General features: G+C 40.4%; 6 protein-coding genes across 7 annotated transcripts; 2 read left to right on the top strand and 4 right to left on the bottom strand.

Annotated features, from left to right (window-relative positions):
• Positions 1–14,297: 14,297 nt before the first annotated feature.
• LOC137273827 (actin, adductor muscle) lies at positions 14,298–18,733 on the bottom strand. The gene is made up of 2 exons (XM_067806700.1): positions 18,427–18,733; positions 14,298–15,811 (listed from the first exon to the last, which is right to left on the bottom strand). Exons 1-2 carry the CDS (start codon positions 18,550–18,552, stop codon positions 14,807–14,809), a joined length of 1,131 nt encoding a protein of 376 aa, XP_067662801.1. The 5' UTR covers positions 18,553–18,733; the 3' UTR covers positions 14,298–14,806.
• Positions 18,734–55,114: 36,381 nt separating this feature from the next.
• On the bottom strand, positions 55,115–75,498 carry LOC137273823 (monocarboxylate transporter 12-like). 2 transcript variants are annotated; one of them, XM_067806690.1, is made up of 7 exons: positions 75,259–75,498; positions 66,250–66,632; positions 65,594–65,710; positions 64,360–64,503; positions 62,762–63,026; positions 61,796–62,610; positions 55,115–59,038 (listed from the first exon to the last, which is right to left on the bottom strand). In XM_067806690.1, the coding sequence occupies exons 2-7, from the start codon at positions 66,611–66,613 to the stop codon at positions 58,887–58,889; spliced, it is 1,857 nt and encodes a 618-aa protein (XP_067662791.1). In that variant the 5' UTR covers positions 66,614–66,632; positions 75,259–75,498; the 3' UTR covers positions 55,115–58,886. The 2 variants fall into 2 exon arrangements, with proteins under 2 accessions (XP_067662791.1, XP_067662792.1); XM_067806691.1 differs by having other exon boundaries at positions 61,796–62,607.
• A 4,949-nt stretch (positions 75,499–80,447) lies between these two features.
• Positions 80,448–97,743, bottom strand: LOC137273822 (monocarboxylate transporter 12-like). Its single transcript, XM_067806689.1, has 8 exons — positions 97,685–97,743; positions 90,306–90,704; positions 89,087–89,203; positions 86,547–86,690; positions 85,603–85,867; positions 83,758–84,551; positions 82,066–82,408; positions 80,448–82,031 (listed from the first exon to the last, which is right to left on the bottom strand). The coding sequence occupies exons 2-7, from the start codon at positions 90,691–90,693 to the stop codon at positions 82,251–82,253; spliced, it is 1,866 nt and encodes a 621-aa protein (XP_067662790.1). The 5' UTR covers positions 90,694–90,704; positions 97,685–97,743; the 3' UTR covers positions 80,448–82,031; positions 82,066–82,250.
• A 2,397-nt stretch (positions 97,744–100,140) lies between these two features.
• On the top strand, positions 100,141–107,535 carry LOC137271848 (probable methyltransferase-like protein 24). The gene is made up of 6 exons (XM_067804241.1): positions 100,141–100,269; positions 102,831–102,895; positions 104,321–104,449; positions 105,583–105,663; positions 106,110–106,239; positions 107,049–107,535. Exons 1-6 carry the CDS (start codon positions 100,141–100,143, stop codon positions 107,364–107,366), a joined length of 852 nt encoding a protein of 283 aa, XP_067660342.1. The 3' UTR covers positions 107,367–107,535.
• A 526-nt stretch (positions 107,536–108,061) lies between these two features.
• LOC137273825 (NADPH-dependent diflavin oxidoreductase 1-like) lies at positions 108,062–124,859 on the bottom strand. Its single transcript, XM_067806692.1, has 15 exons — positions 124,756–124,859; positions 124,510–124,648; positions 121,701–121,778; positions 119,876–119,973; positions 118,866–118,964; positions 118,579–118,680; positions 117,072–117,269; positions 115,612–115,733; positions 114,769–114,941; positions 113,619–113,666; positions 112,811–112,918; positions 110,433–110,631; positions 110,264–110,323; positions 109,495–109,708; positions 108,062–109,255 (listed from the first exon to the last, which is right to left on the bottom strand). The coding sequence occupies exons 2-15, from the start codon at positions 124,645–124,647 to the stop codon at positions 109,111–109,113; spliced, it is 1,782 nt and encodes a 593-aa protein (XP_067662793.1). The 5' UTR covers position 124,648; positions 124,756–124,859; the 3' UTR covers positions 108,062–109,110.
• Positions 124,860–125,028: 169 nt separating this feature from the next.
• Positions 125,029–128,281, top strand: LOC137273828 (multifunctional methyltransferase subunit TRM112-like protein). The gene is made up of 4 exons (XM_067806701.1): positions 125,029–125,201; positions 125,833–125,934; positions 126,591–126,683; positions 127,271–128,281. Exons 1-4 carry the CDS (start codon positions 125,124–125,126, stop codon positions 127,370–127,372), a joined length of 375 nt encoding a protein of 124 aa, XP_067662802.1. The 5' UTR covers positions 125,029–125,123; the 3' UTR covers positions 127,373–128,281.
• Positions 128,282–138,887: the final 10,606 nt, after the last annotated feature.

The raw sequence follows: 138,887 nt of genomic DNA, 5'->3' as shown, positions 1-138,887 counted from the left end.
AAAACATTCGGACCTAGAGAATACATTCGTGAGTACGATTCCAGTTTGCCCCAAATAATGTATTCTGTCGTACAGACCCTGAAGTATATATATCCAAGAAAGCCCACGCAGTTCTAGAAAATGTGGCAAGTCTAGATTTCTGAAAATGAAGAAAGTCTCGGGCCTCCATTTCGTTATATTATTTTTTTTCACTATGAACGTTTTTTCAGTAAAATATGTTCATTTCAGAGACTACTGTTAGTCTACAAATAATGATTCAAGATTCTTCAGCTATATATTGATGCTCGCGAGTTTGACCAAATGAAAAAACACAGTAAGTACCTCCCAAACCCGTGAAGATGCGGGTTAGAACTGGCCTTCCGCCTCCCAAGCTTGTCGTAGGATGCTTCTAATGGGATCAAGTGGTCAAACTCGCTGACTTGGTTGACACGCCATGGTATCATCTATGGGCTCAGCATTCACCCATTGATGCTCATACTGTTGACGACTAGATTGCCAGTTTCAGACTCGATTATTTACAGACCGCCGCCACACAGCTGGAATATTGCTGAGTGCGGCGTAAAACAACAAACCAAGCACTTCCTTTACATCAGGTCCACATGCTGTGGTGTAGATGATATACTGCGTGAAGTACTCAAGCCCAACTCTCGCATTTACACGCGAGTAACGTCTCGCTCTGTCATACCCAAGCACCCCTTGGGGTAGTTATCAGTTAAATGGAAGCATTATCTGCCTAACTCATTTTACAAATATTCCTAAATTTCCCCCGGGTTTCGTCTCACATAGACTTGCACAAATCTCTGAGGTAAACAAACATAAATTGTTTAAATGATGATTTCTCAAAAAATAACGAAGACGAGTCTAGACCTGCCTCTTCGAAGGATAGAATTACTAGATATCTATGGGCTCAGCATTCAGTAAAGCTTTGGAGCAAGGCTAGCGGCGTCGTGACTCATGTGCTGGGGATCTGCCTTTAATAATGTTTACGAGCTCAATAATCTTCTCCAAAATAGACAGGGGTTTGATATTATGACAAATTGATAGAAATAAGAAACTGATTTTACGTACTTGCTACCAAGAAAATGGCATATTTTTCCTCCAATGATGATTTGTCAGTAAGGTGAGCTTGTGTCTCATTTCTGAGCAACATTCCGTCTCCATCCCACGGTTTCTCCTAGATGCAGTCCAGTGCTCTCAGCAGTTAATTCTACTCCTCAGAACCTACATATACACCTTGGAACAAACTGAGAAGTGAGTGAGTATGGTTTTACGCCGCCTCTATTCCAGTAATATCACGACGGGGGACACCAGACGTGGGCCTTACACACTGTATGTATGTGGGAAATCGAACCCGGGTCTTCGACTTGACGAGCGGACGCTTTAACCACTAGGCTGTCGCACCTCCCCAACAACCCGGGAAACAGAAATGTCCGTAATATATGTCTGTATATTATATAAGTGAAAACACACATATACTTCCATCACTCTCTTCACACGCCCAACACCTAGTCTGTCATACCCTGAAGTATAAAATCCAAGAAAGCCCACTCAAGTCTAGAAAATGTGGCAAATCTAGATTTCCATAGCTTCAGAAAATGAAGGAAGTGTCAGGGCTCCATTTCATGATATTATTTTTTTTCACTATGAACGTTTTTTCAGTAAAATATGTTCATTTTAGAGACTAGCTGTAAGTCTAGCCCAACACCATGTGGTGGCTGTCTATACAGCATCTTTGAGTGTTGTCCGCGAATACTTTTGTGGAGGACGTAGAAGTTTTGGGGACTGAACCATCAACAGTATGCGAAACAGTTTCCAAATTTTGCTAGCCTGTCGGACTAGCTATGCATGAAAGTGTCTAGCCCACAAAATACTTCACAAGTGCGAAATTTGAATGTAGACACTCACCATTAAGCTGCTAATATCATGAACACCTTTATCAGGCCATAATCTTGGGTGGTTTAAAGGTATGTTATAACTTAAGAAGTTGAAGAGATTGATATATTTATTTACAGAATTACTCCATGACTGTGTGGAATTAGTGGCCCGAATGGAATTTTACTAGGCATGGGCTAGCGGGCAACAGTGGCTATCAACATCATTAATGTATTCTTACTCTCCGACGGCCAGCCAATTCGCATTTCGTTAGCTGTCTGAGTGAGTGAGTGAGTTTAGTTTTACTCCGCACTCAGCAATATTCCAGCTATATGGCGGCGGTCTGTAAATAATCGAGTCTGGATCAGAAAATCCAGTTATCAACAGCATGAGCATCGATTTGCGCAATTGGGAACCGATGACATGTGTCGACCACGTCACCGAGCCCACAGGGGCTTGTGTTGCGGAAAATAACACGTCCTGGGTCCAACAAGCGCACACTGGTATCTATATACATATAAAGAAGGAAAGGGATGTAACGCGCACAAAGTTGTCAAACACCCCACTCTCGATTATGGGCGAATTCTGTGGGGGAAATTGTGGAACATACAGCCTCGATTCTTACCGAACGAAAACCTGATACATTCCCTCTCGCATAAATCCAAAATTGTCAAAATCGGTGCACTATGTACCGAGAAATGCTGCACAGAAGTCGGGAAAAGACAACTTTTTCATTTCTACGTTTAAAACCTGCCTACGAAAATCATCGCCTCTCGGAGAAGAAATACAATATATTTCACTTAAAACACACAAGATTTACTTTATGGCAAGGATGGGTTGCTGAAGGCCTATTCTACCCCGGGACCTTCACGGTCTAGCTGTTTGAGGGATGTGTTTTGGATAAACCGCCCTTCTCGTGAGGAATACAAAGTTCAGGTGAACCATAAGACTAGACTGGATAAAACGTGTTTGAGGAAATACCCAAATACTTTAAGAGTTGGTACTTGTTTTTTCCCTGCCTGGTGGAAGGACCGGTCTGGTGGGGGGGGGGGTGTATTGTGCGAGGGATGGATATACAGGTTTAAGTGCTGCTAGGTAACCAGTGTGCGAAAGGACCACTTGTCCGCTAGCCCGTGGCTAGTACAAATCCAGACAGGACAGTAAATATCCATAGTCACTGGCCCTACTGGCGAGTGAATTTACATGGGGTCATTTGTTTTTATGGTGTTTCACCTTTTTTGTAACGGTTTTGCTTTTAGTTTCTACATTCAAATTTCGGGATAAGGAATTATTTTGTTGACCAGTAACTTCCAGGCAGAATGGCTGGCAAAATTTAGAAAACATTTCGCACACAGTCGGTACCTTAGTGGCTCAGTAATTAAAAACCGGTATGCTGGTTCTTATGTAAACTGTATAGAGGCGTTTTCTGGAGATGGGGGTGAAGTGGTCGCTCTTTACGTGATATGAACGGGTTCAAACCATCTTACAGATGCAACTAGCATCATAATATTATTTAGTTTAGTTTTATTGTTCTCATTATCCTTTACCTGAATGTATTTTCTACTGGCAAAGCTAAACAATCTCCCAGCATGTGAAGGTGTATTTAAAAAAGGAGTCCAACTTGAGCCTAAAATCATCTAAATTGACACAGTTTGTCTGAAATATTGACATGCTCATGGGATTCATACTAAATTTCCTTTCCTTCTGTGGATATATATTTAAAATATCTGTATTTCTGGCACGAAATGTTATTTTGTTAAGAGCTGAAACACCCTTCCACATCAGAGTGTTGGAATGTGAAACAGACATTACCGACCTAATTCTCGCCGCTGGCAAACGACAGAGTGAGCTTCTGAAACGGAAGTGGTGGCTGTGTTTGTCAACCAGTGCTATGTGTGTCCCACCCCCACCCCCACGCTTGGCAACGTGATAACAATCTCCAGTCTGTTGATCATTTGAATTTGAACAATTTCGCGGCATTTTGCCAAGTTTAAATGACTTCTCGTGCCGTTATCAAACAGAGAAACCACGATAACATTCATTAAATAGCTGATATTAGGAAGTGTGTTGATGAAGTTTGTTGCTGTAGATGACTCCAAATACGACAGTTATTCAAATATTATATCATTATGTGTATTTGTTTCCGATCATGACTAATTCCCTAAACTAAATTGGTTTCTTTTTAATTTTTTGTAGCTGTTTTTTTTTTGTTTGTTTGGGGTTTTTTTTTTTGTTTGTTTGTGTTTGTTTTTTGTTTGTTTTTTATTTTCATATCGGTTTACAGAACTGTACATGTGTATGTTTATGTTAATCCTACACGGCATAAGATATTCCTTTCTTTAGTGTACAAAACTATGCTGTTAAAATAGGCATAACGGACTTAGCATCTACAACGAAATCGCACCCATTGCAATAAATCTGTCGATTTGTTCCTGTTCATCATTTTAGCTTCATAATGCCATTTAAAGAAGTCAGAGAGAAGATGTTGGTTTGTTTCGTGATGATAAGCTTATTTTCTGACAATACAGCCGTTGTACACTAACCCATCCTCGTGTGTGTAATTTCCCTTGTTCGCGTTTCAACTTTCAAGGCGACCCGTGATGGTCCGGGTTAGAATATCGATCTTCAGCAGCCCATGCTTGTCGCTAGGGGCCACTAACGGGATCGGGTGGTTAGGCTTGCTGACTTGGTTGACACATGTCATCGGCTCCCACTTGCGTAGATCGATGCTCATGTTGTTGGTCACTGGATTGTCTGGTCCAGACTCGATTATTCACATACTGCCGCCATGTAGCTTGAATATTTCTGAATGCAGCTTAAACAACTCACTGAACTTTCAAGGCAGAAATGGACTCTTTGCCGGATAACCGTGACTAGCTATAACAAGGGAGTAGCAAGCCAAAATGGTTTTGTGTGAGCCCGATAGTTTGCAAAGCAACTCGGTCTTACCAAACCGTTTTGGCAACAATTGTGTGAGAGCCCGGGCTAATTTAATAATGGTAGCTATGCCCCTGGTTAACATTAGGATAACACAAGACTAACGCTTAATCTCTGAATAAACAAGTACATGTATATAACCTTATTAGTAACAAACAAACCCATTTTAAACTCAAAACGAACCCCAGGAAGACCTGAGATACAGAACCTGAGGAATTTAGACTTGTATCGTTTAGAGTTTTAGTACTGCAGGGAAGGCAAGCCAGTAGTATAAATAATGTGGTTCGGGGACTGTAAGACAGTCTAGGACGACACTAATCCAAGACTTTACTAAATGGTGATGTAAAGTACTTCTACTTTAAACGAGCAAGTCTAGATAAGCGTACCACAGTCTGTTATCGTTACTTTTTAAAGAAAAGGATCAATCAAGCTATTAATTATTACCTTAGAGATTTGTGCAAGTCTAACAGCGCCAGAACCACATAATTAATACAGCAAGTCTAGATTCCACGAGGTCCTGAATCTCCTAATTCACTGTACTCATTCTCAATTTAAGTAAGTTTATATGTTAATATCAGAATTATAATATTTAGATACTAAGTGTTAATCTACAGGAAGATCTAGAGAAGATATGTGATATCTGCTACATCGAACTGAGATGTTTGAAATATTTCTACATATCATGGCGTTAAATAGTTTTATATTTACGTCTACCTGATCAACGACTGATTAAATTCCTCTCCGTACAACCATGGGAACATGACGCCAAAGCCATCTCCAAGGGTGAGATTCTTTAGTTGGGCTAGGATTTTTAACATGTAGATGTATGAATACATGACACATTTTTTATCGATAGCAACTTTTTTCATTCTTTTATACCACGTTTTAGGGCAAAGTCCTGCTGTTTTATCATGAGAATGTTGTACACAAAACGTGAAATTTTCACGTTCGTCCAGGCATTTCAAGAGTTTCTGGTAGAAATAGACGATCTTAATGTGTTGAGTAAGCTTCCTTTGGTATAGGAGCTATACGACCACAAGCTGCAGCCCCAGTAGATGGCATCGTATCTTGCATATCACTTATAGCTAGCAAAATAGACATATTATATCAATAACATATATACAACGATGATGAAATACGCCAAGACATAGAAACATTGCTTAGAATGCTGATCAAGGAAATGTCTGGACCGCCGTCGAATGCTACGATATTGCCGAGTGTCGTTTGAAAGTAATAACATCAATCTCCAGACGTGTGTGTGTGTGTGTGGCGGGGGAAGGGGTGGGGGGAGAGAGAGAGGGTGTGTGTGTCTCTACAGCTAATCTCGTCGTGTGTACTACACTTCCAAACATGGCAGCCTCCACAGACTTGTCCGAGGTGTGGGCGAGTAATGGCGTCGAGTCAAATATTTCCAGTTATCTCACAGATTCGAGTCGGTTTGATAAGAATGCAGGAAGGATGGTCTTTATACACTGTACAGATGCAGGAGAGGTAGTTATCCAACGGCAACGACATACATCTGCCAATTAACGTGATCACACCTCAATTCTCTGTATGTGCCGCGTGAGATTTGAATTGGTTGGGACAGTGAGCTACCAAACCTGTTCTCTTGTCGGTCGCACATCAATGGCCACTCTGAAGTGTGCCAATGAATAGTTTTGTAATTCGTTGTAAGTTTTGTTCGTTAGGCTTGTCGGGTAGTCTTTTATACAAACCCTGAAACAAATATATCCGTTTTTAGTACAGTTGGGTTTTGTTTCATTATGAACTGATTTTTTTTTCTGTTAATGTGTTCATTTCAGAGACTAGTTGTTAATCTTGCATTCGCGTCTCTGCGGAGAGGAAAATTCTTGAACACGATCATAAACTAACACTTGATCTTACTCTTCTGTCTTGTTACAGACAAGAGGAGTTTGTTTTAGTATCTACAGTACGATAATTTAAAACGTTTTTTTACGTTGTTTGTCACATTTGCATCACTTCGTATTAAAACTGCGTACTAGCGCTATAAACGTTTACCTAGTAAATTGAGCGCATCACTGATCATTATTATTACTATCAACAATGACTAGATCAAGGCACCTTCTTGACTGGCTCACCATAAGTGGCAAATCATTAATTCCCGAACAACTGAATTATTGCAGTTATTGAACATTTTCTTGTTGTCGACTGGCTCGCGTGACTGAAATGAGTGAACGAGGACGAATTTCGCGCTGTAAACCATTTCACTGAATCAACTCTTGATTCAAAGATTGAAAAAGACAGGCATTAAAAACCTTTCGACACAATTCAATAATACATATACGTGCAAACTTTTAAAGTGTCGACTAGAACCAAGACTCCATATCATAACGTCAACACATTCCACGTTAATCCGTTTTCTGAGGGATACTGTAAAACATGGAGCGGAGTCTTGGAGCGGGGTCTTGGAGTGGAGTCTTGGAGTGGAGTCTTAATGTAAATATATAGGTGACCGTGTTACACTACTGTGTTTCGATCATAAAGGACACTAAACCACCACACTCTGTCTCTTCAACATCTGTACCTAGTTCGTGTTATCAGTTTTATCAGAAACCAAGAGGCATTTTGTATACGCGTGTCAAGTCCAGAATAGCCATTCTGTAACAGTATTAATTGCCGGTCCTGTTCTGGGGCGTTACCATCAAGAAAAAAGTGTATATGAATAGATGGAAAGATAGATGAATGGATGGATAGATGGAGATGCACGTGGATAAATAATAATCTATAAACTAAATGTGAATAATGGTATTATGTGTTGTCCAAAAGGAGACATATATTACTTTGTCACATGTAAATACATAGTGTGAAGCTGTAGTGGTTACAAAGGGATATAAATTCGGTCTGTGTTATGATATAATAAGGAGATATTAAGGCAATATTACATTGAATGTAAGTAAGATACACAGTACTACATTATTCATGCACGGGATCAGTGATAATAGACGTAACTGCTGACATGTCACAACTGGATTTTTTAAAAACAAAATAGCATCTACATCCTTGAACTTACAAAAAGAAAACATTTTTAAAAATGCAGCAAAATATTCCACAAGCTGATAGTGAGTTTCATTAGCTCACTGTGCCTTCGAAAATCCCTCTGTCGGTACGTATGAGCAGTCCATTTGAATATGACAGACTCACCATAAGTGGCAAATCATTAATTCCCGAACAACTGAATTATTGCAGTTATTGAACATTTTCTTGTTGTCGACTGGCTCGCGTGACTGAAATGAGTGAACGAGGACGAATTTCGCGCTGTAAACCATTTCACTGAATCAACTCTTGATTCAAAGATTGAAAAAGACAGGCATTAAAAACCTTTCGACACAATTCAATAATACATATACGTGCAAACTTTTAAAGTGTCGACTAGAACCAAGACTCCATATCATAACGTCAACACATTCCACGTTAATCCGTTTTCTGAGGGATACTGTAAAACATGGAGCGGAGTCTTGGAGCGGGGTCTTGGAGTGGAGTCTTGGAGTGGAGTCTTAATGTAAATATATAGGTGACCGTGTTACACTACTGTGTTTCGATCATAAAGGACACTAAACCACCACACTCTGTCTCTTCAACATCTGTACCTAGTTCGTGTTATCAGTTTTATCAGAAACCAAGAGGCATTTTGTATACGCGTGTCAAGTCCAGAATAGCCATTCTGTAACAGTATTAATTGCCGGTCCTGTTCTGGGGCGTTACCATCAAGAAAAAAGTGTATATGAATAGATGGAAAGATAGATGAATGGATGGATAGATGGAGATGCACGTGGATAAATAATAATCTATAAACTAAATGTGAATAATGGTATTATGTGTTGTCCAAAAGGAGACATATATTACTTTGTCACATGTAAATACATAGTGTGAAGCTGTAGTGGTTACAAAGGGATATAAATTCGGTCTGTGTTATGATATAATAAGGAGATATTAAGGCAATATTACATTGAATGTAAGTAAGATACACAGTACTACATTATTCATGCACGGGATCAGTGATAATAGACGTAACTGCTGACATGTCACAACTGGATTTTTTAAAAACAAAATAGCATCTACATCCTTGAACTTACAAAAAGAAAACATTTTTAAAAATGCAGCAAAATATTCCACAAGCTGATAGTGAGTTTCATTAGCTCACTGTGCCTTCGAAAATCCCTCTGTCGGTACGTATGAGCAGTCCATTTGAATATGACAGACTCACCATAAGTGGCAAATCATTAATTCCCGAACAACTGAATTATTGCAGTTATTGAACATTTTCTTGTTGTCGACTGGCTCGCGTGACTGAAATGAGTGAACGAGGACGAATTTCGCGCTGTAAACCATTTCACTGAATCAACTCTTGATTCAAAGATTGAAAAAGACAGGCATTAAAAACCTTTCGACACAATTCAATAATACATATACGTGCAAACTTTTAAAGTGTCGACTAGAACCAAGACTCCATATCATAACGTCAACACATTCCACGTTAATCCGTTTTCTGAGGGATACTGTAAAACATGGAGCGGAGTCTTGGAGCGGGGTCTTGGAGTGGAGTCTTGGAGTGGAGTCTTAATGTAAATATATAGGTGACCGTGTTACACTACTGTGTTTCGATCATAAAGGACACTAAACCACCACACTCTGTCTCTTCAACATCTGTACCTAGTTCGTGTTATCAGTTTTATCAGAAACCAAGAGGCATTTTGTATACGCGTGTCAAGTCCAGAATAGCCATTCTGTAACAGTATTAATTGCCGGTCCTGTTCTGGGGCGTTACCATCAAGAAAAAAGTGTATATGAATAGATGGAAAGATAGATGAATGGATGGATAGATGGAGATGCACGTGGATAAATAATAATCTATAAACTAAATGTGAATAATGGTATTATGTGTTGTCCAAAAGGAGACATATATTACTTTGTCACATGTAAATACATAGTGTGAAGCTGTAGTGGTTACAAAGGGATATAAATTCGGTCTGTGTTATGATATAATAAGGAGATATTAAGGCAATATTACATTGAATGTAAGTAAGATACACAGTACTACATTATTCATGCACGGGATCAGTGATAATAGACGTAACTGCTGACATGTCACAACTGGATTTTTTAAAAACAAAATAGCATCTACATCCTTGAACTTACAAAAAGAAAACATTTTTAAAAATGCAGCAAAATATTCCACAAGCTGATAGTGAGTTTCATTAGCTCACTGTGCCTTCGAAAATCCCTCTGTCGGTACGTATGAGCAGTCCATTTGAATATGACAGATTAGAGGAAATACATCACTGCATCTGCCCACAGAAGACCCACAGTCAACCAAAATCAGTTGTACTGAGCCAATGATAGTTTCACACTTTGATTATATTGATGTCTACAACTGAGAGTATAAATGCACTGAACACGCGACCATTTAGTAACAAGTTTTAAGAAAACTGACACGCATTAACAAACACTGACAATTTCCCAAACCTGTAACGATCAAAGTCAAGACAGATTATTGCAATCTCAAAGATACGTTAGATAATGTAAGAGCAAGATATTTTTTGCATTCATGAAAGAACAATGGCAACATTCTATAAACTACAAATATAATATATAGTTAAAATCGATTTGTAGAACTTTTAGGTATTCTGGCAGACATACAACTACACTGTTGAAACCGGTGATTCTAGAGATATAAATCACAAATGGGAAGAGCCATTATTACGGCATATTACAAACAGTCATGAGTATTTACTGAAGTGGCAAGGGCACATATACTTGCACTCCAGATCCCACTCCAAGTCTCAACTCCATGACTCCACTCCATATTTTACATTATGACGTTTTCTCCAACTAAACACGGAATATCAAGTAAGAAATCTGGGCTCGACAAGCCAGTTCGGGGTCAAAGGTCACATTACAATCGCTAACTTTTCAAATCGTCGAGGAATCAAGTTTTCTTGAGCCGAATCCAACAGGTGGTTGCTGTAAACGGTAAACTAGAGTGCCTACTGAGGAGAAGTATGCGTCTCTTGAGAGTCCGCTCATTGGAATGTTCACGATTTGCTTTCAATCTAATCTGTGACTATAAATAGCATTGCTACAGCGAAGTGCAGTGCCCTTTATCTTGGACATATTCGGATCATGGCCACCGGTCTTGTACGAGACGATCCGAATGACTGTTCGGTTCCGCGATTGTATTATCGTAAAGAGCCATGGCAAGTTGAACAGGATTGGCGAAAGGGAATCGCGGGTTTGATGTCGTAAATCACGGTTATAAATATTCCTGGCGGGTTATCTGATGGGGTCGTTGAGATCAGGCCATATTTCAGAGGATGGTGTGATGTTTGAGGGAACACGGAATCGGTGAAGTTCACAGATAGACGAATTGTAAAACACGGGATTAAACAATCCTCTTATTGTAAAACATGTGTTTCCCGCTATGATATTGGTGTAATATTGTTAAAGCCGGTGTAAAATCTTTCAGTCTGTTACTTCTGTAACCGGACGGTCTTTGTTGTCGAGCGGTATGAGCGGGCGGTTTGTGTTCGATCCATGACCAACACCACAGTGCCTTAGAAAGATGGCACTTTTTGTTACTCTGGCTGGCGTTGGGAGTGGCGGGAATGACAAGCCCAGCTGTCACAGGTTTGGCAGAGAGTACCGTCCGCGTTCGATCCATGACCAACACCACAGTGCCTTAGAAAGATGGTACTTTTTGTTACTCTGGCTGGCGTTGGGAGTGACGGGAATGACAAGCCCAGTTGTCACGAGTTTGGCAGAGAGGCCATTCGAGTGAGTGAGGCTTTTAGTAATGTTCCGTCAACAACACGACGATGAACACCAAAAGTGGGCTTCACGCATTACATCCATGTGGGGAATTCAAGGAGCGTCTTCGAGGATCGGACAGTTAACAACTAGGCTATCACACCACCCTAGGTTATCACACGCACACACATACTGACACATCCTTAGACAGTACTTCTATGGTTGGTTTTATTGGGCAACTCCAGCCTACATCCAATTCCGGCAGATCAAATTATATTACGATAATATGCTGGAAAATATAAACTAAATTTAAGTGAACACTACATAAAAGTGAAACATTCCCCTGGTCGGGGAAGACGCTGCCATGGACTGAGCAAGTGCCCTGTGCAAAACACCGACGTCGTCAGCAGTTCGCACGCCGTCGGGAAGCCTGCCAACACCGTGGCGTACCTGGGCATAACATAGTAGATTACTGCACGGAGATTATACGGAGGCTGTTGCAATCCCAAATATACTATTCTGCAAAAGAAAGTATACCCCTGTTTGATCTAGACCAAACTGAAGCAATAGATAGGTGATGTATTTCAAACTGACTATAGACCTGGGGATCCTTTCACGAAGCGACTTTTACTAAGGTTAACTTTAACTTCCATTTTTTAACATTGCACTAAGCTTACGGTTACCTTCGTGACTTACAATCACTACCTTAGTGCTTTCAGAAAAGAGGCCCCGAAGGTTCTCTGCGTCTGCTTTCATCCGAGTAGAGTTTAGATAAGGTTTATATTTTTCCACAGGTTAAACCCGTTTATTAAGTACTAGTATATCTCTTATTTTGCCCGGTAGTGTAGATGTTGAGAGAGGTGTACGCCCGCCGGTGGTATTCACTTCAGGTAAAGTAATAAAACTGAAGGAGCCTGGTGCCAAATGGAATTCTGGAAAGTGTGAAATTAATTCTTCATCAATTAAGAGGTTATATGGTGGAGATTGCGAATACCGTTATTCTGGCTTAGCATAAGTGAACACAGATACCTGTAATCACCAGTGTTGGCACAAGCAAATTCCAAACCAACATCATTACCATATGGTAATATCTTTCGGATTGCGGAGTTTCTCAGTGCTTCGGGATCCTGATGTGAGCACTGAGTGGGGGTAGTGAAACTAGCCGTATCCTACTGAAGTTAACTTGAGGCTAGTCATGCCCTACTGAAGTGGGCTTTGAGTGGTCCTGTTGAGACTAGTCGTACCTTAATGAAGTGAACACTGACTATTCATACCTTATTAAAGTGGGCACGTATTGGTCGCGTTGAGACTAGCCAAAGCCAAAGCGGACATTCAATGGCCGTGTAGAGACTAGTCGTACCCTACATTAGTGAGCATAGAGTCGTGGTGTTGAGACTAGTCGTACCTTACCGAAGCGGACACTGAGTGGTGGTGTTGAGACTAGTCGTACCCTACTGAAGTGGACATTGCGTGGCAGTGTTGAGGCTAGTCGTACCCTACTGAAGTGGACATTGCGTGGTAGTGTTGAGACTAGTCGTACCCTACTGAAGTGGACATTGCGTGGTAGTGTCGAGGGAAGTCGTACCCTACTGAAGTGGACATTGCGTGGTAGTGTCGAGGGTAGTCGTACCCTACTGAAGTGGACATTGTGTCATAGTGATGGGCCTTGCTGTATCTTACGGAGGTGGACATTGCATGGTAGTCTTGAGACTGGTCGTACCTTACTGAAGTGGACATTGCATGGTGGTGCTAAGACTAGTCGTACTCTACTTAAGTGGGCATTGTGTGGTAGTGATGGGACTAGCCGTATCCTACTGAAGTGGACATTGCGTGGTAGTGTTGATGGTAGTCGTACCCTACTGAAGTGGACACTGAGTGGTTCTGTTGACACTAGTACCCTAGTGAAATGGGTACTGAGTGGTGGTGGTGATGAGACTAGTCGTACTCTACTGACGTGATATTATCCTGATGGTATGAACCGCCGTGCTCCTGGACTAGGATATCCTTGGCGGAGAGATATACTATGGCAGCTGCAGTGGTAGCAGTAATACAAGAAGATGAAATGGAAGATGCAACAGCAGGTTCCGCAGTAGTAGCAGCGGCAGTAGTAGTAGTAGTAGAGGTGGCGGTAGTGGTAGAAGTAGTAGTAGTAGTGATAGTAGTAGTAGCAGCAGCAACAGTAGTAGTAGAACTAGTAGTGGTAGAAGTGATTGTAATAATGGTAAAAGTGGTAGTAATAGTTGCAGCAAAAATAGTACCCGCATTACAAGACGTCGTAGTAATAATAGTAACGGCAGCAGCAGCAGTAGTCGTAGTGGGGCGTTACACGAAAACTGGTAATGTCGCAATGGAATGTTGATGATTCTCGGCCAGAGTGAGTCAGTGAGTGTGTTCTACGCCACACACAGCAATATTTCATCTGCATGGCGGCGGTTTGTACACAATCGAGCCAGGACCAGACAATCCAGTGATCAACAGCATGAACATCAATCGGCTAGAACTGTAACTGCTTCAAGGCAAGAATCCAAACAAACTGATGATTTTGAGATATCAGGCAAAATGTAGAGATTCATTTTGGTGAAACTTAAAAGTAATCATTAATATCTAAAACGTATACACGGCATACAAGAATGTTAACAGTTAGACATATCAGTCCTAGGGGTAACACTTTGAAGCAGCTCATTGACGCTATTACTGAACACAAGCAAAAGAAACACAATATAAATAGTTCAACGTATTTTATTCGCGCCGGATGAAGGTCCTACATATTGTACAACCGTGAAGTGCTCAAGGACAGAATTACATGATTTGTTTACAAACCACATAGTGACATCATATACACCATTTTGTCGTAAGCGATATACTCTATGACCAGCTGACCAGACATCCGGCTGGTAACATTTAAAGTTAACGTTGTATTTGGCAGCCAGTTCTTCGTCAACCTGAGTTGCAAAATAAAACCTCTTACGTCAGTTTCCTGTGGAAGACAGCGTAAAAGGACCTCCCCTCAAGATAACAAATGTTTTCATTTTGGTTTAAAAATATTGTCATGAAATTTTAACATTTTAACCGGTTCGTGCCCGGTTCATGCTGTCGTAACCAGCTTTAGTTCCGGATTGAACCGGTAATTGGTGTGACGTACGTTGCCAAGGCAGCCAAGCACGTGCAGACAGACAACCGTGTCCATGACATTGTTATTTTCAAAATAAGTCCCAGGAATATTGTTGATAGTTTAGAAGCATTTGCGGTGCACAATGGAAGGTCCAGATTCATCATACTCTTGCTTGCTGATCCACATCTGTTGGAAGGTGGACAGAGAGGCAAGGATGGAGCCACCGATCCAGACGGAGTATTTCCTCTCTGGGGGAGCGATGATCTTGATCTTCATTGTGCTGGGAGCAAGGGCAGTGATCTCCTTCTGCATTCTGTCGGCGATACCAGGGAACATGGTGGTACCTCCTGAGAGAACAGTGTTAGCGTATAAGTCTTTACGGATATCAACATCACATTTCATGATGGAGTTGTATGTGGTCTCGTGGATACCAGCAGATTCCATACCCAAGAAGGATGGCTGGAAGAGGGATTCTGGACAACGGAACCTCTCGTTGCCAATGGTGATGACCTGACCGTCGGGCAACTCGTAGCTCTTCTCCAGGGAGGAAGAAGACGCCGCTGTGGACATCTCCTGCTCGAAGTCGAGGGCGACGTAGCAGAGTTTCTCCTTGATGTCTCTGACGATTTCTCTCTCGGCAGTGGTGGTGAAGGAGTAACCACGCTCAGTGAGGATCTTCATGAGGTAATCAGTGAGGTCACGACCGGCCAGATCCAAACGAAGGATAGCGTGGGGGAGGGCGTAACCTTCGTAGATGGGGACGGTGTGGGTGACACCGTCACCAGAGTCGAGCACAATACCGGTGGTACGACCAGATGCGTACAGGGACAGAACAGCCTGGATGGCTACATACATTGCGGGGGCGTTGAAGGTCTCGAACATGATCTGCGTCATCTTTTCACGGTTGGCCTTGGGATTAAGGGGAGCCTCTGTTAGGAGGACGGGATGCTCCTCGGGTGCAACACGGAGCTCGTTGTAGAAGGTGTGATGCCAGATCTTCTCCATGTCGTCCCAGTTGGTGACGATACCATGCTCGATGGGGTACTTGAGTGTGAGGATACCTCTCTTGGACTGAGCCTCATCTCCGACGTAGCTGTCCTTCTGGCCCATACCGACCATCACGCCCTGTAATGACAATTGTCCGCAGTCAGAAATGGGTCGGATCGACAAAATACTGTCTCAAAAATACCTCTGCTACATATCATCCTATACAACAGGTTATCGTACTGACAACATCTGACAATTCGGTGGTTTTGTCTATTGGTTCACGTGGGATTTTACACCGCTTCTCTCAATATTCAGCGTATTTTTATAGAAGGTTTAATATTTCATATACAACAACACAACTGGGGTTGACTCCGATCTTTCACCTTAACTAGCTACCTCCCCCACCACTGGCCTAATCAAAGTCTGTTTAAAAGTGTAATGGCAGTATGGCGTCAACATTTACGTTGTGTCATGGTGTTATCAGATCTGTTCATATATTCTCGTAGGGAGATGTGGTTGCCTTGTGGTTAAAGCGTTCTCTCGTCTTGCTGAAAATCCGAGTTCGTTTCCCTACATGGTTACAAAATGTGAACCCATTTCTGGTGTCCACCACCGGGATATTGCTGGAATATTGCTAAGGGCGGCGTAAAACTACACTCACTCATACACTTTCGTGAATCGCGTCAACATTGCAACGTCACCTCAGGCTCTCAGTGAAGTATCTGCGGTATGCTGATGTAGACATATTTACATAATGCTGTCTCTGTGCCGCGTCATTGTTACCACTGCTCATGACATTTGTTTTAAACATGTATAAATACATAATATATCTTTATCAACATGTCCCAGCCATCCCTGGGGAATGTCAATCACGAAATTAACAATGGACGTAACATAGAACCGCGGAGCTATCGCTAAGTTCAGACTATCCCAAATGTCAAAGGACATATTTGCATAAATTACACTGCCATTTAGACCAGTTAAAGGATTCTGATAATTGCCACTGCATTACAGATACATTGACCCGTGAAGGTCCCGGGGTAGAATAGGCCTTCAGCAACCCATGCTTGCCATAAAATGCGACTATGCTTGTCGCGAGAAGCGACTAGCGGGATCGGGTGGTCATGCTCGCTGACTTGGTTGACACATGTCATCGGTTCCTAATTGCGCAGATCGATGCTCATGTTGTTGATCACTGGATTTTCTGTTCCAGACTCTATTAATTACAGACAGCCGTCATATAGCTGGAACATTGCTGGGTGCGGTGTAAAACTCACTCACTCACAGATACATAATTAAAAACGAATCAAATGCATTGATAATTAAGTGACCATCCCATGCACTTAAGATAGAAAACGCAACTTTAAATAGGCTTTTATAACAAAGGTTAGCGCTTCATAGATAACAGGTAACTGTGTATTGCAAAGAGCAATATTTCGTTGTAGATTCTTAACGAAGCTCTATTCGCAGAAAGATGTTATCCATTTAGTTTGAGCACACTTAGGCGCAATACAAATATAAAGTTTATTCTTACAACCTGTTAGTAACACATCAACATCTAGAATGCCGATCAACCAATAGTTTCATCATATTGTAGATGTTTAAATTTAAAGATGAAATAACTAAAATTGATAAAGATCATAAAATTAACTAAATTAGTTCCGGTCCAATCACCTGAGCTTGTATTAGTTCAACATCCTGCGTAAATCGCTCATGACGAGTGATGTGCCGAAAATTTCAAGTGCCCCTACCGAAGGGGAATTCCTATAGATTGAATTTCACAATCTCTTTTTCCCGCTCTTAAATACAGTCTGACCTCCGGGGGAATCACATGTGGAAGGCGTGAGGTCATTCTTTAATGGATGGGAAGAACGCTTCCATATTTGTCGAAGATGGCGGACACCGGCATTGGTGGAACACCCCACTGGTCCACAGCCCCTCCTTCGTGTTGGGTCAAGGGTTAAATTTTTCACAAAAACCTTAATCGTTCTATATTAATTGCATCTGTCATACTTTGTTAAAATGATTCTGGTTTCTGGATTACATACCCGTGCAAAGAATATGCTGATTTTGAATTTTCAATTCTAGGTCAATATTTTTAAATACCCATTTGGGAAAAGGAAACAGAGAGTGGGGTTTTGGGATGATTTAAAAACTTTCATAAAGTTGGCAATACACTTTGCAGTTGGTATTTTTCAAAATATAATTTAGTTAGCACACATCATACGAGTTTAGCGCGATAGTGGTGCTCAGTCCGTTGAATTTTACCGTTTGTGATTTGACGTTAAGGTTCCATGTCCGTTTTGTGCAACATGTTTTGTAGAATACATTATCGAAATGTCACATTTTCTAAATGAGATTACATGTAATCAGACAAACACATGATACAGATGGCAAAAGACTAATTTAATTATATGTTACGTATTAAACTTACAATGATATATCATTTAAACATCGATTAATAACAGAAGGTTTGATATATATGATACAGATTTAAAAATATGCAGAATATTCTGTAGAATCAGAGTTGCACCAACTAGTGAACGCCTATTTCGCAAATCGCATAATCTAATAGCGAAATTTATTACTTTAATGATTTAAACAAATTGAAAATTAAACCATTAAAATTCATTTAAATTCAGGTTAAATATGCATCGATATCAAGTGTTACAATAAACTGCATTGAAATCAAAATTTATTTATCAAATTTAATTTCAATTGATAAAATTTTAATTCAAGTTTGCAGTTCTTACCTGATGCCTGGGTCTGCCAACGATGGAGGGGAAAACGGCACGTGGGGCGTCGTCGCCGGCGAAGCCAGCCTTGCACATGCCGGAGCCGTTGTCAACGACCAAAGCTGCAACTTCATCGTCACACATTTTGAATTAAGTATATGTATGGAATCCGACTGGGAATAGATTGATACGGGTTTACAACCTCTTTGCTCCGTGCTGCCTCGAGCGAGTGGTAGATTTAGCTGTGACCCCAACTTATATCGCTCAGTGCGCTTGCTTTCCTAGAAATCGGGCCGCCATTGACGAAGCATATCCTTATATGGATAGAGCCGACCTGCATATATGGGCACGCCAATCCGGAGTCAGGCAGGCCAAGCAGAGCCGGCCGTGCACCCATCCCAATATCAACTTTGGAACGTATGGTACCACTAAAATAATGCCATCGGCCCCATGTGTGCTTAGAACGCTCCAAAAGTGGGACTTTAAAGTTTTTAAGAAATATATCACCTTGTGTAAAGGGACGATTTTTCAAAACGGCACCCCCCGACCACGCCTCGCGGGTTAGCTTCATTGAGCGTTACATAATTTAATTCTCGCCCAGACTGAACCCTAGACAGAGTACTCCCTGTGATATATTCTTGTCTACTTTTGGAGCATAGATTCTACAACGATAGTCTCAGTGCAGTATTTGTCTCATTAACACACGTGTCTCTAAAACGTTTTACCAGTTTCTATGACACTTCCGCGCTCCATTGAGAAACACCAGGTATTTCAATCCCTAAGCAGATGTTATTTGAAACAGAAACACACTGACATGTACTGTCAATGAAATACATACATGTACATCACACACTCACAACACGCTGCCATCAACAGCCGAGTGTTTGAATGGAGATTGATGTAAGCATCTTTCTTTTAAACGTGTAAATTTTTAAGTCACCATTGTAAGGTTTCAACCATACCCTAGTTGAGCTTTTTAGTTTTATTTTTTGCTTCCTATCCTGATAGATCTGATTGCCCGTCTTGACTATTTAAGTATTACAGTATTTTTAACGTAAACTATTTTCGTACTTTCTATGCCGTTCCTGAAACAACTCCGATGCAAAAATGAATTTAAATAAACGACGGAAGCCGTTTCGTTGCGAGAGTTAACAGACTTGACCTGGAGGCTTTCAGCGTGAGGTCATAAAACTGTTGTACATTGCTAGCCTTGCTCCAAGGCTGTGTTTAAACCTGGACCATGGATGTGGAGTAATTCTATCCTTCGATAAGGCAAGTCCAGATAAGCGGACCGGGCCCAGTTTCTTCTTCTTATTTTTTAGAGATTATCATTTAAACTAGCAATATTTACCTTAGAGGCTTACGCAAGTCCAGTACGTTGCCTACTCTGCTTGTTGAGCGGGAGGCGGTTTAAAGAGAAGGAAGTGTGTTGATGCTATCTAACAAACATATAGTACTGTCAGTGTAAACAGCTCGGTTGGTAACGGATGGTGTCTGATGGTTGTTTTTGGTTTGCTGGTATTCCATTCATACATCGGAACACGTGGATCACGAACGTGAAAGTAAGCGTACTCTAGTTGAAGGCCGAGCCAGCAACTTCCGCACTGTCACAATGCTCACAATAGAATCTGTGCCAGGTGGACTAGTGGTTGATGTCATGAAGACTCAGCAGGCTATGGGGTTTGGTGACATGGTCAGATAGGTCCCACACTGGGTCATTCGATCCTGTGTCGACGCTGATCAAGCTGTACAGTGGCCCGTAGTCTAACGCTTAGTCTCGACCTGTATTTATATGTAATATTGATTGTAACCAAAAAACCCCATTTAAATTGAAAAGGAGCCCTAAAGAGACCAGATATCCTGGGGAAATCTAGACTTGTTTCATTTAGTTCTTTTTCATTGCAGTGAGGGCTAGGCTGTAGGTAGAATAATTTGGTTCAGGGACTGTGAGTCAGAGATAGATATATAGATAAAGCAGTGTAAAGCGTTCGCTCGCCACGCCGAAGACCCGGGTTCGACTCCCCACGTGGGTAAAGAGTCCGAACTCCATCTCTGGTGTCCCTCACCGTAATGTGGCTGGAACATTGCTAAAAGTGGCATAAAACCCCACTTAGTCAATCACTCTACGTCTTATCGCAAACACCGAGTATATTAAGTGTTGTGGTTAGGTGACTACTAGTCATCCGATGAGACGGTGCTAACCATGTCAGCCTCTGGTTTTTCCAGAATGCTTTGTTGGCAGCCAGTCCCAAAAGTACATCTCTCATATCGACCGTATATTATCTGCATATATATCAGATTCGCCACGGTTCACGGTTTTTCTTGAGCCACGTGGACAAGTGTAGGTTAAATTTACACATTACACATCTGAGGGGATATTCTTTATATGTTGTCCCATGATGAGTTCACGCGACTTAATAAACTGCAGTTCTGTTCAAAGACCACCTCACTCACTCACTCACTCACGCACCTAACGTAACGTGTCGAGTGACCAAGCCATACAACACGCTGTAAACGTCGTTGAGGTATGTAATGTTTGTTTATTCCGTAACTGTTTTATGACCTAATTACCAGGTACTATTTTTGCCCACCCTCGTTTGAGTGACAGCTTGATTGTCCATTACAAGCGATATATGACTTGACTGAGCATTTAGGTAGCATAGGTCTGCCGACATGCCAACCGGCGAAGGCGACCTCAAAAGCACCAAACTAACGAACGAATAGGTAGCCGCATGCATGAATGCCTGCATGCATGTGTTTATGAGGCGAGTAATTATAACAGAGCTGACCGTAAAGACACTTCGCCAATGTTTCAGTCTGGTCATGTCTACGTGTGTGTTGTGTTTCTCATAACAGCTGTGGTTTGTCCCAAGATATCATGTTTCAAAATACTTAGTAGCAGCAGCAGCAGTAGTAGTAGTAGTAGTACTTTTGGTAGTGGTAGTGGTAGTAGGAGCAGCAGCAGTAGTAGTAGTAGTAGGAACAGTAGCAGCAGCAGAAGTAGTAGTAGTAGTAGTACTAGTAGTTGTAGCAGTAGTAGCAGCAGCAATAGTAGCACTTGTGGTAGTGGTAGCAGTAGTAGCAGTATAGCAGTAGTAGTCGTGGTAGTAGTAGTAGTAGTAGCAGCAGCATCAGTAGTGGTAGTAGGAGCAGCAGGAGTAGTACTTGTGGTAGTGGTGGTGGTAGTAGTAGTGGTAGTAGGAGCAGCAGCAGCAGTAGTAGGAGGAGGAGGAGGAGCAGTAGCAGCAGCAGAAGTAGTAGTGGTACTAGTAGTGGTAGCAGTAGTAGCAGCAGCAGCAGTAGTAGCACTTGTGGTAGCACACACACCACATACACACACACCACCACCTCCCCAGTAGTAGTAGTAGTAGTAGTAATAGTAGCTGTAGTAGTAGTACATAGTACTAGTAGTGGTAGCAGTAGTAGCAGCAGCAGAAGTAGCACTTGCGGTAGTAGTAGTAGTAGTAGTAGTAGTAGTAGTAGTAGTAGTAGTAGTAGTAGTAGTAGTAGTAGTAGTAGTAGTAGTAGTAGTAGTAGTAGTAGTATGCTATACAATACTACACAATGCTATACAATACTGTATTCGGGATTACACTTTCTCAGTACACAACTGATTCTATGTACTTTGTTGGATAGAGTACCTTCCGGGATTCGAACCCACACCCTCGAGTGGGGCACCTGATCACCCACCAGTACACACCGGGTGCAGTGTGTTTGGAGGTCTGGTCTCATCTATACACCATTCGTAACTACTCTTTCCGTGGCCTACATGAAGACTCGTACCCCTATCGTACGCCATTATTGCCAAGAATCATGGCAAACCAATCAAATCGCGCGTAGTAAAACACATTTCAAAACATGAAATTGGCGGAACCGTTGACCTTTGAAACTTCGCTACACTATACAAAGCACAATTTAAACGTAAACTTTGATTCTACAAGATGAAGAACTTTCAACACTGAAACATATTTGCAAAGGGAATAACCGTATTGCTATTTTGCACACGGGATGTAGACATTCTAAGAGCCATGTTTGGAAATTCAAACTTAGCTTTCGTTGATAATAGTACTAGACTATTTTCATGGTCATGCCCGTTTGCGCTTAGACAGGACCCAGTCGTAAACTTGGCCACGAGAGGGGTACGAGACGCCATCCGGCTTGGCGGAATGACACGAGTAGTTACGAATGATCCATACACATGTGTGACGGCGGGAGCAAGAGTAGAGTATCGTGTGCGACATGGGAGGCCGACCGATGGTCAAGAGGGCAGCAGAGGGGGGTGAGGACTGTTAATCTTGACAGATTGTAGGGATCATATTACTGAACTAAACTACTGACTATTCTTAGACCCACAATGCCTTTCAACTGTTTCGGACGACATGTATGTTTCAATCAGTACATGGTTTATTTCAACCATGAAGTTTCCAAATTCAAAGTTGAATGGAAGGTCGCGAACGTAATAGCATTTACCCTCCACAGGGCACAGAGATGCCCTACGCCCTAGCACGCACGCGCGCACACACACACACACACACACACACACACACCACATACACACACCACCACCTCCCCACAAACACTCCCCCCGTCACCCACACTCACACACACTGCGCTGCCCCAGTGCGTGACCCCCATGTCCCGCTTCGCATTGTTACGCCGTGCGTCATTATATTCCCATATTACCCACGACACGCCCTGCAGTGACCCACTTACATCCGACCCCACATGTCCATTCCCGACCCCCTACTGTAAACAAACCATCATTGTAACGTTACGCCACCCACGACACGACGGTGCAGCTAATTAATCAGCGGGGTTTCTTCAAGCGGACGTGCATTAAGGACTGAATTACATCGTCTTTGGAAGCTTTATTACAAAATATCTCTTTCTCAAACAAAAATGCGATATTTTCGAATGCCAATTTCATACTCAGCTATACAGCCTTTCTCTTAGGCTGTACGGAATGCTGAGCCCATGGATGTATAGATATGAATCCTCGAGAGAACCAATTCCACACTAGCAGATAGTAGGGAGTATTTCTGTTTGTCAGAAATTGTCATTTAAACTGATAATTAATACCTTAGAGAATTATGCAAGTCTATGTTAGCTAGACTTAACTGTCTACTTGAATTGTGTATACCAATATTGACCAGCAAGGAAATAAAATTTTATTAATGTATTCCTCGATCATGGTGTATAAATAGTACACATACGACGGCAAGCCCCAAACTGCTGAAGCTGAAATGTTCCTATGTAAGGCCGGGTCCTTTTTAATTGTTTACCGATTTCTTTAATCTGAAAATGTGATACCCTTTTCTGTCATTCTATTTAATTCATTTTCAGTTGTGAGCATCGATGTATTTTACAACTCATTTTGAGTTACTTGAAATAAGCTGCCTATGTTAAGTTAGGGGTTTGTATTTATTTATTCAATAGATAATTGCCTAATACCATCACTGTATGATGCTAAACAAATGATAATGTATGGGTAATTAAAATTATCCGTTCCAGATCGAACCAGTTCTAATACGGACATAGTGGAACTGAGATCAAAGCGAACAGTTATCGTACAAATAATTTGATCATGTCGGAACGCTGCCTTAACTCTTACCAAATAGATTTTTTAAATATATATAAATATACATTACGTCTGAACAAATAAGCGCCATGCTGTTTATTCAAAGGCTGTGATAACATTTCTTTCCCTCCAAAATTCAACGTCAACAAAATAGTCTTCTCTTGTTTCACTGCCGTCGACTTAAAATGTCCGACCTCGCTATAACGCTGTGACGTTTCGTAACACTGGCATGTCGTGGCCAAATATAGCTGCGTCTTATTGGGAGGACGTTGGGGTAAATACGTGGACGATTGCGAACATCTGGCAGCCGTTGGTAATTCTCATTATTTCAGATGTAATCATAATATTATTATTCACACATTATGTGAATGCATGATCAGATTACATTCTTTCACTATCTGAGGTAGTACAGTATGTAATCACGTTTTTGTTAGATGAAACATTAAATGGAATACTGCCTGAGTATGTTTTTGCGCCGGATGGGACTCAAGCAATATCACGGGGGACACCAGAAATGGGGTTCACACATTGTAAGTATGTCGGAAATCGAACCTGGGTCTTGGGGTGGCGATCGAACGCTTTGACCACTAGGCTATCCACCGCCAGTAAAAATGGAAGACACGTTTTAACGATATATGTCAGCTATATCTGCGTCATTTACACACACGCCCACGCACACACACACACACGCACACACACATATATATACACACATACATACATACATACATACATACATACATACATACACATACACACACACACGCACGCACACACACGCACGCACACACACATATATATATACACATACATACATACATACATACATACATACATACATACATACATACATACATACATACATACATACATACATGAGTGTTAGTTTTAATGTTACAATTATTGCAGATATAACCATCATTTTATCATGGAGAATCATTATAAAACTATATTTGATATATCCACATGACAACAATAACATATATACGACAACAACGTTATCGACTGCTCACTAATTCAATGAGAGACTCCACACGACATAATATCACCATGACTTGCATAAGCCATACCGATCAAGGCCAGTCAGCTGCGTCGGACCTAAATATGGAACTGATGTGTTCAGATTATTACAAACGGCCTTGAACTTCGGTAAGTAAACATAGTCACCGAGCGGCCTTGACAATACACCTCTCGCGGCGCTGACATATAAGGACATTACAAGAGATGTGACTAAATATGGTTATAATATGGTAAACACGAAGATTGTATTATGTTGACCATACATAGGTATAACCGTGTTTCCCGATGGATGCGCGTCATGTGCCTTCGTGGGAAAGGGCTTGTGATCAATAAGCTCCAAACTGGCACTTTGACAAAACGTACACGTGCTGATCATTGCCCTCTTCATATAAGAGTTTTCAGTTCACAAACAAAATCAAAATTGGTATATATCGAGAAGTATTCTTCAAAAGCGGCTTCTGCATTTGAAATATAGTTTGCACAGTTTGGGAATTAGGTAATGTTACTTCAAGAGCGGATACAGCTTATGAGAAAGCGAGGTGCACACTTTTGATAATATGGGGGTACACATTTCATGTAAACGCCTTTTTACGAGAGTGTCAATGAATTAATAGGAGAATGGTGGGGTGTTGATAACAGCTGTGTTGAAACAAGGTAGTGGAACAAGCAGAGTATTCAGGACTTATACAGTGGAAGCTGTCAAAACCGGCATTTGTCCAATCCTGCAAGTTGCGAACACAAGCATAAAATCCCAGTCCCATCCGTGGATTGTACATTTATCATCAGCTCTATAATCCGGCACATTGTCTAAGCCAGATTATCTATCAAGTCCCAGTGAGTGTCGGTTTAGACAGATTCCACTGTAGTTAGTTAATAGTCTTACTGTCAGTAAACCACATTATTTTACCTAATGCCTACCCCTCCCTGCAATGGTGAAGACTTAAATGTAGCAAGTCTAGATTACCCCATGTTCTCCTAGCTTATTGGAGCCAAAGAAAAGCAAGTTTCAAAAAACTGAATTCTCAAAAAAGTAAGCGTTCATGTTTCTGGCTTCTGTTTACTAAACGTGACAAAAAGCCAAGGTTGCCTTTCTTTTGCTGTTCAGTATATATTCGGGGACTAAGCGATAGTCTGTTATTTTAACGATGTTTCAAGTTAGTCACTATCTATCGACATTTTCACTACAAGCCAAGAGGAACCCATACTCGGCATGTCCACGTTACATGGCCACTGAACCCAAAACAACCCCTAGATTACATCACACCCACGACGGTGTGGGATGTTGATCATTCTACCAACCACTAGTTCGTCTGGAAACTAAATGACGGACCGTAAATGTAGGTGTTCAAGGTTGGCGTATAACGGCTTTGTAATACGGTCATACGTTATTGTCTCACACAGACACCTCGCATTGATTGTCATAATGAAATAGTATGTCCCCAAATGGCGTCCTTTGTTCGTCAAACCTTTCAAGTTTGTATCAGTATTAGTGTATTAACTGACAGAAACCAAACACAACAACTTACTAAGATGTTAAAATAGCATACAGCATGAAATATCCTATTCTGAAAATAGGGGATTCCATTTTGGGGTAATATTGTTTAGGCTATTATGGATTTGGATTTATGTTATATGATTGTGTATTGATTTAGAAAAAGATTATGCTATTCATCACGTATTTTAACTTTCATGTAAACTCCCTAATTTTGAGCAAACCTATTTCATGGTGTGCACGTAAATGCATATGTAAAGTTCGAAAAGCGCAACAACATTACAATGAAAATTCAGTTTTAATGTGTTTCCGTACATTTCGGTGATAAAAGCCAGCCTAAACTTGCTCTGATATCTTATAAACTGATGTATTTGTTTATGTGTGGCGTCTGTCACCAAAGAAATAATTACGTGCAGTTGGCATGATTGAACAAGAGTAAGCGTTGTGACACGTTTTACTGTCATCAATTAGCTGATTACAGTCACGCCACTGAGCAATAACTGACGTTGATGACAGACGTCTATCTGGTCGACCACGATCACGTGTTATCCAACAATTGACGGCCCGTCATACTACGTAATGACGTTGTAGCCAGACCGGCAGCGCTGGGTCAATCGGCGTCGGGGAAACGTGATGCTTTGGAATGAAAACGTTTACTGCAGGAGGCTCATGACAGACAAAAGGAGTGTTGTGGATATGAAATGGGCCTTTTCATAACGTTATCGTAAGACAGAAAATTTTTGGAACCAAAGTGGACCAACGCCTGGAGTTTGTGGAGCATACAGTAACAATAAGCACGGGTGGTCGGATGATCAGGCTCGCTGACACGGTTGACATGTGTCATCGTATGCCATTTGCGTAGATGGATGCTCATGCTGTTGGTCACTCGATTGTCTTGTCCAGACTCGATTATTTACAGACCGACGCTATATGGCTTGAATATTGCTGAGTGCAACGTTAAATAACCAACCTACCAACCAACACCATTACAGAAAATAGCTGTGACAGTTTATTACACCTTTTGACTGAATATATACATGTAGTTTGTCATACAGATCCTGAAACAAACAAAGAAAGCCCATGCAAGTCTAGATATCCACAGTTTCATCCTGAAAATGAAGAAAACCCCAGAGTCGTTTTCACTATATTTTATGTTGTCTTGTGGTTTTTTCTGAAAAATATGTTCATTTGACAGACTGTAGTTGTTGGTCGACTATATGCTACGTATTCATAGTACACGTATATAAGCTATTTGGCATTCCCATATAATACCAAGAAAGAACAGGTGCCCGGTTCTATCCTAGCTATTCTCGTTGTTCTCGGTATCCCAATGTTATGACAGATGTTGCAATTAGTAGTACAGATGGAATGTTCTGTCGACCCACTATACTCATACCAAACACTGTCGTATATCTTCCTCCGCTGCTCCTAACACGTGATTTGTACATGTTCTAAACAAAGACAATGAGACGATGACACTAAAATAAGATGATTCAATATTAGTCTTAAAAATAATTGCAGGAGAGACAAAGAGACGGCTAATTCGTGGCACAGCTTTCTTAGCCACACTTCTGTAGCGCGCTTTGGAAACAGACGCCGTCTCTCAACAACGGCTGCGAAACGTGGACTTCTTCATCAACGTGCACGTACACCACAACGGCCTGAACTGGGGGCGTTCTTCATGTACACATTCTAAACCGTCGGTATGTGTGATCGCTGTTGGCCAAGATTACCACTTTTCACCGAGTGGCTTAAATTAACAACAGTTTCCATCAAAAACTTGCGTGGCCGAGAATAGACGAGGGTAATTACAGTGTAAAGGCGTTGGTGTCGGATCGAACGTCCTGTTTCTGAAGCCGCGAAATTGTTCCCAAAGACGAGATCGAGTGAGTGAGTGAGTTTGACTCATTTTGAATGACTCGCATATTGCGGTTATGTACGCGTGCAGTTAGATTTTGCAAGTAATCAGGAAGTTTTACTCCACGTTGGTAAAACCCGCCGGTGAAACACTGTAAGACTTGAATTCGAAGTGTTGTTACTGAAGCAGATGTGGCGGAGTTGCCCTGTGGTTAAAGCATTCGTTCGTCAAGCCAAACACTCGGGCTCGATTTCCCACATGGGTACAAGGTGTGAAGCCCATTTCTGGACTCTCCTGCCGTGATGTTGCTTGAGCGTTGCTAAAAGCGGCGTAAAACTAAACTCACACACTACTGCAGAAGTGTGAACAAGGATCGCCAGAATTAACTGATACTCGAATACATTGTAAATGAGTGAGTGAGTGAGTTTAGTTTTACGCCGCACTCAGCAATATTCGAGCTATATGGCGGCGGTCTGCTGTAAATAATCGAGTCTGGACCAGACAATCCAGTGATCAGCAACATGAGCATCGATCTGCGCAATTGGGAACCGATGACATATGGCAACCAAGTCAGCGAGTCTGACCACCCGATCCCGTTAGTCGCCTCTTACGACAGGCACAGTCACCTTTTATGGCAAGCATGGGTTGCTGAAGGCCTATTCTACCCCGGGTCCTTCACGGGTCACACTGTAAATTGTGGACATAACAGTGGAGCAGGAATGAACGCAATTCGAAGCACATTAAGGGCGCAAGGATCACTAATTGTTGTTTCGAACCAAAGTCAGTCCCTGAACCACATTATTGTCCCGGACGCCTAACCCTCCATTTAGTCTAGAGTCTAGATTTCCCCAGGTTCAGACTGACTCTCGTCGGGGCTCCACAAACGTGCTGACGTCGTGAAACGTAGCACAAACGCGATGTGTTCAGTTCAGTTCACTAATCACTGTTTACACCCGTATTCGTGTCCACATGTACTGGCAATATTTTCTATATACAGTTTCTTTTGGGGGCGCGTATATTGAACTCAGCTTTAACTGACATGATGAGATCTGACCTAACAAATCTCACAGCCAATGGTTCATCGAATATGCACCAAAGCTAACACGAAGTTGAGAAGACGGTACTGAGGAGAAGATTCTACTGATGAGGAGGATAAGTGTCTGGGAAACGCGTTAGTGGGTATCTGTTTCACCTGGGATCAAGGAAGAAGCAGTACATCAGCCTCCACTTATCTTGTCGTTTGACGCCTCACTGCGTCTAGCTGGCAGAACTGTGTGTTACACTTGTTGTGATCCACAAGACAGATAGGAGTGACTACAGTGGAAGTGACGCCAGTCTATGTAAGCATGGTGTTAAAAGCAACTATAATGAACAGCAAAAGAAACGCAAATTTTTAAGGAAAATTAAATCTCATAAAAGTAAGCGTTCATGTGTATGCTTTCAGTATAAAATTTTGACAAGAAAATAAAACAGAGTAGTGTTTCTCTTGCTGTTTGGTAAGTTACACTTCGAATATATATTCAAGGTATTCATCAGCGGGATTGGTATTTTCTGATATCGAATCTCGGTCGTCGTTCCACCTTGCAGATGTTGGTGGAACGGCGACCGAGATGAAGGATAACCCAGTGTTTGCTGATCACACTGAAATATGTCTCCTGGATTGTTTCTTTTTGTATTCAGCTTAACTCCAGCTGACAGTCAGCGCAGCATTACGCTCCCCCAACCCAAATATTCTCTGTGGCTATATACTACAGCTAGTATCAGACACGGGTACGAGGTGGTGCTCGAAGGGCACTGAAATGATTCAGTCTCTTTGGAGTTTTGTTCTTTAACAGTAATGCTGAAAAGGACGTTGTCACATTATCGCAAATTCGACGCTGGTTATTTGAAGACACTGGTAGCTTTTTCGTTAGGGCAACAATGCTCCTCAGATCCTCATAAGTTACTAAATAGGTAATTCTGTTCATTCAACAGCTGGACGATTGAATCAGTGGGTATTTGGTATATGTGTCAAGAACCTTTCATAAACTGTTGCATACATAGCTGAAAAGTTTAAATACGAATCACTGTTGAATCACTGTTGAAATTCCAAGACTGTCTTTGTGAGCGGTGTTGTTTTTTGCCCCAGCAGTCGGTATTTATGTAATCTGCGTCATGAAGCCAAGTAGCTGATAGTATGAGCACAGATTTACGCTCTTGGATCATGGTGACACACAGACAACTGTTTTTTGCAAGATCGATCTTTCCAATCAAGTCTTTACGAGGAACTCAGGCTCATAGGATTCACCCACTGCGTATCAGACCAAATGATGACATTGAGTAATGTGTAAAGACACGTCAATAAGTTTTAACTATAAGTGTTGATTGCTGTTAGGAATCGCTGACTACAGTTTTAAGCCGCTTTTAGCAATATTCCAGCAATGACGGGGCAAGGGAACTCAAAACTAGGCTTAACACTTTGTTTCACACGTGAGAAATCAAACCTGTATCTTCAGTGTGACGAACGAACGCTTTTATTACGGGGCCACCCCATCGCCCCTTTGGCAGGCAGCACTACCAGACCAAGAACAGTGTTCATTTCAACAAGTATTTTGTACATTTCACCCAACCTACTAGAAATTGCCGACCAGTGCTTTGAAGTTTAGGTGTAGATTTCAAGACGGAACTTGGCAGTTATTCCTGCAATCTCTTTAACCCACGCAGCCGACTGGTGATAGTGGAACAAATACCCTTGAGTCTCAATCAAACACCCGCATGTTCTAAGGTCTTACCTCGACCAACTACACGATGAAGTGTGTGTTCTTTGAGAATAAATCTCAGCAATTTTTGTGTTTCTGTCACAATGAACTACGTTCCCTAGATCGCTAAATGGACTCGTCTGTCTTGTCAGAAAGTCGAGTCCAGTATCGAAATTTAAGGGGTGTTGTAAAGATGCTGACATAACATAGACCGAAATAGATCACTCATATCCTTTTCATGGCTGCCAGCATTCACTCTGCCGTTTGTTGCACAAACAGCAAAATCTCCCGGTACATCTGATACCTGTTTAGATCATAACAGAAAAACGTCTAGTCATCAAAAACAACCGAGTCTGCAGGTGCATAATGTACCTTGCCCTGGTGTGTTATTGTGTTTTTACAAGAAACAGATTACGTCAATCACGGGGTGAAATGTACATGTATTTCGGTTACTCTTAATAAACAAGGCGCGCTTCTTCATTCAAGCTTCTCACAGCCCCCATATGTAAATAGTTTGTTTATGTTATTACGTGATCCATGTCTTTTACTTATTTGTTCAACACAGGAAGTGTCTGGTGTGGAACTTTGTCCACAGCATTTGGTTTTGGTTGGATAATTGCCCATATAATTGCATCATCATTACGTTCGCCACATTGCGATTCCCTCACCCATGCTCAATGAGTCGAAAGGTCTCGAGTTCTTCTATTTATTACTCCTTGACATATTAACAAACGCTTTTGAAATATCAACCGATAAGAAGGAAAGTTAGATAAGTATTGTTCACATGACGCAATACCCCTGACGTCATGAAACTGATGATGTCCCATTGTTTGTTGTTTACAGCCAACAATTTGGCAGCGGTCCAATCGAACCAACTCAGTGATCAACAGCATGAACATCGATCTACGATAATATGCGTGAATCACTTCTAGCAACCTGTCCACTCGATCACGTAAGTCGCCTCTTACGACATGACATTACGTGTTGGAAACAGGATGAATTATCAAATTGAAATAGTTTTGTCACTTTTTATGGTATATATTCAGTGAAACCTATTTTCATGACAAATGCTTCTCTTGACGTTCAGCCAATTCAAAAAAGATCATTGTTGTGCAACAAATCTAATTTGCTGAATGGGCTGTTTGGGCGCGGATAATCTTGGCATTTTATGTTATACCTTGCGTGCGTACTTACTGACATTTATGCAGTTATCACGATTCTGTTATATCGCTCAGGGAGAAGGCACAGTTAGCATATAGACAGATTAAACACAGTCTGAAGGGAAGCAGCAAATATGCGAATACGAATATGCAGAGGTTGCATTTATGGGGGCTTGATGATTCAAAAGACATTCATGGAAACAAGGGTTATTAGACAGTAACGCTTTTTGTTGGGCGTGTTTGTTTCATCCATCTCACTGGACGAACAGGTCGTGACGTAATTTTATCAACCTAAATGGTTTTCTTCTTTTTTACATACTGCTGACAATGACGAAGGTGACGACAGATAATGATAACAAGAAGGAGGATTAATTAGATTAGATGTCGAAGAAACAAAAAAAGTATTCCTTGTAATGTGCTATGGTTCATCGTGTTCAAAGCGACTCGTGAAGATCAGGGTTAGAATTGATCTTCAGCAACACATACTTTCCTGGAGGCGACTAACGGGATCGGGTGGTATCATCTTATCCCTATTGCGTTGATCTATATTCATGATGTTGATCAGTGGATTGTCTGGCCCGGCCTTGATTATTTACAAACCGCCATCATAGCTGGAATATTGTTGAAGGTGTCGTAAAACAAAACTCACTCACTCACTTAACTCCGGCAGTGTGGACCATTGCAAAGCAAAAAAACTGCATTATTATTGCCACGTTTGTCTGTATGATAAATGTTTACACCACAGGTATCAATATTCCAAATATACGTCTTCGACTATAAATATCACTGAATCCGCGCATCGAAACCGATGAGTGAAGGAATGAGCACCACCCAACGACGTCGGGGTTGACAGGTCACTGAAACTGGCCAGCCGACCTAATCTCGTCTCATGTCCACTATAGTTGTATAATCTATTCTGTTCTGCAGGTGTCACTCTCATTCCAATGCTTCTCGAGACCAAATTTTCAGTGCTTTATTAACTGGTGTGATGCAAAGATATTCAAGAACGTATATATGCAGACTGTATGTTTTGATATTTGAAGTCATAATGTGCAAAACACGTCACAATTTAATTCTGGACTCACAATAGTCCAGAAACTCTCAGCACTGTGGCCACTCTCGCACAAGGGATTTCGCAAAATTAAACAGGCAGCTGTTATGTATGTGTGCTAAGGATGAAAAAATGAAAAAATTTTTTTTCGAAAACTCAAAATTTAAACTCGGTCGCCCATGGGCACGCCCATGGGCGAACAGTGGCCAATGGGTAGGCCCATGGGCAGGCCCATGGGCGAAAGTGTTTCATTTCATCTAGAATGAATGTTTTGGAGGTTGTAAATGAATGAAAAAATGTTAATAAGTATCATGACACAAATTTCAGCTTGTTGTGACTTGACTCTGCTAACTGACAACTGACTAACTGCTAACTGATTTTGAAAAATCTCGCCCATGGGTGAAAAACATATTAGCCCATGGACGAGAATAATTAATTTCATTGAAACTACATGGTTTTTTTCCAGGCTGTGCAGTCTTTCAATAAATGAACGTGTATTTATTATTGTCTTGACACGAAATTAAGCTTATTTTGACTTAATTCGGCTAATTAAGAGTGATTTTTCAAAAAGACTCGCCCATGGGCGAAAACCATTTGGCCCATGGGTGAGAATATTTACTTTTACTCAAAATACACCTTTTCCCATGTTTTGGAGGTTGTGAATGGATGAAAGTATGTTCATAAGTATCATGTCACAAAATTCAACTAATTTTGAATTAATTCCGTTAATTTAGAGCTATTTAAGAAAATCTCAACCATGGGCGAAAAACATTTTAGCCCATGGGCGAGAATATTTCCTTTTACCCCAAACACATCTTTTCCAGTATTTGGAGGATGTAAATGAATGAAAGTACATTTATGAGCATCATGACAGAAATTTCAACTCATTTTGACTTAATTCCTCTAAATGAGAGCAATTTTGAAAACTCTCGCCCATGGGAGAAAGACATTTTGGCCCATGAGCGAGAATATTTGCCTTCACTCAAAATACATCTTTTCCTGTGGTTTGGAGGTGTAAATGAATGATGATATATATATGAGTATCATGGCACAAAATCCAACTCATTATGACTTAATTCTGCTAATTGAGACCGATTTTCAAAAACATCTCGCCCATGGGCGAAAAACATTGGGCCCATGAGCGAGAATATCTTTTCCTGTGTTTTGGATTTTGTAAATGAATGAGGATATATTTGTAAGTATCATGACACAAAATTCAACTCATTTTGACTTAATTCTGTTAATTTGTAACAAGTATGGGATCTGGATTTCCACTTAAATTTGTTTATAAGTATCACGACCAAAAAAAATGAAATCATTCCGGTCTTAATTCGACTAATCTCTCTCGTGGACGAAAATATTTTCGTTTGCTCGTTTTCTTTATTTTGCAAACATATGGTTTAAAAATAGATGAAATTCTAATGAAAATTCAGTTTAATTTCGTGAGTGTAGTTTTATGTCGCACTCAGCAATATCCGAGAAATATGGCGACGGCAATCCAGTGATCAACAGTATGAGCATCTACCTGCACAACTGGGAACTGATGACATGTGCCAGCAAAAGTCATCGAGCCTGACCACCCGATCCCGTTAGTCACCTCTTACGACAAGCATAGTCGCCTTTTATGGCAAGCATGGGTTGTTGAGGCCCTCTTCTACTCCAGATCTTCACGGGTCCCGAACACAGAGCTTTACTTCCAGCAACATATACAATGCACTTAGAATACTAAGCCTTGAGATTCTTTTGAATTTAGGTATTCTATAAATATACCAAAATTCAACCTATATCCATGAAGTTGAAGTTGTTTGTGAAAGCCCTAATCAAGAGTGACCAAACTCCAGTGACTATACTGGGACACATTAATAAACGGTGTTGTGAGATCTTTAAAGTGTATTGAAATATGTCTTGTCAATTCCACTGACATTCGCCAAATGTATCTACCTAGTAGTTTTAAGTGTACCTACCCAGTTTAGCATGTTTCGTTTGAATAGTGTGGTCTCCATTTTTAGTAATTCCCGTTTGCCCGTCCCGGCTTTTCCTCGTCCGAGGTTTTATGGGGTATCTCCTATTTGTCAGACCAGAAACTATCTACAACAGGGGTAGGTCACTCGCTTGTTTTCTTTACCATTTGTACTAATTAGTATGCGGTTTGTAGATAATCGAGTTTGGATCAGACAATCCAGTGATCAACAGTATGAGCATCGACCTGCACAATTGGGAACTGATGACATGTGTCAACCAAGTCAGCGAGCCTGACCACCCGATCCCGTTAGTCGCCTCTTACGACAAGCATAGTCGCCTTTTATGGCAAGCATGGGTTGTTTAAGCCCTTTACTTCCAGCAACATATACAATACACTTAGAATACTAAGCCTTGAGATTCTTTTGAATTTAGGTATTCTATAAATATACCAAAATTCAACCTATATCTATGAAGTTGAAGTTATTTGTGAAAGCCCTAATCAAGAGTGACCAAACTCCAGTGACTATACTGGGACACAATAGTAAACGGTGTTGTGAGATCTTTAAAGTGTATTGAAATATGTCTTGCCAATTCCGCTGACATTCACCAAATGTACCTACCTAGTAGTTTTAAGTGTACCTACCCAGTTTAGCATGTTTCGTTTGAATATTGTGGTCTCCATTTTTAGTAATTCCCGTTTGCCCGTCCCGGCTTTTCCTCGTCCGAGGTTTTATGGGGTATTCTCCTATTTGTCAGACCAGAAATTGTCTACAACAGGGGTAGGTCACTCGCTTGTTTTCTTTACCATTTGTACTAATTAGTATGCGCCTCCTCCTGCTCCAATGCACACAGTGACCTGATTCGTCTCCATCGCAACTTAGGCTGCGTTTAACAGTACTTCAGCCAGTTTACTGTATCAGTCGAAATCTTACAATGAATGAATGAATGAATGAATGAAGAGCAAGAAGTATATGTGAATGAATGAAAGAAATAATCAAAGAAAGAAGTACATATGTGAATGAATGAAAGAATAAATGATACATCACGGCCATCCCTTCCAAAACATGCTAAAGGACGCAAAACTATCGTTAGATCACATGTGTTAACATCAGCTTGTTATTGTCTCCCTGGTCAGGCGTAACAATTGTCAGACAGGTTAAAACAACAAACTATCTGGTTGACTGCACAGCTACCTGTTGACGTAGTATACCCACATCACCTACTTTTCCTGCGTAACCTTAATCACCACCCTTAATATATTGAGCAGAGAGCACAGAAGGCCCTATAGCTGTAACCACTGAACCGTGGCGTCTCTCTGCTCCCAAGTTCCCAAGTGGGGGTGTCCTTCTCTACCTATTCCATTGATCTTCAAAACATCTAACAAGCTCAACGCATGCATTTCTTTACTCAAATGTGATGTTATACATATCATAAGAGTATTTTTATGTGTTATTCAGTTGATAAATTATTATTTCATGATACATATATGTACAATATTTTGCTTCGATTCTGTAACTACCCACATTATGACATTGAGACCATTCTGATTTATCGAGTAAAATACGATTGTATAGTTTTGAGTTTGAATCTTGGCATATTTTACTGGTTTGCCACTTTTGCACTCTACCTTTTTAAAGGGGGTGTGCATATTTTGGTGGTGTTTAGTATTCCATCTATTCATTTGGATATATTAATTTATTTGGTTTTGTTTTGTTTTTTACTGCTAGTGGGCCTGTTAGTCTGCTTTGATAACTGTAAATTTATTCTGACGTTTGACGAGCGGAACATGAAGTGGTGTTATCATGTATGTTATGTAATTATATTATTGGTATGGAGCGGCATTGATATGTATGTTTATGCTTGACAATCCAGTCCCGATTACTTGAGGAGATTAGTTTAAACTATACATTAACGTATCCATACTATTAATGTATAATCATTATATCGGGCTATGAGGAATACGTAATGTAATCAAGATTGACTTTGCGTTTACTTTTCTATTTTTGAAATAAATTTTCCCTATCTTTGCTACACTCGAACAGATTTACTTTGGCTTCCGTGATTGTGGTCTCTAAGTATTTTAGAAATTATGTTGTTGAGACATCTGGAACTGTTGATCTGCAGTCTTCCAAAATTCATTTTCACGAGATATATTCTCCCTTTTTACCAGTTCTCAGAATGAACATATAGCTGTTTACACAAAGGTATCTTCCCGTAAAATAAGTAGGACGAAACGTGAAGCATAGCAGCTTTACTGAAGCCATAACTGAAGTTGTTAAAATGATCCTGAAAACTGTCATTTTCAACATTCACCTTGCAAGCAATTCTACCAAGAAACTAAATAACTCATTACTACTGGAAGGAGTGAACTGAAAGCCCATTTTATTAACTGAAATCAGTGACTGAACTCGCTAACATCGATTCACTTACATTCTGGTACACGTGTCTTATTTCGTTTCCTGAGGACACACATTTTACTTTTTTTATAGAAAAGCCGTGTCTAATCCCGTAAAACAACACCGTTGTCACTACATCAAACGATTTTGACCTCGACCCAAAACAAAGGTTTAACTTACAGGACTACCTGTAAGATATTCCTTTCTTGAACGAGTTTAACAGCTACGCCGAAATGCTGCTTACCTTATAAGAAGTTGTATATCCATAGAACTTTCGTATTTTTTTCCAAATGATCATGACCTGAACAGATATTACTTTGTCAGAGACTTCATGAGTGATTTTCAAGTTCTAATCCACATACTGATTTCCACTTTTTCATCATTTTGACTTTTATCTCAGTTTGTTGAGTATCTCAGCATAACTCGCAAAGACAATGGAAACTGAGCGGAACGATGACACTTTCTGTTTCTTCCGCGTTCACTTACGTAATTTCCGCAAAGCGCCTACGACAATTTGCACAGAAAAAGTCATGTCTCGTCCGCTGGTCTTGTTTATTGGAGTATAACAGCTGCCGCTTTCATGTGTATTTTACTTGTCATATACAAAATTCATCCATGGATCACATTAGGTCATTAGGAGACACCAACTTTGAAATGAACAGGTGTTCGTAAGTGTATATGGATGAAAAAGACTGATTGCGCAAGACGCGCAGCCAAATATCTCACATTCAAAGGACATCTCGAATTGATTATTCTATAAGGCGTCGAGCTGACCGGTTGGTTTTGGTGTTGTGTATAAACCTCCTTTGCAAGAACTTTGTCAAGCATACCTGCTTTGTCCTTTTGCAAGACCTGCACATATTAGTCTTTGAAAGACATTGACATTTATGTTCAGGTGCTCTGGAAAACCTTGTCCGGCACGATATTCCTTCCAATTTAGTTATTGTGTGCATGCTGCATTTCAATTTTGGAAATGTGCTTAAAACATATTTTGATTCTCAAAAAAATGTGGTTCGTTTAGCAAACAAAATATTGCTTTGATTAACGCTTCACCAGTACTATACAATATTACAGAATACACAAAACCGGATACACAAAAACGACAAATTATAGCATTGTGATTAGGGGTATATGGGGTTTTAGGAGTCCCTTTTCATTCACCGAAACAAGTCCTACACGCCCTGGTGGGGTGTGGATTCGGGGAGGGGATAACGGAGGAGATGACCAAGACACACGTACTCCATACGCTATCATGGTCTTCCTTACTGCTTGAAGATCGACCTTTTCTCACTGTGGTCTATGATGACTTCGGTGAACGGAAAAGAACTTATTCACTGTGAAAACCAGTTGATCCGTCCACGATTTTATCATAAAACACAAAGCTTGATTTTTTAATTTTTAAGAGGAAACTAATTAACTTGTCAAAAGCCTTCTCACAAATGTTCAGTGTTTCTACAAAGAGCTAGTCAGACACAACAAACCATAATTCTATTTTTCATGTTTACTTATATGATAGATGTATTTGATGTAATGATATGTATGCATATGTTATTATATGATAGTTCATATGGATGACGACACATGCTTCATTTATATTTTGTATTATATGCTGTATGGGTGAGGTACTGTAAAGCTTGTTCACCAGTCCCTATCAGAGTTACAAAACACACAAAAATACAACAACATGGAGATGTGTGGAGAAAATAGAGACCTATGGAGAACAGCAATGTCATAACTGAACAGAAATCATTCCCTCTATTGGTGAAGGCCGTGTGGGATTAGTTAAACAAAGAAATCTAGTCGACCATGCCTCCTAATCCTCTTACTCCTTAAACAAACGACTTGCCTGGGCTGTCTAAAATTGAATTGAAATGTTTGTAAATTCGATGTTTCGGGTATTACGTAAGGAGGTAATCAGGTGTCAACACTATGGCGTTCGACGCTCCGAACATGAAGGAAAACCAAATACGTTATAAAGTACAGTAATGTGGTCACTATGAGCGAGGCAGACAGTCTGATGAGCACAGCTCATTACGGAAATCTCTTGTCTTTGGAGCTGCTCGTTGAGACGCTGAAGCCTTCTGTCAAGTTCTTCTATATTCTTTATTGTGGCCACTGTCTCACAATATGCAGTTTACATTGCTCACAGACCCTCGATTCCCGATGACGCCAACTTTCTCGACTACTGTTCGTGCGACGACTATCATTCAGGAATTGGTTCCGCAGCTCATTCTTTCACCGAAGTCTTTGTGTATGTGTTTTAGCTCGTTAATTAGCGTAGAGACGAGTCTTCTGCTATTCTCGGGCACAAGTTCTCCAAGGTAGTCGACGCTCCGGGTGTCATTAGAACAGTGTTGACCACTGTCACACTCCACTGCTTTTCGACAGTCCTGTTGTGTATTTGATAAAACAATCGACAATCCGGGTGTGAACCAAAAGAGGATACCACCATTCTCATCGGTGGATGAAGAAAACCCGCATACTCTTCATCACATTGCTACACCGTATTTACCATAACGAATGTTTAAATATCACTTTATGTAAAAAGAGCATCAAAACAAGCTGAAACCATGTATTATATTAACATGGTACTAACTATAGTCGATTCGAACCACTGCTTTACAGTTCACTGACTGGATGCAGGCTTTTCCCACGTGGCGGGGTAAAACTTAATGATCTATTCTTCCTCGCAAGGCCACGTGAACCAATCAGAAATGAACATTCTTAAATGGGGTAGGAGAAATGTGCCCTGTACGTTCTTATGAATCTTGATCTTTCAGGTACATTTCATCAGTTGTGTACAAATAATGGTCTCGAATAATGTTTCAAACACTTTAATACGTATTGATGCAGGGGCTCCATATATGTTCTTGTTTACGTCCCGCTCGTCAAACGTCAGAATAAATTTACAGGTATCAAAGCAGACTCACTCGCTGGGCCACTTGCAATAAAAAACCCAAACAAAGCAAAAACAGGTAAATCAGTTAATTTAAACAAATAGACGGAATACTAAAAAACACCTAAATATTAGTATGCACGCCCCATTTAAAAAGATAGAGCGCTAAAGTGGCAAGATTCAAACTCAAAACTATTCAATCGTATTTTACTCGATAAACCAAAATGGTCTCAATGTCATAATGTGGGTAGTTACAGAATCAAAGCAAAATATTTTACATGTTTATGTACGATTTATTTAGCAAAGCCAGAAAAATCCCCGACAAACACGGCCGCGTCTCCTCAATACGTGGGTTTGTGAGAGTGAGGGTACTCCCTGCAAGGCTCACTCCCATTAGTTAACAAGGCGTCCTCCCATTTTATGTATTTTTTACTCGATAGGTACGGAAAATTAATTAGGCGGTGTGGGTATGTCATGACTGGTTGATATCTCAGGATTACGTGAATTGGGTATGGCAGAGTCGATATACTATGATCATAGGGGATTTAGCAACCATGTTGGAGTGAAGGAATGACAAAACTCTGCGATAGATTAATGAGTGTCTTTTTCAAGCATTATGAAAATGGGAATGGTAAATTAACACAAAATGCCCTAGACCTGTCCAGCGTGTCATACATTCTAGAATAATAATCAACTGAATAATACATAAAAATACTTTTATGATTATGTATAACATCACATTTTAATAAAAAGATGCATGCGTTGAGCTTGTTAGATGTTTTAAGATTAATGGAAGAGGTAGAGAAGGACACCCCCACTTGGGAACTTGGGAGCAGAGAGACGCCACGGTTCAGTGGTTACAGCTATAGGGCCTTCTGTGCTCTCTGCTCAATATATACATATGGAAATTAATTAAGCAACACCAAATTCAAAGACACATAAAAACTGAACAAAGTTTAACGAAGTAATTTTGATGATTGATTATTCAATTTTGATGTATTGACATACAGCATGAGCTTTTCATGGGTTGATATGACGCGCGTGAAGCTTGCACAGCGCACGTGCATTGCTTTAACCTCAACTTTCGAAAAATGCACTTTTTCCCTGGGGTGTTTACAAGCGCAGGTTGTCGATTGCATTCGGTTTTTCATTCATTTCAATGTCATGGCACGTAGGAAATTATCAGAGGCCACTCGTTGGCAAATAATCGGCATGAGGAATGCTGGTATGTCTCTAAGACAAATCGGGACTCAAATCGGACGACATCATTCCATAATTTCAAAACTTTTGAAAAAATACCGGGCCACTAATGAAGTTAAAGACCTGCCTAGACCAGGAAGACCCAGGAAGACCACAGTCCGGGAGGACAGAGCTTTACTGAGACTTGTACGGCGCAGGTCCTTCGACTCGAGCTCTCGGTTGAGACAGGAGTGGCTTCCAGGGAGACCCATCTCGAACAGGACTGTTCGGAATCGTCTGAAAGCTGCAGGATACCGGGCAAGGAGGCCAATCAAGCGACCCAGACTGTCTCCAGCCCATAAGGCAGCCCGACTGGCCTGGTGTAATGACCGTTTGCACTGGAACATTGCCTCTTGGAGGAAGGTCCATTTCTCAGATGAGAGCCGGTTCTTGCTGCACATGGTGGACGGTCGTACTCGGGTCTGGAGGCAGAGGAACACAGCAATGGCTCCACGGAACATCCAGGAGACTGTGGCCTTTGGGGGAGGTTCCGTTATGGTATGGGGGTGCATTTCCATGAACTGCAAGTTGGATATCATTACCATCCGTGGCAACCTTAACGGTGTTCGTTACCAACAGGAGGTTCTTGACAGGGCTGTGGTACCTCATTTTGAGAACCATCCTCTGGCAACGAGACCCATATTTATGGACGACAATGCTAGACCTCACAGGGCGCATGCTGTAAATGATTTTTTGCGGCAAAATGCAATTGACAGAATTCCATGGCCTGCCATGAGCCCTGACCTCAACCCCATTGAACATTTGTGGGACTTTATTGGCCGTCGTGTGAGGCAGAGAGACCCACCAGTCCATAATCTCAACGAATTGACGGCTGCCCTGCATGAGGAGTGGAACAGGATCCCCCAGAATCAGATCCGGAGACTCATCCAAGGAATGAGGAGGCGTCTGGAATCGGTGGTGCGTGCGCAGGGAGGACACACTAGATATTGATGAAAGTCGGTGTGCAGACTCTCAGATGACTGTTCTTTCTTTCCATGTGACATTTGTGTTAATACACCTGACAACAACGTCTGTGGATGAATAGTAAATTGTGTCCATTTTTTCATGAATTTAAGACAGTTTTAAGAATTTGGATTTCGTTGCAATAAAGCAAAGTCTTGATACTTTTTCCCTTTAAGTTGTTTGTCAGAGATCGTCTGTTGAATAAAAAAGTGTCAAACTATATCAACCCGGCATATTTTGATTGTCAGAACACTTCAAAGTTGCTCCAATAGAAAAAATTGGGGTGTTGCTTGATTAATTTCCAGGTGTATATTAAGGGTGGTGATGTAGATGAAGGTTACGCAGGAAAAGTAGGTGATGTGGGTATACTACGTCAACAGGTAGCTGTGCAGTCAATCAGATAGTTTGTTGTTTTAACCTGTCTGACAATTGTTACGCCTGACCAGGGAGACAATAACAAGCTGACGTTAACACATGTGATCTAACGATAGTTTTGCGTTCTTTAGCATGTTTTGGAAGGGATGGCCGTGATGTATCATTTATTCTTTCATTCATTCACACATGTACTTCTTTCTTTGATTATATCTTTCTCATTCATTCACATATGCACTTCTTTCTTTTATCATTTCTTTCATTCATTCACATATACTTCTTGCTCTTCATTCATTCATTCATTGTAAGATTTCGACTGATACAGTAAACTGGCTAAAGTACTGTTAAACGCAGCCTAAGTTGCGATGGAGACGAATCAGGTCACTGTGTGCATTGGAGCAGGAGGAGGCGCATACTAATTAGTACAAATGGTAAAGAAAACAAGCGAGTGACCTACCCCTGTTGTAGACAATTTCTGGTCTGACAAATAGGAGAATACCCCATAAAACCTCGGACGAGGAAAAGCCGGGACGGGCAAACGGGAATTACTAAAAATGGAGACCACACTATTCAAACGAAACATGCTAAACTGGGTAGGTACACTTAAAACTACTAGGTAGGTACATTTGGTGAATGTCAGCGGAATTGGCAAGACGTATTTCAATACACTTTAAAGATCTCACAACACCGTTTACTATTGTGTCCCAGTATAGTCACTGGAGTTTGGTCACTCTTGATTAGGGCTTTCACAAATAACTTCAACTTCATAGATATAGGTTGAATTTTGGTATATTTATAGAATACCTAAATTCAAAAGAATCTCAAGGCTTAGTATTCTAAGTGTATTGTATATGTTGCTGGAAGTAAAGGGTTTAAACAACCCATGCTTGCCATAAAAGGCGACTATGCTTGTCGTAAGAGGCGACTAACGGGATCGGGTGGTCAGGCTCGCTGACTTGGTTGACACATGTCATCAGTTCCCAGTTGTGCAGGTCGATGCTCATACTGTTAATCACTGGATTGTCTGATCCAAACTCGATTATCTACAAACCGCCGCCATATTGCTGGGATATTACTGAGTGCAACATAAAACTAAACTCACGAAATTAAACTGAATTGTCATTAGAATTTCAGCTATTTTTAATCTATATGTTTGCAAAATAAAGAAAACGAGCAAACGAATATATTTTCGTCCACGAGAGAGATTAGTCGAATTAAGACCGGAATGATTTCATTTTTTTTGGTCGTGATAATTATAAACACACTTTCATTCATATATTTACAACCTCCAAGACAATAAGAAAAGCTATGAAAATTTAAGTGGAAGTCCAGATTCTTGTACTTGTTACAAATTAGCAGAATTAAGTTAAAATGAGTTGGATTTTGTGCCATGATACATATAAATATATCCTCATTCATTTACAAAATCCAAAACACAGGAAAAGATGTATTTTGAGTAAAAGTGATTATTCTGGCATATTTTAAAAAATCTTCCTGAATTCGCAAAATTAAGTCAAAATCAGTTGAAGTTTGTGTCGTGATACTCATAATGGCACTTTCATTCATTTACATCCTCCAAAACATTAGAAAAGATGTATTTGGAGTGAAAAGGAAATATTCTCGCTCATGGGCCCAGTGTTTTTCGCCCATGGGCGAGATGTTTTTGAAAATCGGTCTCAATTAGCAGAATTAAGTCATAATGAGTTGGAATTTGTGCCATGATACTCATATATATATCCTCATTCATTTACAACCTCCAAACCACAGGAAAAGATGTATTTTGAGTGAAGGCAAATATTCTCGCCCATAGCCTAAAATGTCTTTCTCCCATGGGCGAGAGTTTTCAAAATTGCTCTCATTTAGAGGAATTAAGTCAAAATGAGTTGAAATTTCTGTCATGATGCTCATAAATGTACTTTCATTCATTTACAACCTCCAAATACTGGAAAAGATGTGTTTGGGGTAAAAGGAAATATTCTCGCCCATGGGCTAAAATGTTTTTCGCCCATGGTTGAGATTTTCTTAAATAGCTCTAAATTAACGGAATTAATTCAAAATTAGTTGAATTTTGTGACATGATACTTATGAACATACTTTCATCCATTCACAACCTCCAAAACATGGGAAAAGGTGTATTTTGAGTAAAAGTAAATATTCTCACCCATGGGCCAAATGGTTTTCGCCCATGGGCGAGTCTTTTTGAAAAATCACTCTTAATTAGCCGAATTAAGTCAAAATAAGCTTAATTTCGTGTCAAGACAATAATAAATACACGTTCATTTATTGAAAGACTGCACAGCCTGGAAAAAAACCATGTAGTTTCAATGAAATTAATTATTCTCGTCCATGGGCTAATATGTTTTTCACCCATGGGCGAGATTTTTCAAAATCGCTGTCAGTTAGCAGAGTCAAGTCACAACAAGCTGAAATTTGTGTCATGATACTTATTAACATTTTTTCATTCATTTACAACCTCCAAAACATTCATTCTAGATGAAATGAAACACTTTCGCCCATGGGCCTGCCCATGGGCCTACCCATTGGCCACTGTTCGCCCATGGGCGTGCCCATGGGCGACCGAGTTTAAATTTTGAGTTTTCGAAAAAATTTTTTTTCATTTTTTCATCCTTTGCACACATACATAACAGCTGCCTGTTTAATTTTGCGAAATCCCTTGTGCGAGAGTGGCCACAGTGCTGAGAGTTTCTGGACTATTGTGAGTCCAGAATTAAATTGTGACGTGTTGCAACAATTTCCTTGTACAGGGAAGGCACCTTTGCAGCTATAATTTAGCAAATTATTCATCATCATCACCATCATCATCATCATCGTCGTCGTCATTATCATCATCATCATCATCATACGGCACCAAGTCAACATAATAACTGCAACGTTGCAACAAATGTTTAACGACTTTGTCACTGACATCAAACTTTAGATGCCCAACAAACAGCTATACCTGAGAAGTATTGCCTATAAAATCTAATGCTGAAGTAAGTAAACACCATCGTTTTTACAGAAACGTTTCCGACGTGCATGCCCACGAAAGCTAAGATGTCACAGCGTAAGCTTGGTCATTGCAGCGTCAGTTCCAACCTTCATTCAGTGGTACCGTCACACAAGGTTCATTGATATCCTACCTCGGTGGATTGGGTACAGAGCGCTGTAATATAAAATACCCATCAAATGTTTAGACTCACAGCACACAGTCTCTCGTGCCGTTGCGAGGATTTAAGATTTTTTTAGATTATATACAAATTTTGAGATGACCCCCCCGACTTGAAACGTTTCACAATACAGTATGTCACAATATATTGTACTGTATAGCGTTTCAAGTCAGGGATCATCTCAAATTATTATATTGTTTAGAAAAAAAAATATTTAATCCTCGCAATGACACGAGAGCCTGTGTTACAGCACTCACTATATGTTAGGTATGAATGGTTACATCGAAGATGTATTTGTCCACTAACCCTGGGGGAACTAACAGTAAACCTTATGCAGATCAGAAGATCATGCATCAAATTCCTGAAAAGCATGTGCAAATATCGTACATGTGAACAGGTGCGTTTTGTTGTAAAGTTTTGTTAAGAATTCGTCAATGTTCACCTAGTTTTATCATTTACTGAACTTATGAAAATAACATTTTTAACGTTAAGAATTTGTTTAACAATATAATAGTGTACTTTTAAGCAGTACTTTTAAACAATATGGAATACTTTGCAAATTCTAAACATTTAACCGAAGTAAGTAGCTACATTTACACTAGTGAGCCTTAACTTTAGATAGGTAGTATGGCTGTGTCGTGTCTTTGGTCTTAAACAACTGTCTGTCTTTCTAAGGTTTAAAAACCATACATTATAATGATCCCAATTTTTGGTAAAATTATTGACATAATGTGCCTTTACGACCATAGGGTATGACAAGAACTCGGTATTACAAGAACCCGTGATCCTTCACATATTCACCTGAAGCTTAATGTAACGATGTCAAGAGTTAATTACTCGTTAAGTGATGTTTAATCACCGTAGGTTGCCATGCGTGAGTATAAATCATACCCAGTAAGAAAAAGTTTTGTTTAGACTGGAAACATACTTCTGTTACGTGCTCAATTTAACATCCCAAACATCCACAAATAACCCCACAGCAGTTTCTATTACTGCTGCATGCACGCAAGTTCACACGCACGCACGCAAGCGCGCACACACATACAAGCACACATGGCATATAAGAATGAACTTACACACACACACGTGCAGGTACGCACGCGCCCAAACAGCTACGCACTCGCGGAAGAGCACGCACACACGCAGTCACAGAGCTGTAGTATCACTGAGTGGTGGGATAACCCACATACAAGCAGAAAACACGCACAAGCAAGCACGCACGCACACACAGACAGACACCGGTCAGAGCTCAATCAAGAACGCAGCAGCCAACATACTATTCGGAGTCACAACCAAAACTAGGATTGATCACACAAACATATGTTAGCGTGGGAATCTTTGATGAATGAGCTTACGGTTTACAAACATTTACAAACATCACGACTCAAATTAAGCGTGTCGATTGCGACTCATGTCAGTCACGATGGCAGAAAGTAGTTTACAAATCCCCGTGTAAAACACTTACAGGTGAGGATGAAAACATACGCTAGAGACGTATGCTTGAGTAGGCATATCGTTATACGTTGAAGGGCAAGTGATGAATACCCCTCACCTGCGGCTATATATATCGTGTAATGTTAGCGAGAAGATAGTGTACCAGTTGGAATCGAGGGATGGGCCGTTCTGAATAGCTGCAGCACTCGTCTTCTAATGCCGGCACTGGAAACATCACACTTGGGAGGGTTGATAAATCAAATGGGTAAACTATCTAATTTTTAAGCCAAAAAGTGTGAATTTTAACGATTATCAAACAATCCTCACCTGAAGATGAATTTCGTAAAATTATGTGCGTATACATACTTCCAATCTGTTGAAAGCATATTGGACACGAAATTCTGTGCATTTGTTGAGAGGAAAGTCAAATAACAACTTAAACAAACTGTCTTTAAAGAACATACTGAATTTAATAAAAAAAATATTAAGAGCTGTTTTGCACTTATGAACGACATTTGACACAGTCACGGCCAAGTCTAGCCCCTAGACTAACGCTTAATTGGTCACTGAATTGGTTAGCAATAAATTGACCCACTTAAAATGAAAAGGAGCCCCAATGAGCTGTCAGAACCTGGGGAATTCTAGACTTGCTTCACTTAGGGTTTTATCATTGCAGGAAGGGCTAAGCTGTCGGGAAAATAATATGGTTCAGGAACTGTGAGACAGACTATTTAGTCCCCTGTGTCTGTTCCCGCGCCTCTCGTCTGAGTAGCGAACGGCTTCACCTACCGCTTACATTCCACACGCACCGTTTCACAGTCATTCATGGAAGATTATTATCATAGCACACCTGTTTTCTCCGGGGTAATAAAAGGCCACAAAAACATACTTAAGGGTACCACATCTGGTAAGTCGGTATTTGATCACGTGACGTAGTCATGTGACTGTATAGCGACGGGCTTAGTGCGTGGCATCGCGAGATATGTATTGTGTTGTGACTGCGGGCATGTTGTGCACGTGCAATACGTGCAGTAGAACAGGTGAGAAACAGCATGAAATCATGTTGTTGGGAAGGCCTCAGAGGCATGTTTCGTTCGTGTCTCGCGATGGAATACAGGCTATTCACGTTTCACCCATTGTATCTTAAATTGGAGCCCCTGGTTTACTGCAAAAACTCTTACATATATTGCTCACAGTGACCCTTAGGAATATGTTTTGTGAATTGTAAGCGGGGTACATTGAATATAACAGAAGAGCGCTAAGCCAATCAGAAAACGACATTTATGTGTGAGGTAAGATAACAAGTTTTGGACAGACAAACAGGAATGTGATGCGCCTCCATTCATCGCTGTACTCGCATGCCATTTCGGACTGGATGTAATTATATTGAGTGATTATACACATTTTAGTGTTGCGCTGTTTAGTAATACCCCAGTCGTTTTACAGCATCGTATACCAAGCACATTTAAAGACGTGTTGGGATTTTGCTTTCTTTGTTGTTTCACGCATCATGTGACAAATTTCTGCTACACCAGGACGTGGAGTGTTTAATCCAGTATGGACCAGACATTTGGTTACTTCTCACCCTGTCTGAGGATGATTCAGATCTGAGAAATCCTCTCTCTCTCTCCATCCATCCATCCATCCATCCATGACAGACCCTCTCAGCCCGACTTTGTCAATGACAGACGCTCTCTTAGACTGACTCTCATACACAATCTCTCGCAGAGACTCTTTCACTTTCATGCAGAACCTTTTCCACACAGACGCTGTCCCATCCAGAACCCCTCTCTCCGACAGACTCCCTCTCAGACTGCTTGACTGACCGTGAAGATCCGGATTAGAACTGATATTCAGTAACCCATGCTTTCCGTATGAGGCAGATGGCCAGGCTCGCAGACTTGTTTGACACATGTCATCGTATCCCAATCTCGTGCATCTGTGTTGATGCTGTTGATCACTGGATTGACTGGGCGAGACTCGATTATTAACAGACCGCGGTCTCATAACTGGACTATTGCCGAGTGCGTCGTAAAAGTATACTCACTCACTTCTCCCTGTACATCTTTAGACTAACAGCTAGTCTCTGAAATGAACATATTTTCCTGAAATAACGTTCATAGTGAAAGAAAATGATATAATGAAATGGAACCCTGAGACTTCCTTCGTTTTCAAAAGCTATGAAAATCTAGACTTGCCACATTTTCTAGACTTGCTTGGGCTCTCTTGGATAAATATACTTCAGAGTCTGTGCGACAGACTATGTACATCTTGTTTGTCCCGATAATTACAGCGAAAACAGAAAACCAACGCATGGTCTCTCAAGTTGAATGCCCATGACGCAAGTTATATTTTACGGCGCTTCTGGGCAAAGACCAGTGTATCGATTTTTCGAAGCTCTCTTAGCGCTGAGATAGTCTTAAGTGCCATACATGAACTTACGACTATCTTAGCGTTAAAAGAGCTTCAGAAATCTAGGCCGAGAAATGTTGCAGAAACATAACGTTTACAACTGACAAGAGTGAGTTGGTAAAGTCAGACTTCACTACCGTACGTAAGGGATTCTCATGCACCCATTACTCAAAACTAGTATCACTTACAGGGGCGGTGGATTAGCCTAGTAGTTCAAGCGTTTCATGTCACGCTAAAGACCTGGGTTCGATTCTTTCCATATGGACAATATGTGAAAACCATGATATTGCTGGAATACTGTTAAAAGCATCGTAAAACTACCTTCACTCGCTAGTTTCTCTCACAATCTGAGAAATGGTCATTTACTCTTGAGCATTCTTGATAAACATTATCCATGACAACTTTTCGAAGAGTTCATTTGCTGGGCTGTCATGAAAGGCGGTGTAAACTACTGCTTGACAAGTATTGGATGAGCCAGCGCAGTGACAAGCAGGCGGGGAAAGTAATCTGGACGAATACACTTGGTTGCTACAGGTAGATTGGCAATACATACTGACCGTCGCGTGAAATCAATTTATCAACCTATGAGCTCATGACCCTTTCAACGGGTTTTTATAATTATCAAATAAAAACTAAATAAATATAAAAAAACCCAACAAAACTAGCGCTCATAATTTTATTGCCATAGTTTCAATTAAAATTGAAGGTAAGAGTGACACAGCGGCCTTCAGTTTCACAATCCGTTCGAGCTGAGTGCTTTACTTGTTGGCCGTCTCAATTCTTTTCAGGTGTTTCATTTTGACATTTCTCCTCCACCCTCCGGGATTTAGCATAGAGAAGACCGCTCACAGCCGCTCTCTGGTCGTCATGTGTCCGTTTGTATAGATGAACAGCGTGAAAAAAGATTTGATGAAACACTTCAAATATGAACAGTTTTTTTTCTTTTTGCCTGTTCATACTAGCATGCAAACTGGCCTACATATTATTACCTTGAAATGAAACTGCAAATATCAACATCTGAAAAATGTAGTTTTAAATGTACACTGATTCTTCATACAAAAACATCAAATTACCTACCTGTCTGTTCGCATATGGTCTGCTCATCAACGTTGCTTTGGTACAATCGTGTGGCGGCAGTTACCCTCAGAGAGTGGTTGCTTTTCTTCCCACCGATACTGGTTGCTCTACAGATGCGCTAGACAGTATGTTGGAGCGTGTTATGACCAACCGGAATCCCGTGAAACCATGCCCTTTCTGGGTTTTTTTTCAGTGGAGTGAGATAGAACGCATCCTTCCCAGGCTTTTTGGGCTGAAAACGCGTGGAAAATAAATAGCATACTTGCTCAATAAAATTTAATGGCAAAATCGACTTTCGTCAAAACGTTACATGACGAAACGCTATTGAAACCACCAAGATTTGTACATAGCATCTAGCTGGTTCGTCAGTATTCTCATAGACCCGTACTTCTTTCCCCTTTAATTTCCTCTTCTTCAGTCCACCGGAGTTGGTCTTCGACACGTCTTCAACACAGAGCAGAAATCGTCAGTATGGGGGCCTGTAATCTCAGGGTTGCTAACCATTCGCAGACTTCGATGTTCTTTTCCACACCTCAGCGCAAAGTATAGCCCTGTAAAATTTAAAATTGTAGCCGTCAAGTTCAACACAACATTCCATAAAAACCGATATAAAATATTTTATGCGATGTATTGATGAATTAAACTAGCAAACTATGGGCATGTCGTGAACTAATTACTTAAAACTGACAAAATAAATACAAAATAAATGCGGGTATACTGCGACTGATATATTATTTGGTGTTTGAGAACTGTGTATAAATTGTCAAATCAGTACCAGTAAACATGTACTCACATGTAAGGTATATTATCGTATCGAGAAGCTTCTGGGGAGTATCGTCACCGAGAATATTTACGTTGGGTAGATGTTTTCCACTTTGAATGAGATAACTTCTGTTGATTTCCGAGTATTTGACCCCAGTCCCACAGCAGATCTAGACCTCTCTTTCACTGTGCACAGCGTCAAGAGCATTACGGGCGTCCGTATAGTCGTCGTCTTCAAATAGTTTGAAGGATGAGCCATTCGTTTTCAGAACAGATGCAAACGCAGCGAACAATCCATACAGTATAGTTGATGAATAATAACCACCATCTTGTTTTCGTGCTTCGAAAACAAAGTGCCCAAGAACAGTGTTAATATCGCTGGAAGGCATTTCCAGTAAATTCCCTTTCAAACAACTCTGGTTTCGTCCATGCATCTATGTCGTCATTCCTCCTGCCGTCTTTTAAGAATACCCAGTGCCAAGTTGTTTTTCATGTTCGTTCGTTTTGACACAGAACTTTGTATCTTAGCTGCTAGTTCTTGTTCTCTTAAAGGTTCTCCAAACCGAAAGTTGAAATCGTCGTTGTCGTTAGTCTCACCAATATCTTCGGAATACGTTTTAAAAGAGAAATAGCTCTCTTTCGCTGTCTGACTTGCCTGTCATCTTGCATCCTTCACGACCGTAAGGCAAATGAAATTCTGTGCATGTAGCGTGCACGTGATTGAGGTTAGCACGTGCATTCCATGCGAATCAGCACCTTCCCGCGACCGGTTTGCCGGAATAACACGAGTTGTTACGAATCAAATGACATGCATTACTTATTTATTATAAAGTATCATATGTCACGTGACGGTTGATAAGTTGGAGAAACCACTCGTCCTAGGATTGTCACGTCTGATCAGGGTTCACAATCCCTACCACACCCGAGGATGAGTGGTTTCTCCTATACACCGCTACTGTTTAACAAGTGTCGCGTAGAGCGATTCAGTTCAGCAAAACACCATCACGACGATATTCGCACGAGGAAATTGAACTTTTCAATATCTTGACGACAACCCGTTCCTGGAGGGCGGTCCCATACATACAATCTGGGGTCCTTTGTCAGGTCGTGCCTCATCGAATACTTGTCAAGCAGTAGCACATTATCTCGGAAAGCGCACTTAAAATCTCCAAATCATCCTCTTTGGCAATAGATATAGAAGGTCAACCAAGTACGGAATTAACATTGTTTCGTTCAGGACACGAGGCACAGCTGGTACGGTGCCACGGTGCCACGGTATTGACCACACTGACATGCCTGCACGCCACGACACTGTAGAAGGACAGCATAAGAAGCCACAGCTGATGGGAGAGTGATGGTGATTTCAATGGAGCAGCATGTACAATCAGAGACCATATAATAGATTATATGGTCTCTGGTACAATCAATGTGAATGACCACTCCCTAAAATTAATGTACAAGGTAAATGACGCTACCTCCCCAGAACATAATGGGTGATACCATTAAATGAATAAATATATATCTTTGCGAGTCATTTATTAATCTCTATGTCTTTATGTCCTTGCTGAAAACTCTCCTAACACACGAAAATACAGTTAGATACCCTCCCACAATTAAACATGGACGTTCCATTCAGACACACTAAACTGACTCTCACTTGACCTGTTATTGTGTTGTCCCTTAATTACTGAGTGCCAGCCACGGTAACAACAAGTAACATTTTAGACATCTTTAAGTAGGATTCAAACCACCAACCGGTCATTAGCAGAGCAGATACTCTCGCCACTAAACCACAGGAGTTCGACCTGAACTACATGAGAAATCCGCACAGCTGTTGCAAGGTCGTCTGTCTCATCTGCTGCAGTTCTATCTACCACGACGAGTCGTGTGATGGTGTCCTTAAATACATGTATTTTATGTAGTTTCACGTTTTTCAATGACCCAGGGTATTCCAGATACTGTGTATCATTTCAGGGGGAACGACCAAAATCCCTACAGGACAAAAGCCCCTCGTTAATTTGAGCACCCCTGTTAAAAGCTGTTCGATCCTCCCACGTATTTCAGTTGTTTGAAAAGATTTCATAATATTAATTGCCAAACAAACATTTCTCAAGCCAAACTCACTCAGCCTTTCCCAAGGAGGAAATGGGTAAAACACAAAACAAATTAAAACTCATCATACCCAATTACACTAGGATCAATGTATTTTGCAAACGCACACTTCTCACAGCCAAACTCAGGCTTTGAAAAACAGAATGCTGTTCCTTTTACTCAGGACCTGGTTTCTGCCATAGGCCAAGCATTAGGTTGTGTTCATTTGTTTACTTACATGTCAAGTTTAGCTCCAGAATTGTTATGTCACGTCATTCACAATTTCTTGTTGATCTGTTTTCATCTGAGGAGGGGCTTTTGGTCAAAGGGCTTTTGTACCATGGGGGTAGTCACTTAGATTCCATTTAAAGTACCCTTGAAATAGAAACATGAGTCCACCTTGCTGGTCAGGATAATCCTTCCTTCTGTGGTTTTTGTAAATGTAGGTTCCACAAAGTAGGGTTGTTGGTCCACTTCTTCATTCAGGACCCTTGCAGTTACAACTCATATTCATGTTTCATAAAATATCACAATGTATCAGCTCCATTTTGACAAGAGGAGCAAGTTCCCATTTCCTTGACATCAACCATGGCTTACGAGTGAGTGAGAGAGGTTTAGTTTCACACCACACTCAGCAATATTCTAACTATATGGCAGCGGTAAATAATCTGTAAATGTCTGTAAATAATCGAGTCTGGACCAGACAATCCAGTGATCAACAGCATGAACTTCGATCTGCACAATTAGGAATTATGACATGTGTCAACCAAGTCAGCAAGCCTAACCATCCATTAGTCGCCTCTTATGACAAGATTGGGTTACTGAAGGCCAATATTCAAACCTGGACCTTCATGGTAGGACCAACAACAAACGACCCTTGAAGTCAGAATCACAGCCAGACCTTTTCAATACCCAGCATGTCGTACCCAGCATGTGCAGGTTCATTTGTAGATGATGAACATCCTATTTCAGTGATATGAGAATGTTTGAGAACTAGCATAAACTTGGTCACATTTGACTGTACAAAAAACGACAATATTAAGGTACTTTCAATTTTATTTCTATAATTTTTCTCAATATATTCACACTATATCTCAAACTAACAAAACCTGAATAAAATGTAACAAAAATCAGAAACAACATTAAAAACAAACTGGTCATTTTAATGAGACTGTGTGATAACATCTTGATAACATCTTGATAACAACTTCTGGTTTAACACATATTCAATGTAGATACCTATAGTTATCAAGCAAAGTTAAAAATGGTGAGAAGAAGATACACCTGAATGACATTTAAAACAGGTAAAATGTAATTACATTAAGTAGAGCATAGATAACAGGATGGAGACAGGCATAGAGTTGACAAAGGACACTAGACATACAGGAAACTCTAGCTTGATCAGTACTAAGAATCTTCAGAGAAAAGTCACTTATGAAAAAAACATAATAACAATACATGAATTTGTATATACATTATTTTCTACCAGTCTGTGTAAAACCATAATGTAATACACAAAGCACCATTGATCCTAGGACAGCACTTTACACATACATATCTTCAATTATATAATAATCATTTTGGCTTAAGCAGTGTATGAAATAAGCCAAAAATCCTGCCACACATCACACATCAAAACCAGATTTAACCAGACCAGACACTCCAAAGAATATCACTGGAACATTTTCCTAGAATTTTCGCAAGACCATTGAGCTGGCTTGCAGTGAATTTAGGCCTCGGACAGAAATCTAGCATGTCTCGGTAGGACGGACAGGCCTTATTTCATACACAGGCTTATGTGGCAGTGTGCCCAACAGTTTCTATGAGCCATACAGCGCTATAATTGCCTCATACAATGCAGACAGAAACTCATCATTCAACACCATGTAAATTTCATTCTTTTAATGAAGTAACATCAGTATGACAACAATATTTTATATTTATTAGAAAAATACTGATTGTATTTTAAATCTAATAATATAGCAGTAGAGTTGGTTCAGCAGTGTGGGATTTCAAACGCATATACATATATACACGGAATGCCTCCACGAAAAGTTTCGACCCATGACCAAAGACATGGACATAACCTGTCAAGCTTCCAAAGCAGTAAGAAAGATGTCCAAGATTTTGCTGCCCGATCCCCAACTCCAATTGAGAGCAATACAGCAATACATATTTTATCTGTCCTGCCATTAGATATTTGGTCTTAGGACTTACGTTCTACTGTGTGACCAACTATCTCCATAAATGATCAAGATATTTTGTGGATTAAGCTTCTTTCTTTCTTTCTTTCTTATGTGCAGGAAAGAATGAGGAATCTGGAATCCATAAAATATATATTGATCATCTGTAATAACTTCTAAATGCCAGTAAATGAAAACATATCTATTTAAACAATAAACAGGAACGTGCCACCATATAATTTGGTGCCACTGGTACAAAAATATGATGGAATAATAATAAACAAAACAGCTATTAAAGACTAAAATTCAATAATAACATAAATAAATAAAACAGGAACATGCCACTATATAATCTGGTGCCACTGGTACAAAAATATGATGGAATAATAACAAACAAAACAGCTCTTAAGTACTAAAATTCGATAATAGCCATTTATTGTCACGTCTTCCCAAGCATCAAAAATCGACTTATGATAATGGAGTTTCCAAAAGGAGGAAAAAACTATGGTTATTATACTGTTTTCAAGCAACATAAGGATCCGTGTGTACAAAATGTCTCTATTGTACAATAAAGAAGCTGATCATCAAACAGTTCAGTAGGAAGCAGTTCCATTTCTTTCCTTTCACATTATCTTTGAAAAGATATCTTTTTAGTATTTCTTTTTAAACAATATTTGGGTTACAAAACTGAATATGATGTCTTTTTGTATTTTGACTATGGTCAAAACCAAAGAATAAGTAAGTACAGAGGGAAAAATCTCATCAGTCGTTGACATGTGGATCATGAGAAATATCAGATATGCTTCTTGGTTAAATGCATCAGCATGAATGCCGTCAAAAAACAATTCTTGGAACACAAAAATGAAAGAACATGAGGACACTAACCAATCTTTATTGAACACAAAAATAACAGTTTCACTCGTGATTGATTCCACAACCATTTCCTTAATCCATTGTATGAAATAAGGCCCAATGGACAGACGGCATTGATTTACAGCTATCCAGCCTGGTGGTCTGTTAAAAAAATTTGACAAACTGTTCCAAAAGTCTGAGTAAATTCTCCATATTTTAGAATATTTTTCAAATTGAATGTTACATTTAGACTTAGACTAACAGCCAGTCTCTGAAATGAACATATTTTACTGAAAAAACGTTCATAGTGAAAAAAATTAATATAATGAATTGGAGCCCTGAGACTTTCTTCATTTTCAGAAGCTATGGAAATCTAGACTTGCCACATTTTCTAGACTTGTGTGGGCTTTCTTGGATATTTATACTTCAGGGTCTGTATGACAGTCTAATTGCAAGCTCTTAGCACTGCATTGATATTAAATCGTTTATTGTAACTAAACATGCAGGATTGTCCGTTATGGGGCTGGTTACATTTTGAAGTCACCAGCCCTGATGTCTGACTGGCTTGACGGTTTATTTCAGACGCTGCTGTAGTTCAGCATGTCTTCATGACAAATGTGGTGTAGGGAAAGTAAGAGTTCCAACCTTTCAGAAGTCATATTTCTGTGAACATCCTGTATGGCAGTATTGTGAGAGGGGTTGATGTAAACTTGGAATGATGTCAGCCAAATGAAGACAGTAGTCAGCTAAATTTAGCTTCTGTACACTGCCCCTCACAGTCTGTAATCTTTACAGCAAACTCCTACACATAGTGAAATCCATCAAGACAGTGCTAAACACTTTAAGACTAAGTGTTTACATATTCAAGACAAGTGCTTACATATTCAAGACTAAGTGTTTACATATTCAAAACTAAGTGTTTACGTATTCAAGACAGTGTTTATGTCTTCACAACAGTGTTCACCTCTCCAAGACTAAGTGTTTAAGTCTTCAAGATTCTGGATAGCTCTGACACAACTACACGTGATACACTTCACAACATCTGGAAACTTGGAAACACTAAACAAATGCTTAGTTTCAGAAAGTATGCAGCTTTCACTTTTGACATTCAACCTACACCTCATCCTTGGACATTCAGACTCTCCACCTGCAACACATCCTCTGACACACCACCAACATCACATCCTTCGACTCCACTTACACCACATCCATCAACTCTCCACCGACAACACATCCTCATCCTTTAACTCTCCACCTACACCCCATTCTCAGACTCTCCACCTACGCCACATCCTCAGACACTCCACTAATGCCCCATTCTCAGATTCTCCAACCACACAACATTCTCGGGCACTCCAGCTGCACCACAGCCTTCGACACTGAACCTACATCCCACTCTCAGACTCTCCACTTACCACACATCCTTGGACGCTCAATCTAGACCACATCTTTCATCACTCCACCTACCACACATCCTTGGACACTCCACCTACCATACATCCTTGGACACTCCATCTACACCACATCCTTGGACACCTCATCTACCACACATCCTTGGACACTCCATCTACACCACATCCTTGGACACCTCATCTACCACACATCCTTGGACACTCCATCTACACCACATCCTTGGACGCTCCACCTACACCACATCCTTGGACACTCCACCTACCAAACATCCTTGAACACTCCACCTACCAAACATCCTTGAACACTCCATCTACACCACATCCTTGGACACCTCATCTACCACACATCATTGGACACTCCACCTACACCACCTTCCCCTCCTTGTTGGCCTGCTTCCTTCTCTGTATCGCCAGCAGGACATTGGAGAAGATCATGATGATAGCTGCCAGGATGATCATGGCTCCACCGAAGTAGAATGCCATGGTGTAGTTGCCAAACACATCCTTGAACACACCTGAAACAGTCCGGTACAAATCCACTTCATGTTTCAGTTTCTGATTTTGGAAATAACCAAAGAAGAAGAGGAGGAGATCCTACAGCTTCTTCTGATGACAATATTATATCATGTTTGATTTCCACTGATCTGAGTGAGTTAAAGGTCACATGCAACCAAAAAATCAAGCATAATTAAAACACATTTTTCACTTATTCATGACATATAATATACATTGCTGCTTTTAAAAAAACAAATAAACAAAATTATAAGCGTACAATCGCGATTCAAAAGTACAATATTTTGTACTTGGGCTTACTTCCCCCGAAACGAAGCCCTCGGGAGACCGAACCCAGTCATAGCGGGTGGATATGCACTCAAGTGTAACGACGGCTTCCGATTGGCTGTTTCATTTGCTGATCTGCTGAGGGTTCGTTGTGTGTACAGAAAGATGATCTGTTTGATGGGCATGTTAGAAGTATAGCCAGTCACCAGAAAGTAAGATTCTTTATGGATAACAACTTCTTTTTGTGTACTTGATGCGTCGTTTCAGTATGGATTCATACACTGTTGTCAAACAAAATCATATACACTGAAAGAAGTCGTTATCCATGAAGAATGAAAATAGAGATGTTGGGTTTGGAAAATACATGTTCTCTGAATTTTCGTTCGATCCAATCAAAAATTATCTCAGCAGAGATGGTGAACTGGAAACTGTCGTTCGTCCAAGTACAAAGCAGGACTTGAAGCTGATAAGAGTTTGCACCAGTTTCCGTCAGATCCAGTCATCCGAATAAAATGAATGTAGTTTCTTTGCAACCCACAGACATAAAAACATGTCATGTGTATCACACGTGCTTAGTTACATAATGTGGCTGACACGGGACTCGGGTGCACGAGTCATAAATCATCTTATTTTCTTTATGTCGTATAGTCTGATAGGTGTTAAGTTCAAATTGCACGTGGTCAATGACTGAAGCTGTGTATTGCATGTTGTCTTTAGCAGACGGGCAGGCAGACACATTGGCGTGAATAATCCAGACACTGAGCTTTCTCTGTGACAAAGACTGCTTACCACAATCAACAAGTTTTTTTTTACGTAACGAGTACATTATTTACTTGTTTGTGTACACAACCAACATTAGACTACTGCTCACAACCTCAGACGCTGGGCATGCATACTGTTTCAAGCTCCGCGAACCTATTCACTGCGCATGCGTTATGGACGCAGCGCAGCGCAGCACAGCTATTGAAACCAGTTTTCCCCCCAGCGCTGGGGGCAATTTAGTGAAACGTTTGAACTCCGATTTCGCGGGCTTTTTTTTCATCGCGATTTTTTCAACTTTATAGGTTGAATTGGCATTTTTTATGATTTGTTTCGGTAAGTGCATACCGATAGGTACCAGAATCTGCAAAGTTGTGTTTTACGTTGCATGTGACCTTTAAGTTTTAAGTCACTTTTAGTAACATTCCAGCAATATCATAGGGAATACAATAGACTTCATGGGGAATAAAATGGGGGTTTTTGACATGAAGTATGAACACTTTAACCACTAGGAAACCCATCTTCCCTTATTAGTTTAGATACAAAGGAGCATGTTTGATAGGACATGAGTGAGTGACATCAGAATTCTAACTTCTTGTGAGATCATCCCGATGGAGGAAAGTAATCATTTAGATATTTTTCAACCTGGGCAGTTATTATGAGGATGAATGGATAAACTATGCCTACGGACTCCAGCATTTTATTCTTGACATAACATGTCCAGACATTATGTCAGAGCCAGTGTACAAAATAGCCACCAGCCTGCTAGCCCGTGTCTAGTAAAAATCCAGACAGGCCAGTAAATCTCCACAGTCATAGGCCAGAATGGCTTGTGAATTTTCATGGGGTCATTTTGCAAATATATCACCCTCTGCGACTTGTTAAGTTATTACCCTTTTTTAAAACAAGCAAGACTATGGACTGATTGATGTTCATCAAAGTAGCAGCTTATTATGAAACCTGTGTCTACATTCAAATTTCAGGCTTGTGAATTATTTTGTGGGATAGAAACTTTCAGGCATAGGCATTGACGAACGACTAAACTTTACTTCAAACAAACCTTCATAAAATTATGTACCTTGGAGCGCTACGAAAATCCTAAATCTCAACTTGTGACTGAGCCCAGTTGCTCCAACACTGACAACACTGTGCAATGGTTTTCCTGGTACGGAGCAATTATTTACATTCCATATGTGGCAAGTCTAGTCTGGTTGGAAGCTGTTTGCCTCGAAGTTTCAATTGGCGATTTCAGGCAAGTTGCAAGAGATAGGTCTTTTATTGTGTCAATAGGAAGCTAAAATGAGGGCATATGCTCCAATATATATACATTATAGACCAAAATATTGTCGAAAAAGTGGGACATTGTGCCTTAGAGTAAGATAGCATTATCTCAAATGTATCAAACCCTTAGCCCTGTGGTTAATTATCTACATCTGGCTCTGATTTCTTGAAACAAACATAACTTTTCATTCAAAGTTCAAACTGAGTTTGTCAGTTGAACCAGCTGAATTTCTAACTTAACTGCATTTCTAAATTCCAAAAGCCAAAACAATTTAAGTAACCAATCTACTAAACATCAACTTATATACTATGTTTGAGCTAACGATGGAATTCAGTATATTCTGGGAAATGTATTTTCCTATGTTTTCTCAAATTTAAAACTGAGACTTTGCCTCAAGAAATCAGGGGCTGATCAGTAACAGCCTGATGTTGATACTACTTGTAATTCTTACCTGAGACAGGCGGGCCAATCAAAGTTCCAAGTCCCTGGAAAGAAATCAACAGTCCAAAGGAACTTGAGAGTTTTTCCACTCCAAGAATGTCCACAATGATGACTGACTTCTGAGACACATAGGCACCAGTCAAGGCGCCATATAATCCACATAGAATACAGAACTGCCAAAAAGATTGCAATGATGGACACACAAAAGATAACATTGCAATCACAAACATCACTCCATTATACACATATGGTCGAAATTTTCTAATTTTTTTAAAATCTAAGACAAATCCTGCTAAAATCCGCCCAAGAGTGTCAAGGACACCAGCTACTGACATGAGCAATGCAGCTTCTCTCTCGGTGCAGCCGCGAGACTTTGCCAACGCAGGTAAAAAGGTAAATGCAGATTTAAAGGATAAAGTAAACAGCGCTATACTTATACAAAACAATAAAAAAGGAGGGTTTTTCAAAAGTGACAATTCCAACAGCTTTGGTTTTTTCTCCTTCTGAAGTTTTTCGCTTTTTTCAGGAACACATTTTGTGAATATAGCATGCCGACAAGACCTTTTGTTGTTGTTTACACTACTTGTGTTGTCAATGGACACAGCTTTCTGGGGAGTAACATGGTCTGTTGCCATAGCAACCTGGTCTGCTGCTGTAGCAGTGGAGAACTTGTGCCCATCAGAGTTTCTGGAATTTGGAATTGGTTCTTTGTAGGTGTCTTTGACAGACCCAGGCTTCTTGACAAGAAGCTCTACATCCTCCCCCGCATGTGTTCCAGACTGGACTTCATGGATGGACTTCGTTTTGGTTCTTTCCTTCTTTCTTCTCAAATGGAAACACAAAAGTGCCCTCAATAAAACATATAATGTATATATATACACACATACGCATGTATACTACAGAAAAGTGGTTGGGGCAAATATTTTTTAGGGAAAAGGGGGATGTAGTCTGTAACGCAAGATGTCAAATCACCTACCTTTGTATTGCCAGGATTTTCTTATGCAGATCAAGGGGGCGATACAAAGCTCCACTGACAACTAAGTTTAGAGACAGCCCACTCAAGATGAGGAAAGCGCCCACGAAGTTGAACTCGTCAAACAAGAAGTCAGCTAACGGTGGTATGACAAATGTTCCTGCACCAACACCTGATGTAGCCAATCCCACTGCCAACCCAGGTTTGTTGGCAAAGTATTGTCCGACAGTGACAAGGCCAGGGGTATACGACAAGCTCCGGCCAATACCTGAATTGAAATACTGCATCTGGTGAGTGGAGTGGAGTGCAGAGGATAAGAGTCAGGTGGAGTTAAGCTGAAGTTAAGCTGAGTGAAGTGGAGTAAAAGGAGCTGAGCAGAACAGAGCGGAACAGGAGCAGTGTGGCTTGGAAGAGAGTGCAACAAGAGGAGCACACAGTAGAGGAGTGGAGCAGAACAGGAGTGGAGGGGAGAGGAGGGAGCAGAGAGAGAGGAGCAGAGCTGAACAGGAGCAGAGCAGAGCAGAGAGGAGGGGAGCAGAGTGAGAGGAGCAGAGCGGAACAAGAGCAGAGTGAAGTGGAGGGGAGTGAAGGGAAGTGGAGCGAGAGCAGAACAGGACCAGAGTCAAATGGAGTGAAGCAGAGCAAGAGCAGCAGAGCAGAGACGAGGAGAGTCAAGTGAACAGAGCAGAGCGAAGAGGAGTGGAACAGGAGGGGAGCGGAGCGATAGGAGCAGAGCTGAGAGGAGCAGAGCAGAGAGGGGCGGAACAGGAGCAGACTAGAGCGGAAGGGAGCGGAGCCAGAGTGTAGTGGAGGAGAGCATGGTGAGATGAGCAGAGTGGAGAAGAGCGGAACAGGAGCAGAGTGGAGTGGAGGGAGAGGAGCAGAGTGGAAAGGGCCGGAAAAAATAATCAAGTCTGGACCATACAATCCAGTGATCAACAGCATAGGTATCGATCTGCATAATTGGGAACCGATCAGATGCGTCAATCAAGTCAGTAAGCCAGACCACCCAATCCCGTTAGTTGTCTCTTACGACAAGCATAGTCGTCTTTTATGGCAAGCATGGGTTGCTGAAAGCCTATTCTACTCGTACTTTTACAGGTCCAGAGTGAGAGAAGCAGGTTGGAGAGGAGTGGAACAGGGGCAGAGTGAAGTTGAGGTGAGCGAAGAAAGTGGAGCAGAGTGGAGAAGAGTGGAGTGGAAAGAACGTAAACATTACAGGATGAAGAGTAGTGAAGGTTGGAGTGAGTGAGTGAGTGAAGGGGTGAAGGTGGGAGAAAGGGAAGAAGTCAGCAATATTATGTCTATTTCAGCTGTCTGATTTTGAAAAAAGCACCAAAAAGTAGCGGTTTGTTGATAATGACAATGATAAGGTCAGATGTAAATGACAAGCTGTGGCCAATAAATTGAATACAAATACAGCATCTGGAGTGGAAGTGAAGTGGAGAGGAGTCGGATGGTGAGAAGTGGAAGTGGATGACTGTGTGAGTTAGTGAAACAGTGCAGGTGGTGACAGGGAAGGAGATGGTTACAGCATGTGCATTTCACTTATTACAAGTGGAAGAGTCTGAAAAAAATTTCTGTAAAAATATCCCACTCACCTCCAATTACACCATAGCTGAAGTAGAGGAAGATGAGGTTTGGAGCGAAGCCACTGATGAGGACACCAACAGTCATGATGAGGCCGCCCGCTATGGTGGCCACTCGACTTGAAAAACGGTTACTGAAGGCACTGGACACAGGACCTGGAAAAGTGGATATGTTACTGAAGGCATTGGACACAAGGGCCTGGAAAAGTGGATATGTTACTGAAAGTACAGGGCCTGGAAAAGTGGATACGTTACTGAAGGCACTGTACACAGGGCCTGGAAAATGGACAAAACAATACTGTGAACCTAGTTTTCATTCCCAGCACAAAACTATGCAGTATAATGCAGCTTTCACGGAGGCAATTGACATTTTGATTCCAATGACTGGAACTAGTTCAGGATCTGTTTTAGACAGAAACAAGCACCGATAAAGAGGATTATGTGTTACCACATCTGAGGACTCATGCAAGACGAATAAAAGATAAAGCTAAAAAGTCAAATTAAGGTGAAAATTTGATATAGCGTAAAACTGCAACACCTATGCTGGACCCCATCATACAAAACACTTTAATTTAGAACTAAGATGGCTGAATAATACCAAAAACTGTACATCATTAGGGTGGGTTGTGGGTGAGGGGTCAGATCAGTGGGGTAAGATAAGCAGGGGACGGATCAGCTGGGGTCATATCAGCGGAATCAGATCAGCTGGGGTCAGTACAGTGGGGTTATATCAGCTGAGGTCAGATTAGTGGGGTCAGATCAGCTGAGATCAGGTTATCAGGATCAGATTAGTGGGGCAAATCAGTGGGGTCAGGTCAGTTGGGGTCAGATTAGTGGGGCCAGATCAGCTGGGATCAGATCAGTGGGGTCAGATTAGTGGGGCAAATCAGTGGGGTCAGATCAGCTGGGGTAAGATTAGTGGGGCCAGATCAGCTGGGATCAGGTCAGTGGGGTCAGGTTAGAGGGATCAGATTAGCTGGGGTAAGATTAGTGGGGCCAGATCAGCTGGGATCAGATCAGTGGGGTCAGGTTAGCGAGATCAGATTAGTGGGGCAAATCAGTGGGGTCAGATTATTGGGTAACATTAGTTGGGGTCAGATCAGCTGGGGTCAGATGAGTGGGGTCAGATCAGATCATGTTATATCAGTGGGGTTAGATCAGCTGGGGTCCTGGAGATATTTGTTCAAACAGTAAACAGAGAGGCAATGGACACCTGCTCATCAACACCTGTTCACTTCATACATACCCAGAATGAGACGGACAGTCGATGACAGTGACCCTACCCAGGCTGTAGCTTGGGCACTCTCATTGAATCTGTTGATCAGCTTTAGATACAGCACTCCATCTGATCGCTCAAAACCCCCTGTGGAAAACAATTATTCTTAGAGTGAGTGCATATGGTTTTTTGCCGTTTTTAGCAATATCACAGCACTGGACTCAAGAAATGGGCTTCACACATTGTACCCATGTTGGTAGCGTGACAAGCGAACACTTTAATCACTAGGCTACCCCACTGCCCTAGACTATCAGAGCAAACAGCAAATATGCATACACTTTGTAAAACATAAGGCATAAAGAAATTAAAACCAACCTAACTGTTACATTTCATTAGGGTCACTTTTCAGTTCACGTTTCGTCATTTGTTGTGTTTTGACATCAGTTTGGCATGAAAAGGCATTTAAGCTTCATGTGTGATAATGTCTGTCAAATATGTATACCACTCAAGGAAGTTGAGCAGCACCTTGTACTTCCATTGAGTCTCTAGATGTAATGTCACCATTAACTAAACTCAACTGAAATATAACAGTGTTGTTTAATACCTTGTAAGAGGTATATATCAAAAGCACAAATTCATCTAGTCTTTTTAGTGTTTATAGGTATTAAATGCTGAACTTGACATACCTGTTAAAAAATGTTGAAAAAAACATCCCAAGACAACAATCCACTTGTAAAATCCATAATCAACACTCTGGTTAGGTTTGTCTTCCACATCAACCTGAACCTCACACTCATCACCCTCCGCATCCCCGTGTTCACTCTCATCTAGAACAAGTCGGGTCCCTTCATTATTATCTCTTTCCACATCTTTTCCATCTTCTTTGCCAGTTAAGTGTAATTCTTCATTATCCATGGGTTGTCTCCCTTCATAACTCCCTGCTAAGAGTTGTTTCCCCTTGGAGTCGTCACCCATTTCACCATTTCTGGTTGTGTCAGGTGAAAACTGACCGTTGGTTGTGTCTGCGGTGGTGCTGATGCTTCCAACCATTTTGATCTGTCAACATTGCCTGAAAACACAGTGATATAAACTTTCGTTCACAGAGCAGCAGCTGCAAACCAGTCTGTCACAAATTGATTAATGGCTCTATTTACATATATTCTCACTTTACTGTTCACAAATTACAGTCAACATGAAAAGCAAAGCAAAGGTTTGACATTCACAGGTATACCAGGGTATAAAACTCCCCATATTTCAGCCAGAGCAAAAGGTGGTTAGATGCAAAACTTGCCAGCCCTGATCAAAATTTACCAGACCACAAAAACCAAAAGTGCCAACGCACTAAAAAAATTATTTGTTCAATTCTGATTTGTGTGTGAATTAATAATGAATTATTATCCTAAACTTAAACTCAACCATCAGGCAGGAGAATTTGACAATCTGGCAGTCTGTGTTGAAAATACCCCATCGTGAGCGATCAAGCAGGTTGTTATTTCAAATGCTGCATATACAATGCATACTTGCATTTTTAAACACAATCACAGGCCATATGAACACATATTATATATAATGAAGTAATAATTTATACCCAAAAAAATCCTTATTAATTCTAACCACAACAAGCAATACCGAATTCAGATATTAGGAAAATTTAAAAATATAATGTATTCGTTTCATCATAATCAATAAATTAAAAAAAGATACCACTCTAAGGTGAAAAAAAGCTCCTCTCACACAGTTTACAAAAATCCCATCTACATACTGCTTGACAAGTATAAGATGAGCCAGCGCAGTGAATGTGTTTGTGACAAGCAGGCAGGGCAAGTTATCTACACTTGGTTGCTACAGGTAGATTGGCGATTAAGCATGAGCAATACATGCTGACCGTAGCGTGAAATCAATACCGCCATATGTCTCATATAGTGATTTAGTTCAGCAAAAAACCGACCCGATTTGCACAAGGAAATTGAACTTTTCAATATTTAGACGAGAACCTGTTTCCCTCTTGTTTCAAATGGAATGTTCTGGAGGCCGTTTCCATATATGCAAATTGGAGTCATTTGTCAGGTTGTGGCTCATCTAATGCTTGTCAAGCAGCAGTTTTAATATGCTTCTACATAAATCTCCAGAATATACAGGTCAGGATTGATCTTCAGCAAACCATGCTTGTCATAAGAAGCGACAAATGGGATCAGGTTGTAGGACCTCATAGAAGTTAAAAACTATTTCTTGCATTTGGGGGAAAAAATGTAAAAAACTCTGACTTTTCTTCTTTGAAACATGTCACTATGGTCTTGGTATTGCAATATCGGGTTATGACAGTGTTCACTGTAGACCTGCTTTTATGTTTGTGATTCAGTGTTGATCTGAGTGAGTGAGTGAGTGAGTGAGTGAGTGAGTGAGTGAGTGAGTGAGTGAGTGAGTGAGTGAGTGAGTTAGTTTAGTTTTTCGCTGGACTCAGCAAAATTTCAACTATATCTGTAAATACTCGAATCTGGACCAGACAATTCAGTGATCAACAACATATCTACGCAATTGGGAACCAATGACATATGTCAACCATGTCAGCAAGTCTGCTCACTCGACCCATTTGTAGCCCCTTACGACAAACATTACTAAAATTACTGAAAATCACTGTTAAATATAACCCAGATAATTACAGGTAGTGTTGATCTAAACATATCATACTGAATCAGATGTGATTACCACTACCAGCAACCTAAACAAACCTTAGAGGTCAGGGAATGGATGCATTTATAATAGATGACTCTCACTCTCACTCTGGGACAGTCGATTTTTCTTACTGTGTGATTATCAGAGCTGTGAAAATATATCGTAGTATCGATAATTGTGATAATTTATCTGACGATAAATATATTGATACTTTTTTTGTATCGTGATACATATCATTGACCTTAAAATTGTTAATTTTTAATAGTAATTGACAGTTATATAAAAGATTTGCACTGTTACTTGATATCAAAATATACATTTTTAAAGAAAATAACTATAGATAGCATATTGTGATGTGAATCTAATCATATCGTATCATTCCAGGATATCGTGATACGTATCGTATCCATATCAAACTAACAAACAGATGGTAATGAATTTATCTCAACAAGCATCTCACTAAATGCTTTAAATCTGGACTGAAAGAATGAGAGAACCAAAATGGCAGACAGCTGTCTCTGTATAACTTTTTTATTTGAGAACATACAATGTTTTGGGTTCATACGATTGCATTCAGCACAAATATTTTGGTCTAATACCATGGGACGGTCAGCATGACCTGTATTAGAATGTACTAACCTCATACAAGACACTTGCATTAGACTAAACAAGATGTTACTGTTGACGTATCGATGTTCCACAACAGGTCAACCCATGGACACTTGTTGCAGTGAACATGGAAACTGTTTATGATACATTGGTACAGAAATGGCATTTGTTGTCTAGATGTGACAGCATATCTGTCGCTGACCTCACTCAGATGGAAGTCAACAGATCGGTCATAATTGCTACTAGGAAGTGTCATGGCTGACTGCGGGACCTGGTGAGAAAGCGAGATGTTTTTGGACCCCGCCATCAACGCAGGGGGGTAGAAGATGCGGAGTTGGGAGAAGAGGTGAATTTGTGCTAGTTTATTCTGGATGGCTTGACTCCTGAGAGTTTCTAGGAATTCAGTCCTACCCCAGAGTGAAGCACCTGTGATACATGTGATCCCAGCTTAGGCAAGTGGGTTTGCTCAAAAGTGTTCATCCAGCAAAAGAAGGATACCTGGCAGGATGTGTGACTATAAGCTTCAAGCACTTAACAGGCAGCTCTGATTATCTGGAGTAATAATGTGCTGTGCTTTGATTGTTAGCACTTTGAGCATGCCTGGTGCACTCTATAAATGGTCACTTAATGTTTCATTATTAAATCCACCTAACCAGCTTTGGTTAATCTATTCAGATTATCTATACATTTAAAAGAAAACGTCATATATGCTGTATTTTCACATCACTGACTTGAGGCCTACCCATCTTGTCATTTAAAAGTAAAATATGAGTAGTTATAACATATATTCACTGACACTCTACCAACTGGAAATTGAACAAACACTCCACTGACACATTTACTCTGTTGACTCTGATAGAAACAAACAGGACTATGTCTAATGTACCATAACTAATGTCCCATGGCTAACATACCATGACAAAATGCAGTCAGTCTCCCAGCTGTCACATACGACAAACTCAGCATGACAATAACCCTGTTTTCCTGTGACATGTTCGTGCGTTGACATATCTTACATGGTTGTAACACTCTTCAACACATGACCTATGTGACCCAGTCCAGTCCAGTGACACGTCAAACTAGCAGTTAGTGTTCCAAAAGGGGCGTATCAGCATATGAATGGCTATACATAATGCAGATAGATTAAATTTGATTTTAACATTATGTTCGGAAGCTTAAAGGCCTGAACATCATTATTTCTGAATTTCAGCAATTTCCCTCGGGCTTCAAAGTCAGCCTTTCTGTAAACATCTGGAACATGGCTTGCAATGCATTATGGGTGTGCTATTTAAACAGTAAATAAAGACACAAACATACAATTGAGGGTAAATGTGATGTGTAGCACTTTGATGTCGTTAGTGATTCTGAGAACCGGTCATGCCACCTTGGTTACAATGGCTTGGTCATTAATGCTGTTTTAACCTTACCATACAATGGATTCCTGGTAGAAGAGTTCAAAGAAACTCATGCTTTAAAGACACAACACATACAGTAAATAGACTACAAGTACGCTGCTGACATATGCAGTCAACGGATGACAAGTACAGTGGACTCAATACTCTATCAATACTGGCACCACACGGGACCAAATAAAAATGCTGGTTTTACAAAGTGCCGGTATAGGCAGTTTGCCTCATGACGCTGACGCACAACGGAAGTCGTACGTTAGCATTAATAACAAGGTTGTTCACACAGTAAAACAGTCACTGATCTTGCTTTGTATTTTCTGTGCTGATGCCTTCCACTGTCTTCCACTGCACTTTCTAAGTTCTGCACATGATGTAGAAGTTGTACTTCCTGGCTAGATGCGAAGTGTTTAATCTGAGTGCACATGCTTTCTGTGTGGGTCAAGGCATTTTATCAAAATCTTCTATCAACTGCACTTTTTGTTGAAGTGTCAACTCACACCTTGCATGTTTCGCGGGCCAAGACATTTTGGCAATACTGAATGTTACACTACTGACATTATACGATTTTACCTTAAGTACCCTCTAATTACTCTATTTATGTGACACGTACCACTTACTAGTTAACAAGATACTGATTGACATTTCCCGTTTCTGAATAATATCGGGAAATGTGTTGTTACAGTGCCCACTATTCAACACTCTATGTAAGGGACAAGTATCATTCACTAATTAACAAGACACTCATTGACATTTCCAATTTCTGAATAATCTCGGGTAGTAACCGTGAATTGTGTTGTTACATCATTTGGACCTAACCACATCAAAGGGTTGCGCCGTCTTTCTTGTGCCATTTATCCGGAGTAGACAGAAGCCGATGTTTACAGATGTTTCTATATGATAATTAAGTGCATTTCTGCCGGGACTGAAACTTTGTGCCGTTGTAGACTGAATGCCAATGTTTACAGAGGCCGATGTTGCCAGAGTCCACTGTACTCTGTTGAAATATACAGTCCAAGGATGACAAGTACTCATTTGTCATATACAGTCCACAAATGACAAGTACTCTGTTGACACACATACAGTCAATGAATGACGAATACTCTAGATCTGTTTACATATACAGTCCACAAATGACAAGTACTCTGTTGACACACATACAGTCAATGAATGACGAATACTCTAGATCTGTTTACATATACAGTTCACGGATGACAAGTACTCTGTTGACACACATACAGTCAATGAATGACAGCGGATGACAAGTACTCTGACTGTCAGCAAGTATAGTGAACTTCCAACAAGAAATCACACTATACACACAGACAGGCAATAGATACAGTTTGTTTGCTGATGTTAAATGAGTAACTAACACTCCATATCTACAACCGGCATATAAAAGCATATCTGACAATGCAACAAACAGCACATGTATTGAGAGATGCTTGTCAACCTACCTGTCCTTCAAAGTAAAGTGCACTTTTACAAGGCCAAAACCTGGATCAAATTTGCCAGCGCATAGATAACTCAGCTATAAGGAGAAAGAAAAGTGGGTTTGTAGGTTGAGATTGTTTGGGGGCCTGTTGACACACCAGTGTAATATGACAATGTAAACTTGCCATGAACAGGGCTCGTGAACATGCTGCAAAATGAACTCATGATAATCGGAATTTGAGACAATGACATTTCACATTATTCTGATTCCAGTTCACATGGATGAATCCCATTCTGTTTGTAACACAAAACTAGGCTCATAGGGAGCTGTACATCACACAGAAATATGTAGGACACTGTGATCCAGCTGACTTCATGGTCAGGACAAGGAGGCCCAGAGAACTGAAGTACCGGTATACATCATCACCTGTCCACATGTCTGCTTAGTCACCTCTATATGGAGAATACACCCTTGCATAGAATAATGCTTAGTCCTCGAATATATATAATTTTGACAGTAACAAATAAACCCATCTAAACTGAAAAGGAGCTCCAGGGAGATTGAAATTTGGGACATGGAGAAATCTACACTTGCTTCATTTAGAGCTTCAGCACTGCAGAGAAGGCTAGGCAGTAGGGAAATAATGTGGTTCAGGGACTGTGAGGCAGATTAACCCTTACATAGCAAAGTCGTATCTTGTGTGTCAAAGTCCTAAGAATATCCCCTCTGAGGCATGTGTCACTGTTCATTGTGACTAGTAAACTATACAAGTACATTATACAAGTTTAGAAATGCCCATTCATTCTTATGAATAACATCACTGATGCAGAAAGCTGTGCAGCCAACCCCATATTCTGCATCTTATCTGCATTCCACAGGACCCGAAAATATAAATATTCTCACGTCATAATGCTCGTCAACTAGAGGCACAAATTTCTCTCAAAACAGGAAGATTGTCAGAATGATACGCAATGATAACTATTGCTTGATAATCACAATATACACCCAAACACTATTCCATCACTTCCATAAAACGCAAGGGATCTCTAGTATCACCAGACAGTGGGTGTTTTATAAACAGGAACCCGTACTGGGGTGTTTTGCCTGATGTTAAGTTGTGGGCCCTCAAGACTTCACACCACAGTTATTGCAGTATTTATATGATGTCAGTTCTATCCCATTGCTAGCTGACAGTAGAGGGTTTCAGGAAACATGTCAGATTTCGTCATTAGTGATGGTGGAAGGTTTCAACACACAAGTCAGATTTAAGTATTAGTGATGGTGGAAGGTTTCAAAAACATGTCAGATTTCATCTTTAGTGACAGTGGAAGGTTTAAAAAACATGTAAGATTTCACCATTAGTGATGGTAGAGGTTTCAATAAACATGTCAGATTTCACCATTGGTGACAGCAGACGGTTTCAACAAATACATCAGATTTCACTAAAAGTAATGATAGAAGATTTCAACAAACATGTCACATTTCACCACCAGTGATGGTAGAGGGTTTCAAAGAACATGTCAGATTTCACTAGATCTGTAGTGTTTTAACAAATACATGATTTCACCATACAACATCAAGGCATTTGATGATAGGTGGAGAGCTCCTTTCATTGAAAAAAGCAATAATCCCACAAACACTGTCCTGTTCGGTCAGGCCTTGGGCATGAGTACATATCAAGCAATCTGTGTCCTATGTTTCTCAGTGCTCAGTCTATGAAAGAGCATGGTCGTAATATGAAAACAACCTTTTAGAACCTAATGGTGACCAGATCATTTCTAAAAAAAACTGCAAGAAAGTTTTGATTAATCAAGTAGCAGTCAGCAGCTTTATAGCTTTATGTGTTAGCATTCTCTCTCTCTCTCTCTCTCTCTCTCTCTCTCTCTCTCTCTCTCTCTCTCTCTCTCTCTCTCTCTCTCTCTCTCTTCTCTCTCTCTCTCTCTCTCTCTCTCTCTCTCAAATTCCTACTTACTGCAGTGTTAAAGGTCACATGCAACGTAAAACACAACTTTGCAGATTCTGGTACCTTTTGGTATGCAATTACCGAAACGAATTATAAATGCCAATTCAATCTATAAAGTTGAAAAAAACGCGATGAAAAAAAAGCCCGCGAAATCGGAGTTCAAACGTTTCACTAAATTCCCCCCAGCGCTGGGGGGAAAACTGGTTTCAACAGCTGTGCTGCGCTGCGTCCATAACGCATGCGCAGTGAATAGATTCGCGGAGCTTGAAACAGTATGCATACTGAGGTCGTGAGCAGTAGTCTAATCTTGGTTGTGTAAATAATCTGCTCGTTACGTAAAAAAAACATGTTGATTGTGGTGAGCAGTATCTGTCACAGAGAAAGCTCAGTGTCTGGTTTATTCACACCTATATGTCTGCCTGCCTGTCTGCTAAAGACAACATGCAATACACAGCTTCAGTCATTGACCACGTGCGATTTGAACTTAACACCTATCAGACTATACGACATAAAGAAAACAAGCTGATTTATGACTCGTGCACCCGAGTCCCGTGTCTGCCACATTATGTAATTAGGCACGTGTGATACACATGACATGTTTTCATGTCTGTGGGTTGCAAACAAACTACATCCATTTTTTTTGGATGACTGGATCTGACGCAAACTGGTGCAAACTCTTGTCAGTTTCAAGTCCTGCCTTGTACTTGGACGAATGACAGATTCCAGCCGCGCAGTAGTTTACTATCTCTACTGACATGATTTTTTTATTGGATGGAGCGCAAATTCAGAGAATATGTATTTTCCAAACCCAACATCTCTATATACATTCTTCATGGATAACAACTTCTTTTAGTGTATATGATTTTGTTTGACAATTGTATATGAATCCATACTGAAACGACGGATCAAATACACTAAAAGAAGTTGTTATCCATAAAGAATTTTACTTTCTGGTGACTGGCTATACTTCTAAAATGCCCATCAAACAGATCATCTTTCTGTACACACAATGAAACCTAGCATATCAGCAAATGAAACAGCCAATCGGAAGCCGTCGTTTCACTTGAAAGCATATCCACCCGCTATGGCTGGGTTCGGTCTCCCGAGGGCTTCGTTTCGGGGGAAGTAAGCCCAAGTACAAAATATTGCACTTTTGACTCGCGATTGTACGCTTATAATTGTGTTTATCTGTTTTTTTTAAAAGGAGCAGTGTATATTATATGTCATGAATAAGTGATATATGTGTTTTAATTATGTTTGATTTTTTGGTTGCATGTGACCTTTAAGCATGCTATTTTAGTTTAAACCCCACAACACAATTTCTATTAACAATATACATTTCTAGTATTCTATCTATGACGCCAGCTCCTTAAAAACATCATGCAAGCAGGAGGTTCAAGATATTTGGCAGAGTCATTCGTTTAAACAGAAACCATATAGATCTAATTGATATAATCTGTTTCTGGTTTAAAGAGCATGTCAAAAGCACTATATTAAATTTGACTATGTACAGCCAACTAACTGAATATATAACAATGAAATAAATCAAACTAAGAAATGAAAGGTAAACGCAATTAAGATATTGATTACTACCATCAAATTATCCTACCTGTCAGTGCCACTGTCACTTCAGTCTATCTATGTTCTTCAACAACTTTCTTGATCACCGACGACAAAGTCAACTTCACATTGAAAATGTATCTCCCGGTGTCAATCTGCTTTTCCACGACATGATGAGTTTTTACGTCCCATTGCATCACCTCGCACGGTGCTGCATGTAAGGACAAGCTAATAATCGGACATGTGTATTTTTCCATCGGAGTGGAGTGTCATAGATTTCGTGTAAGGTGACCTGTCAAACAGGGGAGATAATTCTCCATGCGCGTGCATATTGAGTACCATGAGTAAATATGTTTGCAAACGGATGAGATTTGTTCGCATAGCAAAGAATTACATGATACATTTTGATAACGAGAACTACTTAAAAAAAGAATTCTAATAACATTTGTATGTTGTATTTAAAAGTTGGTGCCAGAGAAAAGGGATATATGTTACAGCCAATCTCACTGAAATTTTCAGTCTTTGGTCAAATCATATATATCGGTATATGGTCTCTGGTCAAATGGCTGAAACGATCAGCTAGTTAAAACGATTATTTTGGTTGGTCAAGAGACTAAATTCTCAGTCATCAGGCAAAAGAAAGTGAACACTTTTTATTCTGAAATTTAGGCAGAGTTGTTCAAACTAGTAAGATCCTTTTGGATATAAACGGTTCACTGACTAATCATGCGCTCTTGAAAACGCAGCATGTTGGCTGTGTACAAACACGTGAATTTGCAAAAAATGGCAAACCGTGCATCTCGTAGATTTTGCAAAATGCTTGTCGAGAAGTGGTACGACAAGGCAACGAACCGGTGGCCATATATCTCAGCTGACAGGAAACCACCGAAATTATGGCACAGAAACCAGTCAAGAGAGAGAGATCTCGAGGTATGAGGCAGATGGGCGCCAACAACGGCCATGTTGCGTCGCTGGCTGGTACGATATAGGCAGCGATCGAGTGGTCTTTACAGGCAAAAGTATATTCACCGCCTTCCATAATGATGGCCGGGTGCGAGTATACCGTCGCAGGGGAGAAAGACTAGAGCCGAACTCCGTCCAAAAAGTGCATCCTTTTGGAGGAGACGGTGTGATGGCATGGGGAGGAATTTGTGGGAATCAAGGCAGACGATTAGTCGTAATACATAGAAACATGAACGCTCACAGATACAGAGATGACTTTTTTTCAACAAGCAATACCACAGGGAACACGTCTGCAGCACGACGGGCTCCACACAGCGCGAGATGTCCAGAACTTCGCCCAGAATATCCAAGTTCTTCCATGGGCAGCGTGCTCACTTAAACCCCATAGGGCACTTGTGGAATCACCTCAATCGTTATGTGAGAAAACGACCACGACCCCTAGTGAATCGACACGAACCTGCAGACGCTCTCAGGGGCGAGTGAAATAGGATTCCGAATGATATCATTCGTCGGCATCGATGAGAAGGCGAATCTTTGAAAATACTGCTGCTAGAGGTGGTAACATTATTCCTAAGAATGTGTATGCCTGACCAGAGACTTGAAATGACTGGGACATTCCTGATTGACTCTTGTTTCTGGGTGTTATTCCTACCCCTCTGTCAAGTACACGACAAGTGCTCTTCCTGTGTGATGAGTTTCTCATAGACAGTTTTGGCGCATTGCCCCATATGCTGGCTTCGTGAAATGTACTTTATTGAGTACCCATTGAAAATATCACTGTTTAATAATTTTGTAAAGTTATTACACATTGTGTAATAATATATCGTGTGATGCCGTATGACATCAAAGTGATTTACAGTTGTGACGTCATAATACTAATACCTCTGTCAGAATAGTTTTAGACCCGAGGGAGGCTAAGAGTCGTCACACCCCTTGAATTCTTAGGAAAGAATTACTTTGATTGATATTATTTTTCTAATGTTGGGTGAGTAATAAATAAAATACTAAACTATGTCCCCTGTAATACCATATTTATGAAATTCATAAATGGTATCGGTATGTAACTAGCTTTTGCTCGTTAAATAACATACCATTCACTCGTTTCATAGATATGGTATTACCGGGAACATAGTTTAGTGTTCTCTGTATAACTTAGCAAACATTTTTGGTTTCTCTTTTATCGATCATTAATAGGTATGTTCACTTTCTTTTGCCCACTGGTATATATCGTTCATTTTTGTCATTAGTACATGAATGCCTTTGCCTTGAGTAATTCATGGTGTGTTTTTTTTAATATTTTTGCCTAAATATCTTCTTTACATATATTTATTATTATTATTTACAATCTGCTTGTGCTGTTGTAAACTATAACTAGGGACGGGCTTGCTAACAGAAAGTCAAAGATGCAAGTACACTGGTCGTGCTTTAGATTGATGGCTTACAAATTAAGTCTCTATGTCGCTTAATTGGCTTATTATTATCTTGATAACACATACGGACTGGTTAAAATTACTTCATCATGAACTGACACGGTTCGTCATGCAGTTACTTGTTTTTTCTTGTTTGTTTGTTTGTGTGTTTTTTGTTTGTTTTGTTTTGGTTTGTTTTTGGTTTTTTTTGTTGTTTTAGATTTTTAATTTTTAATATATTCATTTTTGGGTGCCTTTGTCTGTGTAACCCAGGGTCTTTACTAAGAAACGAAAAAATCATCACTCGAACAATTTCATGATATCAGACAATGTGCAACAACATACATGTGACAATTTTCAATTTCTTCTTTATATTTCTATTTGTCTTTTGGAAATTATTCTCATAGCACGTGCTGATCTAACAGTACACACTTATTTACCCATGATTTACCCATAATGTTATATGCAGTTAAACCGTCAATATACCTTTTCAGATAACTGGACCATCACGGAACATTTTTTAAAGTTTTAAGACATAAGACGCGCTATCAGTTCACATCGCAACGCTCGTGTGACGACGATCCTTGCAAATTCCTTGGATTCCGCGTAAACCTATGAAAGAAGCCTATTGTTGCCATGTGAATATACATGTAATTATCACTGACTTTATTGTAATCATCACTCTATTTCTGTTTTCACCTCCACTGCATTTATACTCACTTGTCACGCTTGTGTATTTCCATAGTAATTACGTGCAGTGAGTTATAATGAATTATGGGCCTAGTCAGTTTGATAATATTTGTTCACTCTACTGCATTTCTTGATTGTTAGTTGCGCGTTGAATACCGACGGGTGTCTGCGTCAAATTATTGTTTAGGTTTGAAAAACTGGCATTAGATGATGTTCGTGGCTCGTCCATGATCAGTCTAACACAACATTACTTGTGAGACGTTTTGGGTTAACATTCTAATATCAGTCATTGTGGGAATGCATCAATCACTATGTTGTTTGATGTAGCGGAGTCGTTGGCCATCGGAAGCAGTCACTTACTCAGTAAAACTTACCGGGGTATTGGCCAAAAATCATAATCATTTGGCATCAAGTCAGGCATGCTTAATATGTCAAAATCGTCGGGCGGAAGACCTTGGTTCGGGTCTCCACATAGACACAATGTGTGAAGTCCATCTCGGGTGTTTCCTGTTGTGATATTGCAGGTATACAGCTAAATGTGGCGTAATCAGAATCACTCACTAAAATGAGAAAATTACGTATCTGGTTCAGGAATAAGTTTTGCATGTTGATGCTATGGATTTGACTGAAGAATGAATTTACGTGTGGACTTTAAAAAAGGCAGATTTTACTAGAAAACTTCAGATTGGGCAATATTGAAAATCCAGTGAAATAAAGAGATTCACAGAATGAACTCTGTCAAGATCAAAATAAGTCATTAATAGTTTGATCTTTCCGAACAGTCTTGTCCCTTCTTCCTTCATATGTCATACTGCAAAGTTAATCTAGCAATTGGTGGCCAACAATTTGGAGAAGCCAGATAAGCATTGGGCAGTGTTCTTGCAAGGGGTATAAAGGTTTAGAGCTCCTTTTTCTTTAACTTAATAGTTCATCTAATTACCAGGTTGTCAAAGCAGCATTTTGAAGGCCTTTAAACTGGTAACTGAAACTTAGGCAATTGGTCAAGGTAATTTCGTCAGCAAGTATGACGCTATGAAGAGGTTTTTGCAGATTCGGATGATATAGCTTGTAAAGTTGGTCTCTCGGGGGTGCTCAGTGGTAAAAGCTTTGTCGTCACACCGAAGACCCGATTCCCCAAATGGACATAACGTATGAAACTTATATCTGGTGTCCACCATTATATTGCTGAAAGCTGTGTAAAGTTAAACCCCTTCACTATAAATTCAATGTGGTGTCGTTATTTCACAAGAATAGCCCTGTTTCTGTCCAGGTTGTCATCAGTTAACATTACAGCCAATCTCCTCATAGCCTAAGTGGAACATGAAGAACATTGGATTTCACGACTTTCTCGACAGACTTTGTAAATTATGTGAAATGTACAATTTGCACATGAATGTAATTTCCAGAGCTATTTCAAAACGTCTGATGCCTTCTGTCATTGGCGTTTGGAAGTCAGTGTGGTGAACGAGGGTGATAGGTCTATTGATATACAACTTCTTCATAACAATATAATATATGTGACGTAAATGACAATCAAAGCTGGCTTGACGACGGTGTTAGCACAACTGATAGATTCGGTTCCGAGGGATGCCATGGGCAGGCTGCCAATTTCAGGCCAAAACCCGAAATGAACACGGGCCTGTTTCGTCACCAACGACTGAATTGTCACCGCATCTAAGAAATCTAACTGTGACCGACTGTACGAGGTGACGGACAATCAAACCTCCCGTAGTTTCCAGTTGAACAGACATCAGACCAGTGATGAACAGATTTAGATGTATAATTACTGTTTTTTTCACCTTATTTACTCCTTTGTCTTCGTCCATGTACTGTTGAATATTAAAAATGAAAGTAAACGTATTCGATATTTAGCATGGCCTCAATTTTCAAAGTTCTCTTAGTTCTATGATAGTTGTAAAAGCATTAGCAACACTGAAAGTCGATCTTAGCGCTATCACAACTTCGAAAATCTTGCCGCACTCAGCAATATTCCAGCTATATGGCGGCGTGAATTCAGCAGAGTGGCCATGCGACAGTTAACAAAGACGTCATTTACCACATGGCTTTAGAGTGATCTTTGTCCCTTTCACTGGTAGTTTTATCAATGTTCACTTCACTGCCAATGCCTTAAAGATGACGCAAGGAATGCCTACGATAAAACCAACAGCACACAATGTCTAAGGCATCACTTTTATTATGTCTTTACAAACAGCAATGCCTGGGGTTTTTCATATAGACACAGATCTTTTCACACGATATCTGATTACACATATATCTGTAACCATGGTAACTAATTACAATCTTGGAGGTGGGTTTGCACCTTGCCTCTATGTCTGTGTTATCCACAACCATGTGGAATGCATATAAGTATCTTCCTAATTCACTGGTTTTATTTCATTCTGAAATACATAATCAACGTATATACATATACCTGCTTAAGAAAATGGATTACATTTCAATATGGAATAATAGAAGAGGGTGGAAATAATTGGTTAAAATAAGGTAAATGATCAGAAATGTAAAAATTGAACAAAATAATAAATGTAATATAATCAACCCAACATTTCAACATCTCGGGTACTTATACACACTGTCTAACGGATGTAAACATAAAATGAGGGTCTGTGTATTCATGATAGCCAGGGAAGGGGACTGGCAGCCATTATCTGCCTATAATAAAAATCCCCAGCCATGTAAATCCATGAACGCAAAGTTATGATACAGTGAACAGATATGGCATCATATCATTGTTACTATCTGATTAATGGAGGTTATCATTAACGACTGTAATGGGCAGTGAGCAGTCAAGTTACAGTTCCAGCAGGAACAAAAAGTTCTGTGATTTAATTAGGAATGTAAGTAATGATGTTAAACCTTATATTGGCTGGTTAAAAAGTCTGAGATCAGTTTCAATGCCTTATTGCCACCCTTTCAAGTTTTCAATAATAATCTCACTGAAATTTTACTTGCATATTCAGAAAGTTGACAGCAGTGCTGTATTCTGTACATTTCCAGTACTTGATACCACTTTGGGTAAGTACATGAGGGTATGTGATTCCTTTTTTTTCTTACCCATACAAGCCCAAATCTTGACAGGAAACATTGTATTATTGTACAACTACAGTACCTGTGATAGAAACTTGATAAGTTACCGTTTCCACCATGCCTTGTATAATATAAGGAAGTAGGTGTGATAACTGGACCACTAAACACTGATATATAAAAATGAAAAACACCATCATTTATACAGGCCGGAGTCAGCCATGAGAGGTTGTTTAAGTATTAAGAATGGAGATCACGAAATAGTAAAAACCAACATGACTTGTCCACTCCATCAGGCAAATCTGATGCCTAATTACCAGGAATCTGAAATAGATTGATAACAACAAGCCCCGAGTCAGTATAATGAAGGACTATAATGAGTATTTGTTTCTGTGGGTTTGGGCAACATGTGAACATTTCATGTTGTTCAGATGTTGTTTGGAAGTGAAACATCAAACCTTGAAACAACTTCGACACATATGACACCTCCACCCTTATCCCTCTTCCATCCAAGTGCAGCATCCATAGTGCAGCATGTCATGTGAGTTGTAATCTCTATGAAGTTTTTACAGTTAACCGTCTTAGTACCATTGAGTTGTGAATCTATAAAATAAATGCACTCTATAAGTTGTAAAAAACGAGCAATATCTCCCGAAAATAACAGACAATAACATGTGAAGATACCTGACATATGAAGATACCTGATATGTGAAGACACCTGACATGTGAAAATACTTGACATGTGAAGACACTTGACATGGGAAGCTACTTGACATGTGAAGACACCTGACGTAAAGATACTTGACTTGTGAAGACCCCTGACATGTGAAGATACTTGACATGTGAAGACAACTGACATGTGAAGATACTTCACATGAACTGACGGCTTCAAGATTCCATCACAAACAGCAAGAGCTGATAACCTGATCTCACGTTGTCAGTGTGACTTGCATGCATCCAGCGATGACGAATGTTTCCGTCTCTGGACGACGAGCAGGATGTTGGAGATAACCATGACGATGCCTGCCAACACAGTCATCCCTCCGCCGAAGTAGAACGCTTCAGAGTAGTCACCAAACACGTCCTTCATCATGCCTGCAGCAACAGCAATAGTATGGGTATAAATCACCTTATCTTACCTCACACATGAATGTCGCTTTCTGATTGGCTAAGCCCTATTCTATTATTTTCAATGTACCCCGCTTACAGGCGATGTATCATTTTCAATGTACACCGCTGGGAATACAGAACTCTTCTTGTGCTTCATGGGAGTACTTCTTTGCCTTGAATACCATTGAATCACGCATAAAGCACAGAAATTACCGATGTTTTGCAATTGAAAATTGATGGAAGGGAGATAACTCTAAATCTGTTTACATTGTGTCGTTTGCAAAATGGCGATTCGCCTCGCATTCAACAGAAGTGCTTCAAACAGCTCAAAATTAAAATTCAAGTGTTTGGTAAGATAAATACGTTATTCACTGGTCCCTTGGAGTCCATGGGCTCATGCACCCGCGAGGTTTGTTTATGTTCCCTGAGCCCGCAGGGCCCCCATGACCAGTGAACAACCTACATTGTACACATCCAGTTTTACATCCATGACATATACAGAGTTATGTGCGTAGGGCAGTGCTGTATACCAAAACATGCAAATATACACCTGACTGATGGGGATATTGAGCAGTTATATACAGTGGAAGCTGTCAAAACCGGCATCTGCCCAATCCAGGAAGTTGTCAACGCCGACATAAAATCTCAGTCCCATCTGTGGCTTGTACATTTATCTTCAGCTCTACAATTGGGCACATTGTCTAAACTGGATTATTTCTTTAGTCCTGAAAAATGCCGGTTTAGACAGCCTCCACTGTGTGAATCACTAATACGAACAAGATACATTCACAATTCATACATGATATGCACACTATACAAATATGATACACACACAATACATACGTGATACATATATGATACATATATGATCAATACACAATACATACATGATACATACACCATACATACAAGATATGTACACTATACATGCAATATACATAAGAGATACATACAAAAAAAACACATACAAACAAATACATACAAGAATGGCGGTAGGATATTGACAATTTTTCAAGGATTTATCAAAATCTGCTCTAACATCTGGAGTCATGCTATGCTGAGGTGACTCACAAGATGGGACCAACAGGCATGATGAGTATCCGTAAAAAGACTTTAATGCTTAGTTTTACATCATTATATTGGAGGAAATATTTAGAGATCAGTACCTGTAAATTTAACAAGAAAACATTATCACTGTACTGACACCACTGGGGCATGTTAGAATTATTTTTGTCTGTGGGCAGACAAGTATGGGGTACTGGGAACCTATTCTGTCCTAGAACTAGCACAAAATCTAACACCTAGATTGTGTTGACACAAAATGTGTTACTTACCTGATAAAGGAGGACCAATAAGTGCTCCGATTCCCTGAAACCCCAGCAATATCCCAAAGGAACTGGACAGTTTATCAATGCCAAGAATGTCCACAATCACCACACCTTTCTGCGACACATAGGCACCGGTCATAGCACCATAGACTCCACTTATTACACAAAACTGCCAGAATGTGTAAAGGGCTGGACACACAAATGATGCAACAGCTATCACAAACAACACCCCACTGTATGCATATGGCCGGATTCGTCTCACTCGCTTCAACTCCAGGAAAACACCACCTAATATTCGTCCAGTGGTGTCGAGAACCCCAGCAACGGACATCAAAAGAGCAGCTTGTGCATCAGTACAACCTCTCGACTTAGCCAGGGCAGGTAAAAATGTAAATATTGACTTAAAAGACATTGTAAATAAAACTATACTGAGACAGAAAAATAGAAACGGGAGATTTTTTAGAAGAGACAGATCAAGCACATTAGACTTTTGAGGTTCTTGAACTTTCTTTGGAAAACATTTTTGTACTCTGTGCCAGAAAGTTGTAATGTCATTTTTTCCAATAGTTTTCAACCTGCTTTTATCAATAGTTAATATCTTGTCATAATTTTTTTCACATTCAGGGATTTGTGATTTATCTTGTGTTGCCATGGTAACATATCTACATTCAGGAGGAAGGACTACAGCTTCATCTTTCTTATCTTCATCACATCCTGTTTCTTCTTCATCACAACCTCGTCCTTCTTCATCACATCCTTTGTGATCTGTAGCATCTCCTCCTGACATCAGCCTAGTGTTCCTGAAACCAAGGCAACTGTTAGTCCTGTCAGACTTCCTCATCCTAGGGAAGATGGACAGGGGCGTGCCAGACATGTGCCTGAAACTCCATGTTGTACCTTGAAGGATTTAAACCTTTTCATCACTGAAATGTCATAAACTAGGGTAGTCAGTCAGTAAGTGAGTACAGCAGACAGTCACTAGTTCTCTTGACATGTACTGTCACCATCAACAGCCTCCATGGAGTAGTGCTTAGAGTTTCCACTAGAAGGTCGCTGATTCAGTCCCCTGCCGTGTCATACCAAAAGACATTAAAATATGGTTCTTTTTGGTCCCAGCCTGGCCCTGGTATGAATGGGTACAACAAGGACTGGTCAGCTTAGAGTCAGTATAATGTGTCTGGGTAGGGTGTTCATGCTGAACTGCGGCATGGTATCTCAGTGAGCTAGCACTGTAAACCAGCTATGTCTGGGCTAGTACAAGGAGCCACACATACACATGCATGAACTTAGTCACATGAGTTAAACATTCTGAAGTGTGATGTTAACCTTACATCACCTCACACGTTGTCATGATCAATATTTTATTAAACACTAGATGGTACTAGTTCAGGACACAGCTGACAAACATATGACGGGAGGCTGACAACAGCCACACAACCACCTGGCCCTAAGGGTGTAGGCTCTCAGTGGATACGCCCTAGATATGTCTTCTACATATTGCTCCTCTTTCAGAAGCTAACTTCTAGCACCAAATCGTGGCTAGTCTGTCATAGTCTAGTGAGAACTTATGTATAATATGCAGCCCTATCTCGGTGGGTGAGTGAGTTAAGGTTTATATTCCAGCAATATTCCAGCAATATTCAGAAGGGGACAGCAGAAATGGGATTCTAATGTTGAACCCCCATGGGAAATTGAACCCGGGTCTTTGGTGTGACGAGTGAAAGCTTTCACCAGTGGGCTACAAAACTGCACAGATAATCACTTAACACTTTCGAAAAACAAAGGGTGAAAGTAACTGATTAAAGAGATCAATTTACTTTAGAAATCATATGAATCAAATACTACACGAACCTTTCCAATCCTAGTATTTTCTTATGCAGTGCCAGTGGACGATAAAGTGCCCCACAAATGCAGAAGTTGAATGCTATTCCACTGAGGATGAGAAAAGCGCCAAAGAAGTGGAACTGTTCAAAAAGAAAGTCTGTCAATGGTGGAAGGAAGAAGGTTCCAATTCCTGACCCTGATGTTGCTATTCCGATGGGCACTCCTGGTTTCCTGGGAAAATACTCACCAACAGTCACAATGCCAGGACCATAGGTGAGACTTCTTCCAATTCCTGGCAGGAGAGTCAGAAGAGTATTGGCAAACATCCTGCATTTTCAGTCTTCAAAGCATATAAAATATGCTTGAAATATTTCATCTAATATATTTTTTAATAAATACTAAATACTAAAAAGCTTTACCCAAAACCTCTATAGCTGTCCTGTACATATCCTGACTGTTCCTGTTGCTTTTAATGGATGGCTAACCAGAATTTGAACCATAAATAAGCAATACATTACAGATACTTAGCATACAACAAAAAGGCATTACATATCCATTGAGGTAGGCAATAGTTAGGTCAGGAATCAAACTATGCCAGTATCATTACATGTTGCACATCAGTTTTTGTGAAACAAACTAGGCAAAATGATTCTCAATATGGATGGGATGGTGGCTACACAAAGCACTGGCACAAGCCCAGATACAGTGTCTGAAATAACCGCTGGCCTGGTAGCCTGTGGCTAGTAAAAATCCTGTAAATCTCCACAGTCACTGGTCTGACTGGATAGTGAAGTTTCATAGGATCAGGTTATAAATATATCACTCTAATGGACTTATTAAGTTTTAATACACTTATAAATCAGGCGAGATCATGGCCTGATAAATGATGGTATACATTCATCGTCATTCTTTGGTTTGAGGTGTGCTAAATATCTCACTGTCAACCGAAAGAACTTTTCACCTTTACACACCTCCAATAACACCATAGCTGAAGTAGAGGAAGATGAGGTTTGGAGCGAAGCCACTGATGAGGACACCAACAGTCATGATGAGGCCGCCCGTTATGGTGGCCACTCGACTTGAAAAACGGTTACTGAAGGCACTGGACACAGGACCTGGAAAAGTGGATATGTTACTGAAGGCACTGGACACAGGACCTGGAAAAGTGGATATGTTACTGAAGGCACTGGACAAAGGGCCTGGAAAAGTGGATATGTTACTGAAGGCACTGGACACAGGGCCTGGAAAAGAGGATATGTTACTGAAGGCACTGGACAAAGGACCTGGAAAAGTGGATATGTTACTGAAGGCACTGAACACAGGGCCTGGAAAAGAGGATATGTTACTGAAGGCACTGGACAAAGGACCTGGAAAAGCGGATATGTTACTGAAGGCACTGGACACAGGGCCTGGAAAAGAGGATATGTTACTGAAGGCACTGGACACAGGACCTGGAAAAGTGGATATGTTATTGAAGGCACTGAACACAGGGCCTGGAAAAGAGGATATGTTACTGAAGGCACTGGACAAAGGACCTGGAAAAGTGGATATGTTACTGAAGGCACTGGACACAGGACCTGGAAAAGTGGATATGTTACTGAAGGCACTGGACACAGGACCTGGAAAAGTGGATATGTTACTGAAGAAATTGGACACAGGGCTTGGCAAAGGTGAAAAGGAGAAAAAGGCTTAAAGGAGAATGCTAAACAATTGCAATAATTTGCTGGGTGGAAGATGTATACGTAACATGTACCCAAATTCTTATCTTAAAAAATATGGATATTTATGTTTTAATCACAATAACATTTTCTGTTATCTGAGCTTCAGACATTATGTACATTCTGCTGAAACTTACGTGACCTCACCTCTTGTGACGTCAAATGTGACTAGAGTCTGCCATGTTGCCAAAGAACAAGCGTTCATTTTGTTTCTGTCCTTCATGCAAATGCTATGATGGTGTATTCCTTTGCATGGGGAATCCCAGATGCACACAATCATCAAACAATGGAAAGAGCCACCACTTTTTATATGTTTTCCCAGTAGAGTCCCACATTTAGGCAGGAGAAATGTTCCGATCATTTTGGACAAATTACCCCATGGGATAGACAAAGTGCCCAAATTTATTCAAAATGATTAAATATGGGCCATTAATGCACTGTTTTTGTCATCTTTGATTCATGTTCTTCATAAAAAAGTAGATGCAAAATAAAAAAGAATTATGAGTTTACTAATGGAACATTTATCAGAAATATTACTTTGCAATAACTTCATACAAAGAACATAATATCAAAGTTGACAAAAACTATGTATTTCCAGCATATATGTAACTAATTTAAACAAATATGACCAAGTTAGAATCAATGACCAAATTTGTTGGGGCATTTTGTATCAGGGGTAGTTTCGACTGGTACCCATGAGATATATATTATCAGTATCAGAAAGAGATTTCACAGGAGCATGAAAATGTTTTGCTATAAAGTTCTTTTCGGTTTGGGGCCCTAAATGCTGTTTTCTCGCTGAAACATTGCTAAATACAACAGCAAAATCTTGAAGTGCTTATTGCTTTCACTGTTTTCTATTTTGTTCAATTACGCACACTAACATCAGACTTGCTAACTGTTGATAGTGTGTGAGATGAAATTTGTACTGTATTCTCATTAGCTGACAAGATGTCATTCTTAGGCTATGTCTGAGTACCATAACTATTTACATGACCCCAAACTAAGGAAATATACATTGTCCTGACTATATTTTGAAATTCACCGATCTTCGGGGAATAACACACCTGCGCTGCATATATTATCTCTCCTTGACCAGGCTGGAATCGTGTATGGAGACTACATACATTATTAATGAGAACTGGGCTTCCAATGTAAATTTTGATTGCAGTTAATTTCTATTTTTTTTCCCCCACATGAAGCGTACTTATATTTGTTTTTTTCTTAAATCCAATGCATCCTACAGTCACTCATTTGGCACAAAAGGATCTGCAATCACATTTCAAAAAAATATTTTCTTAGGGACTAGTCATTTATTTATAGTGGTGGGTTTGCCAGTTTGAACTATTTGGCTGGCAAACAGTAAAATTCTACAGTCTGTTTTAAAACTATTTTGACACTAAGCTGTGTCTGTTTCGCTTGATTTTTCTTCATCTTCACTGAAAGACTGACTGGCAAGATGGAAAATCAGATTGTCTAACATCCACTTAAAAAATGACATCAGGAGCATCTTTTACTGTTTCAGAATCCATCAGCAACAAGCACATATGATATCATGTCACATGATACACCATATGCTCATGTCAAGTGTTTCTGTGATAGGCAGAAATATGAGTATGTGGTGTTTCATTGCAGTTTTACAAACATTTTGTTCATTTTCAATCATGGAAGGTGACCTTTAAAATGACTTTACCCCTGTTAAAAATTTTTGTTTTTGTTTGCATTCTCCTTCAAGATAATTATGTTGTTGTAGTTGCAGACAGTAAGTTCTATGCTTGATGTTCACAACTTACCAAGCACAAGCCTTAGGGTGGTAGCCAAGGACCCAACCCAGGCTGTGGCTTGGGCACTCTGGTTGAATCTGTCGATCAGCTTTAGGTACAAGACACCATCAGTCCTCTCAAATCCCCCTGTGAAACATGTAACAACACCACATTGTGACTCTTTAAAGCTGATCATCAAGATACCATATTGTGAAAGACAAACCTCATAAACTCATAACCTAATAAACTGGTACCTAATAAACTGGAACCTGACAAACTGGAACCTGACAAACAGGAACCTGACTAGGACCTCTTAAACTGGTACCCTACTGGTTTACCCAGACTCATCCAAACCAGAGTCTCACAAAAAACCCGAAACCAGAGCCTCACACACGCCCCCAAAACCTGAGCCTCACAAAAGCAACCGAAACCAGAGCCTCACAAAAATCTCCAAAACCAGAGCCTCGCACACGCCCCGAAACCAGAGCCTCACACACGCCCCCAAAACCTGAGCCTCACAAAAGCAACCAAAACCAGAGCCTCACAAAAATCTCCAAAACCAGAGCCTCGCACACGCCCCGAAACCAGAGCCTCATACACGCCCCCAAAACCAGAGCCTCACACACTTCCCCCAAACCAGAGTCTCACAAAAGCCCCAGAGACTAGGGCTTTAAGCGCCAAGGAAGTTAAAAAAGTGTGATTGGATGTGGATAGTCACGTTAACATCAGTTGGGTCCCTACAATGAGCAGTGTCGTCATCTGGTACAGTTTATACTTTTAAATGTAATGTGAATACTTGTAAGTAACCTGAATGATAAGGTTGGATAAATCACTGTCAACAGGCTGTTTCCATTCACTGAATAGTGTCAAAGACTGAATAGTTTCAATGACTGAATAGTTTCAATGACTGAATCGTTTCAATGCTTGTTGATGTTATCAACATGTTTTCAGTTTTCCTTGCATGAAGTGCTGACACAACTGACATAAACATTTTCAATATACTAGTTATGATTTATTTTAGTCAATTTTTTGTGATAATTCTGTGAAATTCACACATGCTTACATCTAAGTGAGTGAGTGAGTTTTATGCTGCTTTTAGCAATCCAGCAACATCACAGTAGGGGGAAACCAGAAATGGTCTTCTCACTGTGGGGAATCAAACCCTATGAGGGAACACTTTAACCACTAAGCTACTCCACAGTCCTGCTGCCATCTGACATTTTATGAGCAAATCTCTGTCTAACCATACCTGTTATGACATGCTGAAGGAAACAGGAAAATACAACGACCCATCTGTAGCAGCCATAATCTGTAGTCTTAGCTCTCTGGACTTCTTCTGAATCCAACTGAATCTGTTTCCTCTCAGCCACATAGTTGCTAGTTTCAACTTCACAGCTCTTCTGGTGACCGAGTTGTCTCCCTTCATCACCATCTTCAGCCATTTGTGTCACATGACATCCTGCATTATAGAGTTGTCTCCCTTTCTGATCATCTTGTTGCTGAGTCTTGTCTCCATCATCACCTGACAGCCGTGCCCTTTGGCTACTGTCAGCATTTACAGACCCCACTCTGTCTCTCTTGTTCCCAGCAGACTCTGTATCCTGCCACTCTCCATCTGATATAGACCCTCTTTGCATTGTCAAATGACCTGCAGGAAGAATACAGATGATTTAACCAGTTTTTAAAATATAGTCGGTCACCACACCTACCCCCAACTCCAACCTCATCTGTTTTAGCGTCAGTTAATAAGTATGGCCATCCTTTGATTGGGACCCATGAAGGTCCCGGAGTAGAATAGGCCTTCAGCGACCCATGCTTGCCATAAAGGGCGACTATGCTTGTCATAAGAGGCGACTAACAGGATCAGGCAGTCAGGCTCACTGACTTGGTTGACACATGTCATTGGTTCCCATTTGCGCAGATCGATGCTCATGTTGATAATCACTGGATTGTCTGGTCCAGACTATTATTATTTACAGAATGTCGCCATATAGCTGGAAAATTGCTGAGTGTGGCGTTAAACTAAACTCACTCACTCACTCCTTTCACTGGGGGAAATACCTGAATAAAACAAACTTAACTTGTTGATATTTTATTGCTTTAGTTTTTGGGACTGGCTGTGTTTGTTTAAGACAGGTCACTTTTTTGGATGACCAGTCATTATACAGGCCACATTTCAATACTATTTTATACACTGGATTTATCAAATGTGTGTCTGGAGAAAATCCCAGCAGTTAGACAGAACAGAGTTGTCTTTTCAGGTTGACCAATATAATCTTGATATTTTTTTTTTTCATATGATAAGCATCAGTGTCATATATTCATGAGATTCAGACATGCGATTCTATCTGTAATAGCTAATGCATATTTGAAACCAAAAGTTCAACATAGTGCAACATCTGTTTATATGAAGAACACAATATTGATATATCTTATACATGGTGTTGGTACAATTATTCAGATCTGTCATTATTTTCATTTTCTATCCATCACATGTGATATTGCAAACCATACTATTCAGCTTTTCTTAGAGCATGAACAAAATATTAGACTATTTTTTCATTATGTTCAGGGTTTTAAATGCCCATATATTATCATGGCCATGGGATGGTAAATATTTACATGCCCCAAATAAAAGTGTTCTTAGTGCTCTTAGTATCTAATTTTTTAAGAGACACAGCTCACCTTTACTCATATAATCCCTAAAACACTTATGTAAATGACAAACGAGCAAAAAAAAAATATTGACTTATCACCCAGGAAATCACTGGAATTATGATAAATGATGTAAAGAAATCTGGTTGTTTTTTCATGTTGAGTACTGATAAGTTGGTTATTGAAGAGGAAATTGTGTGTGTTAGATATATTTGTTTAGTTACCTGTTGAGTCCCAGATAATCAAGAAGGACAAAGATGCTGTTGACCTTCAACCGCGTGTATTGTGGTAGCCGCCATATATAGGAATGGGAGAGCACTCTCAATGCTGTTATAGTTACCGTAGTACTCTCGATAAACAACTATCGTAACATCTTCCCTTTTTCAAAGAAAAAGAGAAGATGCAATATACCTATAGGCATGCATTAAAGCTAGTCACCACTTCAAGAGTCTTTGAGTTTCACTGGCTGCACTGGAAAAGTCTGTTGAAAATATACTTCAGAATAATAACATCAATAAACCTTTTCTTGTAGAAAATGAACTGATCAGTTTAGAGTCATTTGATAGCACGAACCACTGAAGGAACACATTTACATTACACCGGCTGAGAGTTCAGTCATTTCAGTCCAGGTATGCTGGAGGTTTGGAGATTCTTCCACTTCTGGTTGACACAGGAGAAGGCACTGTTTGTTGCGAGACTGGCTTGACTGGTTTCTGGACTGGAGAGTAAGTTGATTTGGCTAGAGACATGGGTGACGGCATGGGTGTGTGTCTCTCTAGAAACAGCTTTCTGGAGATCTGACCATTTCAGTTGGTACTGACCGATGTGAGTCTGCGCTGTCTGTGCTGACAATCTTCTGTCTAGGAGAGCTGACTGGAGGTTCAGAAGTAACTTTCAGATGTCTGATTACGTCTGAAGATTTGGCCTTGATCAGTTTCTACTTCATAACATCGAATGCTGAGCTGTTTCTGTGCAGAGGCTTTCTGCCACTCCTCCTCTCGGTGATTAAGGGGCTGCATGCGAACTTGAGTACCTTCTTGTAGGGGTGGTAACTCATGTGCTGCTTTGTTGTAATACTGGGCCTGTTTAGAAAACTTTTCCTTTTTCTTGTCCAGACTGTTTGTAGGAGTGTTCGGTTTCAGGAGATTGTTCTTCATTGGAAGAAGAGTCTTTGTCTATCTGTTGAAGAGGCGCTGAGCAGGTGATGAATTGGTTGATTCTGTCAGAGTATTCCGATAATCCAGTAGGGCTAGATATGGGTCAGACTTAGCCATGCAGGACTTCTTGATAAGATGCTCCACTATCTTTACTGCTTTCCCTTAAAACTGGGGATAACCTAGGGAGCTAGTCTTGTGCTCAAATTCATATTTATCAGCAAAATGTTGATAATTTCTTTTCCAGTTTTGTCTGTGATCTGGTCAATTTCAAAGAAGTCACTGAAATAGTCAACTGTGACTAAATAGTCCTTCTGGTTATGTGTGAAAATGTCTGTCCCAAGCTTTGACCATGGTCGATCTGGTACCTCATGGGGTACAAGTTGTTCCTTTGCCTGTTTTCTCTCAAATGTTTTGCAGATATCACACTTGGTAATGTAGTCAATAATTTCTGAATTCATGTTTGGTCAATAGATGCACTCCCTTGCTCGGTGTCAGCAAGATTCCATTCCAACATGAGAGCTATGCAGACGCTTGAGAATTTCAGGTCGATGACTTTACAGAATCACACACATTGATCCACAGAATATGATTACATCCTGGATAGAGAGTTCATCCCAGAAATGAACGTATGGAGGTGCCAGATTTGAAACGTCTTTTCGTTTGTTTGGCCATCCTGACTGAATCATGGTTTTGACAGCTTGTAATTCATCCACTTCAGTTTCAACCTGAATAGTTTGAAGTCTCTCATCCTTGATTGGTAAGTATTCAACCATTCTAATTGATTGCACTTCCCTTTCAGCTTGTGAAAGTTCGTCTTGTAGAACTTCCATATTGTGTTCATCTGGATGTTCAATTTGAGGTAAGTATGCGCGTGACAGCGTGTCAGTGAGATGCATGTCCTTGCCTCATTTGTAAACAATTTTGTAGTTGTAGTTTTGAAGAGAAGCATCCTCTGGAGTCTCTTGGGTGCTGCAAGGAGAGGCTTGTGCTGAATGTTCACAAGGGGTTTGTGATCACTTTCAACAGTAACCTTGCGCCCATATACATACTGGTGGAATTTGGAGAAGCAATAAACTACGCTGAGCAGTCAGTTTGGGCATAGTTTTTCTCTGTCTGAGTAAAAGCTCGGCTTCCAAACGTGTTTGAAACATAGTCTCATATCATTGTAGTCTGCTACAACCACAAACTTTACTTGGTAAGATCTAGAGTTTTGGGGGTTTGTGAGTTTCAAAGTAGTCACACCTTCCACAGGAATGATAATCTTGTTGTACATGCGTAACGTGATATTGGAGTCTTCAAGCTTGGTATTCACAGGTAAGTCGGACTTTGATATAACGTTGCAAGTTGCCCTACAGTGAATCTTAAACTTTTTGAGAGAGCCATCTATGCCAAGATGAGTGAAGATCTTGTCTTTGTTTTCCTCTACACTGTTAACAGATTCTACTAGATCCAACACCATTACTTCTTCATCTGAAGAGTCACTGCGCTGTCTAACATTTAGACGTAGCTTTGACTTTGCACTGTTTAGAGAAGTGAGACATCTTACCACAGTTGTGACATTTCTTGCCAAAAGCTGGACAAGAATCCCTGTCACACCCATGCTTAGTACCACACTACTTGCAAAAATGTTACGTTTTGATTCAGCATCTGGAAATGGTACACCATTGTAGATCTCAAGTGCATCAGGGGCCACACATGTAATAAAAGTTGCTACTCTATACTTGTGGTCCTGTTCTTGTGTTCTCGCTACAATTTCAAATGAGTCCCATAATTGTCTCCATTTTTTCCAGTTACTTCTGAGATTTCCTCGAATTTCTAAGTTGTGGGGTAATAATGGCACATTACAGAGGAAGACTTGCAAGCTTTGTGCATTTTAAGAGTCAGTTGGAGTAGAAGCAAGTTCTTCAGTTTCTGACATATTGGAGAATTTACGGCCTGTGTCAATCAGTAAAGATGTTGAAAAACACTACCTTTTCTAACTTTGAGTTTTGTGTAGTCTTTTGGAAGTTTTACGGTATTCCTGTAGATTGAGTGTTTGCAGATGATACATGTGTCAGACAATCAAGTTTTTGTGTACACAAAGAATCTTCATAGAATATCAAGCCCAAACGTTTAGAAAGTTAAAGCAAATCATATATCTGTTACAGAGTTCAAGAATATCTGTTTGTGATCATTCACATTGAGAAGTGTTTTTGAGACAAAATGGCGGTTTTCATTTTTCTCATGAAAACCACAAGAGTGTCACTTTGAGATGTTGAGCGACTATTCTTTAGTATTTACTGTTCAAAATTTACGTTTAGGGATACCTCCACGTTCTAGGACATGAGTTGAGACTTCTGACACTATGTTTAGTTAACTGTTAAGTCCCAGATAATCAAGAAGGACTACAATGCTGTTGACCTTCAACCGCGTGTATTGCGGTACCTGCCATATATAGGAAGGGGAGAGCACTCTCAATGCTGTTATAGTTACCGTAGTACTCTCGATAAACAAATATCGTAACAATATTGAACAAATGAACCTGTACAAAATTCTTAGCTAGTAAAGGTGTTGGGAAAGCAGAACAGATGAAGCTTAAGAAAGCCATCTTAAAAAAACAGACATATCAGTGATAGAGAAGAAAGGTTACTTTTGTTGTTTACTGACAAAAAAATTCAAATGATCAATGTCATGATTACAGTTATTAATTCTAAAAACATACGGGCACACTTGATTTCTGAAAGGCACATCTAAAACACTTGCCCGGTGCCCTAAAGTACACTTGCTAAAAAAAAAATGTTTCATTCCTGGACTGTCCATACAAGCTAATAGTTCATGCACAGACATTTACTCATAGAATTTGATTATATATTTATTAAATAAATCAAAGCAAACAACAAAAGTCTTCAAAAGGTTCTTTGTTCTGGCACCGGAGCTCACCTAAACATGTTTCCAATTGAAATTACCTTCCCCTGGGACCTCTGTATGCTCAGCAACTTCAGAGGAAAATGTACTTACAAAGCAAATAAGTCAACTATGGTAGAACTAAAGAGAATTACAGTAAATGTTGAGCTGTTTTGAGTGACAGTTCAAATGCACCATGGTTCACCCAGCAGGAAATGAATGCCAGATATGTGAGATGGACAAAGAAAACTCTAGTACACTTCCAGGGAAGTTGAGAATGATTAGTGGAAAGTATGTGGAACCAGTGGATGAAGAAGATATCTTGTTTGCTTGTTTAACACCACACTCAGTAATATTCCATCTATATGGTGGCTGTTTGTAAATTATAAAATCTGGACCAAGCAATCCAGTGATCACATCATCAGCACTGATCTGTGCAACTGGGAGATGATGACATGTGTCAACCAATACAGCAAGCATGACCACCCGATCTTGTTAGCTGCCTCTTACGATAAGCATGGGTTACTGCAGATCAATTCTAACCCGGATTTCTATTGATGGGAGAAGATGTAAACTGAATTTGAGCAGAAATTTGCACCTGGATAAGTGTGGCAAACAACAATATACACAACAATGGCTGCCTAGTGTCCAGAGAGGATTCTCTATTTACTGATTGCTTCTTGATGCTGGACTTTCAGTAAGAGAAGGTAAGAAAATAATTGATTGTGCCAGCAGCTACATACACATGGGTGGCTAACAGGCTAGCTTACACAGTTTCGGTCAAACAGGAATTTAAGAAAGTTGGACAATTTCTATATTACATTTTGATGCAATGTTTCGGCATAGATTCTTACACCATAGTCAAAGAGAGACTTTTACTAGACAATAGCATAAGAATCAATACCAAAATGTCACACCAAGTACAATAAAGAAGCTGTTATCTACAAAGTGTCTTACTTCCTTTTTTCTCACCAACTTCTGAAATGCAAATCAAACAGATCAAACAGGATATTTAGTCTAATAAGCATCTGTTCATTTGCTTCTCCAAGTCAAAAACTGCATCTGCTCCCAACATGTTAAAACTCAGTAACAGGGTTGAAGCATGTTTGTACACTGAGTAAGCAACATATAGATACTTTACAACAGCACATAATATTTTCAATCTCAACTCCCTGGGGATCATACAACTCTAGGTGCCTTTCCCATGGCTTTCCCATAAGGTACGCATTCACAGTTGCATGGACTGGGACACCTAGTCACAATACCTTGCCTAAGTTCAATGCATGTTGCTGTATCTGCAGCTAGGTGTTTGTTCATGTACAGACGTATCTACTCATGCGCCAGTGAAGCAATAATGAAACTCATTTCACTGGTGTGGAATCGAACCTGGGTGTTCGGTACGAGGAATGAACATTATCAATAACCATCGTGCTAACCCACAACCGCTCGTTCGAAGCTATTCAAGTGATCTGATGGTTTATATCGTTGAAGCAGAAACTTACTGTCAGGCAATCAGTCATGAGTGAAACTGCTTGTTTAGACTAAAATCCAATCGGAATGTGTGACGGGTAGTTGTCTACGTCAGTACGTGAATCCGTTTCACTTAAAACGGGATCGATGTTGTAATTGATATATTGCATTGTATTGTTCATACACATAGACCTGTAGACATACGTTCGGATATAAATGCAAAGCAATCGTCTGTAATCTAATGTCGGCGAATTATCTAACTTCGTGGTGGTAATAGAGCGAACATCCTCTCAGCCGTATCAACAGACCTACTTTCATACCAGTCGGTGGCAATAATCGAGATCAGCTGATGGATGTAGCCTGTAGGGCTCCCGTCAATATAGTTCCAGATATCTCGACACAACCGCTTGCTAACCTTAGCCAACAAACCCCGACTGTTGACTTAAAATACAGGATGCATCACCTCTAGTATCTGTTGCAGCGTTCGTCCATTGCAAGTTGACACTTAGTAGAGTCACACTTTGTTTGTACGACACACCAAGGGAAGTAACTCATACAGTAAAACATTTACATTACCAGTTTTTCCATGGGTTCAGACAGGGGTTTAGGTCGATGCCACTGCTTCTGTTTCCAACCGCAAATGTACTGGCCGTGTTAATTCTATTTTCATGTGTCATACTTCCTATTTCAATGTTTTAGCCAAATTGATTTCATCGTGACAACAACAAAAACCTGTTAACAGCGATCTTTTTAGCAAAAATTTGAATTAGCCACGCTTTCCAATGAGTAACATTTTGAGCATATTTGGGGGTATTTTATGTGTGCTCCGGATACTTTTATCGGTTTGTCAAACATATACCACCCATTAAAAGTTTAGAACCACTAGTTTAAATGTACCCACTTATCTCAGTCAACTTTTCTAAACTGGATTCTATACTGTTTAAAAGTAGTACATATAGTACTGTTTACACATGAAGTGATGTATCGTGAAACAGATCCTTATGGCTGAAAAGATTATTGTCATAAGTTCAATAAATGATGAAACTCCGTGAAAATTAACGAATTCTTAACAAAACTTTAAAACAAAACGCAGCTGTTCATATGCACAATACTGGCACATTATTTTCAGCAATTTGATGCATGATCCTGGTGCAATTCATCTGCACAGGGTATGTAGTTAGTTCCCCCAAGTCAGTGGAGAAATTCATCTTCGATGTAACCATATATATGACCATAACATATAGTGAGTGCGTTTTTGTGATGTAAAACGATGGATAGGTAGTAAGGTGTAGGTAGTATTGTTAGTCTTGGTTTTGTATGGTGGCTGAGAAGAACCATTGCTTTCTCGCATACGCCATGCATACCGATAAACACACTAACACACACGTCAGCTTCGATCAGTATCAGGCGTTCGAATGGTATCTTTTCTAACTTTCTTTTCAACAGTCGTCTGAATCTTTTATGTATGTGTGTTAATGGTACTGATTGCCTTTTGGATTCATCGTCATAGACTGGAAATTATATACACAAGATTATGGAGGATGGACTTGTTTTATTTTAGAAACAATCAAGTGTATTTGTCACAATTGATGTGTTAATTCGACGATGTAGATTTACCATCCGTTTTATCATCTAACTTGTAACGGTGGTGAGTTTGTTTTGATAATGATAAAAATTCACTTATATAACGCCTAGTATCCATCTGACCAGTTACTCACTGGACGCTCTAATCAGAATCTGATTATCATTACCCCGGATAACCCAAGCTGCCCTCTTAGGCGTTAGAAGGTTATAGTCTGACCGGGTACCCTTTTTCTGCTGGGTGAACAGAGGCAAATTTGAACGAACTCACTTGCCTAAGGTGAGACCGCATGTTTCCCATGTGCCTCGATGTGGGGCAGGACCGAAACTCTCAGGAGTTAAACTGCCAAACACGGCCACACATCCAAGGACTGTCCGAGCTCGACGGGGCTTAACTTTAACTAATGGTGACCTGAGCACTACGCACAGGACCACTCGCCACCACGCCGAAATCAGCAATATTACAGCTATATGGCAACGATCTGCAAATTATCGAGTCCTGGCCAGACAATCCTGTGATTAACAACATGAGCATCGATCTACACAATGGGATACGATGTCCTGTGTGACCGCACGATCAGTCGCCTCTCACGGTAAGCATGGGTTACTGAAAATCAATTCTATCCCGGATCTTCCCGAGTCTCTCACTTATACAAACTAACCATAGTTAACGAACTAATGAGTTGCATTATATTTTGCCCGGATTTCTATATTACGTATATGGTACACTGTATCTGCTGACTGATATCTGCAGCGGATGGTGGGTAGTAGCCTAGTGGTTAAAGCATTCTCTCGTCACGCCGAAGACCCGGGTTCGATTCCACACATGGGTACAATGTGTGATGCCCATTTCTGGTGTGCCCCGCCTTGATCTTGCTAAAAACACCGTAGAACCATGTTCACTCACTACTGATATTTCCTAAATGACACAGACGCACAAAGTTCGTGAACCGGTGGGAATATGGCTTTTTCTTCCGGCGTCGTAACAGTATCATCCGTCCATCTAAATAACCCACCGGTGTGGATTAAGTAGCAGAACGAAAAGCTCCAGGGGTAAAACACAAGTGTATACTGAAACACATAAGATACTAACCAATGAGGACGAGACACACTGGCCATACACCCACGACGTTGGGACGTCTTCGTCACCGACACGCCATCTGGCGGAGAGAACGCTGTCTGTTAGAGCAAAAACGTATATATGTGTTTAGTTAGAATAATAGTGTTCTGTTCCTTTTTTGCGTAACTTGAAGGGCAACTAGTACGAGGATTCAAAGAGTTTGTGGATTCGTTTACCACCCGTGAGAGATGAATGACGTTGAACGCAGTAGGCCGTCGATGGCGGGCTTGTCCAGTACACTATACAGGAAGATTATGGGGATGAAGTTTTGGTCCTTCATGGGTTTGCTGGCTGCTGTGGTCTGGTTGTTGTACTGGTTCAACAGAACAGTTCTGAGTACTCCGCACGTGAGTAGAAATGTCGGTTTCATAATAGGACGCAAATATTGGTTGAGCAAACGATGCATCATCACGACAAGACGCCGCCGTCATGTACGTACATGAAGTCGTTCTACGACATCGGTATTTATATGAACATTATGAAAAATTCATGTTATTTTCTTTTCCGTTCGATTTTCATCCTAAATTCACGTTATACATATGCACATACTATGGATGCACCACAAGGACGTATGCAGATGTGCGTTGGGGCACGAACCGTCCAACAATCCTACTACTCCCCGAGCGCTGGGAAAACAAACTCGCCACAAAGTATGTTCTCAGTATCTTTTATGCCACCCTGTTGAATTATTCAAAGACATTTCATAAAATAAATTTCATGACTGCGGAAGTTCATCCTTTTTTGCATAAAAATATAGGAATTTAGTTTTATTCTCTTTGGTATATATACCTACCTAAACAAAATCGGAAGCAAACTTGTTTTTGAGTGCAAGACGGTTCCATCAAGTTGAGGAGGGGAGGAAATTTAGTGACTGACGTTCAGTGATTTCCAAGTCCGACACGACAGCCATGGCAATAACGGATATGTGTACGCGTGGATTGTCCCTGTGGAACAACACAAATCTTGTGAGTTTTGCATGGCGTAAAACCTTGATGCAGTTGCCCAAGATTTAAATAATCTTGACCTTTAGTGGTCTAATCTTGTAGGGGATAGTTCGGTAGGAGCCCTAGGGGTTGCCAGAAAACCGACATCATCACCCTGCTATAGGTGATGGAACACACTGTTTCTTCGTGGGAATAGAACTGAGTGAGCAAGTCAGTGTGACGCTTTAACCACTAGCTAGGCTACCCTCAGGAAGAGGCGTGAGATACAATGTCATCTACTGTTTGGACAGTTGTAAACGCCTGTCTGAAAGTGTTCAACTGATTCTCACGAGAATTGAGAAACATGGCGCTTTCTGATCTACAACGACGTTCCAAGAACCAAGATGAGGGTGAAAGTCCTGATCTGGACTTTGGTACTGTTTAATCCTGGTATGAACTTTGTTGCCATATAGTCCTGGCATGGGCGTTCGTGCCATATAGACCTGGTATTGACTTTGGTACCATATAGTCCTGGCATGGAGTTTGGTGCCATATAGTCCTGGCATGAAATTTGGTGTCATATAGTCCTGGTACGGGGTTTGGCACTATACAATCCTGGCATGGACTCTTAGGCCATATAGTCCCGCTATGGCATTTGGCACCATATATTCCCGGTATGGACTTTGGTGCCATGTACTCCTGGTATGGACTTTGCTGCCATATAATCCTGGTATGGACTTCGGTGCCATATAACCCTGGCATAGCGATTGTTGCTCTATAATCCTGGGATTAACCTATGAAATGATGGACTCCAGAGATATATATTCACTACAAATAATAGAAGTTATATAGCACACCCAGAACATTGGTATACGATAATTAACCATGCCGCTTTCAAGTGATGCATACGAGAAGCTGAAATGGAAGAGTTCTATTTGATATTCGGACATCTGTCTTTGCGACAGTGTCACGAGTTCATGATTTGAGATTCTATACATTTACGTGTCCGCATCCAGCAGCTCTGCTTGAAGTTAGCAGAGAAAGGCAACATTTGACAGAATAGACTTAATCCATCCCTATTGACAGGTGCCTTGCAGGCAAAACACTGATAAGCTCTTTAAGGTAATATGTGAATCGGTCCGTGAAGTGGAGATTAACCCGCTCGGCGTCACAAACAAGGGATAAACAACACCGGGACACAATCTACGCGACACAGAAGATTGTTTGGTTAGTGGTTTCTAGATGAATTTCTGTTTATGTGGTGGTTAAAGTGATATATAAGATTTGATGGTTGTCAGTGAAGTAAAATTCTGAAGTTACGAAGAGTTTCTTGCAGTGATACAAATGGCACTGATGTAAAGTCAGTTTGGCAAAAAAACACGGACCTATGTATTAAAGTCTAACTAAAAATAACTAATAAAAACATATAATACTCAATGAAATACTAATCATAATAAAAATATCAGACCAGCTCTGTCATTATTTTACAGAATTTATGTCCTCAGAAAATAAATGAAAAATGTTGTTTGACAAACTATCATTAAAAAATGACACAGTTCACTATTTGTTACGACGGAGGAATCAAACTCGTGTTTCAGCACTGAAGAGCGGTCACTTTTGAATCTAACCAACATCACAACCCCATCACACTATTATAGAATTAATAGATAGCAGGGACGGTGGAGTCGTCTACATGCTAAACCTTCGCTCGTCACGCCGAAGACCAAGGTTCGAGTCCCCACATTGGTACAATATGCGAAGCTAATTTCTGGTGTCCCCCGTTATGATATTCCTGGAATATTGCTAAAAGCGGCGTAAAACAAAACTTATTCACTAATAGTTAGTGTGATTAAACACGCACATGCACACACATACGCACACGTACACATCGGGCTAAACGAAATGGTACACATGTATCCATCCCTCATAGATAATATTCACACCCACTTTCTGCAACATGTTGATGACCTGTTTCGTGTTGACAGGGTTTTGAGGTAGCGCAGGAACTGGAGCAGCTCAAGGAAGCGGAAATCCTGGAAATATACCACAGGTCAGTGTGACCACAGTCGTGTAGGCACTTAGGTCAGTGTGACCACAGTTGTGTAGGCACATAGGTCATTCTCACCACAGTGGTGTACACACACAGGTCAATCACACAGACATGCAGGCACAAAGGTCAGTATCACCACTGTCGTGTAGGCACACGGGTCGGTGTAACCACAGTCTTGTAGGTACATAGGTCAGTCTCACCACAGTGGTGTAGACACATAGGTCAGTGTCACCACAGTGGTGTAGGCACACAGGTCAGTCTCACCACAGTGATGTAGGCACGCAGGTCAGTCTCACCACAGTGATGTAGGCACACAGGTCAGTGTGACCACAGTCATGTTGGCATGCGGGTCAGTGTCACCACAATCGTGTAGGCACACAGGTCAGTCTCACCACAGTGATGTAGGCACGCAGGTCAGTATCACCACAGTGATGTAGGCACACAGGTCAGTGTGACCACAGTCGTGTTGGCATGCGGGTCAGTGTCACCGCAGTCGTGCAGACACATAGGTCAGATACACAGCTCAGCCACAAGGACAAACATATGGGTTCAGACCATAGGAGTTAATCGTTGTAAATGTGACATTGCAGAGTTGCCAGCAATATTTTTTTCAGCTATTTTTTTAATTTTTTGCACATGTCCGGGCGGATCCCGTTTAAGCCTGATAAAATGACATGTGTGTGTGTGAGCTGGGTTTCTTTCCGCCCCCTTTGGGCAGTAGTTCGGTTACATCAGGGCATGTTAAACTGGTGTTGGGGCAACGTCAGGCCATGGCCACCAGTCTGTAGCTGACAAACCTAGAAACATAATCAGGGAAACGCTAGGAATGGAACTGATGACAGTGGGTGTTAACGGCAAAGTAAACGTGGCACCTTAGAATGCTTACCCCCACCGTTTCTCGCAACCTCTCAACAACGTTTTATTGAGGTTCCGGCTCACGCGCCGCAGTGGTGGATTGGTGGGTTTTATTGTTTTAGAGCGAATTTTTACGCCCAACACACTGATTTCATGTTAAAAACAATCATAGGTAATTTCATCGCCAATCGTTTAGTTAACATAAAAGGAGAGACAACACAATCAGTATTTATCTGGATAGATGTATACATTATATCGATTAAGCTCTGCTTCGTGTTACGGATTGAACATCTTAAGTAATCACGTCCATTTCTGAAACATGAAATACTCAGTCATTAGAAACGCAGTAGGTTCAGATGACAGAGTGTTAAAATCTTCCTAAGCCATTTGACAGGAAGCCGTTTTGTCTATAATACTCCTGTAAGCATTTAGCCTACATTGTCCAAGTATGAGACGTGAAAGAATAACAGGCCTTTTACGCCGCAAGTGAATGTACTGCCTTGGTGATATCCCATACTTTTCCATGGTATATGGTAGCACAGATGCTAACAATGAAGTATTTCTCCTCAGCTACCTGGACAACATCGAGCAGCCATGTGAACGCATGTTGCAGGCGGGTCCTGTTGGCGATGAAGGATGGCAGATTTGTGACGATGAAGAGTTCAGACCCGTCAAACCTTGCTTGGCGTACTCCTTCGGGTAGGTGCCAGTAACTGTAGCACATACTCCTTCGGGTAGCTGCCGGTAACTATAGCGCGTACTCCTTCGACCAGGTAATGTGAAAGCTTAACTGCATTATTCGATTAAGTACTGTCAAAGCTTTGACCATTCGGTAGGTACTTTCAAACTCGGGTACAGGCACTTAAAGCTTATGAGTCGGGTAGGCACTGTAAAAGTTATTTGATCATTTAGATACACACTTCAACGCTGAATGTGATCTTTCGAGCAGGTATTTCGCAAGCTTTACTTGACAGTTTGGGCAGGTACTGTCAACGTTTGACTTAACCGGGTAGAAAGAGATCGCATCGTTAATTCTGTCGGGTATGCAGGTCCAGTGTTTTGACAGCCCATAAATCCATAACTAGACAGGACAATAAGATCAGCCAGTTTTGCCCTGATGGTTTTAGCAGCCAATTCTCATCACTTTTTCAGCTGTAGGCCGAGTGTTTGCAATACTTTAATCTACAGGCCCTGAATGAAATCTGCAGGCCCATTTTGTTAAAGTCAAACCAATAAAAACAAAATAGACTAGTGTGTACATTCTCAGGCGCTGAAATACCGGGAAGTGAAACTTCCAAATATGGCGCACTGGACTTTGCAAAAATCCGCAGTGCTCATTCCCGCACTGATTTATCCTCAGGAAAGTGTTTTTTCACGTTTCCTATCTCCCTACCACTGGAAACGTAGGTAGGTCGCGCTTAGTTTAACAGGCATTTCACACTTTCGCATGTTTCGTAGAGATATATGTGAAAAAAGGGGTTTTCCTATTTCCGACAGTACTATAATGCTCAATATTTAAGCAAAATCACGGTGGGCGACAACAGAAATGGGTTTGACACATTGTATCCATGTGGAGAATCGAACCCGGGTCTTCTCGGCGCCACGAGCGAACAGTTTAACCACAAGGCTACCCCACAACCCTAGGCTCTATAATGAGACTTAGATGTTCATCTATATTCGAGAATTCATTTATGGGATAACGTGTTTGATCTTATATACTAGTTTCCAGAGACTGAGACTCAACAAGAACCGTCGTAGCGTGCCGTTCGCAATGATGAAAACATCATCATTGTTGGGTTAATTTCTAGTACGGTGTATTCTTTTCCTTGCAGTTCACACTGGGGTAAAAGCTTCGAGTTTGATCAGGATTTGGCTCGGTTGTACAACTGTGAGGTGTTTTCCTTCGATCCAACGTAAGACAACTTCGATCACTTTGTGTTTCCTTTATAACATCGTTGTGTGTTTCATTGTTTTACCGCACATAATACACTGCACTCACCGCGAGATTTCTCCCGCGATATTCATCTTCAGACAGAACCAGGAAGTCTACAGAACTCCGTCTTCTAGTGTTTTATGATGCTGCGTTTACTCCCTAGGAATTCCAATGCTATTCAGTATCACTGTATAACTAACCTTTTCTGTAGGCCCAAGTTCCATCAATTCATTGACCTTCAGTCCAGCTGTTTAGATATCTAAATTAATAAACTCTATTCAAACTGCACATGTCGTAAATGTAATTCACAGCATTCGTTGTTGATCCATACGCGATGCAAGGTTTCGAATCCCAGATTCGCCCATCTATGGTTTGTCAGCACCATTTAGATACGTGTGTCTACTTAGTGAAACGTCTTGTCCACAGCATGAAGCAAGACAAAGAGGTCAAGGCCAAGTCTGTCCAGTACTTCGACTACGCTCTGGGTAACAGTTTGGGTAAAAGCAGTCGCGTGATGACGTTGGCGGAGATTAGACATGCACTTGGTCATGACGAGGTTAGTCGCTATATCTGATCATGACGTCAGCCCTTTACCGATACACATAAACATGTGTATGCAGCGTGCGAAATAGTCACTGGCCCTCTGGCTCGTGGCTAGTACAAATCCAGTGGGGCCTGTAATCTCCACAGTCACTGGCCCGACTGGCTTTTCACTCCCTCCGGCGTCTTGAGTTATAATACACTTTTAAATCATGCATGATTATGGCCTGATACAAGTATTTATCATATTAGCAGCATAATTAACTTTGTTTAATCTTTTGCATGGCTTCTACATTCAAATTTAGGGCTAGTGAAATTTGTGGGCTGGCAACTTTCAGGAATAGCTAGCCCAACTGGCGTGTATGTAACAAGCTATAGGAACTGTTTGGTCAGTTGTTGATAGGGATATCGATATGTTTTATACTGTTAGAAAACTTGCAACAGTAGGTTACGTGAATGTTTAGTTAATTACTGACTGGGATATATCGTATGGTATTCGAGAGACAACGTGTTCCGGTGGTCAAACACATGCTATCGATGTCTGTACATTCCGACTACCCTGTTTGAGAAGAAAATGATGCCGATGAATTGAAAATCTAATTTTTGTCAAGGTTGTTTAAGAAACTGTCATTATTATTTTTTTAGCGTTTCCCCAGTTTCTAACAAAGGCGCAGTGGGAACTAAAGAAACGACGCGAAAAGCAAGACTGTTTTCAAGTTAGACCGCAATTCATCGGTATCATTTTGTCTCAAACGGACTTAACACGTGAGTGAACACAGATTCGTAGCCAACATGCATGTTAACACACATGGTCACCTGTTTCAGAGGATGATAGACGTCTTGAAGATGGACCTGAACGGAAGGGAGTGGAAGGTGATCCGGTACATGATCCAGCACGGAGAGCTCAGTCAAGTCCGGCAGCTGTTCGTGGAGTACAACACCGACATCAACCCCAGCACAGGCGAGCTACTCAGACGACTATATACCCTGAAGGCGATAGAAGACGCCGGGTTCAAGCGGTTCAACATCCGCAAGAACCAGGAGTGTTCACTCTTTATGGATCGTGTCCCTGAAGAGTTGTTGAAGAACATTGACACCGGGTGTTACGAAGTGCATTATGTCAACACATACTTAACACAATGATATACTGTAATTCTGAATACTCTCTATAAGGGCGCCACAATGTGGAGTCAATTTTGTACTCAGCTCTTAACACTGTATTTAATGACACGTGAGAATGCGAAAACGACGTGTAACTACTGACTGTAAAGCTGAATTGGTATACATAATAAACTTAAGACTTCCCAGTTTACACAGCTTGTAATTCATTCCTGGGACTCAGTGACCTACCAGTTGGATGGGTGAGAGCTGTATGCATCGCAGCAGTGAGCTCGTGTAACTGGGCCTGTTGGTCCACATGAGACGAAGATACCCAGTACAGAGTCAGCCAGAATGCATGTATGTGGTGTTTAAGAAACATATATCTAAGTTCATGGGCCTGCTGAATGTGCAACTCCTCTTTCAGACATATTTTGTTAATTTTTTCTTGGTTGTTTAGTCTGATTGATTTTAGGTATTGATTTCAACCAAGTCAGTGAGTCTGACCACCCAATGACAAGCATGGGTTGTTGAAGATCAATTCTAATCCAGATCTTCATAGGTCACACATTCCATGTCAGTATTTTCTAGTTTAACAAGTTTCATAATTTCTCTGAAAGAAATCACATGCTTTTGATGCTGAGTGTATTATTGTTACATGTGGTATTACAGAAAAATACCTTTATAATTAACTCCAAGGGACCACAAAATTCCATTGAAAGAACAATAAAAACATGCAGTACGATACATTCCTAATTAGTTTATTCATTCATTCATACGACAGTTACATTCGTTTCACTACAAAGTCTGTGATCTTTCTTTGTCCACACTTGGTCGGCAGCAGACATGAAGCACCATATTGGCATCAGCAAATGAAGGAGGGGTCTTGACTGTTTCATCACAGTTCATGTCATCACCATCACATTCAGAATTAGCTTGGGACATTCCGTTGCACTGATTGGAAACAGCCTTCACAATTGCAACTTGGTTCAGTATATCCATTAAGTTTGTAATAGAGAATTGGTATTCATAACTTCTCCTTCTAATATTAGGAGGTTTATTCAGGACTTTTGAAACTGTTCGGTATAGTTGTCAGTTGGTTATATCCCTGTTCATTATAAAATTATTCTGCTGTAATTCAATTCCCCCAAACCTTCATCTTCTTCATTTAAAAGTTAAACATGTCCTCTGCCAGTTTCACCTTTTCAACCTTTCTTAACTGTCAAGACCGAATTGTATGATGTTTTTTGTGTGGTTTTCCAATCTCAAGTCCTCACATCCTTGTAGGCTGAACGTAAGACAGTGCATATATTATCTGTATATATTATCTTCATGTGTGCATATGCATGGTAACAGGCAATTATACAGTTCAATTAAAACCTTCAATGGCTTCATCATATCTTGTTCCATCACCACTGCTGTTGTCATTTTGTTCATGCATTAGATATACCTGTAATCAATTATTCTCTTGAATATGTTACACCAATATCTGACTAGGATACATCCTTAAAAGGCATCTAGAAGTGACACTTCAGGGTGAGTTATTGGAACAAGTTTCATTGAGCCTTGTGTTCAGGGATCTGAGGTTTTCATCCACATATATGTTGACACAAGTGATCTGGTGTAAACATCCAAAAAACAATAAATTAGACATGTCTCCATCTAGCTAGGCTACTAGTCCACTGGCTTCCCAGCTAAACAGATCAATTAAATCAAGTAACGCTCTGTTCAGGTGAACAGATCCGTTACATCAAGTCCATCTCTGTTTCAGCTTAAGACATCCACTACATCATGACCAGGCCTCCACCTGGTAGTGTTTCTTGGCCTCCATCTGTGTGATGTACTCTGCGGCCTCCGTAGCATTCCTCCCTCCGGCCGACATCACAACATCCTGTAGTGCCTCCTTCACATCATCCGGCATCCTCTTGGCGTTCCTGTGAAGAGTAGAAGATCTTGTGTTCAATAATCATTCTCAGATACCTAATGCTAATGATAATCAACAAGCTTTTGAAGCAACCTGAATCTGTGAGACATTGAAACAGCGCCACTGCAGCTGTGAGAAAAGGAGGCAGTTCCACAACAGCTTTGAGACATTGAAACAGCGCCACTGCAGCCGTGAGACAAGGAAGCTGATCCACTACAGCTCTGAGGCAATGACGTATGAATGACTTACCCAGCAATGAAAAACCAGGCCTGGTGGTTGTCAAGGAGATCCCAGACAAGCGCCGCATTGTCCCTGATGAGGTGCTGGACATAGACCTTGTGTTCCTGGTCACGGGAGAAGGCGGTCAGCACCTGCAGCAGACCCCGCCCACTCAGCTCCTCCCATTCTCTTCCACAGTAGTAGTCAGCCGACTGACTTCGACAACCAAAGAATAACACATTGCCTGAAACAGCATGTAGACAAGTTACCATGGTTACTCATGGTGAAGGAAGCTAAAGATATAAAGAACAACACAATGCTCCAAACAGCATCTAGACAAGTCACCATGGTTGCTCATTTTCTGGTGAAGTACAGATACAAAGTATGATATGACTGACACAAATTTCACTCGCTGTGTTGCTGGTGATACACACTGACCAAGACAAAACAATGAGCCGGCAGGTCATGTGTGTTATCTAATTTTCTAGTAACCCCAGTTTGAACGATATAACAATAGGTTCCACAGTTCAATGTGACAATAATTACTTAACTTTCATGCTTAAATACAACCCTTATTACACTGTATTTTACACTGTATCAGTACAAACCTAATTACACAGTAACATCTCTCACAGGGCGCTGTGACCAATATGGCACCATTACATCCTGTACATCTGGCTCTGAAACTGTGGAGCATGACCCTCCCAAACTGACCTTGAAAAGCATTGGTAACCACAATTCAAAGTCCATATACAGAACACTGATCAAATCTGGTAAAGACCCAAGAGAAAACACATACCTCCAGCATTGCAGGCAGCTCGGTCATGGATGAAACTTCTGAAGGGAGCAACCCCAGTTCCTGGAACACAGACAGGGGCCAGTAAGTGGTGTATAATACTGTAGGATGGTGGCAGGTTAAAACACATTGCTTTATAGTTCCTCTCATACACTGAGTGTAGACCACTAACCTGGTCCCACCATGATGGTAGGTGTCTGTAGTGAGGTGGGGAAGTGTATCGTTCCTCTCTTCACCCAAACTGGAACATAGATATCTTGGTCAGCTCTGAGAGATGACAGCCATGTTGAACAGACTCCTCGCCGTGGTTTGAATAGCTTCGTCCTGTATCGTACTACAGCGACCAGCAAGTGAATCTCGTTTGGCGTAGCCTGAAACAGTCACAGAAATTACCAGATTCAACATATGTTTGAAATTTACCATCAATAAAATATATCTGGGTTAACAATATGGGAAATTCTTGTATGCTTTAGTATATAATATTTACTATATTCTCCTTTACAAGATCATTCATTCTTTATCCGAGGATGGATCAATCTAGTCCAGCATATAATGGCATGATTTGTATGCAATTGTGCATTTTCATGTTACAAGTGACATTTTAATTAAAATACTAAGAAAATAATGTTCTAACACATTTCAGATAGCATTGTAAATAAAATTTCCAAAAAAATATCATGACGGATTGAGCCACTGTTATTTGTTGTGTGGAAAATACAAGAAATGAGGTTAAATGAGAGTGATTTCCCCTTTGTTGTGACTGCTAGTTATGTCATCAGTCACGGTTACAATGCGGTAAGCAGTCAAACAGACCTATTTAATTGGAAAATTTTATACTGATTTTTACACACATGGCAGGAAGAATGTTCACTACTTGTGAGGAGAGATGAATGGTGAGTATAACTCCTTTTATTGTGTTAGTTGAATGCAAAGGGCACACAAGGAGATTTCATCATAACAAGTTGCAGGGACATTAATACTTGACAAAACAAATAATATATATATCTCCTTCATTAGTGTATAGTTTCAGAATTGTCTAAAACAAAAATTGCCCACGATACATTGTATAGATATTTTTAAAAATAATGGCATCACAGGCTGTGTAGAATTTATGTGTAATAATACTTTCTTCTCACTGATTTTATGTTTTTAGATGGAGGGGGACTTCTGTGGAAAATATTTGTTGAATTACAGTTTTGATAGCATGTCACTACCAGTTAAATAAAAGTCATATGTGGTTTATTTTCTAAAGACAAAATGGTTTATAAACAAAATATTGTCACTGATATTTGGAACATTTTACCTTTAGATTTCAAAATCATCTAGGTGTACAAGCTTGATATCCATGATAATAACTAACAAGTGTAATATTTCTCTTATCAATATAAATACAGCAGGTTCACAGGTTATTCAAATTCTCAAAATATCAAACACAAGAATTATCCTATGACAATGACAGTTACAAATAGATAGATCATATTACTATGTCATGAAAATAATTTTTATTTTGGTCTGTTCTCCAGGAAATAATGGCGTTATTTTTTCCATCTTCCACCAATGATAACAAGTCACACACGGTCCACAGATACTGCTTAGATGGATTGGAGTTTGCTAGAAATGAAAAAAGGATTCTGTTATCTGCCCAGTCAGGAAATGGTTACACCACAATGACTCCTATCTCACACCACAATGCAACACACTAGATGGACGAACAGTTGTGATTGTGATGAAACCTTGAGAATATAAGATGTTTTCATTGTTCAGTGTGGAAGTGTTTACCAAGTATCTGGAAAACCAGCTGGAAAACACAAGACTTGATATTTTCTTTGATGTTCACAAGATGGTGTGCAATAATAGGCAGAGATGACATCTTTTTTCCCTATGTGCTGTGATGACACAATTGTTTCCCTACCTGCTGAGATGACATCATTGTTTCTCTACCTGCTGTGATGACACAATTGTTTCCCTACCTGCTGAGATGACATCATTGTTTCTCTACCTGCTGTGATGACACAATTGTTTCCCTACCTGCTGAGATGACATCATTGTTTCCCTACCTGCTGTGATGACACAATTGTTTCCCTACCTGCTGAGATGACATCATTGTTTCTCTACCTGCTGTGATGACACCATTGTTTCCTTCCCAGTTGTGATGACACCACTGTTTCCCTACCTGCTGTGATGACACAATTGTTTCCCTACCTGCTGAGATGACATCATTGTTTCTCTACCTGCTGTGATGACACCATTGTTTCCTTCCCAGTTGTGATGACACCACTGTTTCCCTACCTGCTGTGATGACACCATTGTTTCCCTACGAGCTGAAATGACACCATTGTTTCCCTACCTGCTGTGATGACACCATTGTTTCCCTACCTGCTGTGATGACACCATTGTTTCCCTACCAGCTGAAATGACACAATTGTTTTCCTACCAGCTGTGATGACACCATTGTTTCCCTACCTGCTGTGATGATACTATTGTTTCCCTACCTGCTGTGATGATGCTGTTGTTTCCCTACCTGCTGTGATGACACAATTGTTTCCCTACCTGCTGTGATGATGCTATTGAGAAAGCTCTTGGCTGCAGTGGAGGTATCAAGTCTAGGAGATACTCAAATGGTATTTGCCTGCTGGTCTGTGGAAAGTCCTGTAAGACCTGTAAATGAAGGAGAACATTTCTACTTGTGTCATTTAGATGTTGACTAATTTAAGTAATCAAAACACAAAGGCCATTGTTGAAGGCTACAGATCAAACTGGTTGGCTGACTGATTGACTATAGAAATGAGGGAGTAAATGAGTTGACTGGAATCAAAATAGCACCTTCTGTGTGACATGTGAAACAACTGGGATTCCCCACTTCCTCACATGTCTTGAGTGTTGATAATGAGCACGTCATCATATCACATTTGCATAGATCTATGATTATGATGTCTGTCACTGGAATGTCTGGTCCAGGTTTGATTATTTGGAGGCCGCTCTCGCAAAGATGGAATATGGAGTCTTGCATTGAACACCGAACACAAGCATACAGATATGACTTGAATATTCAGAACTTGACTGATCACTGCAAAAAGTAGCTGGGTAACCATGTCTTGCAGACTTTTCAATCTAATAGTCACAGACTGTCTATGGTTACCACAGTAATTCTGTGTTGAATTTTGAATTTTTACCTGTCGAGAGTACTCAGAGAACAGCATTTTCAGAATATCTGAGTAACTCATTGTGGCATTAATGAAAGCTGGACACTATTATTACTTCGACAGGATTGTTTGTGGAGATAAATACCTAGGATGCTACAGGTTGATGTTTAAACTGTTTTGATGGGACTTTAATCAGCAGTGATAGGAAGACCTACCTCTAAGGTCGTCCGGCGTGGTCTGTTGCAGTAGGTATACAGCTCCTCCTGTAAGTAATCAAGTACAAATTCTGAAGACATTACACATCCTCCACTGACTCATGAAGATCGGTGTTGAACTTCAGTAATCCATGTTTGTTGGCAGAGTTGACTAATGGGTGTTCAGGTTCACTGACTTTATTGACACATGTCAGTCTCCCAGTTGTGTAGATCAATGCTCAATTTTCAGTGGTACATAAACTAACGGAGGTACATGAATGTACTGAGGTACATAAACTTACAGAGAGTAAGTGAGTTTAGTTATACGCTGCACTCAGCAATATTCCCCCTATATGGCGACTGTACTTTAAAGGTCATTTTGAGGCAGTTTGTTTTAGAGAAAAAGTGAGTGAGTGAGTGAATTTAGTTTTACGCCACACTCAGCAATATTCCAGCTATATGGCGCCGTAAATAATCGAGTCTGGACCAGACAATCCAGTGATCAACAGCATGAACATTGATTGGGAACTGATGACGTGTGCCCACCAAGTCAGCAAGCCTTACCACCCGACCCTTGGAGAGGAGCATAAACATACAGAGGTACTCAAATGTACTGAGGTACATAAAATTGCAAAGGTACCAAATGAGTGAGTGAGTGAGTTTGGTTTTACTCCACTTTTTAGCAATATTCCAGCAATATCACGCCAGATGACACCAGAAAATGGGCTTCACACATTGTACCCAAGTGGGAAATCGAACCCGGGTCTTCGGCATGACGAGGGAACGCTTTAACCATTAGGCTATCCCACCGACCCACAAAGGTACCAAAGCCTAAATGAGTGAGTGATTAGTGGGGCTGGGGAGGTGACACCAAAATCTCACTTCACAACTGTACCCATGTGAGAAATTGAACATTGGTCTTCAGTGTGAGCCAGTGCTTTTACCACTAGGCTACCCTACCACCCAACATAAGCTAAAAGAAACACACAAGATTTCAGATCTACTCGGACTTACTTGCCAGTTACATAGGTACATGAATGTACTGAGGTACATAGGCTTAACAGTATATCTAATCTTACTAAAGCACATAAGCTCAAAGGGGCACATAAACCTTCAGAGGTATATATACTTCCAAAGGTACATAAATACAAAAGATGAAGCTACATTATACCTGTCCTTCTGCTGACGAGAACTCTTGCAGCTTTTCCTTCTCCAGCTCATCAGACGACAGAAGTGAAAGAAGTTCGAAGAAGTACCTTCGTGGAATTCCCCCAATATCTAGATACTTCTGCACAAGATGGCCGACAGTGCAACGCCGTGGTAGGGAGGGTGGCAGTGGAATGTCTGAAGAACCACAGATGGGCAAATGAGTTTGACTCATTGACAATTACTGGGATACAGTTAGGAGCATGAAATGATTGTTTGTTTGATCCAGTATAAGCCACACTTGTCAATATTTCAGCTATATAGCGGTGATCTGTAAAAAGTTGAGGCTGGACCAGACAACCCTGTGATCAACAGCATGAGCAGCAATCTGTGCAAATGGGATATGATGATGTGTCAGTCAAGTCAGTGAGTATGACCACCTGATCCTGTTAGTCACCTTTTCAACAAGTATGGGTTACTGAAGATCAAATCTAACCCATTTTTGTTTACCATGTGTTCCTTATCTTAATTCTTGATCTTTGAGGGTGGGGAAGGGAATGGAGAATGAGTTCAGGGGACTTTAAGACTTAAAGTTACAGGTCAAGGTTAAAATGATACTCCACTTTGATGTGAAGTTTGGATACAGTACTCTACCATACGACGCATGATCAAAAGCTGTTCACAGGATATGAAGTTCCACAGGGTACTATCTATCACAGCTTCATCAACAAACATGAAAAATGGGAGCTTATGGGCTAACAATGCTAAAGAATCATAAATACTGCTGTATCCCAGTAGATGCACACCATGTTGTTTTTCTGTTATTAAGATGCAGAATTTTATCCTTGAACACCCTGTTATCACGTACCAGGATCAGTCTGCTCAACTGTGAATTCTGTGTCTGGGTCCAGGCTGAAATGATGAAGAAACTCCTCCACCATGTCGGGCAGATTGTCAGGATGAACCATCACAACATCACCTGGTGCATAGCTGAAGTCAAACATGTCACACATTACAAAGGCCATAACTGAAGTCAAACATGTCTTACATCACCTTGTGCATAAATGAAGTGAAACATGTCTCATGTCACCCTGTGCATAGCTGCAGTCAAACATGTCTCACATCACCCGATGCATAGCTGAAGTCAAACATGTCTTACATCACTTGGTGCATAAATGAAGTAAAACATGTCTCATATCACCTGGTGCATACCTGAAGTCAAACATGTCTGACATTACCCAATGCACAGCTGAAGTCAAACATGTCTTACAACACTTGGTGCATAGCTGAAGTCAAACATGTTTCATATCACCTGGTGCATAAATGAAAGTAAAACATGTCTCACATCACCTGGTGCATAGCTGAAGTCAAACATGTCTCACATTACCGATGCATAGCTGAATCCAAACATGTCTCACATCATCTGGTACATAACTGAAGTCAAACATGTCTCAAATCATCTGGTGCACAGCTGAAGTCAGACACATCTTACATCACTCAGTGCATAGCTGGTCAAACATGTCTCACATCACTCGGTGCATGGCTGAAGTCAAACATGTCTCACATCATAAGAATGAAGATTTTTATGGATATCAACTTCTTTATGTGAGAACACAACGTTTCGGAATTAATGCTTACTCCTTCATCAGGTGATTGAGAAAGGGGATACAGAGGTGTATTTATATGTACAGGTTAAACAATAACAAAGTAACAAGTGGAATGAGTTAACGAAAGCTGGAAGCCAGTATAAACAAGCACTGATAGGAAGCCGACAGTTATGATAACAATGATGGAAGCCAATGGTAATGCATTACAGTTGATTGGATATGTTTACATAACGGGGTAAGGACGATGTACATGATTGGGGATAAGGATGGAAGCCATTGGTGATACATTACGCATGATAGGATGATGTACATAACACACGATAGGGGGTGAGCATGTTTACATGAGGGTTCATGATGTACAAACACAAGTAGGTACGGATGTACTCGGGTAGACTGGCTATACATGAATTACATCCTTAGTACATCCTTACCTACTTGATGTCTCACATCATCGGGTAACTTTGGGTTTTGACCCTTTGTGTCTCTTTATATGCCATGCTCTGTCAATCAATCTTTTTCCATAAATGGATGTCTAATCTCTATGCTGAGTGAATCTCCAAACTTTCTGAAGATATCACAGGTACATTACAGTCTGAAGTGGATATTTCGTATTATATGGGTGGTGCATTTCTAATATTGTTCAGTATATAAGAGGTGAAATCTGGTCTATTTTGTCTTGGATCACTTGAACTAACAATATGAGAAATGACAGATAACATACCTTATTCCGGAGTCTGTGGTGTCCAGCTTCACATGACGGACATCTTGAAAGTGGTCAGGGGCAGTAACTCTGTCATTAGAGATCAAACGAGCCATATACGGATCTGTTGCAGAGTATGTACGCTTGTTGACACACTGGCTTCCATTCATGCTACTGTAGCTTCTCTCACAGAAGGTGACCTTAAATCTTGGGGCTGGGCTGAAGGAAAACATTGCAGAAACATTCTTTGTAGCTGGCACCATGTCAGTGTCAACAGAGACAGTAAAATATGGTCTGTGGTGTAAAGAGGCATTGTAAATTTAATAAATATATTTGAATATATTTCATTTGAATAATTCAACCAGTAGAAGTGTGTTGCATATACCTAGTTTTTATGCAAATATTATACTCAGCATTAGGAAGACAGTGGAAATGTTCAGAAAGTAACAGAACAGTGTGTTGCAAGGCAATGTTGACAATAGTTGTGTTATGAAGGGTTGTGTTTGGGTGAGGTATTACCATTGATTACAGCGCCAGGAACATGAAGCATATATGCTATGAATTTTGTGGGAAGGTGGAGTAGCCATGGGGTCAGGTGTTCACTTGTCGTGCTGAAGACCCCCGTTCGATTGCACACATGGGTGTAATATGTGAAGCTAATTTCTGATGTCCTCCTGCCGTGCCACTGCTAGAAAATGCTGCTAAAAGTGGCATAAAAACCTGACTCACACATTCTTAATTGTGTTTCCACTCTGCATCAAGAAACAGTTTCCAGTAATGCAATATGGGAGATTGAAAAAGTCTTTGCATTATCAGATTTACTTGAAGTTAAAAAATTTCAGTGAGCGAGAGAGTGAGTTCAGCTTTACGCTTCACTCAGCAATATTCCAGCTACATGGTGGCGGTCTGTAGATAATCTAGCCTGTACAAAACAATCCAGTGATCAACAGCATGAGCATAGATCAACACAAGGGTTAACCAAGTCAGCAAGCCTGATCACCCGATCCTGTTATTCTCCTCTAACAACAAGCATGTGTTGCTGAAGATCAAATCTAAAGTGGATCTTAATGTGTATACACAATTTCAATTTGGTGCCTGATAGAGGTGTGATGATACAGAAAATTCACGATATGATACGTATCGGGATATCTTGGAACAATACAATATGATTCTATCTTTAGTTATTTTCTTTACAAATGTATGTTTTGATATCAAGTAACAGTGTAAATTTTGCAATAACTGTCAATTTCTAAAGAAAATTAAGAATATATATGATATGTGTAACGATGCGAAAAAAAAGTATTGATATATTTATCACACTATGAAGTATCATGATTGTCGATGCTACAGTATATACTGCCACAGCTGTAGTTCCCCACATGAAGCAGATTTTGTTATCAAGACTTCAGTATGTGTTCTGATGATTTTTTCTGTGAAGAAATTATTATCAAGAGTGATGGAAAATATCAAACCTTTGTCAAGTATTGCTGGAAGAATCAATCATTAATGTCACATGACAATATGTTACCATATATCAGCACGGGTGATCTCTGTCCCAGGAGGCAGGGGCCACAAGTCCAGAACTCGTTCCCACAGCGACGTCAACCAAGGGTCAATGACAGCATCTGGCCTGAAACACACAAATGTCTTTACAGAACTCATTCCCACTGTGATGTCAACCAAGGGTCAATTCTGGTATCTCAATCAGAATCCAGGTCTACTTGTTGTCTACACAGAGGTTTTACAACAGTAGGGTGGGATCTGTTCTGACAAAGGTCAACTGAGAAGCTTTACAACAACAGTCACGGGACTTACCCAAGATCGTGTTGGTCATCTGCCAGACCGACACTGACCAGCGACTGACCAGACAGCTGGAGCAGACGACGGAAGAGCTTCTTTGCAACTACATTGAACCTGGAATGAATGGAAATCAGTTGGGGATACTTTAACTGAAACTAAGGACACACGTAATACCAGGAAGGAACCATCATAAAAACACATCTGGTCCTGTGTACAACATAGAGGCCACAAATCAGGTGATGTTGAGCAAGCCTCACTGTGCAGAATAGCTGGATGGTTGACTGTGATCAGTAGCTTGCCTTCTGAGAAGTTCCTGGGTTCTGTTTCACAAAGTTTTTGTAAGCCTAACTTCTTGTAACTTTTCCTGTAGCATGCATACCTCCTATACTGTAACACAGAAGGCACAAATGCTACAAGAAAAGTTACAAGATCTTAGAGTTACAAGAACTTTGTGAATCAGGACCCAGGAACCTCTCAGAAGTCAAGCTGCTGATCATGGTCAAGAAAAGTTACAAGATCTTAGGCTTACAAGAGCTTTGTGAAACAGGCCCCTGAACTTGACTTTCACTTTACTCATTTCAGAATACATTTGTTCATCGTATCATATTTGTTTGTTGTTTACTGTTTCCACGTTTTTAACTGGCATACAGATTTCTGGTTAACTAATTGTCTCAAGAACAACATTGACAGGTAACACTACCCAGGTAGTCTCTGATTTATGCCAGTATAGAGGGCATTAATGACTGTACAAACAGTCAACTGGGCAGGGAATACCAAATAGACTAACACCTGATCAGACGGTGTGTAAATGATCCTAACTTAACCAGCTTCTGCCAGCACAAAATTCTACTGCCAATATTGACAGCATGTCAGATTGGACGGCTGCCGGTTTGGAGAGCTTCCACTGTAATCTGCTTTGGGTTCATGAAAACATACATGCACAAAGAACAAGTTTGATCAGCTACCAACCTTTCCCAGAATCACTATTATAAACATAATTGTTGAAAACCGTTGGTGTTACTTACTTCTGATAGGAGGAGTCGCCGAGTCCAAGCACCGCGAAGTGCACTTGACCCAAGGAGTTGATCGGCAGGTTCTTTCGCAGGATAAACCTCCAAAATCTCTATAAGTTTCATAAGAGCCACTTGTCAGCAATGTATAGATGGTATAGAATGCCATTAAGCGATTAGCACACACCGATGCACACATACACATGCACACATGCTCTCCATATATCTCCATGTGACAAATTTCCTCATGTAGTAATGGTCCAATGTCAGGATAACAAGAAGACACTGTCATCAATATCCCCCGCATTACCTCCAATTTCATTACCTCCAAATATTTTATTACAAATTCCAAAACTATCAAAAGGCACCAGTACACCACTAGACCAATCTATGTGTCAAGTTTGGTGAAGAAATATTGAACAGTTTTAGAGTTCTACTCTGGAAAAGATAAATGCGCACAGACGGATGCACAGAGTGCATTTTAATACCCCCAACAAAACATGTTGCGAGGGATCACAACAAGGTATGTTTCTCCAAATGATCACCCAGATGACTGTGAGCGAGGAGCAAGTAGAAAGACAGTTAAATACCTACATCCATGAAACGGTTCCACAATGTGACATCTGATGACCAGTTTTGGTTTGTCTACTTCAGAATTAGTATTGCTATGATCGAAACAATCTATTTCATGTAGCCATTAACACAGGAAATTATGTAATTATTTTACATACTGTACAAAAATAGTTAGGGATATATGTAAATTTTGAAATCATTAATAGTTATATGTATATTTATTGACACACTGATAAGATATCAATCATAAAAATACCAATATCCCTAACTTATTTTGGCCAGCCTAAATACATATGCCTATATTATATGTTAGTGGTGCTTATGTTTTCAAGTTGATTATAACTGATTTTTCATACCATCAACATCAATTCAGATATTTAACAAAAGGAAAAAAATAGTTTTACACTGCACTCAGCAATATTCCAGCCGTATGGCGACAGTCTGTAAAGAATCGAGTCTGGACCAGACAATCCAGTGATCAACAGTATGAGCATCGATCTGCACAACTGGGAACCAATGACATGTGTCAACCAAGTCAGCGAGCCTGACCACCCAATCCCGTTAATCGCCTCTTGTGACCAGCATAGTTGCCTTTCATGGCAAGCATGGGTTGCTGAAGGCCTGCTCTCCTCCGGACCTTCACGGGTCAAATAAACTATGAACATGGCATTGTCAAAATTAAGGACAAGGGAAGTTCTTGGTTTCCAGATGAAGTGGAATGAATGTCATATATTAGACTACATGTAAGTTCTTTTAAAGCAAATCTGAATTAACACAGTGGATTAGAATTAATTAATGGTCAAGGGAGGTAAGTCTTACTGAACTGCACAGATTCAGACCACAGGTTCCCTCACTTGTCAAACTTCTGTTTTCATTTCAGGATTGGGACTTAAGTTCATATTGCCCCATTTGGTTTATGCTAATCAAAGATGTAATCAAATCAATATAGAGAATATATTCAACCTGAACAATAACGATCTTCAAACTGTTTATCATTTGTTGTCTTGGTAACGTACGTGTTAGGGTAGGGTGGAAAACAGCTCAATAGAACAGCACGTCAGACAGCCCTGAATGAGGATTTTTAAAACAGATCACTGACATAGTTCTGTTGATGTTTTCTACAAATATGAATTCTGCTCTACTATAAAACTATACTTTATTACACATTATATGGGTCTAGTGCAAACTGTATTTCTGAAGTTACACACATTGTGGAGAAATGTTCTCCTGCCAGGCATCCAGAGCAGTACTGCTGCAGTAAACTGACCTTCATGTTATCTGGAGGGTCACCTTGACCAGTTGTGGCACACACGAAGATGACCAGAGGCTCATGAATCAGGTCAGCCTGTAACCATGGCAATCGTGACACAGGGAGGATAACAAAATACATACATGTAACTACACAAAAACAACAGGGGAGTGCAGGGAGGTCACTTTCTACATAAATATTAGAGGAGTCATTCACACAATATATGCTTCTACATAAAAATCCTTTGCCCTACTCCAGCCCTCAGCCCCAGTCATAAATTGTGAACCATCCCTATACAAAGGTTTCAAATACCTGTAATCACCTTTAATTCACACATACAACTACCTGTCATCACCATCACTGATGAAACCTTAATATGTTAAAGGTCACATGCAATCAAAAAATCAAACATAATTAAAACACAATTATTACTTATTCATGACATATAACATGCATTGCTGATCATGAAAAAACAAATAAACAAAATTATAAGCGTACAACTGCAAATCAGAAGTGCATTATTTTGTACTTGGGTCCACTACGCTCGAAACAAAGGATCCAAGATACCGAACATATTCAGAGCCATTGTGTGTGCAATCAAGAGTAACGAAAAACTTTTCATTGGCTGTCTCATTTGGTGATACACTTAGCTGGCTCTCTGTTCATGGCATATAAACCCAGTAGGTGTTAATTTCAAACTGCATGTGGTCAATGATTGATGATATGCATTACATATTGTCATTAGCAGACAGGTAGGCAGACATATAAGTGCCAAAAAACCAGTTTTTCTCTGTGACAGAAGTTGCTTATGACAATCAACATGGTTTTTTTTAGGCAACGAGTAGAATATTTACTTGTTTGTCTACACAACCAAGATTAGTCTACTGCTCACGACCTCACATTTCAGGCATGCATACAGTTTCAAGCTCTGTGAACCTATTCACTGCGCATATGTATGGGTGCACAGCTGTTGAAATCACTTTTTCCCCCAGCACTGAGGGAAAATTAAAAGATCATTTGAACTCCGATTTTGCAGGCTTTTTTCATTTTTTTTCAACCTTATAGACTGAATTGGCATTTTGTATGATTTGTTTCAGAAAGCGCATACTGAAAGGTATTAGAATCTGCAAAGTTGTGTTTTACATTTCATGTGACCTTTAAAGATGACAATTCAAAATGTGATAAATATATGATTCTCACTGTACTTTAAAGGTCATTTTGAGGCAGTTTGTTTTAGAGAAAAAGTGAGTGAGCGAGTGAGTTTAGTTTTACGCCGCACTCAGCCATATTCCAGCTATATGGTGGCGGTCTGTAAATAATCGAGTCTGGACCAGACAATCCTGTGATCAACAACATGAACATCGATCTGCACAATTGGGAACCGATGACATGTGTCAAACAAGTCAGCAAGTCCGACCACCCGGTCCCGACAGTCACCTCTTACAAGCTGAGTCACCATTTATGGCAAACATGGGTTGCTCAAGGCCTATTCTACCCCGGGACCTTCACGGGTCTTAAAGAAAAAGAATTTTCCCTGGAAATACATATCTGTTACTTATAACCCTTACTGACCACAGTCTGTATCTGTATCTGTATTGGTTCCCAGGTGAACTCAATACGGGTTATAGCTAAAACGGCACCACAGCAGACCGGCACCTAAATCGTTTGGTGAAAACGGCACCATACTGGCGAAAACTATTACTGATTGATGGGTTAAAATGGCACCATATATAAAAGATTGTTATATCGACTTTATTGTTATGTGGACTTTATAGTTTTACTATTTTTTATTGTTTAAATGTTTAAATGTTTTATGTCATTTTACATCAAGTTATCAAGCATTCTTTTGGGTTGTTTGGTGGTCCTGAAAAGGACCATTCAGAGTGAGTGTTGGTAACTCAATGAAAGATGGGTCCATGAATTGCTGCATATCTTGTAAGAAGTTGGGATAAGGACAGATCACCATCCTTGAACAGGCTTCACACCTTGAACACCTCATCCTGCCTTGCCGATGAGGTCTTACAGACATAACATAAGCCTTTAGACGTCCTTCTTGGATGAACCTGGTCTGGAGGGGTCCTTTCACAACAAACACATACAAAAGGGAAATCCTCTTTGCCTGCAGTATGGGATGGGAAGCACTTTCCAATCATTGTCAGCAGAGTAGATGCATTTATTATCCAAACATACTGCAAGCAGCTTGGGTATGGGAAGTACTTTCTGATGCTTGCAGTATAACAATAATAATGGTGAGTGTTCTGTTACTTTGTTGGTAACATGGCTTAGTTGAATGTTGATGGGCATACTTAGCTAATATATTTTTTATTTATATTTCAGCTAAACACTAAAGTCTACTTACCTAATGTATATGTTTTTATTTCACAAAGTCTACTTAACAAACACTAAAGTGATCATATCAATGTTCATCCTTTTCAAATATTACATGGTGACGTTTTCGCCCTTACATTTATAGCCGTTTTCGCCAAGGGGAGGTTCCTCTGTGTCCAAATGGTGCCATTTTCACCAGGTGCCGTTTTGCTTTGGTGCACCTTTTAGCCTGCACCTACTCAATACAAAGCATAATGCTGTGTTGAAACTAGGTGCCTGTACTGCCTTGTCAGGGAGTAGTTTCCAGTCCTTTATTATCTTTGAGAAATAGAATTGCTATAATATCTCTGTGTTACACTCCGTGTGTTTAAAGTTCAGTGTATTATGTTTGCTGGTTTTGCCCTTGCTGGGGATCAAAGTTTGATCTTTGCACATTTAGTCATAGAATGATAGAACAGTAATAAAATGTTTTCGTGTGTTTAACTTGAATGTGACTTACAACTTGATATGAATCCAGTTCTGAGACTCTCGTGTGGAAATGTCGTCTCCGAGCCTCCCTACCCACTCTCTCAGCCACATCCTGTGCGGTACCCGTCTGACTGCCGTACAGAACAAGCAGTCTCCGCTCGCTTGCCATCCTGTTATTTTGTAAACATGTAAATAGTTATTTCAATTTCACGATTATCCGCGTCATAATTTTATCGATCTTTAAAGCAACGCCAAAACAAATTAAAAAAAATATCACCTGTAGATATCTGGTGTATCTTATATGGTTCGATGTGTCACTGACGAAAGGCAGCCAAAACATGTATCGTGGAGGCTGCCATCTTTGATTTATAAAAACTCGGACTGACAAGCGGCCTATGAGTAATTTGCTTTTTTCTGTCACCAGGCAGAAACAGCGTAAATCTAGACTTCGTATCTTTATAATTACACAAATCAGTTATCATGTACTGATTTGCATTCATCCCATGTTTCGTGTATTTAGCTTTGTGCACGATTTGTTGCACATTAATTCGTTTTTGCAATTCCGTTCTTTATGCAGCTCTTACTTCCGGCAAAATAACACGCTGCTAAGAATTTTATTCTGGAGGCTGGTGTGATTTGTCAGTTATGAAGCTGCTAACACATAACATGTTAACATCTAACATCATCAAGGGCGTGTCGAAAGGGTATCCCCTTAAGATTCTGGTAGCTATATATCATTATTTATCTTTTGGAAACGGACAAGCGTGCAGTTTACTAACTTTACTAAGCGCAGCTTGTACCGTTGTTTATGCCACCTGATCCAGTATCCCGTTGTTACGGGGTTTCGACGATGTAAGACCCCCATCAAAAACCACTTAAGTCCAAACTGACATTCATCCCTCATCCCAACAACCTATACACTCGGTATACTAAAACAGGTATAAAGTGAATCAGTGAACTTATTTCAGTATTGGAAACCTACAATGGCGATTGACTCCCATCTCTGTAAGAAGAGGAGATTACGTGCGGAACTTGTTCCAAAATGGCTTTGGTGACATTGTATCAAATTGTGTTTGGATATATAGGTGTTCTGACTCTACTCTTGTTTTACATGTTATTCCGATCCAGCCCACGCCGTTCATGATTACACCAGCATACTATGGATAAATATATAAGAGCCTTAACTCAGTCCGTATTTAGACATCAAAAGTCACCAATAATACCACAACAATTAGCCCACAAGGATAATTAATAGTGCACACACAAACACACAGAGGAGTATAACATTAGTATAGATTTCAGATATGGATCTACTGCCACTTGTGATGCTGTATGTTTTTTCTTTTCATTACAGGCTGACAAAGTAGAGGTGAAAGAAGTGGACTTCAACCCTGAATTTGTGTCTCGAATGATTCCCAAGCTGGACTGGCCTGCTTTATATTCTGCAGCATCTGAGGTGAGTTTGTGATCAATGAATATTTATGGGCCTCATTTGTCTCATGTGTATGGAAATTGATATGAAAAGGTTCATGGATGTTATAAGTATGACAGTTAGAATTGCTGACAAACCAGGCCCCGATTTCTTGAAACAAACATAAGTCTACATTTTGACTTAAGTTCTTTGCTCAAATGTTACAAAACGCTGGAACATACATTTTCCAGAATGAACGGAAATAGGTATCAAACTCAAACTTAGTACACAGTCTTAGTAGACTGAGTTTGGTGGACATATTTCTTTAGTTGTTTAGACTTTTTTATTAAACAAAATGCAGTTGAGTTAAGAATTTAGCTGTTTCAAATTGTCAAACTCAGTTTGAGATTTGAGTGAAAACTTAAGTTTTTGTTTTGAGAAATTTTTGAATTTGGAATGTAAAATATGTTAACAATCAAGATCATCCCTTGTTTGATAACGGTGTTAATACCTATACCGAAACTTTGCATTCATTACAATAAATAAGTTGACTATCCATAGAACTTGGTTTTCCTTCATCTATACAACAACAAATGTCTTTCAAAGAAGGTCTTAACTGATATAGGAATATTTAGGGATGTAGTAATAACCAATATTTTGGCATGTGACTTATGAAGGCTGTGTACTCTATTACTTTCCAGGTTGGTCATGGCGAGAATCTCCCAGCTGACGTAGGTGAAAATTACGAAACTGACCAGGAGTTCCTGAAACAAGCACACCATGTCCTAATGCAGGTGGTTCCCTTGTAGTGAAACAGTCACAAATAACAGTCACTGAAAGTGACCAGCAGACTTACATGCTTGTCACTGTTCATCCTGTTCAAACTGAGAAATGATGTATGCTTCTACATTGCAATTAGTACGAAGGTCGATTTGATTCCATATGTAGGGTACAGTCTGCAAACAGTGTGCGAATTAGTTTCCCAATGTTGCTAACCAATTGGGCTAGATATACCTGAAAGGTACTTGCCCACAAAATTGGCCACTAGCCCAAAATTTGAATATAGAAAGTAAGCAAAGGCTTATTGAAATATACGACAATTAGCTGTTGTCGGCATGACACTGGTTTCATCATCAAGCTGCTAATATCATGAAATTTTTGTTGGACCATAATCTGACATGATTTAAAAGGATGTTGTATCTTAACAAGTCGGAGAGAGTGATATATTTACAAACTATACCTATGAAAATTCACTAGCTAGTCGGGTTAGTGAGTGTGCAGATTTACTGGCCTGACTGGATTTTTATTGGCCATCTGCTGTTGGGCCAGTGGCTATTCACTCATTTGTGTTCTCTTATGACATCTGTTACCATGGTTTCAGGTTGAGGTGATTGAGGGCAATCTGGTGTGCCCCGAATCCGGCAGGAAGTTCCCCATCAGCAATGGTATCCCCAACATGTTGCTAAACGAAGATGAGGTGTAAGATCTGACTTCTGGATCCATCATCCCATTATCATTATTTTTCAGGCACCTACAAGATATGGATGGAAGAACACTTCAAATGAGTGACTGTGTTGCTTTGACAGTTTGAGTTCATGGCCACCATTCCCATGAAAGGTGACTATTTGAACCAGATGGAAATTGTCAGATAAGCAAACCGAGTTTGTGAAAGCGTGCATCATCATCTTCAGTTGATAACGCGGGAGACTTCATTGACAATTTTTACAATGATAACAAAATATTTCAGTTTTTGTAGTCACTCGTGTTAATAGACATCATTTTTTTTGCCATAGTCTGAACAATATACATCAGTTTCCCGCCCTTCTTTCACCACACACACTCACATACACTGGTTCAAAATCTAAAGCTTGTTAAAATTGTGAATAGTGAGATCTCACTGCCACTACACAAAGATCAGACATTCTAGTGTCAAACAACCTTCCATGTTAGCTACAAGCTGGCAGTAGTGAAATAATGAATGTTTGAGTTGAGATGAGCAGGTCAGACATTTGAAGCATGAGACACGTGAAGATCCCGGGGTAGCATAGGCCTTCAGCTACCCATGCTTGCCATAAAAGGCGACTATGCTTGTCGTAAGAGGCGACTAACAGGATTGGGTGGTCAGGCCTGCTGACCTGGTTGACACATCTCATCGGTTCGCAATTGCGTAGATCGATGCTCATGTTGTTGATCACTGTATTGTCTGGTCCAGACTCGATTATTTACAGACTGCTGCCATATGCCTGGAATATGGCTGAGTGCAGCAGAAAACTATACTCACTCACTTGAAACCTAAGAGTCTTGTGGGAAGTATAGTCCAGGTATTTTGTTATTTTACTATCAAGTTTTTAATCCACTTTTTAAAAACTTTGAATTAAAAGGCTTGCTTTGATTAATGTTGTCATTTTGAAATTTACTGCTCTAACCCCCCATATAAGCTGTGTTCTGTTTGGCTAATGTTCGCTTCCACTCAGTTATTTTATTGATTGATCAAAGGTCATTTTGACCTGTGTGTCCTAGTGCAGTCTGTCACTTGGTTGGGTCGGCACCGTGGAGACACTGGTGGTTTAGGTGAGAGGAAACGTTTTCCATCATTTTCTCAGTCTTCATGTTTGCTGAAGAGGTAGATGTCTAAAGGAGTCTTCACATGGCAAACTAAAGTTTGACAGTACATGTTAACATTTCAGAAAATGTCACACATTTTCACATGTCAAACATGTTTTGTCAAACTTCCCTGTCATTTGAGCGCAGTGTCTCTATCGTTGTAGTCACATGGAAATGTTGACTGCGATTGGGCAACATGATTTGGGCAACGCTTCAAACTCAAGTTTGACAACATGGAAAGCTTGATGGAAAAGTTGATGAGAGTAGAGACCAATGATATTTCTTAACAACTCTGAAATTAGTGTAGGTGGCAGTTTGATTGAATGTGCACACTCTCATACTTGAATTTAACGTGTTGTCAAACTTTCGTTTGCCATGCGAAGGCCCCTTAGGACCCAAATCACTTGGAGTATACCTCCCTCACACCCACTGGATGCTCTGGTGGACTAAAATTAGTCCATGTTATACTTTGTCCTTTTGTTAGAATTATGGACAAGAGACGAACCACAACATGACTTTGAAGGCAATGCCTCTATGGTGATGTTTTACATGTTATGGTTTGTGTACAATAATAGTTATGTTGAATGAATGCAAATAACTGTTCTGTCTGTTTTCTGTTGTTTTGTTGCCATGGTTACATGAGTGGAAAAACATTGTTTTGAACATCTGTTATGGATTCTCCTGTTAGCTGGAGTGTAACTGCCAAAAGGTTGTTGCTTTCTAGTCTCAATGGGGCAGTAGGGTAGCCTATTGATTAAAGTGTTCACTTGTCACACTGGAAACCCAAGATTGGTGCCTCACATGGGTACAATGTCTGAAGTCCATTTCTGATGTCGAACCAATTATTGCCTTCAGAAGATGGTCATGTTTCTGCCATTATTTTTTGTTGTTTAACACATGACTTATCATTTTTATAGCAGCCAGGAAATATTGATCTCTGAAAGAGACAATCCAGTGTTTAACATGAGCATTGGTTTAATTAACTGGGATGTGATGGTATGCTTCAACCATGTCAGTGAACCTGACCATCCAATCCTGTTAGTCACCTCTTACGACAAGCATAAGCTGCTGAAGACCAATTCTGAATGGGAACTTCATGGGCAATCAGTAGGGGGATATCTTCTAAACCAGTGTTTGAGTGATGTGACTTTGTGCTAGCTCAGCGTGGAAGGAAGATGCATAGTTGTCTGCAGTGGTACATGAAGTCATTAAGCCAAACAAGTGTAACTGATTAATCCAGTTGGCTGGTTTGCTTAACGCTGCCCTCAGCAATTATCCAGGTCTGTGGTGTATATATGAATTATCAAGTTTGGCCACAATAATCTGCTTCAACAAAGTCTGTGAATTATCAAGTTTAATCACAATGACATGTGTCAAGTAAGTCCATTGATTATCAGGTTTGATCTTAATGATATGCTTCAACCAAGTCCATGATTTATCAAGTTTGATCTCAAAGACATGCTTTGCCCAAGTCCATGAATTATCAGGTTTGGCCACAATGACATGCTTCAACCAGACTGGAGAAGCTGATAACCTTGTCCCCATCTGTTTCTACAAGTTTTGGCTGCTGAACTGGTGATCTTCTGACAACGGGGTAACTTCCTGACACTGATCATCAGAAGAACCAATGGATGCGTATATATACCGAGTCACAATCACAGATAACAGAGTCACAGATACAGAGAGTCAAAGAGTTGTAGACACAGATTGAGTCACAGAGTCAGAAATTCAAACAGACACAGTCACAGAGATACAATCACAGAGACACAGTCACAGACAGTCAAAAGAGACACACAGACTTTGTGTTTGAATCCCAAAACAGACCCTTGTTGTGTAAATGCCTCTTTAATTATACACTTGGATTATTCAAAATGAACTTTCAGCCAATCGGGAGAGAATTGTGCACTGCTGTCAAAAAGGTCGCTTAAAGGTAATGAAATGTCGAAAATAGTAGTTTTAGTGACATGGTCTCCTTTTTAACTATGTCAATAAATGGTTTATGTATTTGTACCACCTAGAATATATGTGATCTTTAATAGAGTCAGGTAGAGCAAACGAACGACAATGTTGCTTGAATCCTGCTGGGTTTTTTTTAACGCATCTTCAAAGGGATCAAAGAACAAATATGTGTCATGAAAAAACAGAGGTACAGGTAAGCTGATGTTGCGACGTTTTAGCACGGAAGAAAGATGTTTATTTTCTGCATGATCTTCCCTGAGCAGCTCAGACTCGGACAATCTCGCACATGTATCTGCGTTGATTGCGGCTAGCGATATCGGAGAGGCCACCCGGCGTGAGTTGCACCACGTCCTGATAGGCTAGATTGTCAGGTTCCCCAGCGTCCCACTTCAAATTACTGGTACTACCGTGCCCGGTCCACTCAAATCTGAGGGCCTTAATCTTCTTCATTCCAACCCAGATACGATAGGACTTCATGCCTGTGGAAATGGCAAAATTCTTCATCATCATCATCATCATCATCATCATCATCATCATCTGTAACGATGCATCGTACTATCGATGAATTGTATTTGTTGAGTCACCAGTAGCAAGTAATCGATGATAGGAACGATAGCATCGATGCGTCGATAGTCAGTGTTATTGTCGATAGGTTCTAAATGACTTCCGATAAGGGCAAAGTACAGGAAGTACCAGATTGTTTATGTGCAGACTTGCAGCTCCATTGGGTTTATGTTTATAGTGTTTGCTTGATCTGGGTAACGCGTTTCTTGTCACTTATCAAAATATACTGAAACTACTTCAACATATATATTTCATATAAACTATAATATTCACCTCAAATTAGAAAATTCAAGGTAACAAAAAGTAATACAATAGGTGGTCATGTCTCCTGTGTAAAGGCTGTCAGAACCAACACACCCTACATTTAGATCTGGTGGTCATGTCTCCTGTGTAAAGGCTGTCAGAACCAACACGTCCTACATTTACATCTGGTGGTCAAGGACTACTGCGTAAAGGCAAGCAGATGTCCGAATCTTATCAGATTCCACGATTAGACAGCCACGAGTCCAGTCCAGTGCACGCCATCACTCAGCATTCTCCACAATGACACATTTTCCACAAACAAATCCTACTATCTGTGCAGTACTGGCATGTATTGTTTGGCCATGATGGCTTTTAATCACTGCTTCTTCAGCCGTTATCTTGAATGTACAACAGAAATACCTACGTGTTCAAGGAATCCCCCTTGGACTAAAAACAAAACACCAACGCTACCTTTTCATTTGTTCTTTCTGGAACAGCCCCACCTCTTTTCAGTTACTCTCTTCACGGACTCAGGACATTTCACAAACATGTGTTGTTATCACTGATTTCACACCAAACCATCATAAAAGGCGATTATGCTTGGCGTAAGAGGCGACTAACGGGATCGGGTAGTCATGCTCGCTGACGTGGTTGACACACATGCCATCGGTTCCCAATTGCGCAGATCGTTGCTCATGTTGTTGATTACTGGATAGCCTGGTCCAGACTCGATTATTTGCAGACCACCGCCATGTTGCTGGAATATTGCTGAGTGCAATCTAAACTAAACTCACTCACTCACTTCAAACGTCTACTTTTGAGCAATATGGAATCTGTTTCGAGTTGACAAGATTGATGTATAGCTTGCCTTGACAGTTTTATTATAACTACAGAAATATACCATTTGCAAAAGGTAGGGGATATTGGATTTACAAGATTGATAAAAGGCAACTGATGAAGCCATGAAGGACACAGATGATGAAGAAAAAGTAAGGGAAAATGTGACAAGTTATTCCGTTCCTTTGGAAATGGTACATCTGTATGGATAGATATTACTTTTTCTCATAAGCTTTTGCATTGGCGAGTATTATGCTCGCAAAATGGAATATCTCCTACCTTTCTTAATGGTATATAAATGTCAGTTTACCGGCATCAGACGTTTTCTCCCCAATGCTTTGCACATATTTCATCACAGCGACCTGTTTCTTGACGCTGTCGAGGTTGACAAGGCGACCACCCTCAGACTGACAACTACTCGCACTGATGTACCAGGCGAGTGTGTCTGTCGGAGCACTCAGTCGAATACACATGTTCACAGAGGGGAGGAGTTCGTAGTTGGCGGGGCCACATGTCTTGGGAGCTGCGGGTTATGATTTGTCAGATGGCATAGTAGTAAATTCATGCGAATACTGAATTCAGATTCATACATTAAAGATTCAGAGATTGAAACTTGATATGTCCTTTTCTTCACAAAATCAGTGTACTGCAGTAGTCTGAGACGGTGTTTGAAAGTGTCACTGTTGGCAAGGTAAAATATACTACCCATAAAAAGATTTACTGACAAGTACAAATGTAGCCATTTACTTCAGTCAACAGTCCTAAACCAGATGTTGCAAAATAATACATACTGACTATAGACTAAAGGTAATGTTTACACATAAACTGATGTATTAAAAGAGAGAGAGAGAGAGAGAGAGAGAGAGAGAGAGAGAGAGAGAGAGAGAGAGAGAGAGAGAGTGAGTATGTGTGTATGATACTACACTGATGTTCTCACCTTCTTCCGGCCCACGTTTATCAACCATTCTCGTGAGATTGTTTGTTTGTTGTTTCACAAGTTCTAGACTGCTCTTGGTTTCTTCATCCGCCTGCTTTATTTCTGAAATGAACAGAACCACACTGACTAACAGTATTACTGTACTAATCTCTTCCTTAAAGAGGAATAAGACATCATTATGCTATAGTGTGTGGTGATTGGTCATGTGAGATGTAATGAATAGCCATGTGAGATGTAATGAATAGCCATGTGGGATGTAGTGAATGGTTGTGTTAGATGTAATGAATAGCCATGTGAGATGTAGTGCATGGTTGTGTTAGATGTAATGAATAGCGATGTGATATGTAGTGCATGGTTGTGTTAGATGTAATGAATAGCCATGTGAGATATAGTGAATGGTTGTGTTAGATGTAATGAATAGCGATGTGAGATGTAGTGCATGGTTGTGTTAGATGTAATGAATAGCCATGTGAGATGTAGTGCATGGTTGTGTTCCACAGGTATGACAGTAGGACACGTTGATATGTAGATGTGGATCTCTGACGTTTCATTGTGATGCAAGAAACAAAAACACAGGCCTGGTATGACCTGGGGAATCTGATATCTGAATTGAGGTAAATAGATTCCTGCACGTCTCAGTGGCAGTAGTCTGGATGATTGAGACCATGGTCTTGCAGTTAAGTGGTTTACAGTAGTCCTGAGAGCACCTTCACTAACCTTCACTTAGCCTTTGGACCTCAGAGTGGAACATCGATGTGATATTTTCCAGTTTGTTGTTGATGTCATTGCGCAAAGATTCCTCTGGAATACATACATGTATATAATTATCACGAGTACAGTGCGATACACAATATGAGGTATACATAATTATCGCAGGTACTGTGCTCTTCCCAATATGTATATATATTACATGTATCACAGGCAGTGTGCTATACACAGTATGAGGTACACATAGTTAGATAATTACCGCAGGTACAGTTCTCCATACATTATATGTATATATCACAGGTATCACAGGTACAGTGCTATACACAACATGAGGTAGGTATACATACCAAGGCACAGTGCCATATACATTATGAGGTACATGTGTATACATCACAGGTATCACAGATACAGTGCTATATAGAATATGCAACACATCCGACGTTGGGTATTTAAGCCCGGTAGATACTACGCAGTGTGACACTCAAACGCGCGCGACCTCGGTAGAATAGGTCTTCACCAACCCATGCTTGCCATAAAAGACGACTATGCTTGTCTTAAGAGACGACTAACGGGATCGGGTGGTCTCGGTGACTTGGGTGACGCATGTGTTCGGTTTCCAGTTGCGCAGATCGATGTTCATGCAGTTGATCCCTGGAATGTCTGGTCCAGACTCGATTATTTACAGATTATTGACCGCCATGTAGCTGGGATATTGCTGAGTGCGGTGTAAACCAAACTCACTCGCTCGCTAGCTCGCTCACTCACTCACTCACTCACTCTAACGCGCATGATATGTGTTTTAGTAATGTTAGCGTATCCTGAGTTTGTGTGTTTTTACATTATATCTCACCTTTTTCCCTCTGCTGATCCTTCAGAGCGCTAACATTACTCAGGATGGCTGTAACTCGGTCTGACAAGGCTGATACCTGCCGCCCCACCTCCTCTGATTACGGCCGACAATGACAAGCAGAACAAATCTTGTAAATATCCTCAAATGTTGTATTCCGAAACGGCCACCCATTTGGGTCCGTGACATTCTCAGAAAGATCAGAAAGACATTAGCGTTTCGAAAGTTTTGCTCCTGAATGGCTTAGTGAGTAAGAGGTAAAAACACCAATGGTACAAAATCACATATAATCCACACCCTATGCTGCAGTGTCACAGATGAGAACCTGGCCATTATGGTCCAGTGCCACACACGAGAACGTACGCCACACGATACAGTGTCACTCATGGGAACCGACGCCACGGGATACAGTGTTGTACATGAGAACCCACCCTACACTGAACCGAGCCACACGAGAATCCATTGTAGTGTCACACGTGACACCCATGCCATCGTACAGTGTCACACATGAGAGCTTACACCACATGCTACATTGTCATACATGAGAAACCATGCCACAGGATACGGTGCCAAACACGCCAGGTGTGTAACAAATACATAAAAGATGAGTTCGGATATTTCTTCTTGCAAACATTTTTCTACTATAAACAGATATATAAACTCATATTTCATGTACATATCAGCATTGTTTTATAGGGAAATGTGGATATCATTACAACGTTACTGTTATTCAGATTTACAGGGATAGAACTTGACTATCCCAAGCCATTTTAACCAAAGGACCCGTGAAGGTCCCTGGGTAGAATTGGCCTTCAGCAATCCATGCTTGCCATAAAAGGCGACTATGCTTGTCGTAGGAGGCAACTGACGGGATCGGGTAGTCAGGCTCACTGACTTGGTTGACACATCTCATCGGTTCCCAATTGCGCAGATCGATGTTGTTGATCACTGGACTGTCTGAGATTATTTACAGACCGCCACCATACAGCTGGAATTTGGTTGAGTGGGGCGTAAAACTAAACTCACTCACTCTTACCAAAGTATCTGTGTGTATATATTCTGCACTGGATCAGTTATCTATGGATTATGGCGGGATTTGTTTTCAGTTTTCGCAAGCAACTTATGACCTTACAACCAAGCTAAATACCTTGTTTCTTCTGAATCTGGCCTTGTTTCACCGATGTAGTGAACGTTGGAGGTTGAAATACAGCTACTCTGCGCGGAAACTCAAACCCCGACACGAGGATAAGATATAAGGATCCTACTATAAACGTTGACCACATCATGGGTCAGTCCTTGTAACTCAGCTCTAGTAACTCAGTGGTGCCAGCTCACAACACGGAGCTCCACTTCTATAGATGTACAAACGATTGTAGTTTGTTTCACCACTTGCCAGTCGCGGTAAATTACTTTTCGTCATGGTAGATTTGGTCAACGAATACGTTTGATGCGATGTGGAACGTCAAAACTGAAGGTCGTTTTTTTATTTGAAAAACAAAACTCCTCAAAGATTTGAAGGGATATTGTTAATGATTTTCAGCATGTCACCAGTCGTAAAGTGGAAATATTGCGTGTGTTAGGCTGTACAACCTGTTACACAATTGTGAAGGTATAGACGACTGGGAGATGGGTGGTCTTTTGACAGCTTCCTTTGGAAGAGTTCTCACCAAGTGTGTCCCTGAGCTGAAGGCACTTCGAGTATTTAGAACAGTTCTCACCATGTGTGTCCCTGAGCTGAAGGCCCTTCGAGTATTTGGAACAGTTCTCACCATGTGTGTCCCTGAGCTGAAGGCCCTTCGAGTATTTGGAACAGTTCTCACCATGCTCGTATGTGGAGAGCAAGGAGCAGATTGTCTCTGGTGTCCCTGAGTGGAAGGTGACGTCAGGGGAAGTGGAGGTTAACTTAAGATTATTTCGCTCAGATGAAGACTTTCATGCGTATGTATGTATGTATGTATGTATGTATGTATGTATGTATGTATGTATGTATGTATGTATGTATGTATGTGTGTGTGTGTGTGTGTGTGTGTGTGTGTGTGTGTGTGTATGTATGTATGTATGTGTGTCTCTGTGTGTGTGTATGTGTGTGTGTGTGTGTGGTTGCTTGCCTTAGCCCCGATTCTAAAAGAATATTGCCCTAAAATGATGTATTTGGCCACTTGAAATAGTCACGTGTTGATCTGCAACAAAACCACAGTGAGAACAGTTTATCACAACCTAGTAGCCTAGTGGATAAAGCGTTTGCTCGTTACTCCGAAGACCCGGGTTCGAATTCCCACGTGGGTCTGTTTTGTATGGAGTCCATTTCTGGTGTCAGTCACCATGATATTGCAGGAATATTGCTAAGGGCGGCGTAAAACTAACGTCACTCACAGTCCCAACCACTTCAAAAGTATTTTGATCAGTTCGAATCTGGAATGTAGCCAGGTGATAAAATAGAAACGACAGAAAACCTTTTCCACATCCTTCAGGAATGCTAAAACAGTGCTGATTGACTGGACACCTTAACCTGAGTATGTGTTTGTGGCGTCTTCAGTAATGTTATCATCATTTTGATTGTTTGTTTTTTATCTCCGCATTCAGCAATATTCCATCTATATGGCGTAGGTCTGTGAACAATCCTGCCTGGACCAGACAATACAGTGATCGACAACTTTTTGTACGAGGACGCATGTGGTTGGGAATCATAACGAACATATGTGTTATTCAGTCATAAAGCTTATGTAATGTATAATGTTCGCTCAATATTCTTTCTCAGTGTTATTCTTTGGTTATTATAGTATTTCATTTTTGGTATCCACCGTAGGTATAAGGGTAAAAGGCACCTCAAAAAAATGTAATTTCATGTGCAGGTTTCAGGGGAGTGCATCAGTGGGAGGCATTTGGCTATTTGATGGTCACTGAACGATATCTGGGTGCCTGAAGCTTAGGTTAAACTGTTTGACCGAATTGCCGTGTTTTGATATTGCTAACCCAAGCAGAACTTCTGATTTATATGCATGAAATAACAGCTCCACAGAGCGGAGCACAATTGGTCCCCATAAGTATGCCTACTTCTTGGTTATTTTTTTACCCCCATTATTTTTAAAAAAAGTCAACATTGAGTTAGCCCAGTATTTATATACTGTCCTAAAAAGAAACGCATAGGCTTATCTTCAGGAATTTAATACGCTAACTGAGTGAGATTACAAATGTAATTCTGAATCAGAATTCAAATAAAGGCGTCCATTCCCATTTGGGCGTTGGCTTCAAGATCTGTTTTGACCACAATGAGCCCCTCCAAACCGTTCTGCAAACCTGTCTGAAAAAGTCTTTGAACTAGATCTTGTGGCCAGTCCCTTACAATGTCTATGGCAGTTAATGCCGATTGACGTTCACGTACACGTCGTCGGAGATAATCCCATAAGTGCGTGACCTGGTTGAGTTGGGGCGATTTGGAAGCACTATTATGTTTTTATTCTGATACTGAATAGCGTCATGTCTGAAGCCTGGCACTATCTTGCTGGAACAACTCCCTCTAGCGGGCATTGATAGGAACCATACGAATTCGTAAACGTTCGTCTCTGTATCGAACAACAAGGCTATTAGAATAGTGGTATAGTTTTCAAATGTCCTAATTTTTATGCCGATGATTGATGGATGCAAGCATGGATGGATCGATGGATGGATGATATTTACCCGTCTTCCTCAAGAGCCGTCTTTTCACCTGCATTGCAGTGATTTAATTTCCAAACGACGTGCATATAGCGTATGGTGAGATAACTCGGCAGGGTACATGTAAGGGTCGAGTCTCTGCCCCTACTGTAAACAATCGAGTCGGGACCAGACAATACAGTGGTTGAACCAGGTAACATTTTGTCGACATCTAGAGTTCGAATCCGTGTTCTCTCTCGGTTTGTTAGCATCGTTTCCGTGCTCTTAGATTCCACTGAAATGGTAACACCCTGAGGCGTACACACGCACTCGTGCACTCACTCATTTACACATGCGCACACTGCAGGCGCAGATACCGAAAACTGAAACAACATATACAAACAGGTTTATGTTTCGCTATTCTCATAATAGGGCAAGTCCTTTGGCCTCGTTATCACAAAATAAAGATCTGCGGATATCCAGTTTCAGGTCCTGTCAGACCGACCTTTGCGCGAACTCCAATGACATGAACAGCGGGAAGTCTATATTTTTGTACATGAAATAGCTGGAGAGCAGTTGTCTCGAGGTTATTGGTAACATTTTCAGACTGGAGTTCTCATTTGAAGGAAAGAAATACTAATAAAAAGAACACTTTGGAATGTGTAA

Source organism: Haliotis asinina, chromosome 2 (genome assembly GCF_037392515.1).
Source record: "Haliotis asinina isolate JCU_RB_2024 chromosome 2, JCU_Hal_asi_v2, whole genome shotgun sequence".
NCBI classification, from domain to species: Eukaryota; Metazoa; Mollusca; class Gastropoda; order Lepetellida; family Haliotidae; genus Haliotis; species Haliotis asinina.
Note: the sequence above shows the minus strand (reverse complement) of the source record. Positions and strands in the feature narration are given on the sequence as shown.

Coding starts and splice junctions, on each gene's coding strand:
- LOC137273827 (XM_067806700.1), bottom strand. CDS start 18,552: ATGTGTGACGATGAAGTTGCAGCTTTGGTCGTTGACAACGGCTCCGGC. Junction 15,812..18,426: donor TTGGCAGACCCAGGCATCAG/GTAAGAACTGCA, acceptor TTGTCATTACAG/GGCGTGATGGTCGGTATGGG.
- LOC137273823 (XM_067806690.1), bottom strand. CDS start 66,613: ATGGTTGGAAGCATCAGCACCACCGCAGACACAACCAACGGTCAGTTT. Junction 65,711..66,249: donor TTTTCAACATTTTTTAACAG/GTATGTCAAGTT, acceptor TGTTTTCCACAG/GGGGTTTTGAGCGATCAGAT. Junction 59,039..61,795: donor GATTGGCCCGCCTGTCTCAG/GTAAGAATTACA, acceptor GGACTGTTTCAG/GTGTGTTCAAGGATGTGTTT.
- LOC137273822 (XM_067806689.1), bottom strand. CDS start 90,693: ATGCAAAGAGGGTCTATATCAGATGGAGAGTGGCAGGATACAGAGTCT. Junction 89,204..90,305: donor CCTTCAGCATGTCATAACAG/GTATGGTTAGAC, acceptor CATGTTTCACAG/GGGGATTTGAGAGGACTGAT. Junction 84,552..85,602: donor AAAATACTAGGATTGGAAAG/GTTCGTGTAGTA, acceptor CCTTGGTTTCAG/GAACACTAGGCTGATGTCAG.
- LOC137271848 (XM_067804241.1), top strand. CDS start 100,141: ATGGCGGGCTTGTCCAGTACACTATACAGGAAGATTATGGGGATGAAG. Junction 102,896..104,320: donor ATCCTGGAAATATACCACAG/GTCAGTGTGACC, acceptor ATTTCTCCTCAG/CTACCTGGACAACATCGAGC. Junction 105,664..106,109: donor GTGTTTTCCTTCGATCCAAC/GTAAGACAACTT, acceptor TCTTGTCCACAG/CATGAAGCAAGACAAAGAGG.
- LOC137273825 (XM_067806692.1), bottom strand. CDS start 124,647: ATGGCAAGCGAGCGGAGACTGCTTGTTCTGTACGGCAGTCAGACGGGT. Junction 117,270..118,578: donor ATCACCCGTGCTGATATATG/GTAACATATTGT, acceptor GTTTTCCTTCAG/CCCAGCCCCAAGATTTAAGG. Junction 115,734..117,071: donor ACCACAGACTCCGGAATAAG/GTATGTTATCTG, acceptor GTTTGACTTCAG/CTATGCACCAGGTGATGTTG.
- LOC137273828 (XM_067806701.1), top strand. CDS start 125,124: ATGAAGCTGCTAACACATAACATGTTAACATCTAACATCATCAAGGGC. Junction 125,202..125,832: donor GGTATCCCCTTAAGATTCTG/GTAGCTATATAT, acceptor TTTTCATTACAG/GCTGACAAAGTAGAGGTGAA. Junction 125,935..126,590: donor TATATTCTGCAGCATCTGAG/GTGAGTTTGTGA, acceptor ATTACTTTCCAG/GTTGGTCATGGCGAGAATCT.